General features: G+C 41.5%; 1 protein-coding gene across 2 annotated transcripts; it reads right to left on the bottom strand.

The window, feature by feature from the left end:
• Window positions 1-22,834: 22,834 nt before the first annotated feature.
• CHST3 (carbohydrate sulfotransferase 3) lies at window positions 22,835-97,152 on the bottom strand. Of its 2 annotated transcripts, XM_072131346.1 has the most exons (5): window positions 96,807-97,152; window positions 54,697-54,745; window positions 33,857-33,950; window positions 33,269-33,525; window positions 22,835-31,617 (listed from the first exon to the last, which is right to left on the bottom strand). In XM_072131346.1, exons 4-5 carry the CDS (start codon window positions 33,403-33,405, stop codon window positions 30,363-30,365), a joined length of 1,392 nt encoding a protein of 463 aa, XP_071987447.1. In that variant the 5' UTR covers window positions 33,406-33,525; window positions 33,857-33,950; window positions 54,697-54,745; window positions 96,807-97,152; the 3' UTR covers window positions 22,835-30,362. The 2 variants fall into 2 exon arrangements, with proteins under 2 accessions (XP_071987447.1, XP_071987446.1); XM_072131345.1 differs by lacking the exon at window positions 33,857-33,950.
• Window positions 97,153-131,338: the final 34,186 nt, after the last annotated feature.

Raw genomic sequence — 131,338 nt, forward strand, 5'->3', positions numbered from 1 at the left:
CTGAGACAGTCAGATACCTGTGTACCACTGAGATAGATAGACAATGTGTAACTTCTTACATGTAGAAACAATCCCTCTCTGTACTTTGAGACAGATAGTTGTCATACAGAGATAGATAGCCAATGTAGGGTAGCTGAATTGTGCGCAGTTGATAGTCTTGTACCTTATAATTATGTGGCAATAGACATATAGATACTGCTGCTATACTGTCGCTTGGGCAGAGAATTAGATCAGCCATTTATATATTTATAGATACCATCAAATCATTGAACAATATCCATCTACTAAAAATATGTAAAAATGTAAAAAAAATTTATAGCCCTACCCATATGGACACATAACTACTTGTATACTAGTGGGAGGAGCCATTGAGATACTCCCTTTATTATTTCATCAATCTATCTGATGTTTTGTGCCTAGTGTTATTCTCTTTTATGTCTCAATGTATACCACCTCTGATAATTATTGACATAACTTGCTGAGCTCTCAGTCTATGTGGATTCTATATTTATGTAAGTCTAATCCCGAGAATGCATTCTATATAATCTCCATTTTTTAATATTTACTGTTACTCATTGGAGTTTTCCCTGTGTTTTTAAAACTGTTTGTTGATTAACAGTAATAGTCCCTATTATAGCTAGTTAAATTCAGTAGTAGATTATAATATAAGTGATTTGGGAGGTAGCCCAAGCTTTTTAGGGGGCCCATGGCCACCTAAACCACCCACCAAATTTAATACTAATAAGTACCTTCACCCATGAAATTCTCATACATCTGTTCCTCCTATGAAAACACATGTACACAAGAGCCATTTCAGGTCCTTTGAAGGTCCCCCAAAGGTCCTGAAACTGCAGTTTAAAAGCAGCAGAAGGGAAACGTCCTCCATTCTGCAATGTGTAGGATGGAAATACCAGACTTCTAGGGGCCCAGGACAGTTTTAATCTGCCCCTGCAGTACCCTTCCAAAAACTGGTCCAAGTTTTCTGTTGTGTTGTTTTAGAAATAATGGTACAAATGGCGGGTGCACCATCAGATGTGTCCACACCCTATTGCATAAAGAAGGTCATTTACATAAAGAGACCTGAATGTCCAACATGGATGGGTCAGCTGGACTGAACACAGTGGTATATATCGGGCTTAGACATGGAAGGAGCCCGTCGGAGTAAACAGCATGTTTTTACAAAATACTTTTTCAACATAATTATGTAACAAAAAGCATTAAATAAAAACCCAGACACTTAACATACCATCACACATCTCGATCATCACGTTCACAAAAACTGATGACTTCTGCATGGAGTACCCGCCAGCTGGAAAGATTCTCATTCAGAGTCAGCAATGTTATGGAGAGCTTAATTGGTTAATAGCTTTTATGTTTCGAAGGAAAGGAAGAAGGTAGAGACTTGATTTACATTTATTAACTGAAAATCGCTTCATTTTCTTCCATCTGCGATTTGTAGTGTTCCCAGATAGAACATTACTACACTAGTAAAGTATCCATAAGTGCTGCGTCATAATTTCACTATTCAGAAATGCCAGTTCTGCCTCATTTGCTGTACGGCGTGACTACGCCGATTCCTGCAATGTCTGTCAAATAATCCACTGACTCAGGGCTTTACCCCCTTCGCCTTGAAACTGATCCAGAAGACTTGTTAAAATAATTTACCTGACCTAACTCTCTCTAATAAACCTTAAAAGTCTCAAGAATTATCCGGGTCAGTAATTATCCTGTAAATTGCGCTGGAATCATATTTGAAATGCAAATTCGTGAAACCTGCTCCTCGTGGTGGGAACTTAGTAAAGTAAACTGGTTTAACATTCTTGGTGTGGAATACAATGGAGGTCTTTGTCATTAGGAAATGCCTAGACAGGGAATAGGACAGCATAGCACAGTCTCTTTTATGTCTTACTGTAGATCGTGTATATTTTCTTTAAACGCTCTGTAAATATTAAGAGGGCAGTGACCTGGTGTGACCCTCATCTAATAGAAGTGAGTTATGGTGGTATCTTAACAAAAAGAGTCTTTTTAAGACGGCTCTCGGCAGTGTGGATAAGCTCTATGAGTTCTTTACAGAATTGTACATGTGGTTATGACTTTTATTTTACTTTTAAGTTTTTATATATAATTTGAGAAAATACTAAACATTTTAAAATGATATTTTTACAAAAGGATCTGTGAAACTGGATATGTTACATGTCAATCTTCAGGTTGATTTAATACTAAATAAATCGTGTAGGATGGATGTGTCTGTGTCAGTTCTCAGTTTCCAGTGTTGGGCTGCAGCGGGAATACATCTTCATTGTGTGTGGAGCAGAGACCTAAACGGATCCATCTCCCGTTCTGACTGGCAACAGGCCTTTAGGGACACGTACTCCATGTTTCACTGCACTAAATACCAGGAAGCAGCCACCTAAGATGGTGTTATTCTCCATTGCGTCTCCTCCTCGTTTTTTCCTCCACCTGGAGAGACTGTGGTAACAGAGGAAGTCTTTACACACCTTGTGGGGCTTTAGCCATAAGGGCTGGTTTGAGACAAAGTGGAGCCCTAGTCAGAACTAAATGTGGGGCCCCAAAATAAAACTATTCTATGAACAGTCACAAGTCAGTAAGAGGCTCTTTTAGCCCTGCACAGTAATAACACTTTGTGGTTTACAAACAGTAGTAGGTAAGTGTCTGTAATATGGGGCTGTAGGAGAATTGTATAGGAGGACAGATGATAGGAAGATTGATGATTGATGAATAAATAAATATGATTATATAGATTTATAGATAGATGATGGATAGATTTATAGAAACAAATCTAAAGTAGATGAAATATGGATGGATGGATAGATATATACAGTAGAAGAGAGATAGAAGATTGATAGATGGATAGACGGTATATGCTTGTTTAAAGGATTAAGCCATGCATGTCTAAGTACTGACTATTCTTTACGGTGAAACTGGGAATGGCTCATTAAATCAGTTATGGTTCAGGTATAAATCAGGTATAGAAGATATATAGAGAAATAGACAAAAAGCTTGAGAAAGGATCCTGAACAGGATCTGAAACATTGCACTTAGATAAATAAAGTACTCACTTTTTTTTTTACAATAACTTTTAGAGTACGGTCTCATATTTTTGGAACAAAAATCTAGATAGAAAAATGGTTAGATAGACAGACAGATATATAGGTATAAAATTGTAGGATAAGACAGATCAATTATAGATTTATAGACAGATAGGTAGATAGCGGATATATAGATAAATAGATAAAAAACTTGATAGATAAATGGTTAGATAGACAGACAGATATATAGATAGAAAAATGACAAATTATAGGAGAGAGTTAACTAGACAGATAGATGATAAGCATCTTCACCTGGGCTTTCAACCAAGGGGTAATAAAAGAGCAATACATCCTCTGCCCACAAAAGTCCACATGCAGGGAGCCCCTTTAGGACAGGGGGCCCTGTCCAAATTCCCAATTTGTCGCCCCCTAACGTAGACCCTGATAGCCATATATCTCCACTGTGGAACTAAATCAGTACACTTATTAGTACCTTAACTAACAGACCATTTACTTTCTAACCAAAATTGGCCCTTCTCATGGCTGGACTTAACAACTTCAACTAATTTCAAAAGGGGCCATTGGCTCATGTCAACTAAAGTGGCCATAACTCATCACCGAAAGTCCTTCTCCTGTTCAGATGTTTCCAAAGTCTTGGGACCCGGGAACTTCACCTGCGTATATAAAAGAATACTATCTTACCAACCCCACATTGTTGCCTCCTATCAGAAAAAATAGGCCCTACAGTTTCAGAGCCCATATTTGTAGCCTTAATGTTATACAATCAGATTATACTTATCCCTAGGTTTTTCAATAACTGAAACTTTTGCTCTATATACTGTATTGTTATTCCGCCCCTTCTGTCTTCTGTAAAAGTAGGGCACAGTGGGGCAGATTTATCAAGTGTCTGAAAGTCAGAATATTTCTAGTTGCCCATGGCAACCAATCACAGCTCAGCTTTCATTTTACCAGTGCTCATGAATATTTGAAAGGGGAGCTGTGATTGGTTGCCATGGGCAACTAGAAATATTCTGACTTTCAGACACTTGATAAATCTGCCCCAGTGTCTATTGTTACATTCGCATATGATTTCAAACGTTTCAAATGTTTGAGTTGTACCCATATACTTTATTTACCAACTGTGCTCAGACCATTGTAGGTTACTAAATCTACTGTATGTCTTTCCTTGTTTAAAAATAATAAAAATGTAAAAAAAAAATATTTAAGGTTTTTGCTGTTTTCTGCTTGCAAGCCCTTGGAGAGGACCATCTCTGCCCATATATTTCTTCTACCCCCCCCCCCCTTTAGACTTTCATAAGCTAAACTGAGATCTTCTTATTTCAGTTATGGGAGTTGTTGATTGGAGTCGTTATGAAAACATTGCATGCTAAAAATCTGTATTTTTCCCCCCACTTTTCTCCTTAGTTTCAGCCAATTTTGATCAATGTTTGAATGAAAATTAACTAATTAAATACACCACTAAAATATGTAACAAAAAAATATATAAAATGCTAAAAGATTACAATACCCCAATAAATAAAATATAGATAAAAAAAGAAATCACTATATAACATGGGAGAATATTTCAATGTAGTGATATGAGGGCAGAATTGCCCATTGTGAACTCAATGAATTAATTTATTACATGTTTCTCTGTATATGTATTGTATTATTAGCAGATCAATTCCAAATGTTTAATTCTCACAGCTTTCTATTGAATTTACTAGTATAATTCCCTTTAGCCTTCTCCTCTTTGTATGACATGGTGAAATTCTATCCTGAGAGTCTATACACTACATTCCTTCAGGCAGACTGTATGCTCAGCACGTGGGATGACCTCATTGATGATGTGGCACTTGGTAACATAGCAGAAGCCTATGCGCCAGCCTCTATTTCTAGCCTGGACACACTTTACTGTGAAACAAGTTAAAGTGAAACAATAAACCTCATGTTTCAGACTGCATCACATGCCAACAGGGTCCCTGTATAGTGCAAAAAGGAAATGTTACATGAACTGGACTTTATTCTGAAAATTGTCATGATATATATTATTGGAAAAATATATGTATAGCGGCACTCAAACAATAAATACCACTCAGGTGCACGTTCCCAGAACCAGGACCTCAGTTCCTCCAAAGTATAGAAAAAAAAAAAATGGCAGCACTCCGAGATTTGATGTGGTCAAAAACGTACTATTTTATTCCAGCATGTGCCAAGCAACATTTCAGCTCCTAAAGCCTGGAGCCTTTTTCAAGCCATGGGCTTGAAAAAGGCTCCAGGCTTTAGGAGCTGAAACATTTCTTGGCACATGCTGGAATAAAATAGTACTTTTTTGACCACATCAAATCTCGGAGTGATGCCATTTTTCTTATATATATATATATATATATATATATATATATATATATATATATATATATATATAATTTTTAACAATGTAAAAGTGTAAAACTATGGAGAACCCAAGGCATATGAACCATATCAAACCTCTACAGAATATTAATCATGGAACACTACTTCTGAGCGGGGGATAAATTAAAACTGTCACAAGCCAGTGACCCTATGCAAATTGTGGACCCCAGTCTAAATTGTAAAATTGTTTGACCCTTACTACCTATAAATAGCACCAGATCTTATTTCATAGACAAAAACATGGGAAGTTTGAGTAGTGTATAAGTAGTGCAGGTACGATGGGCTTTCTCCTTATTATATCTACAGTGCAGGGTCAAACTTTTTGGTGTCATTAGGAAGCCAATGTGCCAATTCACGGCCCAGGGTCAACATCTGCAAAGAGTTTGTATGTTCGTGGGTGTGTATGTTGTATGGATCTTTGGGGCTCAACTGTTGTCTATGATTGTTATAATGTGGGGCTTTTGTTACTTTATTTTTATTTGCTCCTACAAGGGAGCAAACAACTGGAAGCCTTTAGTGTGCTGCCACACAGGGCATTTTTGGACCGTTCTAGACCGTCTTTAAAAGGACTGAAAACGCATGCGTCTTTGTATGTTTACCATGTGTTTGGCTGGTTTTAATCCGTTTCACAGCTGCCTACACTTATAGAAATTAAGATAAACAGGTTAAAACCAGCCAAATGCAAGGTAAACATTCAAAAACACATTTGTTTTATAACATGTATACATATATTTTTTTCAATAAATTTTTATTGTTTTGTAATATTTGCTCATGTAACATCGAACAAGCAAATAAATTCAATGCATTTAGGTAATAAAACAAAATTACAAAGGCGAATAAGACAGCAATTTAAGAACTGGATCTAAGCAGGTGCCTTCACATGGGGTGGACATGCCCACATGCGGCTCTGCCGTCCGCTACAGATCAGCTGATTGACTCAGGTTATAATAACATTGTCAAATCATTACAACACGTATGCTAATATATATTTTACAAACATAAAATACTCAAAGCAAGCTTGTAAATTGGATGTAAGCAATGTGTTAGGGCTGTCTTAGGGAAGTAAGCTTGGTTTAGGAGGTTGGGTACCTACCCTGTTATAAAGAGAGTGGTGTATGTGTTTCTTGCAAGGTATGTGTCTATTCTGTGATGGAGCTTTCCAATCTGGTCTTATGATGTAGCCATGGGGTCCATAGTCTTAGAAAGGAGGAGTGTTTCCTACAAATCTTACTCAGCAGTTCCTAAAACTGCAGATTTCATTCACTTTGGTGATCCATTTAGCATGTGTGGGGATATCTTGGAATTAGTGACTTTGCAGCAGCCAATAGGAAGGTTGTCAGGTTTGTCTGGCTAGGGACAAAGGAAGGGCCTTGCTTTGCGAGTATTACCATAATCTGCTGACAATTGTATTGATTTAGCAGTTACAGTCCCAATGGTAGTCTCCACTTTTTCCAAATGTGGCTAGCTTTGGGAATGACCACCAAATGTGTGAGTGCATACCTACTTGTGTTTGGCATCGCCAACACAGGTCAGAGTCGATGAGCCCATGGGTGTGTAGGAATTCTGGCGTTCTGTACCACCTTGTGAGGAGTTTGTAGTGGTTTTCCTGTAGTCGGATGCATGTAGAGAACCCGTGTGATGTCTGTAGAATGCTTTTCTTTTCAGCTTCCGACAGAGATATGTTTAACTCCTGTTCCCATTTGGTAAGGAAACGTGGGGTCTCTCCCTGATTGGGGGATATAAAGCTTTTGCGTATGCTGGACATTCTCCGTGAACTCCCACTTGTTGGTCCAAGTGCTTTTTCAAAATCAGTTGGTGTTCTCGGGGGCTCTGTGAGTTTCAGCCAGGCTGAGTGAATATACTGGAAATGTGGTCTATGCAGTGATGTAAAGTCTAGATGTGCAAGATATGTGTCGAAAATATCTCTTGCTGCTGTGTCTCTGGAGCTAAATACAGTTGCTATTTGTCTGTCTCCCAGAGCATCCCACATATTCTGATATGGGAGTCTTTGCCAGTGATGATGTGTGGGAGAAGTTTTATAGGTAATCACGGAGAGGGAGAGGGCGCTAAGATGGGTGCTAAGGTTCTCCAGGTATCCTGGGCTCCCATGAGAAGCAGATCCTTTTAGTGGTAGACAACCTGGGCAGCCATAGATCTTTTAGGAGTGAGGGGCCATACGCAGGGCAACCGTCTCACTATTTTTGCGTGGGTTTACCAGGGAGAGCCACCTAGTTAATTGTATGGCTTGGTAGTAGTGTTGTAGGCCAGGTAGTCCCATGCCTCTAACTGTTGCTGTCTTAATTAACAAAGAGTGGGCTAATCTTGGTCTTTTTTGTCTCCACAGGAATTTTGAAAAAAATAGATTTCATTTTGGTGAAGAAGATAGCTGGCAAAGCAATAGGGATCATTTGCATGACATATAGTACTTTTGACAGTATGTATGTTTTTAATAGATTATTCCGTCCTATCCTTGAAATTATTGGGAGATCGTATGTTTTGAGTAGCTTCTCAATTTCACCAAAAAGAGGTGAGTAGTTTAGTTTGTAAAGGTCTGTCATGAGTCTCGGGATCTGAACCCCCAGGTATTTCAGGGCTCTAGGTAGTACCTTAAAAGGAAGTTTCGATGTGATCTGGCAGAATTGTTCCCTTGGTACTGTGATATTTAATAGTTCTGATTTGCTGACTTTGAAATTTGATAGTTTTCCAAATTGAGATAGTAGTGACACCAGGCAGGGCAGACCCTCTTCTGGAATAGTGATCATGAATAGCAAGTCATCCGCAAAGGCAGAGACTTTAATGTGGTGGTCTCCCACCTTCAGACCCTGAACTGAAGTGTTTTCTCTTATGAATTGCAACAAAAGTTTCTGCTACCAAAATGAACAGGGTTGGTGATAGAGGACAACCCTGCCTGGTGCCATTTGTAATCCTAAAAGTGGGGGATACGATGCCATTGACTTTCAGCCTCGCATGTGGGTGATTGTATAAAGAGAATATTGCTGTAACAAATGCAGGAGGTAGATTAAATTTAAGCAGAGTGGCATGCATATAATGACAACTCAACTCTGTCAAATGCCTTTTCGGCATCTATACTTAGTAGTACCAATGGGGTGTCTCTTCTGTGTGCATATTGTATGGCTTGTAATATTTTGATAGAGTTGTCTTTCCCTTCTCTTCCTCCCACAAACCCAGCTTGATCTGTATGTATCAATTTGGGTATTTTTGCTTTTAATCTAGTGGCCAGTAGTTTGGCCCATATTTTTAAGTTAAGATTTAACAAAGATATGGGTCTGTAGCTTCCACAATTTTGTGTGTGAAATGGCAGAACAGTTAGTGATAAGATACTTCTTACATTGCTACTTTGGCGATAATTAGGTGAGTTTTGGTTATAGTTTGGCACTTGGCCTCCAAAAGGTTCACCTTCAGTGCCCTAGGCCCATTACCTATGAGCAAATTTTTTTCCGACAAACTATTCCATGAATTGTGGGATTTATCCGACTGAACCGACAACTACTGAACTGACCTCAGCATATCTATTCAATTCAGTAGATGTAGGTTTGCTCCAGTAAATCCAGCACACACAAGGAGCTGCAACTCATTTATGGGGTACCAGTATTACACATATGAGCTAAATGCATGGATGAATAACATATTTAGTATAGCATCGACCTGCATAGATTTCCAAGAACATGCTCGAAAGCAGAAGAGATAGATCAATCCCTTTAGTCCTGCTATGGACAAGTCAAGGCCTCTTATTCCCTTGAAGCATTTTCAGTTTTATGTCTCTTTTGCAATAAAACATAAGGCACTAGTTAGCAAATCTTTTACTAGGCAATAAAAGTTTGTCCTTTGGGGTACTTTTTATTCCTATACTTTACTATCTTTATCTGTTTTGAGATGATAGACTAAACACCTTCGTAAATAAGGCTTATTAAATTCAAAGAAAGAAAACCGCTTCTCACAAAACACTACAGCCTCGGGCTGAACAGCAACCACTGCAAAATGTAACCTTATATTAACTAGTAAAACACTGCCACAAACCCCAGCTAATTGGATAATAGAGAGGTCCTGACACAGAACTGCACTCCCTCACCGGGAACTAGAAGTATTGACCCCATAGCACAAAGCTAATGAAAGAGCTGCTAATACCATTAACTAATATCCATGGAAATGTTTCTGGAAGTTCTCAGAGACAGATATGTGTCAGATAAAGCAATTCTGTCACATGTGAAACAGACTCTCTGTAGCCTTACAAGAAGTGTGTCATCAGAAAAACTACCTAAAGTTTTACAATTTCATGACCAGCGTGTTTATTATGAATAAAAAATAAGTAATTTTATAGCGGTGTCCAAGGGACAAAATAAATAATGTGATGGCTTCATAGGTTGGGTCATCACAAACACAGTCATACCAAGTGATATCTTTCTTATTTTTTTTGTATTTTTTATCTATAATACTTATTCCCTTAACACATTATGAAGTACATGTACATCGTAATGCTATTAACGTTCTATGAAGGAGCCTCACAGACTGAGCCCTCTTCATTCATGGTGGGTGTTGGCTGCACTATGCAGCCAACACCCAACGCTGACACCAGTCATTGGTGCTGGCATGGGTATTGACCCAATCACCCAATCATGGGTGTTGACCATTTACCTTCCGCAGGAAGGGATAAATGATGGGGATTGAAAAATGGAAATGAAAAAATTAAAATTGCCTGGTCCTCAAGGGGTTAAAAGTGGATGTAATTTCAAGGATATTATTTTTTACTGATTTTGATTTTATCAGAAGTTGCAAAAAATAGCTAAATACTGTAGTTGCAAAAACAGAAAGGGAAAAAAAATGTAAAAGAGTTTGATAAATACCCCCTGTGGTGTTTACATTGCTTTTAGAAACACAAGGCAAAAACCTCTGGGCAGTGTTTGGCGCGATTTCATAGGAAGTTCCATTGAAACATTTGCATTGGGTAAGGAGCACCTGCTGTTTGCATTTAAATAATGTGATCGGGTTGAGCAGCAGCCATGGGGGTCTGCCTTGCATCTCTAAACACAGGGTAATGCCACATGTAAATGCAGGCTAAACAATTCGAGACACCGAGTGCTCGGTAACAATTTCGTGCATTGCTATGGAAACCCCTATGTGGTCGAGCCGAGCACCGCCCACGAAGGTTTGTCTTGTGTTTCTAAACACAAGGCATACACCTTGGGGGAAGTATTTTCCAATATTGGTCTCTGCAGAGTAAGGGCTCTTTCCCATTGGCGTTGGTGCACAGCTTCAGTTGTGCATCTATTGTCGTTTTGTCTCTATTGTGTCTCCGTTTTTCTTCTGTTTTGTCTCTGTAAGGCCCCTTCCACACTAGCGTTTTTCACGCGCAAGTTCTGCGCTTGCTTTTGACGCGCAGAACTTGCATTGCACTCTGTCCCATTGTTTCCAATGGGTCTTTCCTCAGTTGCGTTGTTTTTCATGCGCATGCTTGCGTTTGCTTTGACGCGCGTCAAAATCGCAGCATGCTCTACTTTTGCGTTTCACGCACGTTTTTCCCGCCCCATTCAAGAGCAATGCGAGTGCAATGCATTTTAAACGGATGGGTTGCTAGGTGACATGAATAATTCCCCTGCTCGAGATCGATCATTTAATTAAAAAAACACAGTGAAGAACAGTGAAGAATAGATTGTAGATGTTTGCATACATCTGCTAACTTATCAGAAGACATTCTTTTTCAATTAAATAAAACATTTTATTCTCGAACCATGGTCCCTTTAAAAAAGTCCCATTGACTTAAAAAACGCGCGTGAAAAACGCACCGAAAACGGAAAAAAACGCGAACAAAACGCGCGTGAAAAACGCACCGAAAACGCAAAAAAAACGCGAACAACACGCGCGTGAAAAATGCAAAAACGCTAATGACTCCAAGGAAAAATGGAGCAAAAACGCAGCCAAAAACGTCAGTTTTTCACGCATTGCACCCTGACGTGAAATGCAACGCTAGTGTGGAAGGGGCCCAATGCATCCATTTGGTCTTTGTGTCTGCAAAAAAATTGAAGGTTTAAAATTGCTTTGAGAACTTCACACCTGGTTTTTCAACCTCATCAGGGAAACAAACTGATGTGGATGCGGATCCTTAGACTTCTATTTCTTTCAGTAATTCGCATCTGTGAAAAAAATTGGACATGTTTCATAAATTTTTTCCACGGACAACAAATCAGTGAAAATAAAAGCCAATGTTAAAACACCCATAGACATCAATGGCTTTGTGATGCATCTGTGGCAATCACTGAACCATGGACATGAAAAACAGCACCAAAGTGTAAGAGCCCTAAGTAAAATGGATTTTAATTGGATCACTTAGGTCTATATTTTCATAACCAACACTAGAAAATGTTTTGGAGAATGCTCAATGAACTACTGTATGTCATATCAATTACATCATGACACAGACGCAAAGTATTTCAAGAAAACATTGCAGAGCAAATAACGGCTAAACATCTGCCCAAACTAAATAATTTAGTTCCAAGGCAAATGTAGATCATTGGGATGAAAAATAACATTTTTGAATAAGGAAAAATAGCACATTAAAAGAGAGAACAAAAGAAATTTAGGTGGAATATGGACCAATAGCTTTTTCAATTTCACAGCTGCCGACACTTCTATAAATGAAGATAAACAGGTTCAAAGCAGCCAAACGCATGGTAAACATTCAAAAACGCATGCTTTAAAATGGTCCATAAATGCAATGCAAACAGCATTTGTGAATGCACACTCAAAGCTCTCCACTTATTGGAGAAGTGAAGTCTGAAGTGTAGTATGCACAATACAGAGAGAAATATCATGTGAGTTTTTTCACAACCATTTTAATCATCCTGAACAAAATGTTTTTCAAATTTGCCTTATAGCAAAACTATTACAAATTACACACACGCACCTCTAAATTGTTGAGAAAATTTAACTTTTAACATGAGACGCCTAATAAAGGGTTAAAAACAACCAATAGTGACCTGTCTTTGTCAATGAAAGCCACATATCTTTCATTGGAGCAATTATGGTAGTGGTCACTGTGAGCTATTCCCCTCTCGCGTGTATCGATTTAAGGATTAATGGCCTACATTATTCCTACTTATTTTGGCCTATAAATAAAGCCAGTGTCTTACAATATATCAGAACTGTATATCCTGGATATTGCACAAACAGCTGAAGAAAGAGGCTGTTACAGAGGATCTGATGGGAGTAGTTTAGCCTCTTAGATGATGCAGGCAATGGCTGTCTCATGGAAGTATTCTCTGTCTTCCCTGTGGGTCGCAGACGGTGGCCTGATAATGGGCTCTGGGCCTTCCATCTATAGATGCCTATTATTCCTAGCCAGATGCTGGGTCTAATAAACTGGCTAGGAACGTGCTGCAATGTATCATGATCAGGGAAATGTAAGTTCCACAGCGTGATGCAAAAATAAAGTTTTCTGATCTTGGGTAACATACAATGGATCCATATAAGCCATATGTCCAGAAAGACGACCTATGTGTCATTTATATGTCAACATTTTTTGTGGATCAGCAATAAAATCCAGAATGCTAGCGAATGACGTCAATGGTTTATCCCAGCCCATGAAGGGTCACATGATTGTGTTGCCAGCAACTAATCAACAAAGAAAAAGTTGGTGTCCTTTGACCCTGCACAAAGGGAATAGGGTAAAAGATTAAAGTCTTTTATCAATGAGCCCATTGTTCACTCCTAAAGTTTGCAGGTTTTTCAAAATTATGCAGGCACAGGGCGGGAACATGCTACCTGCGCCAGAATTTGCACTTCTTTCACTGCTTCTACTCCAGTAAACTTGCATTAACGCAATGATAAATCTCCCCAGCGAGCGCGTTTGTAGGAGCAACCTCGACCATGGCAAATGTTCTTTGGAATATGACCATAACAAGAAGTGGGTCTACAATAAGAGGCAGCACAGTTTTTTCACATGTTCACATTTTGACTTAAGATACCAGAATACTACCATGTAAAACTGCTATTATATTGATTATATTGGAAGCTTACAAATGGACAATATGGATGGACTGTTTAGGGCTTTTTCACTTCTGACAAAGCTGAAAAATATGGTCTCGGTGGCAGCAACATTTTCTAGGAGAGTACAAATGGTGGAGGTCTAGATTTGTTAAATAAATGATGTTTATTTATAATGAACAATGGAAAAATTGGTGGGAACAAATACAATTATAGCATTCAAGCTGATGGTCAAAGGACCTGAGGAGCACACCGGCAGCTGTGCCTGAAAAGAAGGATGCGGGAGCATCGGCAGTGTTGTCAGCAGAGGTGGATCTGATGCTCCGTAGTCAATCTGCGTAGTTGCTTAAAGAGTAGGTATATCACAGGCTGGACAGGAGGAACCAAGTGTGGTGTCTGTGTCCAGGTGGTTGTGTACACTCAAAGGTGTGTGTACGCAGTGTGTGAGTTGCACAAGATGGGGGGGGCGCACTCGTGGATGACAGAGTGCGAGGGGTCCCTATTAAGCCCTAATAGGGGCTAAGTGAGAGCCCTAGATGTCCCTGATTGGTCCTAAATTCGGGGCGGCAGCCCTAAATGGCCGTCGTCCCGACTGGAACCTACCCCTGTCCTCGGCCAAGTAACCCTAGTTAGGGCGGGGAGGGAAGAGGGGGTATGTGCAAGGTTGGGACAAAGACTGTGGAGATCACAGTAATGTGTCGCAGGTAAGAGACAAGTGCAAAGGTAGAAAAGTAGGGTGATGAAGCAAATTTAAGGTACGAATCCCTTAGTATAGTATATGGATGGACGTGGTGTGAGTCGTGCAACAAATTACACCATGCGTTGATAAGAATGAGGTCAATCTTCCCTACATGCCATGTTTCACCTATTGAATATAGGCTTATCAGGGGAAATAAGACCCTTGTAGTGTGGAATTATGCAACATGCCTAGAAGGATTGGGTTGGGGTGCACCGGAGGAAAGTCTGAGGTCTAGGTATAGGTCAGAGATGTTCTCCAAAAGTGGGTGCACAGTGTCTCAGCGCTCACGCAGACAGCATCACTATACTGTCCTGACGTTTCCATTGCCAGTGCACGGCCTCTCCTTGACAGTGGTTCCACAATTGACTGGGTAAGATCCTGCCTCTATGCACCTTAGTCATTTTTTGGCCACACAGCTTTCAAGATAGCGTCATTACTTGTTTACAAAAGTTACATTCTCTTTCACGCTATCGCTGGTACAGTTTTTTCTGCTTTGCGATATTGATTGACCCAAAAGCAGCATACAGTTCATAAATACCCAGTCTACCTGTTCAAACCGTAAGGGTTTCCACTCACCTTACTCCACCATCTGTCTCGGGGCTTGGCCGCTCCTTCTGTTCTGTGCCACATTACTCATGTTTTTAATACAATTTTATTGCATTTAATTGTCATTCCGTGGATTTTGTATATGTGTTATTAATAAAGAATCATTTTTGTATGCATATCTCTAGTTTGTCCCCCCTTTCTCTCTCCAGCTGGAGGGTAAACGTTTTCTCTTCTTCTTTCTCACACACCTTTGAGTGTACACAACCACCTGGACACAGACACCACACTTGGTTCCTCCTGTCCAGCCCGTGATATACCTACTCTTTAAGCAACTACGCAGATTGACTACGGAGCATCAGATCCACCTCTGCTGACAACACGGCCGATGCTCCCGCATCCTTCTTTTCAGGCACAGCTGCCGGTGTGCTCCTCAGGTCCTTTGACCGTCAGCTTGAATGCTATAATTGTATTTGTTCCCACCAATTTTTCCCATTGTTCATTGTTCCCACCATTTGTACTCTCCTCTAAGCTCCACAAGGTGGATGAGGTTGGGAACCTACGTTACCCACCCAGTGTACTTTTCAGCAACATTTTCTAGCCTACCCTTGACACAGATGAGCAAAAATGACATCTTCATAGTGAATAAATCAGAATTACTGACTGTGGTCGACCTTAACTGGTGAACAGTTTCAGCTTTGGTAAAATTTTGGATCACAGTGAAGTGTGGACAATATACTACAGAGTGAGCAAAATGATTGGTAGCGGCGCCTGATGTCATATCCTCTGTTTAAACATTAGTGACTTATTCCATGGATAGGTAAATCCCTTTACACAAAAAATATAGCACTTCTTTCAGTGAAATGTCTGATTCCCGTATGAGATTCTGCGTGATCGATGTTATACTGACTCTTCAATTCCCAAATGTACTCAGTCCTATAAACAGGTTAAAATATCCTTGACTTCCAAGAAATGCCAGAATGGTAAATCTTTAGAAAACAACTGAAAGGTCGGAGTATTATCAACAAAAGGAATAACACTATAATTTTATCCGTGACTTTGCAGTTGCTTTGGATTGTTTATGTTCTATGTATTATGTCATTACCCCATCAGATTATGTGTAATTATTTTCTTAAGCTGATGTAAAGCTTACATTTAATTTGTTTGGAATAAAAGTTCATTGTGTAGTTACAAAGCTGAACTGATTCTGTTGAGATCACATTTTTCTTTTTTTTTTTTAATGTTAATAAACTGAACATAAGAGACCCCAGTGATAACTGCTGGAAACTTGCCAGAAAGTTTTTAATTGCCATTTGAAACTCTACAGGGGAACTACAACAGTACACAAAAATCAATGGGCAGAGGAATAATTCAAAGGGGTTTCCCAGGGTTGTATTAAAAATCATCTGCAACATCCCTGCAGATGCAAAGGGTTAAGTAGGTGTTGTGAAAGTGTCCCTCTCCATGTCAGAAGCTGTAACATGAGAAACTTAGTAATTTCAGCTTCAAGATACTGCCTGGAAAGCTGCAGTGTGATTGAAGAGATACTACCACCTGACCAGGGGAGTATAAAGGAGAGCGAGAGGAGCACACCTTTAGTGCTGCCTCAGTGATCTATTCCAGGAACTTCCAGGCCTACAGCCTGACACCTAGGGTGAGTCCGGAGACTCAAGCCCTGAGCTGCAGCTTCCACAACTTGGACACAGCTCTATTATCCCAGCCTGCATCAACTATCAGGCTGGTGCACCATTCCTGGGGACCACTCTCCATGACCACTCCAGCAATCAGAATCTGCAGTTAACCATTTTTGGGCCGCTGCCTGCTGTTCAATAAAGAACTGTAAGTTGATTTGCACAATGTTGTCTCCGTCTGATCCTTGGATGCTTGGATCCTACAGACACCACAGGGGTTGCCCCAGGGAGAAACCAGTAAATCAGCCTCTCCCTCCATATTTCTTACACACACCACTTGATAGAAACCTGCCAGCCTGTAGGTCAGCCCTCCGGTCCCCATACCAAGCACTGTGACATCAGTGTGACATCAACAGTATGAATTTGTCTTGGTCTGATTCCCAGTATGCTACTAGCTGTTGTATGATACCACAGCACTTGGATGAGAGCTGCAGCTTCTTCACAGTCCACCAAGCACATTGCTGTACATTGTAGAGTGGCTGCTCTTGGTATTGTAGCTCACACGCATTCACTTGAATGAAACTACTACCAGGCTATAAGAGGCTTCTGTGGCCCAGTGAACAATCTATTAAAAAATTCCCAGCTTGCCATGTGACATTTATAATACTGTTGTTTATTGTTTGGAGTTTAACATGCAGGGTCTTTTTGTTGGAAAAAAATCCCTGCCAGAGTTTTGCTTTCCTCTATTCATGCTCAACCAACTTGAGCATGGAGGTGTATGAAGTGGAGTTAGTAAGGATAGTTAAGGGCAAATTAAGACTGCCATGGGCCCTGGGCTGTAGGAATATCAAAGCCCCCTACAAGTCTGGGATTCACTTACTAAATATGGTACTACAATCAGTCTCTTGGGAAATACACATCAAAATCTATGTTGTTATCATATTACTGTAAGGTTCTGTCTATCTATTTGTGTGTAACTTTGGCCACTAGTATAATTGTACTATAGAATCATCCTGATCAAATCATTCTTATTTCTATACATCTTTCCTGCTTATGGGCTACCTTTGAAGTTGTAGTCTTCTTATTGATCCAGTTTCCTCTTTGAATAGATTAGTCTTCCACATCTGGATTTCATATGGAAACTGTACTGTTCTGTTGGCTGGTAATTTGCCTTTGTAATTGTGACGTGTTTCCTAAAGATCTACAAATAAACATTGCTACATAAGCATCACCGGGTAAACAGAATTGTAAAAAAATTTAATACACAAGAAGTCTTATCAGGCTGTAAAATCTTAAACCCACAAACCCATTAGTTTATCCTAAAAAAAAAATAAAGCCCAAACACAAGAAGTATGCAAACTGGAACAAAGAAGTACTGTGTCCACATAGACTAGCCCCACTATTGCAGAAAATATTTCTGCCTATATGTTCTATTAATCCAAGTTGAATTTAGAAAGTCATGCCACAGCTGCACAGATAAAGTATATGAGATGAGCAGAACCAATCAGGTTCGTGTTTGCCCAGTTCTGCGGAACCTGAAAGTTTAGTTCCTGTACCCCAATGCTCACTTCCACTGGTAACACCCAGCACCGATTTTGGATATCACCCTTAAAATTGTGCTGCATTTAACATTGAAAGGTGCCAGCAATGATTGCAGGTGTTGTCGGTGGGGGTGATCCCAAACGCCAAACCCAAATTGCTGGCTGAAATCCAGATGTGGGGGCCCAAATCCATAATGTTAGACACAGAACTTAACATTGCAAGTCTGGGGCTGCTCATCTGTTTATATGAGACTTTGGTGGATTTGTTGTTAATTGGTATAAGTCAGTGGTGGCGAACCTATGGCACTGGTGCCAGAGGCAGCACTCGGAGCCCTCTCTGTGGACACCCAGGCCATCACCCCATCATGAAGTTCACCAGACAGGACTCAAAGAATCTTCCTGCAGAATCTTCCTACAATGATAGGCGAATTGTCCTCCTCCTTTCAACTGCGTTGGTGTTTTTAGGAGGCTGAACGATTGCAAGTTGTCAAAGAACAAGGAGAAATACATTACTGCTTAAGTTACTGTGCTGGCACTTTGCAATAAATAAGTGGCTTTTGGTTAAAGTTTGGGCACTCGGGCTCTAAAAGGTTCGCCATCACTGTTATAAATAATTGAAAACAACAAAATATTGACCCAGATTTGCACATTCTTTTTAGTGCAAACTGCTTGTTTATGGCTGCACTATTCTGCACTGAAAGGGGCGTTCCTGTGCAGTCGGACCGTGCAACACATTTATCAAGCAGGGTCTGACAGTATTTTGTTGCACACCCTAAGTTAAAGGTGCAACCGTTTCATGAATCTGTTCCACACGGCACCCTCTGCAGGCAACTGCTCATAATACAGTTTGCACTATTTTTGATAAATGTGGGTCATTGTGTTTTTGGACCTGTTACCGTACCTGGTATGCTGCTGAAAAGTTAGTTGCTTTGAATGAAGAATTTTCTTCCATTCATCTCTGCAGATCCTGTCAATGTCATTCAGATTTGATGGGGACTTTTGGTGGACAGTTATTTTCTAGTCCTCAGAGATATTTGATATTCTTCAAGTGAGAAGTCTTTCAGAACCATATAAGGACATTCACCGAGTTGTTCTTAAGCCATGTCTGTGATGTGTTGGCTGTATGCTTTGTGTAATTGTCTTGGTGACCCTTCAGCTAAGATTGAGGGCCAGAGACCAGGGAATCCTATTTTTTCTCAAGAATATCTCTGTACTCTGCCTCTCCCATGCTTTACTGCAGATATGGTATTGGGCAGGTGATGAGCACTACCTGGCTTTCCTCAGATACAACACTTAGGCCTCTTCCACACTTGCGTTGCAGATCACGTCTGATCAGGGGTTCGATCAGGGTTTGATCAGTGAAGAACTGACATTTTTCATGTTTTTCATGCTTGTTTTTTTGGTGTTTTTAATTCATTTTTAATGCATTTTTCAATGTGCGTGAAAAATACTCAGGACTGAGGTCTATCTTTTCTATGGCAATTGATCAGTGAAAAACGCATTGGACTTGCATGTGTCTCAGAGTTTGTATGGTGCGTTTTTCACTCGCATGACTTGCAAATGTAGAGCATGATGGGTGAGTTAAAGTTCCAGTGCTATTCATTATTGGTAGCAAAATTTGTATTTTTTCTTTTAAATAAATTAGCAAAAATTATGCTTTAATTTCTCATTATGGGGTAATAAGGGCAGATTAATGGTGAAAATTGGATTTTTTTACTATACCATAAGGCCTCAGAATAATAAAATGTGAAAAAGTTAAAAGATTAGAAGACTTTGAAAATGACTTGTAATCTGTGATTCGTCCTTTATTTCTATCTGGTGCACATATCTGGCTGAATAACTCATTTGATTGGTCTACTTTATGAGACAATCCACATTTTTATAAACAACTTGTTTTTTCCCCTCTTTATAATCCACTTATTTATTATTGTTACATGAAATGATGTCAAAGAAAAAATTACCTGCAACCAGGACTCGCTGGGTCTAGACTGTATTTTTCCATGACACTTGTTGTGTTCTTACTAAGTAATATTTTAAATCTATGAGCGGATTTGAGACAGCAGCAAATATCCCTTTCTGAAGCACAGAACAAGCTTTTCTTTGATTTATGAAAACAACCATTCAATAATCCTTTGACACAAGGACTCTTTATAAACGGGTGTTTTTGGAAGCAATTTAATTGACTGCTCAATTAAGAGATGTTATTTTTAATGTCCCAGCCTTGAAATTCTTGACATTGTAAGGTAGACAGGTTAAAATTTCAGCAAGAAGGTGGTTTCAGACCGCTATATTTACTATATTCATTTAACACTGATACATAAGGGAATACAATAAAGAACATAGCACAGCTTATCAGATTGCAATACAGACTTGTCTAGTAATATCTAAGATCTAAAGGTTTGAGTAGTGATGAAAAAACCCATCCATATTCTGTTGCGGTGGGTTTGGCGAAATCTGGACCAATCACAGGTATAAACCTTTTAAATGGGTCAGGCCTGATCCACCGGTAACAACCGCGATCGGTGCTGGCACAAATCACAGGATTTATCCTTTACATGCTGCAGACAAAGCTGCCCCTTATTGCCGGAGCTGCATGCACGTGTCCAAATTGGCTGGGATCGTTAAAACTTCACACTGAGTGAAAAGATTGCTGAGAAGATGGCTGAACATTACATGCCTGGGGTGGCTTTGACCACGGCATATAAAGAATAACATCTGTGATTGGTGTTACTGGTGGAGGTGACCTAATAATCAGTATGAATCCGAACATTGCATATATATTTATTATTTTGCTGTGGGAATGGATAAAACAATATATTTTACTATTCTAGCCCAATTGTCCTGTACTGCCTCCTGTGGTTTATTTTACAGCAGTGATTCCATTATGTTAGACAATAATGGGGTGATTTACCAATAAACAAATAAAATTCTTATTTGATTGGAGGCATAATATTCAATTTTTTTCTTCTTATGGCTCAAACCATCATGATAACTTCTCCCATACATTGCTGCAAGATAGCTTTGTTCCTCATTTGTCCAACACATCCCCACTTTGTTTACATAAATCACTTATTCTAATGACATACTAACACTAATGCAAATTGACATGTATCCTTTAGCATCGCAAATAATTTTTACCGGGCATTGCCCGGTAGTAATGGAGGTCAACCCAGTGTACCAGGAAGTAACTGAGTCAGACTTCATCCTATAAAAAAGTGGCAAAACCCTTTTTATCCAAGCATGAGGATCCTCTTAGCTTTAATAGGACTTCCAAAAGAAGTTCTGTCAGTGTGGCCTCCACTGTAAGTGCCCTCTCATAAACTATGAGTTGAAAATGATCTGAGGCTTATCAAACATAACAGGACACAGAACCTTAGACTTCTATGCCCTCTTTCAGTTCTGTATAGCCTGGAGCTGTAGATCCTCTATCAGGGCCGGCTCCAGGTTTTAGTGGGCCCCTGGGCGACAGAGCCTTAGTGGGCCCCTCTGTGGGCCGCCCTCCAGTGGCCACACTGCCCCCCCCTCCCCCTGCGGACACACTGACCACCCCCCCTTCCACCTGCGGACACACTGATCACCCCACCTTCCACCTGAAAACACACTGACCCCCTCACCACCCTGCGGACACACTGAATCCCCCCTCCCCCTGCGGTAACACTGAACCCCCCTCTCCCCCTGCGGACACACTGAACCCCCCCTCCCCCTGTGGACACACTGAACCCCCCCTCCCCCTGCGGACACACTGAACCCACCCCCCTGCTGACACAATGACCCCCCCTGCTGACACAATGACCCCCCCCCCCTGCTGACACACTGACCCCCCCCCCTGCTGACACACTGACCCCCTCCCTCCCCCCTCTCCCTGCTGACACATTGACCCCATCCCTCCCCCCTCTCCCTGCTGACCCCCTCCCTCCCCCCTCTCTCTGCTGACACACTGACCCCCTCCCTCCCCCCTCTCCCTGCAGACACACTGAACCCCTCCCCCCGGAGGAAAGGAAGAAGAATTCACCTTTCCTGGTTCCCCCGGAGCAGCACCTGCAGCTGTCTTCGGTCTGGGCCTCCCGTACACGCCGGCTCTGAAGCCAGCACACGTGATCCGATGACGTCATCATGTGCGCCGGCTCCACAGACGCATCGTGGGAACCGGGACAGGTGAGTTTTAGATTCTGTCTCTATGCTGCGCTCCCGACCAGCACAGCATAGAGGCAGAAAAGTGATCGATCCGGATGGTGATCAATTGTACCAGTGTCTTATAGCGACACTGGTACAATTGATCTGGGGGCCCGAGTGGGCCCCTCCAGTACCCCGGGGCCCCGACACTTGACCGGGTTGGCCGGGTGCTGGCGCCTGACCTGATCCTTTTGGTGTGGTCAAGTGGGTTTAGAAGACCCTTTAAATTCTGGCCACAACTGTTGCCCTATGATAACATTGCAACTAGATCTAAAGGTTCTGTGTCAGCTAATCAAAGAGGGATTTGGGGGCATTTTGTCCAATGGACAGAAGAATCAGAAGCAGATACCAGAGGATAACAGTATCTATTATGTCTAGAATAAACGGGGCACAAAATTCTACAGAGATCAAAAAGAAAACATTAGAACATAGTGAATCATAGTGATGATTGCGTAGGTAACTACTTTTTTTTCCATGGGTGTTTAACTTTTCCACTTTAATAGTCATGAAGAATAAACTGCAATGTCTGTCCAATATTTCAGACAAGTTAACTATATTTTAGTGTTGTGTGGAACAGCCTTTTAACTATGTGTGTTTTTTTACAACTTACTGTATACCTCGTGAAATCTAAATATCCTCTATTGAGTATTTCACAAAATCACATCTCAAATTAAAGAACAAAACAGCAAACATATTTAATTTAGTAAATTTATAGTTTTTATTTTTCATTTTTCATTTTTGGTACAGCTCAATTCTTGCAAATAAAATATTTAGTTTTCCCCTCTTTCAATAAAATAAATAAATAAAATTACTTGGAAAATTCAACATCATTTTTTTTTGTAAAAACAAATAATTAAGACAAAATAAAATATAAACCAAAAACTGGATGCTCTATATAGAAAAACAAACACTTGAATTTTAAGAGGAAGCAAATCACCTCTAACATGGAAGACTATTAATTGCACTTATCTTCAAAAAGTATATATATATATATATATATATATATATATATATATATATATATACTGAGCAAACTCTAGTGCAAGTTGATTGCCATGTTTGATAAGTTATATCCTCCTTATCCTTTATATTACTTTTACTGTGTTGGTTAAAAGTGCACTCTATTTATGATGGATTTTAGAAATTAACCCTTCAGTAAATTAAAAAATGGATAGGAAATAGGTAGGTCTTCATATTGCTAGAAAATCTTGGGTGTCCATGAAATTAAACATATTTTGCCTGTACATATATTGCTCAATTTTAAAGCCAAATTCAATGCTACAGGGAAGGATAACATGCTCCAGTTCCATATTTTCCAATATTTTGCTAAATGAACTAAAACAATTGGTCTCAAATGTATCTTTGTAAGAAGTTTTGATACCTCAAAACTACAACAGCATAAGTAGAGTACTTGATACTTACCTACTTCTACACATGGCTGAGGAGTCCAGGATTTAATCCTGGGCAGAAGGGATTGTGGCATTAGTGAGCATGGACCATGTCAAACTTGTAATCGGATATTACTCTTCTAGTCATCTATACAGTGGGGGTCAAAACTACTAACACACTCCCTATAAAGGGTTCTTCATAAAAGGTTAATCATAAATGTTTACTAGGGGATAAATCTATGATCCCCGGGAGTTCTACCAATGGGGGTTTGTCCTACATTTGATTGACTTCTACAGGACTTCCAAGATGGCCTACCAAATGGCCACTTTAGGGCAGCTAAGGGGATAGTCAGTGTCCCATTGTGCCATTCGCTACTATAGTCTACTCAACACTATTGCTGTTATGTTCCATCATAATTATTTCCATTAATAGTTTTTTATTTTTACTTTTAGAATCTTATATAAAAACAATTGATTTATTGTAATCGGTCCAAGAAATTCTAGGATCAAGAACAAAATTGATGTTCTTATTTGCAACACAGCATACAGAAGACCTACGGATTGGTATTACTACATGGTGCTTTATCCCGGATAATTGACGTGTAGTAATAAATGGTGTGTAAGATCTGGTGTTTGTGGAGCGTATGAGCACAATTTCTTGAATTATTTTCATTACCAGGTGTCAATGTTAGTGGAAGTAAGGTGATGCATTACAAATGTCAAGTTGAGTCTTTAAAGTATGACACAAACCTACGGATACATAGAACCAGCTGTAACTGGTAGCCCGGGGTTTTTGAGGACAAGGTATCAGTGTAATGGATTGAGTACTGTACCAGCCTTATGTATGCTGTAGATTTACTATAGGAGTGTGATGTTGAGAACACTGTGAATGAAAATAAAAAACTTTGATTTGCACCTAAATACTTCGTCATTCATAGAAACAGACCGGTGCTATGCTACCTTGTCCTTATGCTAAGTTGCAGAGGTCTTGAGGGACATCTTGGTGTCAGGAGTACACAGAGGTCATTATAGTGCAATAATGAGCCAAAAAGTAGCTAAACCCATCTTTCTGGTAATTTATGGCATGTAGTGAAGTGTGAATCTAGACCAAGCACTGTATATACAGTTCTCTGAATCAGAGGCCTACTCACTGCCAGGAATGACCTCAATAAGGCTTTACTAGGAAATAACATAAAGGGTCATTTATTGGACAGAATGTATCATTATAGCTTCACTTCTGTGAAAGCATGTATTTTGGGGTTGAGATGGGGAAGGAAAGTCTTCAGTGTATACTATGGATTTGAATACTTTACCATAAAGTAGGATACCGGACTGATGGGTTCTACAGAAAATTTAAAAACAAACAGATTTTTAACTAGATTTATGAAATGTTTAACATCCCTTTCTAACACTTAGAAGAAGTTAATATACATTAACAATGGGCTAGTTTTGATAAACTTCTATTTTGCATCTGAATCCAAACTACAATAAAGAAAATGTGATTGTTGTATAATATATACAACAAACTGAAAGGTAACGTATATCTTTAATACAAAAATTCCACATACACTCAACACTTCAGAAATACTGTTAAAAGAAATCTACCATCAAAATAAAGTAATCAAAAAAACTTGTCACTACAATACAAGCAAATGTGTGCAAATTTGTTTGTATTGTGGTGACAAGTTCAATAGTTTCAATAGTTACCAATAGAATATGTCCAGATAAAAGCTTTTTGAAGACTACTTATGACAGTTTTCTGGATATGAAATAATTATCCCTGGTGAGACATTGATTCGATCTGTGTAATAATTCTATCATCAAAATGAAACCAGGAACACTTACTCGTAGATCCAGGCAACATAACTGTGGTAATTTTCTTAAATTTGTTATCCATGGCCGCCTTCTTCTAAAATCAGCATTTAAAATTATGCTAATGAGCACCTCCCTGCTCCCACTGCCTACTGTAATTTCACACAACAATTGTCTGGACTGAAAGTTATCTGTTGTGTTATCTGAAGACACATTGGGGCTCATTTACTAAGGGACCGCGGACCGCATTTTCATTGGGTTTCCCGAGTTTCTGAAGGACCACAACTGTAGTGATGTAATGGGTGTGTATATACAATAGACAGTTATTAACCCCCCCCCCCCCCTTTGACTATAATACTGGCAGTATTTTAAATGGTCCATCTGAAAGTACAGGGGTTAATCCTTCTTTCTCAGAGCTGTTTAACCAAAAAACAGGGAGATAAGATGTGAATTCAGGCAGCCTCCATAGACACACACTATACAGACTGGAATATACATATGGAGAGAAGTAGCTTGACTTTTTTTCTTACAAACAAAGCAGAATTATTGTGGGAAATTTAGGGAAACCCATAACCCATAAATGGCACATCTATTGTAACATATATGAGGGTGTATATGTAATGTAGGTGATGTATACCATGGTAGGTCATAATTGCATTGGCTATGAGAATGTTAGTGAATCCCCTTGATATTTATTTCCTTTAAACATCAGCCACTCATATTACAGCTCTTATACATCTGCACACCACATGTTTCCTAGAAAGGCATATTTTGTCTGTAACTTGGTGAATGTTGGCATTATTACTAAATATATACAACATATATGGAAGTGTTAATCCCATAAATGTGTATTCACCTATTATTTAGTAGATTGGGTTCCATTTTACACTTGCAGGTGATTGATTACATTTCTAATGATCTAGTACAGAATATTTGGACTATTTGGACACTATAACTAAACTCACCAGTTGCACTGACACATGCCTAAGACTAGTGAAGAACATAAGTGGTGGGTACATGGCTACACACCACTACAATGGGCTACACGGCTCATTTGTGTAGCTTTTTACATGCCAAGTCTAAGATAAAGTGGGAATAAGTAGCTTATAAAACTTGGCTTATCTTGATATGAATGCAGTCCAGCAAAATGATTGCAGAATGATACATTTTCTTTGCTGTATATAGTGTAGTCTTAAAAGCTTCCAGCCATGATCCTTAAATAAAGAGGGAATGTGGAATAGGAGGAAATATTTTATGGAGAAGTAAAGTGTTGCTTTAATGCTCCTCAATAAAAGATTTAACATAAAGAATCGCTCTACAAAATGATTTGAAGGCGTAAAGTCATAGGGGGAGATTTATCATGTTTCTGAGATAAAACTGTCCTAGTTGCCCATGGAAACCAATCACAGCTTAGCATTAATTTTATAACGAAATGTAGGGAAATGAAAGCTGAGCTCTGATTGATGGGCAACTAGAACAGTTCTGCTCTAAGAGACTTCTGATAAATCTCTCCTATATAAGTTCATTTAAGTCAAATTTCTAACCGGTAAGAAGCACTAAGCACTAAGGAATAATATAATGCCATATTTTCTGAGCATATCTTGATGTCTTCACAACACGCCTATCCCTTGTTAGAACAAATTATTGTCATGTTTGAACATTCTTCCTCTGTTACAGAAGGAAAAAAGGATCATCATTAATGAGGCACTGTTTACTTTACTAATCCTGGAGAAGAACAAGTTCCTACGTGCTGGGTAATTAATGACATCCTATATATTAAGGTAGAAACGGCTTACATAAAGTGCACTTTCAACCAACACAAACCCTTAGCGCAAATGGCTTCTTTAATATATATAAATAATATAATTCTATCTCTATATTAAATCCAAAGTATGACTAGTCATGGCACCATGGATGAAGGGAATCCAGATCAGCCTGATGGTTCCCCACTTGACCAGTAAATTTGCTAAATAGTTTTTCTAATGTAATCAAAAGAGTCATGATTAAAAAGGTACTTTTAGAGGTATTTTTGGCATGTTCATAAGGCATATATGCTCCACCTCTGGCACCCATACCTACACTATCTCAAGATCTTCAACAAGTGCATTTGACCCACTGAATGCAGAGAGATGCATGTGTCGGAGGAAACCTTGGTTTTGATATGGTTTTGAGTTGAGTAATGGTGGGAAACATCTGGTAGAACCTATGGAAATGCCATCAATGTCCATGATTAAAATATTCAATTCCCCTTCTACAGTGCAAGGGATTTATTAGAACTCTGATGCGTCTTATATGCATGTTTTTTTTTGGCAAAAAAAGTTGCAAGTTTGGAATTCAAAAATGGTGAACAACTTTTTGGGCTTGAAAATACACACATCAGACCTGTCAGAATTCTGCTAAATAACCCCTCCCACATGTGTACATTTGTTGTGACAACTTTAAAATGTTGAAGTTATAAAAAAATACTCCATGGCGTATTGATGAGTGTTTGGCCCAGTTCACATCTCCGTTATGTCTTTAGTTATTTTCATCAGTTATCTTGAGCCAAAACTAGGTGGCTACATGCACCTAAATGTTATATGCGGAAGGTGCTAGCTTTTATTTTTACAGCTAACATGCGTCCCATTCAGATTATATTTGGTGATGCACAAGGCCATATATTCCACAGCCCCATGCATGAGCTACCGGTGCAGTCATTTATTGTTGTCATCAGTGTATGAGTGGTTCTCACCTTCCGATGACAAACCAGACATGAACAACAGTCTATGGTACCATTGTTTGCGCCCTGTATTACGGCTGTAATTGCATTTCAGTTGTATTTTTAAATGCAACGGGGAGGGGCTCGGCCAGAATACATATGAGGAGCAGATGCAAAACACATGGTGCTTAGTCCAGAATAGATGCGTCTCAGTGGAAACGGATATGCGTTCTGCCCAAGCTTTTTTCTGTCCCTTTTGAGTTGCATTTAAAAGTGAAACTGAAATGCAACATGTGCACATGACCTAAGACTGCCTAGTCTTATTTTTGGCGCACTGTCTTTTTCTATCCAAGCCACGCCCCTTTTTCCATTCTTGTCGTAAAAGTATCTTAACCCCTTGACACATGACAGAATTGTGCAGTAAACAGATTAATAAATCTCTCCCAATGTTGTGTGTTCAACTACTACATCTGTTTTTCAATAACTAATGCAAATATCTGAAAACATAACAGAGATAACAGAGATGTGAACTAAGCCAAATAATGAATTTGAACTAATACATACACTACTTAATGCTAAAGTCATTAGAGGAACCCTAGGGATAAAAATAAAATAATAAGATATTGTTAAATAGCCACATTCACCCAATACTGAGTGTCCAGTTTTTGGTGTCAACATAATTTAAATGACATCTACCATCATGTATACTGATAGTAAACTCCTATAACATACTTGTCTGTTGTCTTCTCTTTGTAATGAACAGCTTTTTGTCACATCCCAACACATCCACATTCTTGAAATAAAGAGTTACATAAAATATGCTAATGAGCAGGAGGCGCTCAGTCTTATGGGCTTAGGTAACCTGAGCACCTGCTGGCTCAGGGGGCAGATAATTTATTCACGCCCCCCCCCCCCTGCCCTGAATATTTTCTTTTTGGATTGGTCCCGCCTAGGTGTTGTTCAGACTGCTTGTGATATCAACTGGCAGTCTGCAAGTCTCAGGCACGAGGGCGAGACTTTCCTTGTGCTGCCGGCTTGATAGGAAAGTCTGAACAATACCTAAGCGCGACCCAGCTAAATTTAAAGTACGTGGGGGGAGGGTGTAAATAAATTAGCAGCCTTGGAGCCAGGAGGCACTATATAAAATTAGCATATTTTATATGACTCTTTATTTCAAGAAGACAAGACAACCAACAGGTTCGTTATAGGAGTCTACCATCAGTGTATCTGATGGTAGATCTCCTTTAATAATGAAATATTGTGCAATACATCATAGGGGGAAGTAAAACTAACGGTTACTAATATTTGTTCCCAGTGCTTGCCTATTGGCTACTGTATACTAATTGTGGCGTATACCAGCCTCACTATTTCTTGGCTAACAAAAGCTCCTTCATTTGATCGTCAATTATAGTCTAATCTCTACACTGACCTAATAATATTTGTTTGGACAAGACCAGCTGCCCGCTATTCTGCTCTGAGCCCTATGCAGTCCTATAGAAAAGCATTCATTATCTCATTACACACCTCACTGAATGGAGAAGACAGGTGAGAGGCCTGCTAACACTTTATGGAGTGTTAGAACAAGCTGGAGCGAGAAACAGGTGGTGCAATGTCACCACCTCAAGAAATAAATAGTGATTTCCACTGGTGTACAGTATTTCATTTCCCATGCAAAGCTACAGTCAACTGTGTTCAAACTTTATAAGAAAGGGAATTGTTGTATGAAATGGAAAGACCTTGGGATGCTGTAGACTCTTATCCAAAACATACAACTTTTTGTATTGTGTGCAAGCTTGTTCTTATTCACATACGCTTCATTAGATTGTCTTTCTTACATATAAGAAAAAATCTCTTCCGATTGGTAGCAATATTTGTACAACTACAGTCCACTGCCTTTTTAAGAATGTAAAAATTAGAAATCTATTGTTTAGGGAAAAAAAAACATTCTCACAGGATGTCTGTGCTGTTTATATTTAAGTTTGCAGAGTCCTTGAACTCTTTGGATGCCTTGTAGTGCAGAAAATCCTCGATTCGGCTTCAGTAAACAGCTTGTGCTGGAGAAAGAGAGAGGAATATTGTACTTATTCCAGGAATAGACACAATTTAGGACTTTTCTGTACATCAGCAGGAATCATCCACTTTCAAAGCCAATCTGGGTAATCGGCAACTTCAGCTTCTTCCCCTGACAATTTTGATTTAAAAAAAGCCTCCCTAATTTAGGAAGGAATACAATGAAAAATGCACGCAGGCTTAAAGATGGCGCATTGCGGCTCAGCAGGTGCAAATTAGCCCTCTCCCATCTGCCTCCCAGGTTTCAAGCACAAAGTTGCATGGCAGTTCTTAACCCAAGATATAAATAATCTTAAATAGCAAAACATTACGTCACCCAAAATTTAACCTTATCTTCCAGTAAACTGATTGAGCGATTTGTAAGGGTCTGTAAGTCATTAGCCAGCTTGTAGCCAAAAATTTTCATAGCTGGTTCACACACATCCTGGACTACCTGGGCTAATTTAAATGGTATGCTGAATCGCCACTTCTCAAACTGTTCAGATGAGTTCTTTTGTGTTGAGTAGATACCATTACTTTCATGGGATGCTTGAGTGTTTTTGATAATCCATTCTTCAACTTGTGGTGTAAGTGGGATCCCTGCAAAGTTATACATTTCTTTGGCCTTTTCAAGAGGAAATCTAGCAATGTCTTCATATCGCATAAGCATGTAGCGACCTCTAAGCCAATATGGTTGACTCAAACCCAGTTCTGCAGACAAACGAATGCTCTCACAGTTACCCCTTAGTTTTTGAACTTCATCCTCAGGTATGGGAGCTGCTCCCTCCAGGGCCCATTTTTTCCATGATTCATATTTTCCAGAAAATGCTACCATACGAGATGCCAGTACAGCTCTTGGATCACGCACCAACTGTATTATCCTCATATCAAGCCGTGGATCTTCTACAAGTGTACGCAGAAACTCCAGTTGTCGGATACGTACTGCCTTAATAGCAACATGTTCTTTGTTCGAACATGCTTTCATTGCCAATGTCATGTTAAGAGGACCACATCGGCGATTCTTGCAGTGATACTTTTCAAAAGCTTTTTTTACAAATGGAGTACATACCGGGTCTTCACATAAAGACTTGCTAGAGCCTCTACGAAATAGGAATCTTGTGAGGTGGTTCTCTGGAGGTGGTGAAATAAAGTTTTCCAAAATATGTAGATCACAGAGAAATAGTTGCTGAAGGACATCTCTGTAAACAATTGCTGAACCAACGGCATTGGCACCAGTCGATTCAAAAGACACCGTTCTTTCGATGTGCCATAAGGGTTCAAACAAATAAAAAATATTTCCCTGTTGGTTGAAGAATTCACCTACAAAGGATGAGCCAGTGCGTGTGGTGGCCATCAGCAGTATATGCCTGCGAGGCATTTTTGGCAGGTCTGCAGGAAACGGGTTACTCCCACCAAACTGTAAGGTAACGTTAGTAAGTTGTTTCCTTAACTTAGAAAAAGCGGAGTCCAGCTCACTAAGCGACAGTAAGGAACCATTTTCTGAGTAGACAATATTGGAATCTGTACTGTTGATCTCAAAAATATTTTGCGGCATTTGCTTCAGGTTAAGTTTGTCTGATACCCTGCAAGTAAAAGCAGAGAAAAATAATGAATAAAATATTTTCTACAGTTAAATCCTGTGTTTGTATCTGAGAAACATTTAATATATGTAGAAATGTGACAGATCGAGGAGATTTCTACTAAATGCTTTCAAGTATTTTCTCTTGTACATTGCATAAATTACATGCACCAACATTTTCATGTTCTGCCAAAAAATTTCTGGTGAAAATATAATGGATTGCTTCTTGATTAAATAAATTGAGATAAAAGTCTTGGCAGAGAGAGACTACACTAATGATTGATCAGTTAGTAAGGCCTCATGTACATGCCAGAAAAATGTACACCTAGCTCAGCTCTCAGATACTACTGATAAATCTCCCCTTTAAGTATGAAGGGACACAGGGTCCCATGGGAATGCAACATGAAGCTATAGCAACTCGATTATCAAATGTTGATTTCTATGATTCCATATTACTTATTTCAGAAGCACAAGCTGATAAGATTCATTGTGAACTGCAAAATAACTTCAACATATTATTTAGGATGATTTCTGGATATACACAGGTTGACAAGCTCCCTACTGCCCCAAAATAATATAAAGTGAAATCTCTTAGAGACGACAACTCAGTACATCTTCTCATAGCCAGTATTTATAATATATGGAGGAACCAAATATCTGCCAATCCAGTATGCATAATCGGTTGATCATTTCAAAAAGGTGTTGGAACAATTTCTTTGTATACAGCAAGTGAATAAGTAGTGAACACGTCATCAATTTTCATAGTAAATTTATTTCTGTATGTCCAGTTTAGGAAATTCTCACCAGATGTCAGGAACAACCCATCCAATCCACACTGGCAAAGAAAACTAGCCATACATGTCTGTGATTTAAATTATTTTTATTAATGTGAAATGACATTGGGAAAGCGTTTACATAGAAGAAGAAATAGAGGTGCAAAAAGCCATAGAAAGTCATGACACCAGCTGAAATCTAACAGTAATTAGAAAGAAAGTCTGCCACTGAAAATAATATCAGCTGGTTCAATGGTGGCCTATAAAAAGATCTAATTTCCCAGATGGAACACAAGAAACGTTTCATGATGGGAAAAAACAGTGAGCTATCTGAAGATCTCGTCAACATTATTGTTACAAAGAATACCAATGGCACTGGCAGGCGGATTTCTGAAGCTGTCATCACCAAAAAAGGCTTTTGTATTAAATACATTTCTGTATTTTTTAATACTTTTTCCTTTCACTTTATTACACATAATTTATGGACATTTATGGTTTGCTTTTATTGGATGGGTTGGATTGGGTTGGATTGGATGGGTTGTTAACAACATCTGGTGAGAATTTCATGGCAATAATACATCAATAAATATATTTGCTTAGAAAATTTGTGAGGGATCAAGAATGGCGGTGGCAGGGCATCAATTTATTTGTTGGAAAACTTCTTTTAGTATGGCAGATACCCAAAACTTCTTCTGGGGATTTTTATAAAATAATTTCATAAATAACCTAAAACAGTTAGCAATTTGACTGTAATGTGAGGCTATGCTCACACATGTATGATAGGGGGAATATATATTTATTCTATATACACTGGTGAGGAAATATTTCTGTCTTCTACCGTTTACTGTTCATTAGCTAAACAATTTTTTCCCATTCTCTTACTTTGAAATGATCTTGTTTTCCTTCTCAATAATGACTAGCACCACCACTAAGGCTAGGAAGAGAGCATATTTGGCTTTCATCCTGATTGTCCTCAGCACATCTCTGAGGTCCATGGGGACATGCCGCAATCTATCCATGGCAGAGAAGATTTCCAAAGGAGCATCACTTTCTTATTTTAAGGTGCGAGAATTTAGATCCTCCTTCAGGCATTATGACATAGCCATGTCTCCAGGATCTTTGCATCTTCAAGGGCTTTCCTACAAAAGAGAAAATAAATTAGATGGTTTTTATAGTAAAAAATACAGTTTCAAGCTCAAAATACAAAAATGGTATTGTGTGGTATTCTATTCAATTTCAATAATATACAGCGCTACATCCAATCACTCAAGTTTGGAAGTTTCAAAATCATTGAAACATTGGGAGGATTCCTGACGTGTCCTTACAGCATATGACTAGGAATTATCCCAAGGTATGCTGATACAGTGATACAAATTACATCAGAAGTCTGGAAATTCTGGCTTAATAAATCTCTTCCAGTGTGTTCTATCCACTTTTTTATTGGGACAGTGACACCACTGGGGTACTCACATAGTGTAGAGCGGAGGCCAAGGGAAGCATGCAGTAATGTTCAATCAACCCTCTGTAGACTTGAATGGCCTCTACTGAGTATATGTTTTGCAAGCTGCGAATACAAAAGACACAGAGGCACATGTCCTGAGAGCCGTGCACCAGTTTTGCATGTTCTTTTATGTGCAAACGTCTTGCAATTGGATATAAGAAGTGTCCGCACCACATATGTGTCGCATGCAACCCTTTTTTTGTTGCGGGGGCACTATTCTTCACGTGACACACATTTCATCACTGAAATGGGCGTTCCGATGCTCAGTTGGACCGTGCACCACAATAATCATGTAAAGTCTGAGGTGTGTTGTACGCCCCATGTTAAAGGTGCATCACTGCACACTGTTTGGGCAGTGCAGGGGGAACCAGATTCATGAAGAACAGGTGCCACAATTCCTGAATCTGGTGCCCTCTGCACACTACAGATATTTAAAGGGAACCTGTCACCAGGAGACCCATTTTTAGCACTCCCACAGTCCCCACAGAGCATAGTACATACATTGCCAAAGTGTTTTTGTATTAAAAATAGGTTTTACAGAAAAAAAGATATGTTATATTGTACCTTTCATTAGCATCTGCTGTGTGACTAGGCAGTTGCCTAATGGGAGGGGCTGGAAAGGAGCAGTTCCCCCCCCACCTTTGGGAAACATGTGACCTTTTCAAATATATGAATAACTCCCCACACTCGGGATTGGCTGAAGAGGAGCAGGGGGCTTCGCTAAGCCCAGTGATGGGTGTTTTCATATATTTGAAAAGGACACAAGGAGTAGCTGTTCCCCAAGGGTGGGGGGGGGGACTGCTCCTTTCCAGACCCTCCCATTTGGCAAAAGCCTAGTCACACAGCAGATCCTAATAAAAGGTACAATATAACACATCTTTTTTTCTGTAAAACCTATTTTTAATACAAAAACACTTTGGCAGTGTATGTACTATGCTCTGTCAGGACTGGGGGAGTGATAAAAATGGGTCTCCTGGTGACAGGTTCCCTTTAAGTAAATGTGCCCCACCATGTGAACCTAGCCTCAGAAGAGTTTATCCCACATGGCAGATTTGTAGCAGAAATATATAATACTGTCACATTGATCTGAATGGGGCTTACAGGTTCTCAAGACAACACCAATTAGAGGAATGGAACTAATTTGGAATTGTAGACATTTCTGCAGACAATCTGTACCATGTAAATACACCCTGTTTATGTCACTACGTCAGATGAAGTCACCATAACCATGAAGTGTTTATTTACAATTATGGCCCAATGTATGGCAATAACTGAATCAACATATGATTGGATACATTTTATAGCCTCTTGAGCATTTTACAGTATGTAAATATATTTTTATTTATGTGTTTGTTGTCAACAAATTTACTTTTAATTGTGGAAACTTAACCAACTAAGATTTGTCTCAAAGCCATTTGTCAGTGTCTGAGAAGCAGACAACTGATTATTTGCCAAAAAAGGGTTTAGTGTCTTTTGCTAATTTATGTGTTGTATGGGAGAGCTAAAGTAAGTTTCACATTATCCCCCCATCAACTTTTTCCTGGAAGGACAACAAACATATGGATCCCATTGCAGTACAGCCACACAGACACACACTCATCCTATGTGCAGAGAAATATAATGACATCTACAGACGTCTTTATAATAACAGCAGAATACACACAAATATAAAGCAGAAATTATGATCTGACTTCCACTGAAAATATAGATTTAATACATTTGGAGGTAAATTTGTGATACTGTATGTCAAACAGAATATATGTTCATAAAATAAGGTTTTATACTAGATTTTTTTTTAAAGTTTACTTATATGTCACAGCTTATCTCCTTCCCCTCCCTGTACAATGAAGTCTATATAGATAATACTTACCATTCATTACATCACTACTGACAATAGATGATGTCACAGCTTATCTCCTCCCCCTTCCTGTACAATGACCTCTATATAGATAACACTGACCCATCATTACATCACTACTGACAAGAGATGATGTCACAGCTTATGTTCTCCCCCTCCCTTTACAATGACCTAACTAACTAACCCATCATTACATCACTACTGACGATAGCACAGCTTATCTCCTCCCCCTTTTACCTCTAAAAGGTAATTACCTCTATATAGATAATACTGACCCATCATTACATCACTACTGACAATAGATGATGTCACAGCTTATCTCCTTCCCCTCCCTTTACAATGACCTCTATATAGATAACACTGACCCATCATTACATCACTACTGACAATAGATGATGTCACAGCTTATTTCCTCCCCCTCCCCGTACAATTACCTCTGTTTAGATAATACCGACCATCATTACATCACTACTGACAATAGATGATATATCAGCTTATCTCCTCCTCTTTCCTGTACAATGACCTCTATATAGATAACACTGACCCATCATTACATCACTACTGACAATAGATGATGTCACAGCTTATCTATTCCCCCTCCCTGTACAAAGACGTCTATATAGATAACAATGACCCATCATTACATCACTACTGACAATAGATGACGTCACAGCTTATCTACTCCCCCTCCCTGTACAAAGACGTCTATATAGATAACACTGACCCATCATTACATAACTACTGACAATAGATGATGTCACAGCTTATCTCCTCTACCTCCCTGTACAATGGCCTCTATATAGATAACACTGACCCATCATTACATCACTACTGAGAATAGATGATGTCAAAGCTTATCTACTCCCCCTCCCTGTAAAAAGACGTCTATATAGATAACACTGACCCATCATTACATCACTACTGACAAAAGATGATGTCACAGCTCATCTCCTCCCCATTCCTGTACAATGATGTCTATATAGATAACACTAACCCATCATTACATCACTACTGACAAAAGATGATGTCACAGCTTATCTCCTCCCCCTCCCTTGTACAATGATGTCTATATAGATAACACTGACCCATCATTACATCACTACTGACAAAAGATGATGTCACAGCTCATCTCCTCCCCCTTCCTGTACAATGATGTCTATATAGATAACACTAACCCATCATTACATCACTACTGACAATAGATGATGTCACAGCTTATCTCCTCTACCTCCCTGTACAATGGCCTCTATATAGATAACACTGACCCATCATTACATCACTACTGACAATAGATGATGTCACAGCTTATCTCCTCCCCCTCCTTGTACAATGGCCTCTATATAGATAACACTAACCCATCATTACATCACTACTGACAATAGATGATGTCAAAGCTTATCTACTCCCCCTCCCTGTAAAAAGACGTCTATATAGATAACACTGACCCATCATTACATCACTACTGACAAAAGATGATGTCACAGCTCATCTCCTCCCCCTTCCTGTACAATAATGTCTATATAGATAACACTAACTCATCATTACATCACTACTGACAAAAGATGATGTCACAGCTTATCTCCTCCCCCTCCCTTGTACAATGATGTCTATATAGATAACACTGACCCATCATTACATCACTACTGACAAAAGATGATGTCACAGCTCATCTCCTCCCCCTTCCTGTACAATGATGTCTATATAGATAACACTAACCCATCATTACATCACTACTGACAATAGATGATGTCACAGCTTATCTCCTTCCCCTCCCTGTACAATTACCTCTATATAGATAACACTGACCCATCATTACATCACTACTGACAATAGATGATGTCACAGCTTATCTCCTCCCCGTACCTGTACAATGACCTCTATATAGATAACACTGACCCATCATTACATCACTACTGACAATAGATGATGTCACAGCTTATCTCCTTCCCCTCCCTGTACAATTACCTCTATATAGATAACACTGACCCATCATTACATCACTACTGACAATAGATGATGTCACAGCTTATCTCCTCCCTCTCCACGAAAAATTTCTTCCATAGACCTCAATAAACTCTAGTCTATTGCTGTCTATGGCAAAGAGAAATCTGTACAGGCAGTTAAAAATGCATAGGTAAGATGGCATGTGGTAATAAAAAATAAAAAAATATGTTTCCTTTAAACAACATCCTTTAAATATAATTTCAACTGAGACTCTCTAATCATAATCTATGGCAAATATAAGGTGTTTCATTCTGTTGCATCACTCTTAGGCTCCTTCAGACTAACTAATATTTTGCGGCGTTACACTAGCTGTATAAACGCCACATAACATACGGTCGCATTTTAGTGCAATTGTGCATGGCACAGTCCGGTGAGTACAGCCGCGTGTCACCCTATTGTTCCATTCCTGAGGAGATTCCTGAGGAGGGATGAGGAGAACAAACCCCTCCACCTCTCCAGCCGAGCTCCAGGGCCGGGCAAAGCATTCATTCTTGTGAAAGAGGCCTTACAGTAGAAATTATGTACGGTTCCCAATTAAAATCAAAGGACTCTCAGTCTAATGCCCAGACATACAGGAATTTGTCAGAAGAAATAGATTTATCTGGCAGATTACTTTACTACACTTACATAGTGTATATACACACCCTTTGAAAAGTAACCTGCCTTTACCAGTTTTTAGCGATAAAGCCACCAGTTCAACAAGCCCTCATATCACAAGTTCTCAACAAGAAATACCCCATTACATATATAACTTAGACAGTAATAATAGTAGGATAATACACACAATGGGGCTTATTTACTAAGGGTCCCGCGGCTGCATTTCCGTCGGGATTTCAAACGTTTTCGGGGATCGTGCCGCTGGGACAGGTATTTAGCAGGCGATTTTGTCGCACGCGATCGGATTTAGTCGTAATTGCACCAGCTTTCATGCAACACAAATCGGGGGGAGGGCCGTCGGACGATCTGACTGATTCGGACAAACTGTGGGATTTAACATAAAAATTGTGTCGCAAGTCTTGCTCTTACATACACCGGGAGGAAGATGGTGAACTCCGGCGGACCTGATCGGGGAAGCGACACATTCAGCAAATCGGGCGCACGATCTTCTTGAATCGCGGCACAGTGCATTGTCTTTGGACAATGGACTTTTGGGAACTCCTCCGGACCGGGTAAGTAAATGTGCCCCAATCATGTCACAGTTAAGGGACAATATACACAGTGATGTCACAGAATTGGTATAATACACACAGTGATGTCACAGTACAAGTAAAATACACAGTGATCACATTACAGGAATAATATACACAGTCACATCACAGTACAAGGATACTACACACAGTCACGTCACATTACAAAGATACTACACACAGTCACAGTACAAGGACACTACACACAGTCATGTCACAGTAAAAGGATACTACACACAGTCACGTCACAGTACAAAGATACTACACACAGTAATGTCACAATACACGGATAACACACAGTCATGTGCAATGGAATGTGCACAAACATGTCACAGCAGAGATGTAATGCAAACAAAAGGGTTACAATATACACAGTTCATTATATTATATATACCGGTATTATAAAAATAGATTGTCACAGGTTCAGTATGGGGCCGATTTACCATTTCTCTGACTCCAATCAAAGTTATGTGTGGGAACCCTCCAAATATTCTGCTCTGCCTGAATGGCACTAATTCTGCCAAAGGTGTCCTGTGGTTTGACAACAGGCAAGGATGATGTCAGTAAGAATTCTACTTATCAACTGGTCTGGGAGAATTGGTACTGTCTACAGCTGTGAGCTCCCCCCCCCCCAAGCAATTACCTGGGTTTATTTATGGGTAAATCCACCTCTGGGTACAGTATGATGTAAACAGTAAGGGTGACCATGGGGCTTTGTAGTGGGGCCACAAGAAATCATCAATGACCCACGTCCTTGATTCACAGTAATCACTAACATCATTTAACATACCTCAATGGTATTTGTGGCCCTGTAGCAGGTGCTCTGTCCACATACCTAGTATTTAGGACCATGTCTAGTTACTACACATTTATGGGTTGCTGTTATGATTTGAGAAAATAACTATAACCCTGACAAATTCCAGTAATGGAGTATCTCAAGTAAAAAAAAACATCAACATATGTTTTCTGTCTCTTTATCCGTCACCAAAAATTGGTCATAGAAAGAGGAAAAAAGTATCTAGCAAGTAAACAACAGCTGTGCGGATATTTAAAACGTCATGCGTACATGTCACATTTATTCCTCGTACAGCTCGAATCCCCAGGCACGCTTATCTTTCTAGTCAGTCATTCTTGGGCAACGCAAAAAAATTTAGAGGTCATTTTCAGTCTTTAAGCTGATGAAACAGAACACAAAGCCCCTGCAGAAATGCAACTGGGTATTATGAAACTAGATGGCAAAGCGCGTCCCAAAAATGCCAGTCTAGAAGGATGGAAGCTTGCGATGGTAGGGGTGTGATGAAGTTCAGTAAAAGGTATTGGCTATATTTTATAAGGTCAATGGGTTTGGTCACCTAAGAGTCCCTGTAAAAACTACTCCTTACCATGATCTTAATAAGACATTAGTGAATCTATCCATTGGTTCGATGAATTATATGAAAAATTCAATGTATCAAATTTTGGATTGTTCACTCATCTCAAATGTTAATGGTTACATGGGATGTAACACAAGTGCTACAGTGAGTTTAAACTGACTGGTGCCGGCGCTCCGCTACTTGGCCTCTTAGGAGATTCAGGCGCAATCTTGACCAGGTCAAAACTATTTGTAGATTTCTGCTATAATCTTCATATTTCGGACGCAGAGCTGATGCTGGTTCAGCTCAAGATCTGAGCCAAGCCAGCATCGAGATCCCCAGTGTAACACCCGCGGTCAGAGTGGGCTCTGATTGTGGGAGCTTCTGTCAGTGCGACCGCAGAATTTAACCAGCCTTTGGGGGGTCTTTACCCCACAATTGACCCCCCGCGCCTTCTTTGGGATGCCCCGATCGTTGCTATGGCAGCCCTGGGGTCCGATCAGCACCCTCGGCTGGCTGTAGGCACTGCATGAAAGATGGCGTCAGTGACATCATCTTAAAGGCACAGTTTCAGTCTATGAATGTGCATAGGCTGACACTGCTAATACCCTGCAATACATCAGTATTGCAGAGTATTATCATGAATAAGCAATCAGATAATTGCTTGTTCATGTCCCATGGTGGAAACAGTAAAAAAGTAAAAAAAAATGTTATTCAATAAAAAATGAAGCAATAAATCGATAAAAACCCGTCTGTAACAACCTGTAGAATAAAAGTAAATCATTATTGAACCCGCACGTTGAACGGCGTAAAAAAAAAAAAACTGTAAGAAGCCCGCCAAAAATTATGATTTTTACCTATTGAATCCCACAAAAAATGCAATATAAAGTGAACAAAAAATCAAATGTACTCCAGAATGATACTGTTGCAAAGTACAACATGTCCCACAAAAAACAAGCCATCAACCAGCTCCATAACCAAAAATGTAAAGATGTTATGCCACTCGGAAGACGACAATGTAAAAATTATAGATTTTTCCCCAGGTATTTATTTGGCAAAAATATTCAAGTCTGGTATCCACATAATCGTATCGACCCATAGAATAAAGATAACATGTTTATTAAACCATACGGTGAACACTGAAAAAAAAGTAAAAAATCCAAGTACAGAATTGATGCTTTTCTACTCCCGCCCTCCAAAAAAAGTTCCTAATTTTCAACAGTAGGGGATACCAACCCTAAAATGGTTACACTGGAAAAGCAAAAAAAATGCCGTCACATGGCCCCAATTACAAAAAAGCAGAAATTTTAAAGCCTAGAAAAGGGGCCAATAAAAAAACTAAAATCCTGCAAGCCGCAGGGCGCTCCTTCCCTTCTGCGCCTCGCTGTGCGCCCATAAAACATGTAACGGCCATGTGTAGGGGGGTCCCTATACTCGGGAGAAATTGCAGAACAAATTGTATGGTGGGTTTTCTCTTTTTATATTTTGGAAATGTGTAAATTTTAGGGCTAACTGAACATAACCGACATAACAAATTGTATAACCGACAAAATTTGACCATTCTAAATTTCACCTCCATTTTGATTCAATTACTATAAAGATCTCAAGGGGTTAACAATCTTCCTAAAAGCTGTTTCTGATAGGTTGAGGAGGTTGATTATATAGGGTTTTTTTTATTTTAACCCTTTCAGGACCTGGCCCTTTTTTGTTTTTTCCTTTTCATTTTCTACTCCCCATGATCAAAAATCCATAACTTTTTTTATTTTTCCATGTACAGAGCTGTGTGACGGCTTATTTTCTGTGTAACAAATTGCACTTCATAGAGATGGTATTGAATATTCCATGCCGTGTACTAGGAAACGGGAAAAAAATTCCAAATGCAGTGAAATTGGTAAAAAAAACGCATTTGTGCCGTCTTCTTGAAAAGCCCCTGGACTGATGTGGGTGGGGATATTTGCATGTCTTTTCATTGTAAATCTCCCCAAAGTCATCATTGTCTCCTAGTTTATAGATACTTATGAAAGGAAATAAAAAATCTTTTTCTTGTAGGTAGATTTTCAGTGTGACATGACCCTTTGTAAGCCCATTTTTTTGGTTCTGTTATAGCAGCTATTTGGTGACAAATAACATTTAATCTGCATTGGGTATCCAATATGGTACTCACTATTATGCAAGACAATATAACTCATGTTTTCAGACTTATAAGGCAATGATATAAAAATAAGGTGGAATTTAATGTCCGCCAGTGCTTGATGCCCCCCTCCCCCACCTCATGGGTCCCGCTGGATATACTAATATCTGTGACAAATGTGTGGTCGATCAATCCTACATCAGGCCCTGTCAGTACAATTGTGCTATATCCTGCATTAGAAAGGGGCTCAGGCTATACTTAATGTCCCGGCAAGGGGTGGCCCACTCAGACGCCTGGCACAGTCCACTCCCTTCCTTGGTCCACAAAATATTAGAGGTTCAAATACATAGCACAAAAACAAGCACAAGTAAGTAGAAAAGTTAAAGGAGTACTGATAAAGGCGCACCATCCACAGTAATGTAATGTACTATTTAAATCAAGCTTTATTTTCTCATAAATTTTTGTTTAATTTTTTTATTCTCTGAATTTTATTAACCTGTGATATATTCCCATACTTTCCCACTATGATGTCATACTATTGTTCATTTAGCCAAATGAGCAATTGAACTGCTTTATTAGCCTTAATGTCAAAGGGGCCCCTCTAATGTCTGTAATCTAAACAGTCAATCAGGAAAACCTTTGGTGATAATTGTATGGCAAATTTCAACTGTTTATCAAAGGATTTCCGTTCTACCACATTGTCACATACCATGATCGGAGATGAAGCGTTTCCTTATAAGATACATTTGTTAGATATTTACCAGAAAGACACTCCAGGAAAGAAAACAGAAGCTGAAGCAGGGTTTGTCATTAGGACTGCGGTCATCGTGGAAACATATGTTGTACGATTTCTTGCCAAGATAACATTTTCTACGTAATACTGAGAATTTTGGCTTTTGAATCTATAAGTTCAAAGATTGCCAATAACCCAAAATGACATATATATTCTATGAATAAACCACTGACTGATTAATGGGTAAAACCAACTACTCTCATTTCTAGTCTTCATTAAGGACTCCCAGCCTTCATATCACACCTTCTGAGAACATGTGTAGAGTTCATGTGTCGCGCTGTTATCTGATCTGACACTTTACTAATTGGCTTCTGATCTGGAATCTGTTTAGTTTATTCATTTATACAATACAAATATATATTTGACAGTCTCAAAGTTGACAAGCATCTATGAATACGTGCCCAATATTGGTTTACATTTTCACTTCCTTACACATATACACTAGGGATACATTTTTAAGGAAGTCAATTAACCTAGCGGCATGTTTTAGACCTTGAGAGGAAACTGTAATTCCTGGAGAAAACATCAACCGCACATGTGCAGAGTGTATGAATACCATACAGAAACTACATCAAAGTCCCATGTTTGGAACATTTAAGGTAGTATATTGCAAGAACCTGCTCATCTCTGCCCAGTGGTTTCTCTACTATGATGCAGAAACATATCTTGTTTAATCCCTGAACTAAGTAGTTTTGCTAAAACAAAAATATTAGCTACAACTACAAGCTCGGTGAAGCTTACTGAACTGTGCAGACAGGACTAATCAACCTGAGCAAGATGACCAGGGATGGTGCAGCAATTGATTACTCCTGCCTGTCAGGGACAACACAGTGAATATGGTGTTCTTGGCTTATGCTGGGGAAGACAAGGCTGGAGTAGAGCATAATTAGGATGAGGAGAGTAGGTAGGGAATATCTAGTGTGTTCCGCTTTAGTTCTCACGGTCTGTGTCTGTCTTTGTGTTCCAAGTCTGTTAAAATTCTATTTATATAGTCTTACTTTTGTGATTTTTTAAATTAGTTTTTAGGTAGATTTGTTACACTCCATTTTATGTATATGGTTTTGGGGGGGAGGGGCTGCCATTTTGTACATGCTATTATTTACTGCATACAGAGTTAAGAATTGATAGGGAGCTTAATGATTACCTATGCCATAAAATTTGCTGAAAATGGCACTTTTTACAGATTTCACTAATCACTAAAAGGCACATGGTACCCTAGAACAAAAACTGTGGCCACAGTCCTTGGAGTTTTATCTCACTAAACAAGTACTAAGGGAGCAGGGGTGAGTGAGACAGTGTTGGGATCAATGGCATAATAAAAGTTGATCTTATAAGGAAGTAGGCCATAGATAGCCGAAATAAGAAGATCACCACAGTCACCACAGTTTCCTGAATCTATGAGTAAGTGTCTCTGGTTTATGATGTGTGATTTTGATGTTAGATTATGTTTAAAATAATTGTAGTGTCTTGGTACCACATTGAACTTCAATTGATGCCTTTATAATGGTTGCAGTATGAAATGGCAATCCAAAAGATATAATTTTGCTCTGAACACTGAAGGATCAGGAGTAGAGATGAGCGAGTATACTCGTCCGAGCTTGATGCTCGTTCGAGTATTAGAGTACTCGGAACGGCTCGTTGCTCGGACGAGTATTTCCCCTGCTCGAGATCGAGCATTTAATTAAGAAAAGACAGTGAAGAACAGTGAAGAATAGAATAAAAACAGTGAACACAGGATTATTTAAGTGAAGAACACAGTGAAGAACACAGTGAAGAACAGATTGCAGATGTTCGGAACATCTGCTCACTTGGCCGAAGACATGAGCGCCGACACTGGATCAGGCATGCAGGAGCAGAGGCTGAAGTGGAGCGTGGCTGGAGCGGGCATGGAGGAGCAGGTATGCGGGCATCACGGAGCAGGGCTCTAGCAGGCACCGGAGCGGGCACCGGAGCATGCATCAGAGCGGGGCCTGAGCGGGCATCGGAGCAGGGCTGGAGCGGGCATCGGAGCGGGGCTGGAGCAGGCAATGGAGCGGGCTGGAGCAGGCAATGGAGCGGGGCTGGAGCATCGTAGCGGGGCTGGAGCAGGCATCGTGCGCCAAGGGTGTTCTTCACAATAGTATGTGAAGAACAATGTGTGAAGAACACATTGCAGATGTATGGAAACATCTGCAATGTGTTCTTTCAATCTGTTCTTTCAGTGAAAAATGCTCGAGTCCCCCATTGACTTCAATGGGGCTCGTTATTCGAGACGAGCACTCGAGCATCGGGAAAAGTTTGTCTCGAATAACGAGCACTCAAGCATTTTAGTGCTCGCTCATCTCTAATCAGGAGACATGGCCTACTACTATACTTTTCTAAACACAATGGGGCACATTTACTTAGGCTTTGTACGGCTTTTTGACACATTTCAGACTATCAGCCCTATCTGCAATGGGAAAAGTAGCAGGTGCATTGCGATTGTGGCGCATGTGACCCTTTTTTTGGTGCGCCTGCGCTGGCTTCCATGCAACACAATTTAGGGTGCATGCTGTCGGACAATCCAACTGATTCGGGATTTAACTTTCAAATTGTGTCGCAAACCCAAGCACTTAGATGCACCACTAAAAAGATGGTGAACTCTGTCGGACCTGAGCAGGGAGGCGATACATGCAGGATATCAGGCACACAAACTTAGTGAATCGCGGCACACTGGATTATAGTTGGACAATGCACTTTCAGTGAACTCCGCTGACGGGTTAAGTAAATGTGCCCCACTATTTATTCAAAGGGTTAAGTAAGTTAAGTGACTACGTTTGTTGCGTATCAGTTCTGTCTTCCTAGAAAAAGAACTGATCTAATTCCCCTGTGACAATTTTCTAAAACATTTGGGAAACCAAATCTGTTCTAAATAGGTATTTTGCTGCACTGCCAAGCCGTGTAGTTCAAAGACAGGACATTAGTCATAATGCGCTTTTCCTTCTGTGTTTAGATCTTAATCACAGAATTCCCAAGCATGACCAAGCCTACTGCAGTGAGGGAGCAAACATCTCAAAGACTTCCAATTACACAGAAAGTGGTATTCCAGTGGCATCCGGGAGAGATCTGTGCACTTCTTGTCTACAGATAAGAAATGCTAAGTTTCCGTTTCATTCCGATGTAATTTAGACGTATTGTTAGATAAAGTCATACGGAATCGCTGGAAAGGAACTAAAAATGTTTTCCCTTGAAATACTGTGGGCTACCTTATGAACAGAGAAGGAAATTCATGTCATCACTTCTTATATTACTTATATTCAAGGGAATCTCAACCTTTTAACACCATTCAATCTACAGGATGAAAATTTTCTGCTGAGAAATTTCATAATACATCTTTACAATTTTCTATCCTATTTTCTATCTTTGTGAAAGCTAAAAAAAAGGACAACACAGGGACCCATTATAGTCAATGCGGCTTTTCATATGTCCATTTTAACTGACTGACCTACTGTTCCTGAGAAAGAAATTATAGCAAGTACAACTTTTTTCTATTCTGCTCTGTGGTCTCTGCCATGTAAGGACTCATGCACACCACATTGGGGCTTATTTAATATGGGTTTTACTCACTTTTGTTGGACTTTGCACCATTTTTGGGGATTGCACGGCTATGACAGGTATTTAATAGGTGTCTGCGCTGGGATTGTGTCGCGCACAATCGGTTTCTATTGCAGCTGCGGTGGCTTCCATGTGACACAAGTTGGGGGGCGTGCCATCGAATGATCAGACTGATTCGGACCGAGCGCGGGATTTAACTTTCAAATTGTGTCGCAAGACAATGCACTTACATGCACCAGGAAGAATAAGGTGAACTCCGTCGGACCTGAGAGGGAAAGCGACACATGCACAATAGAAGGCTTTGGGAGGCCATCAACTAGCCACAGTTTTATGGCTAGCTAAGAGCTTCTGCACATGGTCGTGTACATGCGGCCTTAGTGTGTGAGCCTACACACAAAAACAGACGGCAAACGGGAGATTCATTACGCCTTCTCTTCCAGAAACATACATTTTCCTCTGTCGGACAGTTTCCCGGAATACACGACCTGCGTGCCATTTTCAGCATGTCAGGGTGAGGAGCATGCTAGGGATGGGTAGGGGTGTGAACACCTGGACTGCTGGATTTACTATAGATGATTTACTATAGATGGCAGGTCTGAACTGGTGGAGTTTATGCCCAATCTACTAAGAAACTGGACCCAGTCTTAGTGAATTTCCCACACTGTGTCCTTTGCACAAAACTTTTAACAGTGGAACATAGTAAATAAGGTCCATCAAGTCCAACCTATTAAGAAGAAGGCAAAATACCTGCAAGACTGATGCCAATTGGTGGTCAGAATAACTCTTTGGCCTGTGTGTGAATGCAGGCCCCAAATAACAAGCCATGTGCCATTGTTTATGGTCCATCTGACATGTCAATTGGAAGAGACCAGGCAGATCATGGCGGTGAGAATAACTGTCCGGATCAACAGAATCTGTGGATAACATATGGATGTAACATAGATAGATTGAACTGACAGCAGTCCTGACCGTTTCCACAAAAACTTCCAGTACAGGCTAGGAACCATTTGTGGACATTTAAACTGTAACTGTTAATAACTCCTTGACACCAATGCCTTTGTTTTTATGTTTTTGTTTCCTATCTTCCTTCAATATATGAGCACAGACAAACTTTTAAAACTTAGTTGACAGCACCTAGAAGCACTTTTTCACTAATGTACAGCTTCAAGTTGCCTTGTCTGTGGTTTGGAGAAGGTACCTGTTTCTCCCTGTGAACGTGGTACACAGTTGAAGAAGGTATTATAAATAGTACCAGGTATTTACTAATATTCGTTTGCAAAGGAAAAATGACAAAGGCACATAAAGCCAAATAAAGGCGGCTTAATGCTCATATTTGCATAGTATATACAGAAATACTATTAATCATATCTTTTACAGATGTAAGGAGGGAATTTATCAAGAGATGAAGCGCCATGTGCCAGTCTTGATTAAAACCCGACCCCTTTTTCTGTGGAACACGTCGGATGTAAGAAGAGGCTCTGAATATTACTATGCCAAGTCCACCTTTGCCTTTCTGTGTCATACCTGAACGAGGGTTGCGGAGAGGGAAATATCTGCCATAGTACACCTGATAAATGCTCCTCAATGAGTCTAAGAGATGTACTTTGAATTAATGCAAAAAATTTGATTATTTTTAACATATCTTCAATGAAAGACTCATTATTTCTATACAAAGTCATCTCTGAGAGCTGGCACCTGCAGTAAGCCTCGGCGAGGATAAATCTAAGCGTGCACCTGGAAAGGAAGGAAAGTCGATATTACAGTATCCCTGGCCAGGCCTCTTTATCATTAGATAAATGACTTGCACTTGTTCTTTGTGTCCGCTGCAGTTGTTCAGAATAGATCCAAGGATTGCAGGAGCGGTTACTTTCATTACTTGCACTAGTCCTGCTCAATGGTACAGAAACTAAAGTCAATTATTGCAACCGGCCAAAAAAACGTCAGCATGCTCCGGGCCAAAAAATACATTTGCTTTTTTCTTTGGTTCGGGTCAGCAGCCTGATTTTTTGTTCTCAGAGTTTGTATTAGATCGCTAACAGGAGCCTAAACATAACAGCTCACTTACAGATTATAAGGAAATTTGCTAAATATATTATTATATGGTACTAGCTGTAGCTCCCGGCGTTGCCTCTCTTTCAGTGACTGTCTCTCACTGGCAGTCTCTTTCAGTGACTGTCACTGGCAGTCTCTTTTAGTGACTCTCTGTCGCTGGCAGTCTATTTCAGTCACTGTCGCTGGCAGACTCTTTCAGTCACTGTCCGTCGCTGGCAGTCTATTTAAGTGTCTGTTGCTGGCAGTCTCAGTGACCATCTGTCGCTGGCAGTCTCTTTCAGTGACTGGCTGTTGCTGGCAGTCTCATTTCAGTGATCGGATGTCGCTGGCAGTCTCATCTCAGTGACTGGCTGTTGCTGGCAGTCTCATTTCAGTGATCGGCTGTCGCTGGCAGCCTCATTTCAGTGACTGTCTCTGTCCCCGACTGTCACTTTGTCTATAGGGAGATTTATCAGAAGTGTCTGAGAGCAGAACTGCTGATCATAGCTCAAGTTTCATTTTTGCACAGCTGTTTATAAAATTACAGTTGATCTCTGATTGGTTTCCATGGGCAACTGGAACAGTTTTACCTCAGACATTTCTGACAACTCTCCCCCTATCTCTGTATCCCTATCAGTCTTTCCTCCAACATAAGTGTCTTCTACCCATTGCCTGTAGTAACCAATCAAAGCTCAGTGCTCATATAAATGACCTATGGCAGAACAGCAACCAATCACGGCTCAGCTTCCAACCGCCACAGCAGCAACAGCAGACAATGTCTCCTGTATACGGTGGCTTATAGTTGTATTCTGAAAAACCCAGGGTGGAAATTTCGGTTCAAAATCTGGTTTGTGACATTCCCTGAGTCACAGGCAATGTCTGTGCAAAATTTGGTGATTGTAAACGCAACGGTACAGATTCCTTTAGCAGACATACATGCATACACACACACATACACTCAACTTTATATATTAGACTAGCTGTCGTTCCCATCATTGCCTGGTATAGTAAATAACTGCTCTTAGCTGCAACAAAATAGAATATGTTATCAAAAATATTTTGTATCTATAGACTGTCTCAGACAGTCACTGACACTGTCTGTCTCTGGCAGTATCTTTCAGTGACTGTCCCTGGCAGACTCTTTCAGTGACTTCTGTCTCAGGAACTCTTATTCCAGTGACTGTCTGTCTCGGACACTCTTATTCCAGTGACTGTCTGTCTCGGACACTCTCATTCCAGTGACTGTCGCTCTCGGGCACTCTCAATCCCGTGACTGTTGGTCTTGGGCACCCTCATTCCAATGACTGCCGATCTTGGGCCCTATCATTCCAGTGACTGTCGGTCTCGGGCACTCTCATTCCAGTGACTGTCGGTCTCGAGCACTCTCATTCCATTGACTGTCTGTGTATGACACTCTCGTTCCAGTGACTGTTTTAACTCAGACACTTCTGATAAATATCACCCTATGTCTGTATCCCTATCCATCTTACCTCACATATAAGCGTTTCATACTTATTGCCTATAGTAACCAATCACAGCTCGGAGCTCATATAAATGACCTGTGGCAGAACAGCAACCAATCACGGCTTCCAACTGCCACAGCAGCAGCAGCAGCAGACAATGGCTTCTTTATATGGTGGGTAATAAGTGTATTTTGGAAAGTGCAGGGTGAAAATTTGGGCTCAAAACCTGGACGTTCCCTGAGTCACAGATAGCAGCTGTGCAAAATTGGTGACTGTAAACGGGATGGTGCAGATTCGTTTAGTGGACATACATACATACATGCACACGGAGATCACATGACCCTCCACCTGCAGCCATTTTATGGTCAGGAATGTCTGGCTAATGAGGTAAAAGACAGGAGGCTTCACCTTACATATAAAGAAATCAGAGCAGAACTAATAATAGATGTATATTGGTAAATTACCTAATATTCTGCCCCCCACCCTACCACACATTACAAAAAAAATCTGAGGTACTTGCGGTGCTTGCATTTAGAAACTTAAACTTAACATATCCAGCAAGGTGTGTGCTCTTGATAAATTCCCCACATGGTGAACAGAAAAGTTATAGTTGTGTCTACATAATGGGCATCTGATGTGTGAAAGCTTTGTATAAAAGGCAGATACATAGAAAACAAAATATAAGAACAATTCTTTAGATTGATGGCTCTCACAGGGCAGAATAATATCGATGCCATATAATGAACCAGGTTTAACTTGTATTTAAAAAAAGTAAGGCCTACAGAGATGTCAGAGTAAATATATATATATATATATTTTTTTTTAAGGACAATCAGAATAGGGGTGGGAAATCTTGAGGTCTTGGAGGATAAAACTAGCTGGCCCTAAATGTGTTCAGATTATTTTGGCCCAGAATATATGGCAACATAAAATAAATAAATACACCATACAAAATGAACACAGCTGGAGTCTTATTATCCAGAGATTACAGCTGTCTTCAGCTTAATATTATTCATATTCAGTGTGTTAGTTCAGGAAACTTTTTTGATGAATTTGCCAAGTTTAAAATACTTCAGTGTTAGAATATATAGGTGTCAGGATCAGTGGATCCTCTGGACCACCGCGGCAGATGGAACTAGCCGACACCTGGGACTGGAGCCCAAGCGGCACCTGGTTTTCACCAGAGCCTGCCGCAAAGCGGGTTGGACTTGCTGCGGCAGGATACCACTAGGTCGTTCCACAGGTGCGACTAGCCCGTGGTGGCAGCCGAGGTCGAGGTACCTTAGCGGATGACAGTCTCGTAGTCAGGTCCAGGCAGGGTCAGGGCAGGCGGCATAGATGCAACGTCAAGTCCAAGTCCAAGGTCAACAATGGGAGGTCCAGGCAGGTGGGAGCGGGAACACAGGCACACGGAACACAGCAACACGAAGGAACTCGGGTAACACAGGAATACACAGGAACGCAGGAATACACAGGAACGCAGGAATAATCGCTTGGAAGCTTTCTCTATGAGGCACAAAGATCCGGCAAGGCTTGCAGGAAGAGGCAGGCTTATGAAGAATTGGGCAATATGGCCAGCGCCAATTAATGGCGCGCTGGTCCTTTAAATTTGGAGAAGGTGCCTAGCAGTCGGGGACACGCGCGCACAGCAGAGGGGAGCGAGCCAGGAGCCGGGACGGGTGAGATGCGCTGGCGGGGGCAGGGCGGCACGGGTGACAATAGGATTATAATATAACGCTATGTCATTTAAATACTGATAAAAGTAGAATAAGTTGGTGTTATATATAATGCCTTATGGTGAATAAGGCATGAAAAAGTCCAGGCACACAACACAAATTTTGTGACTTTCTGACCCCTTTGAGCCACTGGTGCCACTTATTAAATAGTTGGCTCTGCAGGACACAAGGCAGGCCATGGCACAGACACTCTGCACAACCAACTTCCGGAGCCGGAGTAAATTTCAATTTCAGCAAACAAGTTCTGGGCCCGTAAATCAGGGCCGGCTTTAGGGGGAGGCAAACTGGCATTTACCCATGGAACCCTGTCCTAAATGGGCCCCCTTCATGTGGACTTTTGTAGGCCCCCCTCTTTTAATACCCCTTGGTTGAATGCGGGCGTGAAAATGCTGATCTCCTGTCTATGTATCTATCATCTATCTGTCTAGTTATCTATCTCCTATCATTTGTCTAAGAGGGGAAGGGAGGGGATAAGTAATGAAGGAGGAGAGGGGAAGGGAGGTTATTTTACATACAGCCCCATTACACCCTATGAATTCATTAGATACAGCCTCCCTCACCCCCATGGATTCATTATGCACAGCCTAATGTGGGTCCCCCACCAGCTCTGGGCCCCAACACTTGCCAGGACTTGCTTTTAAGGTACAATTTTAATACTAAAGCAAACTTTTAACTTACATATTAAGATTTCATACAAATTCTTCAATTTTAAATTGGAAACCGAGATAATGCAGCTTATGGACACTGTTGATGCCATTTGACTAAGGACACACTTTCCATGTAAACCTATACTAAGGAGGTTTTGCATTTGGCTTGTCACATACATGGAATAACTGTCACTTGGCATCGTCACAGAACTCCCATATATGTAAGTAGTTGTATGAGCTTAGCATAACTTTAATAAAAAGAGGGAGATACTCTGCAGAAAAATGGCTTCTTCTGAACAAAGGACTGGATTGTTAATATAAAACATGACCATTCCCATAGCTGACTCAAGTCCTTTTCTTTAGTCCAGTCTGGCACTGATGCTCACTTATAGCACCAGTAAGGAATAATATACATGTGATCATATTAAAACATATCAACATTTAGAGTTTCTGACAGATGAGGTCTGGACTTGTGATGTGTCCTCCTTCAAAACACCCCACTGCAGTTTACATTGTGCTCCGTAATTGATGCAAATAAAACACCAATAAATTAGTTGCAAAATTGTATTCAAAAACTTCACTGTAAAAGTGAGCTCCGTTCATAATCATATGGCATGTAACCGTCTTTTTGAGCTACTCTCACATATAGTCAGTTGTATATCACGAAGAAGCCATCCGATGCGGACACACAATGTGGTCGTAGTGCACGCCTGCTACATTTCGTGGCCCTACAGGCACCTACCATAAGCATTGACTAATGCAGTAGACTGCCAACTAGTGTGAAAGTGAAGGGTACAAAAAATTAAAGCTTACAAAGTTAAAGGTCTCTCAAAAAAAAGATTCATTTGGAATCGAAACGTTGCAATTTTATGCCTGATGATGCTATAATAAAGACGACTTGGAATTGAACCGTACCGAGTGCTGTGGCTTTCTCCACTCTTAGGTCTCTCAAAAGGTCACACATAAAAATGACAGTTCAACTTGAAAAAAGTCTTCTAAGTCAATGACATTAATAGAAAGATGTAAAAGTTACTGCTTTCGAAATGTCTTTCCAATTTATCTTTACCCTGGTAATGGGTCTCTGTATTTTTAATTTATTTTTTAGTGGGTGTTTGAGGGTGAAAAATCTAATATCTGAGTCTGTGTCGACTTTATTTTTTTAATTTTAAAGTTGCACAAAAGTCACATTTTGTGAGCTACCCTTTCTAGAAAAAATTTGTGAATTTTTCAAACGTCAACATCTGGATTCCAAATGCAATAGTATAAAGCTAGGCCAGGATGAACTTTGCTGGGCGAGTAAAAAAGTTTCATCACAACCAAAAAAGTCACAAATATAACATAAAAGTATAAAAAACAAAGATAAATGACCCTCAATGGGGTCTTTTTTATTTAGTTAGGACCCAAATGTTTGAGTCTATAGGGTGTTTGTGACTTTTAACTAAAAAGTTGCACAAAGGTCTCAAACTCTTCTGCAACACATTCTAAAGTTTTTTCTACTCCGGTTCAGGACTGGAGTTTATTTGCAACTTTTAAACCAAGGTTTGCTCCAAAACTGTGACATTTTCATACATCCACATCTGGATTTTAAATATATATCAGGCACAACACCGGAAAATTCTTGCATGGCAAATTATTTCAAGTGGAAAAGTCGAAAATTTGGGTGCAAAAATATCAAATGTGCCAAAAAATAGCCGAAAAAATAAGAGAAAAAAAAGAGAAAATTTTAAGATAAATGACCCCAATGTGTTCGACAAATCATTTACTTTTACAGCTTATTCATTGCAAAAGAATGTAATGCAAAAAAAATCTGCAAATAGGTCAAATCCCTTTGGAGTTAATAGTAACTTAATTTTTAAGTTTACTAAAATTAAGTTACTTAAAATATTTTATTTTGCAACTAAAAACAAGTGTAATAAAGTTATTTGCTTCTAGCCGATATGAGAATGGGTTACACTTCCTCCTTATGTATGAGAATAGTTATAGACTGTGATATATATATTTCGGAACAGAAAATTGGAATAAAAATGTACATACCTGCTACATGAGCTGTAAATTCACTCTTTTATCATGGGAAAAGATGCACCTGCAAGTTGAAGAAAAAAAGAGGTCAGAATAGCGCACACAGCTGCGTGTCTCATATTCAGTGTTTCTGCCAAACAGCAAGTTCCTATTCAGAGCAAAGTTACACCATTCAGCTAGCATAAAAATAGTCACTAGGCTGACGTTGAAACCCTACTTCCTGCCTTATCACGTTAACCCACCGCGGCCGCTTTCCTCTGCATTAAGCTTATAGCCCTCTGCTAGACACTCAATATTTATGACTTGTCTTAAAAGCTTTCTGTATGTTTGTGCATAGACAGCAGCTTCATGATAGTCATCATCTTCAATCTACTATATATATATATATATATATATATATATATATATATATATATATGTTCATATACACAAGTTGCTATATATTTTTGGCACAGAATTCATGCAAATGTTTATGCAGATTTTTTAGTTCAGTCATTGACTTGATGAAGATCCAGATGAAATGTGTAGCAGAAAATGTATGAATAATTTGCAGAAAAGATCCTCTTTATGTACATGTGATCTGTAAGACTAACTGGTACTCTATTACATTGCATATTTCACATATAAAAATGCATGTATAATGCAGACTTTGTGCATCCTCCCCTTAGATTTTCCTATTGTATACAGACTATGCCTTATAAAATCACATACAGTAGAGCAAAGCCTGTGCCGACACTGTACAACAGTACAGAGTACAGAGAAGACAAAGCCGCACTGTAGTTATCCAATCCTCCAAATGTGGGTGCAGTGATTCTGGAGGTCGGACTCAAAAATTCAACATCCAAAGAATTAAATGGAACTTTTTTACAAACTTTATGGAGTTTGAATGTGGCTCTGAAACATTCCTCTTTAACATTTGGTTGAATAAATTAACATTTCACTTTTAGTAAAGCTGGATTAATCTGAGTTGCTTGAATCCTAGGACCAACTCTCCCCAGGTCGTTGCTGATATTTGCATCATTTCTTTAACATTCAACGGTAGAAAAAGAAATCCAACTTTCTTTTATCTTATCTGTGCAGAATGTGTAAACAGTTGTGTATGATGAGTTTGGTAATATGGTGTTACATACACATAACTGAAGCGGCCTCCTTATCTTATCTTTACCTGATGTCTTACAGGCACTCCACATTTATTTTTAACCATAGCTTTCTCAAAAAAGTTTCAAGTAAACAGTTAATTTTGCGATTTAGTAACATTTTGTGTAGTCAGCCAAACCAAAACAGCATAAATCTAGGCTACCAACAAAAAGTCAATGCCAAGGGAAAAAGATTTGCCAGCACAAAAACCTGTAACATTAGCATTATTAATACATACAACCCCTAGTTACAAACGGACCTCTGGATGTTGGTAACTTACTGTATTTTATACCCAGGCTACAACGATCAGCTGTAACAGTTATCAAATGTGTCTGTAATGAAGCTTTATTGTTAATCCTGGTTCTTAGGACAAGCCAACATTTTTAAAATCCAATAGTCACAGAGACCAAAAAATTTTTTGTCTGGAGCTACAATTATAAAATATACAGTTCCAATATATATACAAATTCAACTTAAGAACAAACCTACATAAAATATCTTTTACGTAAGCTGGGGACTGCCTATATATCTATTATAGGCAAACTATCCAAAGTTCATATTTTCATGATATGTATTGATGGCTAAATGCACTGCATTGGAAGATGCACACAAAGCATAAACCTGCACCCTATACACAAAGCATGACCATTCATTATGCTGGAAACCAAGGAATAAGCCAATGGCAGATACATCAGCATTGGAACAAATGGTTGACATTGGTAAAACCCATTGGGACCAACATTTTCTGCCCTGGGTGTCAGATTCTTAGCAGACATGGCATGTAAAAGTATCAATTTTTGGTGCAGCAGGGTATGGAACAAAGAGATCTAGGATAAGGGATGCATTGGCCATCAAAAAAATGGTGATGGTCATAGCTGAAATCTCCACTACACTGACCGAGCGTTGTGGTAGGATCACTAAGAGGTTGAAATCTGTTAGTAATATTTGCATACTTGGTACCAATCATCAAGACTGGTACACAAAATGGCAGTCTTAATACATGTGCCCAGATACCCCCACACTTTCAGGATCAGTCACCTTTCTAGTATTGCTTGACAGTAGTTTTACTGGTAACTATTACCACCTTTGCTAGTAGACTGTATTATTCATTTAGTGTTTGCATACATTACAGATTAACTGATGTAGGATTCATACTAGGCAAAAGACTACAGAAACAGAACCATGCTGTTCTTGCCCTCGGACAAGCAGCAGCCACATGAAGGACATTGTACAGCAGAAATGAGCAGTGCTACTCTAAGACAGTTTACAGACAGTAAAACACTTACTGGAAGCAGCAGCAGTCTTTCAATATGTAGCTGTTTCCATGTTCTTTTTCCTACCCGATCAGTGAATTGAAAGTGAACAACACAAGAAAGAAAAGCTTCTTGCCTTTGCTCTTAGTTATTGATTTATGTAAAATGTCTTTAAACGATAGCGTCTCCGCAAGGTGGAGGACAGACACTCATTTCATCTAAACTTGTTAAAGATAAGGATTTTTTTTGTTTATAATAAAACTATATTTGATTTAAGAGGCTAAAATTCTATTATTATGAAAGAAATCAGACACTGTGGACTCAATAGCGATATTGTTTCTGGTTATCTGGGCCATGCAAGTCTTATGATCAAGATTATGCTTATTATGAGGACATGATCAAGAATGCAGTGTTTGATTATGAATTATGTATTTTTAGAGAATCATAAAAGCCCTTTGTATAAAGTGGTTACATGTCCTGTTAGGATTCATGTGACATTTGGTACATTTTTAGCCTAGGCGTGTCCAGTACATTATTGTTCTTACATATTGCTTATATGATACTAGTCGTCAATATTCATCTGATTGAATGGTTGTCCTAAGACACTCATTAGTCCAAGAATCAATATCGGGGACCGGTAGATTGATCATTTCTACTAGCAAAGGAGATCTCTACCGGTTGCAGATTTCACAGACGTCTGCACTGCTTCATGCCACGGCTAAGGCTGCTATTCAGATCGTGCTATTGCTTTGCTGTTGCAGTGCCCCATTATTTTTATGACCTGTTTAATGTATTTTTTTAGGTTAAAACTAACTTTAAGATTATTTACGTATCCTCGTGTAATGAATCTAAAATACTAAATGAGCCATTGTTTATAGGACTAGAATAATTAAGTTATGGAGCCAAGTGGAAGGATATAAATGATATAAATGACCTGAGTCGCAAAGTAAAATGTTATAAAAAACAAAACAAACAATCAGTATTTTATGCCTCTCTGCTCTTCGTTCTACTCACATATTTTAGTGCCTGGGAGTGCATTGCTATATAATGACAATCGTCCACCTTCCAATTCACAGGGAATATTGTAGTTACATAAATGCTACACTAGTTATAAAGGATATAAATACACTTTGCATGGATGATTTGTTTCACAGAGTATCACTAAGTATCTTATGGCCCAAGCAGTACAGATTTAACATCCCTTCTACAACAGTTGTCTGGCATTGAAGGAAATGGCAATTATTTTTGCGACAACCCCATCTCCACGCCATGTGGGCATGAGTGGGCTGGTGGGGGCGTTTCTGCACCGTGCAGAGGCACTTGCTAAAACCTACAAACATTCACACCTGAATTTTACAAAAACTATGCCAAATTGGGCCTGGCATAGTTTTACCCATCAGCACAGTCAACCGGCTGATACATCAAGAGGTGTAAGACTCTTGATGTATCTGCCGTGCCAGGGGGGGTAGTGGCTTGCATCATCTCTCTTATTATAATTACTTCAAATGTAATGCTTTTCTAGGCCTTATACACAATGGAGAAAATATCTTGTCAGACACAAGTGCCAATTATGACCAGACAGTCTTCTGCACCAGATTTATCACGGTGTCTGATGCTGGAAAACAAATCTGCCGTAGTGTAAGACTGTGGAGTCATTTGCACCGTAAGTCTACGATAGTCTAAAACAAATACAGCCATCTCACCCGATAACCTTGTGTGGATATCCAGAGTTTCCAATGGTGCTCGACTAGAAAATCCAGGTCCGCTAGACATAACCAGCACAGTATTCAGCACTCCGTGAACACTCCCAAGGATTCTAAAATGTTGGTTTCTTTATCCCGATTTACAAATCACAAATCCACAAGAAATACACATGATTAACGTGTTATGACGACTTGCTTCTTAGTCATGATCATGTGTTCATCGAGAGCTGAGTACCATGCTTGTTTTCTGAATTAGTCTACGTTACTCCAGAAAACTGGGCCAAAATCTTGATGCAAGGACTTTTTACCCATTCCCTTTTGTCCACTGTCTTAAGTAGTCCCTATGGAATTGTTGGTAATGCACAATGGAGTCTCTTGAGCAGACAGGGTCAGCCATCACCTACTAGAGATTATTTCAAGAAGTAGAGATGTCAAAGTCTTGATCTTTCTACATCTGGGAGAACACGGACCTCTCCTTACAGATTGTCTTTCTCCCCCATTTAAAATGTTAATGTATGTTTAATTATTACTCCTTTTACTATCTTCACATGAACTAAGCAGTGACATTAGATATGTATAAGAAAAGCTGGTGCAGGAAGTTGCTCATCTGAGGAGAACTAAGCAACCCCTTCCTCTTACTGACTTTTGGAGTGTTCAGGTCAGTGCCCAGCTATCCAGTGGTAATGCATGGCTTTATACTTGCTTTATGAATAGACCAAAATCAGTTATTTATTATTAAACCTATTTTATTAATTTTGTAAAAGATAATAAACCTCACAGCCATCAATTTTCATGGCTAGTTGGGGTGGCGCCTGTGCCTCCTTGTATGAGGACACCTCTGGACACTGTGACAAACAAAAGAATAAACATTGGCTTGTTTATTGTTGGGAAATTTGGCAAAATTTGTATTGAATTTAATAAATTATCTATAGTAAAATTAAACAAATGTAGAAATCTCACCATGAACTCCGTACAGGTATTAAAGTGAAGTTAATATACGAATATATATTCTAGATCACATCCGTCATTTGCAATACTATTCTATTGGCATAAGAAGCCAAATAATAAAGCAAGTACACTGGATGCAGTACAACCCTGTCAGGGAGAAATATGTGGCCATGTTTGGGTAAAGTCATTACTACAGTCTTATAAGGCAACTAAATCCCAGTGAGTTTTGTCTGGCTATGTGTGTATGAGGAGCACATTGCACAAACATTTATCTGCTTACAACTGGAGGCAGTCAAAGGAGAATTCACATAACTATTGTTGAACTCCATAATATTTTCAGCAAAGTAATAAATCTTACCTAAACCTAATTTATAATAATACTATTATATGTGTAGTGCAGTATGCAACTCATGCAACTCCTGTAAGGAGCTTCTATAGAATTACCAGCAGAAGGTCCAGACAAATGTCTGTCATCACGACTTTATTTCTCTTGTTATCTATGTAAATATAGTCACATGGGCTCAAAGCAAGGACAACAAATCAAAATCTTAAATACAAAGAAATATCACCTTATAGCACAGCAGAAAAAAGCTTCATAAACCTTACTAAGACATTCTAATTCTCCTGGGGGTAGTCATAGCAGGGATACAGCAAATGTTTAAAGGAGTTGTTAAGGGTCAGCAGGAGACATAAAAATAACAAACACACTATAGTCAACATTCTCTGGCAATCCAGTCTAGCATGGCAGTGCCCATCACGCCGGCCTCTATTTGACAGACTGCAGGTGCAGGTGTTGCCTGTTGATGCTGGGCAACCATTGAGCCTGTATACACAAACAGGGGCCGGTGGTAACAGGGAGTGTGCTGGACTGGACCGTGGAGAGAGGTGTGTGTAGGGTGTTTGTTATTTTACATTCCCTAGTGTTCGACCCTTTATTTCACATATTGATGGTTCAGCAGGGTGTTGGTACTCAATGGCAGCTGGGAAGAATGGGCAGTAAGCTTAAGGGCATCCCTTTTTTCTCAGTATGTTATCTGTGATTTTTGAGGACAGCGTACTGACCATCTTATTTCAGTTTTGCGTTCACATCTGTTTCTTTTTAACGGCTTAGTTTCCAATTTGAGACTGCATTCACACACATGTATGGGGGACGTATATACGGCCGACGTATATACGGCCGATATACATCCCCCATACACTTCTATAGGCTCACGGCACCCTACGGGAGCGGTAGGGTGCAGCACATGTGTGGCATCGTACCGCTCCATAGCCTGGGAAAAGATAGGACATGTCCTATCTTTTCCTGTATTACGGCGCCGCGGGCATATGTCGCTATGGAGAGGGGCGGGGGTGAGCGGCGCTCACTTCCTCCTCCTCTCCCCGCGCTGCCGTGTGCCCGCCGTGCTATGGTGCGGCGGGCACACGGCAGTGTGCATGTAGCCTGACTCAGTTTTATTATTGTCTTAGCTCCTATAACTCATTGATGGTCAGTGTAAATCTCCAGAGTGTGGGCAGGGATTCTCTAAGCAGACACATCATGATCCCTGTAGTGCTGTGAGATGATGTGAGCTGTCTGTAATTGGCTGAACCACAATGGATACAGCTGGATAACGCATGGCAGGACATGACATCAGAGAAGAGGGGTCTCCCTGAGGTGAGTATGAATTTTTTTCAGCATAGTCCTTTATAACTGGAAAAAAGCCATGTATACTTTGCATTACTTTAAACTTTGGTTACTATACAGAAATCTTTGCGCTGTGATCCCCTTAGGACTTCAATTAATGTTGTTCCAATTACATAGTAGCTCCAATAAAGTTCATCTTGTAGAGAGAAAGGAGCCATAAGTGATCTATTATTTCAATGTACTGTGCACTGTGAACACATACTGTACATAGAGGTTCTATTACATCAGCTGTTTATGTAGAAACGTTTGAATGTGTTATTTGGTAAATTAAAATGGGACCTATGAAAGTCCCTTAATATCACAATGTGATGATTATAGTTGGTTCATTAATTTTCAGACATAAAGTTTCTAATTTTGTAGCATTCTGCCAATATTGTTTCTTAGAACATAAAATTATATGGCTGTATTCATGAAACAGAACAGGAAAACAAAAAATGCAGAATAATAAAATACAGAATAATATTGTCTATATGCAGACGTAGCAGATGTGAAGCAGAGAATAGAACTCTCTAATCAGCTGCTATTCTGCCCAGAGTCAGACCCTTAGCAAATGCACATCTTATCCTTTACGTAGGGGATGTGGTTTTTATGGGAAACCCTCTTAAGATAATTTTGTTACCCAAATTTAGCACTGCTCCCCGCAGCATCTTCAGACGCCCTTGGCCTATGTATCATGGTCTATATTGGCGCTCCTGATCCAGGCCCCACAGTCCTAGAGCCCATACCCATGCACCAAATATTACTGCCAAAAGTGGAGGAGGTTGGCTTGGTGTAAGATTTTGGAAAAAGAGTTCAGGAATAGTTGAGAGGAGAACATTGCATGTGGACAGTCTTAGGATGGTTGCCCAGAAGCAAATTCAGTCCAAGAAACTCACTCCGTGCACTTGCAGAATTTCTCAGACCAAACCTCAAATCACAGAACTGATTTCATCATGTCCATTCAGTCCAGTCATTAGAGGTCTGGTCTGGAAAATCCTAGCAAGTGCTCAAAGCGAGTTTTTGGACAGAAGTTGCTTTTGGGTAACCGACCGTACAAGTACACTTAGGCTACATTCACACGACCGTATGATTTCTCCAGTCCCGTATTTACGGGCCGTATATACGTGACGTTTTTCATCCGTATGCAGCACGTATGTAACCCATATTTTATACGTCCCCATAGACTTCTAGGGCATACGGAACTGAAATACGGGAGAAAATAGGACATGCTCTATATTTTTATACGGCCAGTATACGGTACGGTACGGAACGGAGTTAACAACGGCAATATAAATGGTCAGACGTATTGTCCATTGAAATGAATGTGGCCGTATGTAATCCGTAAAAAAACGGTACGGTACGGATACGGACGTTTTCATACGTCCGTGTGAATGTAGCCTTAGTGTTTCAAATGCAAACATTAAGGGGTATTTGTCAGGGCCGCTGTGCTAGGACACTGGTGTAGAAGCCCTGAAATATTCGTAAATAACAGTTTATTGCAAGTGTTTGCAATTATTTTAACCTTTCCCCCACATCCACCCAAAGGGGGCATGAAGGGGAGTGAAGGGGGCGCAGCCGGCCAGGGAGTGGGCTGGGGCAAGGCACTCCTGCCTGTGCTGGCTGTGGTGGCTGGCTGTGCTTATTCCTATGCTATGTAGGACTTGCGTAGAAATAAACGCTGTGCAGCCACCCACCAGATACATAAACCCATTGGGGGTGGTTCATCACTGCTTCTACACCAGTTTTCTGGTGTAAAATCTGTAGATATGGCAGCACGGTGGCTGAGTGAGTAGCACTTCTGCCTTGCAGCGCTAGGGTCAACATCTGCAAAGAGTTTGTATGGTCTCTCCGTGTTTGCGTGGGTTTCCTCTGGGTACTCCGTTTTCCTCCCACACGCCAAAACATACAGGTAGGTTGTTTAGATTGTGAGCCCCACGGGGACAAGGACCAATTTGACATGCTTTGTGCAGTGCTGTGTAATCTGTGTGCGTTATATAAATAAAGAATTATTATTATTAGAATAATTGCAAATTCTTGCCGGCAGCGCAGGGAATGTGAAAATCTTGCGCATGTGCCTCCTGGCTCGCTGCCTAGCACAAGATTTGAAAAGAGATCCGGTGAACTCACTGGTTCTCAGAATACTCTCAGGTTTGAACAAATTCTATTACAGCAGAGCCTATTCTACAAATAACACAGAGGATACATGTAACATTTGTCAAGTATAGAGGACTAAACCGTCACCAAGTAAGGGATGTGTAAACGGTGCTAGTAGATGATTACACACCCAGATTTGGACAGGTCATGGGAATAAAACACCATCCTAAGTCAATTAAGAAATTCAACGACTCATGACATCTTCACTTCCTGTCCTGGGAGCAATTAAGTTCTATCCTCCGAGGGCTAAAAGTCCTGTGATATTGAATAAATGGACTTTAGAACAATTTGTTTTGTGTTTTCAGATGGGAACCTTAGTTTATTATAAAAGATAATGTTCATTTTGCGTGAAAAAAAAAACAGTCCACATAAGCCTAAAACATACCCTTTAAAATACTATATCAGAGCCAATGTATTATTTAAAAAAAAACATTTTACAGAAAAATTTATGCTTCAGCTATTTCATTACGAATACAGGCCAAATGAAGTCATTTCTAAATTTCTTTCCCATCGTTTTATCCTTTCACAGACCTTCACAGATCATTGTAATGGAATGTCAGGGTCCGTGTAATGGTTAACACTATTCTGCCCAGTATTCTAAAGAAAAGGTCCATTATAAAAAATACTGCTATTGTTGACTATCCTTAGGGAAGGCCATCACTATCCTATCCATGGTAGTTCAAATCTTACAAATTCTACTAATAAGCTACTAATAAGCAGGGTGGCTACTCTAGGCAGAGGTTGGTTAATGGTAGGACAACAACTGAAGAAACATTATTATGGAGGACAATAGATATTGGCCATATTGACTTTATACTGTGGATGTCATAACAGGAAAACAGGACTTGGCATCCCATTGGACTTGTGTTTGGCAATGTAACAATGCCCCATAATACTGAGAACAGTGGGGCAGATTTACTCACCCGGTCCATTCGCAATCCAGCGGCGGGTTCTCTGACGCTGATTCGGGTCTTCCGGCGATTCACTAAGGTAGTGCGCCCGATGTCCAACAGGTGTCGTTGCTGCGCTGAAGTCCGTCGGAGTTCACTGGAGTTCACCAGCGGTTTTTCCGAATCTGTCGGGTTTTCCGATGGCCATGCCACGGCCATTTCCGTCGCTTGCATGCCGGCACCGATGCAAAGCCTGGGGCAATTCGGTGCAAAACGGTAATATCGGGAAACCCGAAGGAAAAACGTGAATCGGGCCCTTAGTAAATGACCCCCACTATGGCTAATATTACTAATGCAATACATTATTATGCATTATATTATTAATACTTATTCAAGGGTTCTGTGGTGCAATGTAGCTCAAAGTATTGTAAGGTTCTATGCAGTATGCACTCTTGTTGGCACTAGGGAGGGACTAGTGTAGGGACTTTGCGCCTGTCTATTTTTTTTTCTTTTGGGTGTTGGGCTTGTTGGGTTTCAGCTACTCATAGCATTCTGTTGCCCACCTCTGCTTGGGACTGAAGTTTAATTGCGCAAAAAAACTTTTTAACCCAATTGCGGAAAAACTTGCGACTCATGTGTTTCATATGCATATGTCCACATCTGGATTCAAAATATTTATTTAAATGTGTAAAAATAAGAGGAATTAGAAAAAGATAAATGCTTTTCATTGAGACACTGAGGCTCATATCACAGTTTAATATTAATGTCTTCCTTTATTTGGGGGTTCTATGTAAATATTTTAGGGGGAATTGTAATGCACTAATATATGGGAGCTCCATGGTGCTATCATTTCACTGCAATGTTAAACATTAAGAGGAATTATTTAGTTGCATGCAGTATAATGGTATCCACATAGGGTGACATATTTTTAAACTGTTTGGTATAGTACTATTGGATGCCACTATCATTTTTGCAAGAATCTATTATTGTAGCATTCTGATTTTCATCTTTCCCATGGATTACAAAGGTTTATATAATCATTGAACATTATAAAAAAGAAAGTAAAAAGTCACTTAAAAAAAGTTAACTTTTGCCAAAAAAGCTAAACATACAATCATTCATGAAGGACTGAAGGTATAAATGTTATGTCTGTGTTACTTACACACATCTGAAAGTTGCCCTAATGAACTTTTAAAAAAGTCTAAATAAGTCATACGGTTTCTTAAGTCTTACTCTACACCTGCTTATTTTACTTTCCCAGCCTTCCCTGAATCCACAGCCTGTCATTTTTTCCTGGACACGTTCCTGGTATTGATGGTTGAGCAGACTATTTACAGGTACAGGATTTGGGATTTTTCTGTAAGATTAGAAGTCACAGTGATGGTTGGTGAGACAAAAAATTACACGGCTCAAAATCACCTACTCATTACCCTGTGCGCTGAGCCGCGGGGACCAATGGCATAGAAGATAGATAGATTAAAGCGCTCTGAACCTCTGAAAGGCTGTCACAGAAAACAGGCAGAGAACAAAATGTTACAAAAAAATTACAGAGGTGAGACCAAAAGTAGACAGTGTGCCAACACAAATGTATAATAACACATGTCATTTGCTATTTCTAGTTCAAAACTTCCTTGGGAAAGTATACCACAAACACTACTTTTCATAGACTTCTTGAATGTTATTTGAAGACTCGTATAAAAGAAAACCCTACACTTTAATAGGAAGGCACATGAGATGGAAACACCTCAGAGGTGATATAGTCCCTAAAAAACTCTGTGCAGCACGGAGGGGCTCTGGTAACACACTCAGAAACCCTTCAGGCTCATTAGAATAATTTTAGAAGGTTGCTTTTCCAAGAAGGATTCCATGGGTAACAAAAATAAGATTACCACAATCGTGGTGCCTGGATCTATGAGTAAGTGTCCCTGGTTTATCATCGTGGATTTTGATGGTAGATTTCCTTTAATTTTTGGGATTTTGTTGACTTTTTTGCTGGCAAATAAATAAGTAAAACTATCTCCTATTAACTGGATAAGTGATTAAAGTTACATCAGTGGCAGTAAAACTGCTGGGATACATATTGAGTGGCTATAACATGGAAGCCTTGCCTCAGTTGTTCCCAAACCTTTCTATTATTCTAGCAAAAATAATTGTGTTGGTCACATTGTATCTTGTCATCTGAATAGCTCAAAACAGAGTGACAGCATACTCCTACTTCCTACTGCACTGTGCCTCTGCGGCCATCGTGTTCCCATTACACAGAGAGCAACAACGGGGGACTTTTAATGTGTTACCGACCCATGTCTGACATGCACAACGACAAACCGGAACTTCCTCCTCATTTGTTATCACCATGCGCCAAAATAATAATTTTATTTTTTGGTGCTCATATAGTACTGCCGTGCTCCAAATATATTATGTGTGTGCCACATTAATCCATTACAGTGCAGAAACACCATGGCCAAGTCCTACGGCACATTGTGCCTAAAGTCAAAGAAAGACATTCCTTTAATTGGGTGCAGGGTGGAGCAGGAGGCGTGCTATAATTTTCAGTGGGATGTAAGTTTGTGGCGCAAGGGATAAATGATTTGGCGCACAAAGAAAAAAGTTTAGAACTGTCTCCCCATTCATGAAGTTGAAATAGACTTTGAGCTGCTCTAATTACGCTGCAAAAAAAAACCCACAAAATGAATCAGAAAAATAGAAGATGCGGAAAAGTGTTGGATTCACAAGTGGTGTCAAAATTTTGTGCCCAAAAAAGAACAAGTTTGTGTGATGCCGACAATTCAAAAATAAGGCGCAATAAGGAAAAACAAATTCCACCACTTAGTTTTCCATTTGAAAGTCAATAATAAATGCCCCACAATGACTTGCATGGGACAGTACTAAACAAGGAATCCTGTACATGTAGACTGCAAATGAGGTATGTAAGGTAAGAGTGAGCGGAAAGCCATGTTGGGAACTATGAATATGAGGGAAGATGTGCTGGTAGCTCTGAATTTAGGGGAAGGGGTAGAAATGTGCCATGCAAGGGACTGTGCAAGATGGAGTTGCCTTATGTGGGATCACAAGAACAGAGATACATCCTGCTGCTCCATTCAATGGCCAACATTTATCAAAGTAGTGCAGACTGTACTATGTGCACTAATGTACGCATGCGGCAGATTATTTGCGCGCAGTCTTCATTAACATTGCTCCCCCAGCACCACTCGGGAACTTTTTTTGGTGCACCTCTAACATAGGGAGTGTAACATGATCAAGACGCCGTAATAAATGTGGTGCACAGACTGTGCCCCTTTAGGTGCAGAATTTTGTGGTGCAGTGGACACAGTGCACCCGTGACACAAATTTGGCGCAGACACTTTATAAATACATGGGCAAGCAGTTTGCACATTCTTTTCAGTGCAAACTCAGACAGAAAACTGGTGCAAAAGCTTTAATAATTGTGGGCCAATGGTTTTAGGAGTGTAGGAAACACATTGCTCATTTTTCCCCAGAACACTCATTCATCCCCAATACGATGAAGGGGATTTTTTTCTGGAACATGTGCATGAATTGTTACAGGCCATATTCATATACACACTATCCAAGCACTAAGTAATAATAATAATAATAATTCCTTTATTTATATAAAACCCATTGTCATGTTAATCAACCATTATTTTAAATAATATGAGATGATTGATTCTAAAATTTGCACCCATGACATGTTCCTCCCACCCGTATTGTTTCTTTTTCCTTTAGTGATGTGATCATCTGTTTTGTGCCTGCACCTACGCAAACTTAAGTCTTCATCAAAGAATAACTGGATAACAACGCTCTGCAACTGCCAAATGTTGACTTTTTGTAGCACAAAACTCAGTGATTTTTTTATGTACGTATAAGTACTGTTTCCATTGCTGTATGTTTTTCAACTTAACTCAACATTGACCTCAGTGAGTGTGTTTTACATCTAGTTTTTATTCTCTTCATTTGTGACATGTGTTGGAAAAGCCAGCAGCCCACATGAGAAACATTTCCATAGCCCCTATGCACCTGCCCGATGCTAAAAGTATTATTTTATACATAAGCCGGGCTGGTTTTGTCATATCTTTTAGTCTATATAGTATGAAAGCGTGTGAATTTAGTCAGACAAGAAAGCAAAAAATAGCAAACTTCATTTATAATACTGAGATATACACTCACCGGCCACTTTATTAGGTACACCATGCCAGTAACGGGTTGGACCCCCTATTCCATGATGCGAATCTCCCGTTCCACCACATCCCAAAGATGCTCTATTGGATTGAGATCTGATGACTGTGGAGGCCATTTGAGTACAGTGAACTCATTGTCATGTTCAAGAAACAAGTCTGAGATGATTCCAGCTTTATGACATGGCGCATTATCCTGCTGAAAGTAGCCATCAGATGTTGGGTACATTGTGGTCATAAAGGGATGGACATGGTCAGCAACAATACTCAGGTAGGCTGTGGCGTTGCAACGATGCTCAATTGGTACCAAGGGGCCCAAAGAGTGCCAAGAAAATACTCCCCACACCATGACACCACCACCACCAGCCTGAACCGTTGATACAAGGCAGGATGGATCCATGCTTTCACGTTGTTGACGCCAAATTCTGACCCTACCATCCGAATGTCGCAGCAGAAATCGAGACTCATCAGACCAGGCAACGTTTTTCCAATCTTCTACTGTCCAATTTCGATGAGCTTGTGCAAATTGTAGCCTCAGTTTCCTGTTCTTAGCTGAAAGGAGTGTCACCCGGTGTGGTCTTCTGCTGCTGTAGCCCATCTGCCTCAAAGTTCGACGTACTGTGCGTTCAGAGATGCTCTTCTGCCTACCTTGGTTATAACGGGTGGCGATTTAAGTCACTGTTGCCTTTCTATCAGCTCGAACTAGTCTGCCCATTCTCCTCTGACCTCTGGCATCAACAAGGCATTTCCGCCCACAGAACTGCCGCTCACTGGAGGTTTTTTCTTTTTTGGACCATTCTCTGTAAACCCTAGAGATTGTTGTGCGTGAAAATCCCAGTAGATCAGCAGTTTCTGAAATACTCAGCCCTTCTGGCACCAACAACCATGCCACGTTCAAAGGCACTCAAATCACCTTTCTTCCCCATAGTGATGCTCGGTAGACCATGTCTACATGCCTAAATGCATTGAGTTGCCGCCATGTGATTGGCTGATTAGAAATTAAGTGTTAACAAGCAGTTGGACAGGTGTACCTAATAAAGTGGCCGGTGAGTGTACATCTAAGAATACTTCAGATAAATTCCATTTCCATTAGAGAGATAAAAAAATAGATTTACAATACATGTATATAAGAACACAGTCTTTGGTTATGTTCTCATCTCAGGTAATTCTGTTATTCTTCTTTTATTTATAGGAGAAGAACAATGTAGTTTTGACATGAAAAGTCTGCTTCTGCTCTTACCCAAAGCAGAGGGGAAGGGCTGTGCAGCAGTTCAGGAAAGAGATCTCATACATACAAGTTCAGCAACAACCATGAAATATAAATGTATTTTTCACAGAATGGTATAGTTACACCGCTCTCTATGGTCAATACCTTTCACTGTCTGCAGCTTTGTACGGTAAAAACTGCTGATAGTCTCCTACTAAGTATGGGTTTTTTAAATTGTGAATGTAATATTAAAGGAAATCTACCAAAATCCATCATGATAAACCAGGGGCACTTCGAATCTGCAGCATGAGGACTCTCTGGTAACACCACCAGAAGCCCTGTCAGCTCATTAGCTTAAGTTAACAAAATAAAATTAATTAAAAGTTGATTTTTAGAGATGAGCGAGTATACTCGTCCGAGCTTGATGCTCGTTCGAGTATTAAGGTACTCGAAACGGCTCGTTGCTCGGATGAGTATTTCCCCTGCTCGAGATCGAGCATTTAATTAAAAAAACACAGTGAAGAACAATGAAGAATAGAATAAAAACAGTGAACACAGTGAACACAGGATCATTTAAGTGAAAAAGACAGTGAAGAACACAGTGAAGAATAGATTACAGATGTTCGGCACATCTGCTTACTTGTCGGAAGATACGCGCGGAACGGCAGCAGGGAGACATCAAGCAGCAGGGAGACATCAAGCAGCAGGGAGACATCAAGCAGCAGGGAGACATCAAGCAGCAGGGAGACATCAAGCAGCACGGGGGAGACATCGGGTAGCACGGGGAGACATCGGGCAGCACGGGGGAGACATCGGGCAGCACGGGGGAGACATCGGGCAGCACGGGGAGACATCGGGCAGCACGGGGGAGACATCGGGCAGCACGGGGGAGACATCGGGCAGCACGGGGGAGACATCGGGCAGCATGGGGAGACATCGGGCAGCACGGGGGAGACATCGGGCAGCACGGGGGAGACATCGGGCAGCACGGGGGAGACATCGGGCAGCACGGGGAGACATCGGGCAGCACGGGGAGACATCGGACAGCACGGGGAGACATCGGGCAGCACGGGGAGACTTCAGAGGAAGAAGAGGAGCGGATCCCGGGACAGCGTATCACCCCGACAAGTAAGCAGATGTGCCGAACATCTGTAATCTATTCTTCACTGTGTTTTTCACTGCGTATTTCACTTAAATGATCCTGTGTTCACTGTTTTTATTCTATTCTTCACTGTTCTTCACATCTGATAACTTGTCGGGAGATAATATACGCACGGAGCAGTGAAGAATAGATTGCAGATGTTTGCATACATCTGCTAACTTATCAGAAGACATTCTTTTTCAATTAAATAACACATTTCATTCCTGAACCATGGTCCCTTTGAAAAATGCTCGAGTCTCCCATTGACTTCAATGGGGCTCGTTATTCGAGACGAGCACTCGAGCATCTGGAAAAGATCGTCTCGAATAACGAGCACCCAAGCATTTTAGTGCTTGCTCATCTCTATTGATTTTAGAAAGAAGGAGCCAATGAATAACGAATATAAGAAGATTGCCAGAGTCACTGGGCCAAATTTACCAAAGCCCCTAGATTCATGAAGAACATGCATCACAAATCATGAATCTGGCGCCCCCTGCAGACTACACAGGCAAACTGCACATAGTGTAGTTTGCACTGTTCTTGATAAATGTGGCCCGCTGTGTCTGGACCTATGTGTAAGTGATTCTGGTTAATCATGCTTGATTTTGATAGGGTAAGGTTTGGGCTGGCTACCATCCACCAAACTTTTTGCAGCACCATAACCATTGGTTGGAGATTCCCAGTAACACTTATTAACCTCTCCTCTGATTCCAACTCCTCCAACAAATTTCCAAGCAGTTGTGTCTTGAATGGAGAACTGCTGTACACGTACAAGTGGATGAAGAAATCCTTTGTTTATGTTGGTTCCTTGTATAATTTTAACACTGTAGCTATGTGGTCAAAAACTAGATGTAAAACCAGCCTAGCTTATCCACATACTTTTACATGATCTCATTCTTTTACAATACTTATTTTTATGGATTCCCATGTAGCACATTCAGGGCCAGCACCAGCCCTCGGTAAACACGGGCAAGTGCCTAAGGCCCAGAGCTTCCAGTGGGGCCCACAGCACTCTTCTCACGTAGGCTGCTGGTTCTGGTGCTCTGGTGCTGGGGCAGTGCCACCGGCTTAACCCACCCCCAGAAGAAGCAAACTTATACCTTTGTGAAACGGCTGTAGGGACATATTAGGGTAAAGAGCTACTCACTGCAGGGAAAGATTTAGTGAGAAAATCCACTCACCAGCGAACTCACATCAAAGCTTGAGCTTCAACACACTTCTCACTGTGTGCAGGCAGTGTTGTGGCATATACAACAAGGAAATTCTACCGCAGAGCCTGTACTGCTCTACGGCACCGTGCCTTCAGTGTGGGCTTGCAGCACTACAGAAACCAGCATAATTCAGAAGCAGCTGAGCAGAAAAGTGCCGGGGTAGTAGATCTTCCAGCCAAGACAGCCAGAGATCAGAGGTTACAAATATAAACATGATAACAAAGCTATGAGATCTGTACAATGTGCAGCATAATATGTATATAATGGATCACACACTCCATTCTTGAGTGTTTCAGGTCAGATGCCGATGGCCCCCTGACACTGCAGGCCCCATAGCAGCTGCTATGGCTGTTATCACTGTAGTTACACCCCTGCAGGGCCATAACATTTACTGGTTTAACGACTCATAATTTATTAGGAGGAATTATAAAGGAATCAAAAAAATGTGAGGACTCCTCTTTGAGATATGTATATTACTGTATTGATGCTTTAACTAACTGCATGTGTCCTTCAAGCAGGCATTCATCAATAGTCTATCAGACATATCGGGGCACATTTACTTACCCGACCATGTCACGATCCCCAATAAAATCCTGCGCTCAGTCCGAATCCATCAGATTGTCCGGCGGCCCGCCCCCCAATTTCTGTCTGATGAAAGCCTGTGCCAAAATCTGAATGTGTTCGACACAATCCCCTTTTAAATGCGGGGCAAATCAGAAAACGTTGGAATATCCAACGTTTGTGTGGTCCGCGGACCCTTAGTAAATCAGCTCCATTGTGTTAGGACGGAAACTTTCTACAGAAAACTCTTCTTCTGCCCCAGTGTCTGAAAACCGTGCCGTTCCCTTCCCTATAATTGTACTCAGATCACAGTTTCCACGTGAGTAATAAATATCATATTTGCCAGTAATAGTAGATTCAGAGTAAAACAAGACAAGCTGTGGTATTACCAGATGTATGAGTAAGAGTGTGTGGGTCATGGCAGGAAGCTACATTTGTTATGCATATTACTACAGCTACTATCAACCAGAGGTTGACAGAATGATCCGTGTAAAACATGTAATATAGTAAAACATCAGGATCTGACACATGCGTGACCTGATAGCTGCTAGATTGATGTTTTGCATCACTGAAAAATTCACCTTCAGCGCTTCCAAAAATCCTATCCTAAGGCATTGTAAAAAAAAATCCTTTGTATACACATCCTGTCTATTGAAACTTCTCACCCCCATCCTCCACTAACAAGTTACAGATATTAATGTGACACCTCCAGCTATACAATTTTACTTTCCTATCTAATTACTTGGTATCTAGCGCCAACATCCCCACTATATGAGGAGAACATCAATCCACAAACCACTACATGCAATTCAACAATTATAATCTATAATATGTCTTAGGGTCATAATTGAAAATTTCTGGGCTTCAATCCAAAATATGTAACAGCTGCTCCACCTACCGCGTGTAATATATAACACTGGTGTCTTCTCGTCTGGCAGAGTGGCCTTGTATTACTACTGTGCCATAGTATATAAATGTCCATATCCTGCAATATCCTTTATTGAAAATCCATAGAAAATCCATAAAATGACGTGGGGATACAAAAATGGGGGGAAGACTAGAAAAAATGCAACGTTGCGACATGTTTACAACAAACAATAAGTTCTTTGTCGAGCAAGTCCCTTATGTTGTCTATCCGGTAGTGAGTTGGACGGCTCGAGAAGTCCATAACAGACCATGTGAACATGTTTCATATTAAGGTAAGTGAGCACCCCTTTTTTTAACTTTGGTGTATGTTTTTACAGTAAGTACCCCACTGCCCTAGTCTGGGGTAAGGCTTACTCCGAGTACTTGACATATTTAGACTACAATGAATGCACCTAATATTCTTCTACAGAAATCTTTGCATGTTTTGGATCCATCCGGGACCGTTGGTTGGATAAGGTGCTGCATTCGATTGAATTTTTAATTGTATACACCTATTTAGACTATATCCACAACTGTATTAGCAGAAGCTGAAAAAGCGCCCTGAAGTTTCCAATAACAGACACCCAGAAGATGGTACCCAAAAGATGACACTTCCTATAATGGGATTGGTAGGGCTTACATATTCTATCAGATGAAATAGTCCTATAAAAAGCCTCCTAATGGAGATGTGATCATATAATAAATAACCACATGTGACACAAAAACTTTCTAATTAATCAACTTATTTGCCATAAAATAAAGAGGTAGTATAACTTACACAATCCACTAGTTTTATCATTCAGCATCATCCCCTCAATTTGGCGCAGTCTACAACAAGTAATAGTAAAAATCACCTAGCTGTTGAACAAAGTCACTGAAAGCTACTGTCCGGCTAGATGTCAGATTTTACGAAGTCTTAGTAAGGACACTCAGTATGTGAAATGCTAATAAAATTAGTTAAATAAACAGATTTAACAATGTTTGTATTTTCTCATTCAAGTAGAACAGTGAAGTGGAACATTGTGCAGTCAATAAAAAAATCAAGAGACGACACAAGATCTAAAAGTCCTGCCAGTAGACTGCTGCTCATTACACAGGGTACATTAAATATTGTGCGTGCCCACGGTGCTGACTCCTATAATCTCATTCATGAAGACTGATTTTCTTCAGATATCCCTCTCGAGACAAATCAAAACATTTATGGTTTAACTCCTAGTAGCTATGGCACCTAGGAGTTTTGCCACAAAGACACCCTTAATACTGGCTGGTTTTTGCCTCTGATTCACCTGAGTGAAATGTTGCAGGTTGAGACCATCCTCACACGTTGCGCTTGAATTGTATTGAGAAACGCAGGAAGGGTGGAGCACAGCGGGGAGGAGTTTCTCTAGAACCCACATGTGATTACACTGAAACGCTAGTGATCGGGAACGAGCAACATTTTTTTTGCCAGTAAACACTGCAGAATACACTTTGCTTGTTTCCGAATGCAAGCACTTAGATCTAAATGCATCAGTGTGCAGGAGTGGCTTCTCCCTGATGGGATTGAATTTAGTTTCTAAACACAATTCAAGCACAATGTGTGGGCAGAGCCCAAAAATTACAGGTGAAACCTGTGGGGTGAAAAACTGCAGCACCAGCTCTTTTGCCTTGTGGCTGTTTGAGTACTTATAAGCAAACATGCTTGGTCCAAGGAAACTGACCCATGTGCTGATCAGATCCCACGTACCAAGCACAGTGCCGTGGATGGGAGTGACAACTTGTTAATCCATCCTGAAACAACAGTATGCAGATGCAAACTAGCCTAGACGATTCCTACAATGAAACCAATAACAGATATGGCATATTGAACACCGGTCTTAACGCCCCCAACTGGGACCAACTGGGGACTACAAGCCGGATAAAGTAAGAGGATGCAGCCACTTAGTAGATTAGTAAGTGAGCTCTACCACTCTCTGCCAGGAGATTTTGGGTTTTGTGCCGAGACTATGGTAAAAACAGGTACACCCCTGCCCCACCCTGCCACGCCCAATGGCAGAGAACCAGCAAAATCATCAGAAATGCTGGTTTTAACATGCCTTGTGCACTAGAGAACTGGAAGACAACACATGTTAGATTTTCCCCCATTGTGTTGTTTGTTGAAACATTTGTGGTCCAGCCTTATACAGCCAATAAGTGATTTCCTATGATAAACAATGAAGCTACAATTAGAAAAACCACAATTTGGCTTTTCAGGCATTCACACCCTTTGTCTTCCGTAACTTCAGAGATGAGTTGCTATATTCTGTCAAAGGAGTATAGAAAACATCTTGTCATAGAGGCCAGAACTGTACTTTAAACTTTATCCATAGCTATGGAATTTGGCCATCTGCCGATTTCTTACATTCCCACTCCATGAACTGTACTGAAATAGAAGTGGACAGATTTTCCTTATGCATCTCCCAAGTTTCAGAGTTCAGCAGAGGACAGACAAAAGACACTACCAATATTGTCCTTCATTGGTAGAAGTGATTGTGCTGTGATTTTTATGTGTCTCTCTCTGAACATCTCTTTACTATGTTACCATCTGCTGAATCCAGCAGAGCTTTGCATGTGGTAGTATTTAGCTATGTATACTGCGCCGCCAGTGACATTACATTATGAATCAGCCTGAAATCATTCATGAAAAGAGAAGCCATGGACATATGTATGGCTCACCACAGTGACTAACACACCCTTATTTAAAGGGGTTGTGGGTAATTATTAAAAAAAAATTGACTTTGTTCCCAAAACTACTGTTATTATATTCCATTGACTGCAGCATCATATGTGGCTCATGAAGATTATGTAGCTCAGTTTTTTGTTGCAGGTTATGGTAAATATGGCTGGGCAAGACATTACTACTTTGGCCACCTTGTTCCCCGCTCTGTCACGCCCACATGCGTGCATGTCCCAAAGGGTAATTGCACCAGGAATCACAACTTTTTCTTGCCTCATATGCCAAATAACTGGCACACAAGGCATAATACAACAACCCCATTGAATTCATTCCCTTTCTAATCATCTAGTTCTGTAAATATTTTTATAAAAATGGTTATTTGTATATAGAATATAATTATTCTTTTTTATATTTACAAAAAGAAACAACTGTTGTCTTACAGTGTGACAAACTACTGTTATTAATATGGGCACAAAAGCTGACCATAAAAACAAGATATTTGTCCACCGCATGCGCATTCAAGATGTACCCAATCCTGTGAGACCCCCCTGCTAACAGCCAGCACTGCAGTGGCTTATCTCCCCTTAAAATTTGGGCCACATAATAATTTTTTTTTGTTCACTTTGTTCATACTGTAGAATTGTGGCACCAACAAAATAAGTGTGCCGTAAACTCTGACATACGGAAGACAAATTGTAGGCAACAGATATGTTGTTTACAGCCCATATAAGGATACACGCAGACGGCTTTGTGCTTGCCCAGTCTGAGCGAGCACAGGATCGGGATGGGAAAGCACTCCCCACCCCTCCTCTCCCCACAGCCAGATTAGGCACCCAACTTCTGCATTGGGCGGTGACACACTCTGTGCTCACCACAACCTGACCGGAAGCAATAGACTTTGTGGCCTGATCTGGCGGCAATTGGTGAGGAGAGATCACAGCCACAATTCTGGCCATCTGAATGAACCCTAAAACTTTGTCCTGTGTACATATAGCCTAAACCTCGATGTTGAGTTCCAGTTGTTATATACATCATTTTTTAATTCTAGGTTCATAGTCAACAAATGTTACGCATTTCAAGGGAAATAGATCTAGAATGTATATTACAATTCACATCCAAAACAGGAGTTAACCTTAATGACCTAGAATGATAGGAGGTCAGGTGAGTGTGCAACTAAAGAAGATATCTTCTTCCCAGGATAGACAGAAGCAGGAAGTCGTGATGACTATGACTACTGTTTGCTCTGGTCTGTTCATGGGAGGTTTTTGGTCCCCTGCTTGTTTATTTTGGTGGGAGATTTGCCTCCAGCTGCGTTTTACCCTTCTGTTCACTAGTCATTACTTTGCTTCCATTGTCTAGTAAAGAAAACCCTTTATGAGGTGAGAAAGAAGCAATAAAGGAAGACGTGAAGTGTGATCTCATAAAATACTTATTATGGCTCCTCATGGAATCCAAAAAAGGAGAAGATTCTGTACTTTTATGTTAATTTATACAGATTATTATAAATTTAATAATGCTATTAAATAATAATAATTTACTACAATTACTGCCATTGTATTTAAAATTATAAATAACATTAAACTATTAATTTTACAAATGTCACCGATATGTCACCGATGAAAGTCACCGATATCTGACTACTTTTGCAATGGCCCCTTATTCAGCAATTGTCTGCAGATTATCTAAATTACCGTTGACTTAATCAAGACTTCTATCTCTCTGTCTGCCCATTGACATGACTGTACCTTACATTAATTTAATAGAGGAAAGGGCAATAAACTACTAATGTTCTATTCATCTCTCCATTGATTTTGTTCAAAAACTATGAAAACTAAAATTGTGGCAAAAATGCCTTGTAATGCAACGGAGCCTCCAGTGTAGATGTGAACATAGCTTAAGCCAAAGATGAATTTTAATTTTCCATACAGGATGGAGACAATCCTGACGCCAGCAGATAATCTGTATCTATGAATCATAAAGCAAATGACTCAAATCCATCTTAAAGGGAGATAAAACTTGGCAGCCCGGCCAGTGATGTGATCTCCATGTGATGTACAATTGGTTCCTCTTACTATTACACAGTCAGATCTGAAGCTCGGCATTTTCTCATAGTTTGTCGCTTTTACTTCTTTAGGATGGATGACACAGTTGTCCCTGTACAGATGCTAATTCCCCCATCCATTAGGATAACTGCAGTGTGTAAACATTCCTCTATACACGGCCCTCATTAGACACAATCAGCCTATGCTGTGATAACAACACACAGCTGCTTCCCCGCTTATTGTCCTCACTTACAGTATGTGTCCCTCGGTCTATTTTCACAAAGTTCATTGTGTATTGTGTGTGACTAATCCTGTTTTTTCAGCGGGTACACACAGCAATTAGGCGCACATATTCCACATCTTCAGCTGGCCACACACAGTACAGCCTGCTATTACCCAAATCATAAACCCATAGCATATCCCTTCAGTTACATGAAATTTATATTAATAAAGCCAGAGGGATCTCGCAATCATCTAATGTTTTTCTGAACTCTCATCCAAAGACAGTTATCAGCTTAAAGAGGTTATCCCCTTTCCTAAGCTGCTTGGCTGACTGCTGGGACCCCCAACAAGAAGGGGACCCCCAGCAATTTGGAGAACAAGGGACTCTTTTTAACTAGTGGGTGGAGTCAAGCATGTGTCTTGCTGCTCAAATCAATAGTGTGTGGGTGTCGAAAATTGCCAAACACATCACTATCTTTAACACAGTGACAGGAGTTTTGGAGATATCCGAGTGCTGTGCTCTGTAACTTCTGACCCTACCATAATACTGAGTAAATATGGTTGTCCTGCCACTATAACCATTACGGATTCGCGGATCCCCGTTATTCAGTGCTTCCTATTGGTGAGGGTCTCAGCAGTGAAACTCAATGGGGGTAATTTATTAGACCACAATTCTGGTCGTTTTTGGGGCAAAAAAACCTGTCTAAAATACATTGCACCACATTTATCAAGGCTTTTATGGCACTTTTCCTACTTGTTCGACTTGGGGGGGGGGGGGTGTATTCATGTGCAAACTACGTCAGAATTCAGGTGTAGAAAATCCCTTCATAAATGTGGGCCTTTGTTGGAACCCCCCAATGCGTTTACATCACACTCAGGCTGTGTCCACACATCCAGGTTTTCAGATGCTGTTCATGAAGCAAATACCTGATGTGGACCATACTGGAGGAGAACATATCATTGAGAAGTGCTACTACCTCCACTTTATTACTCTCCTCCTGATTTGGACATCAAAGGCTGCAGCCTGAAAACCTGAGCATGTGAACACAGCCTCATATTTTATTAACATTACGTTTACAAAATACATGTTCTTGGCTGTTATATCGTTATTATTTTTTCCCCGACGCTTTTTCTGTATTATGGCATTTTTAAGTGCAGACAATGTGCATGAAAAAGACTCATGACTGTGTTCTATCTTTTTCATGGCAATTGTTCAGTGAAAAACACATTGCACGTGTATGTATCTCAGGCCGAGTTCACACGTTGGGGCAGATTTATCAAGCGGTCTGAAGTCAGAATATTTCTAGTTGCCCATGGCAACCAATCACAGCTCAGCTTTCATTTTACCAGTGCTCATGAATATTTTAAAGGGGAGCTGTGATTGGTTGCCATGGGCAACTAGAAATATTCTGACATTCAGACAGCTTGATAAATCTGCCCCATTGTGTTTTATAACCCTAATCAGCTGAAATTGTCTTCTCCACCCTTGAAAAATGCTTTAAAAGTTGGGACTTTGATGAAAATGTTAAGGGAAACTGCTTCCCTGAAAAATGCGAAAGTTAAAATGCAAAGAGAGACGCATCACAAACCGCAATGTACTAAGAAGGGTGTGTGTATTACTAAAACGCAAAACAAAAGCAAAAACGCAACAGAGAGACAGAAGGGCCGAAAAAACATGCATTGAAATGGAAAAGGAATGGGAACAACTTTCCCAATGTGTTAAAAACGCAATATGTGAATGCAGCCTCAGACTGCAATGGGTTTTTTAAGTGATTCCATTAGACTTTTATAGGGCTTTTTTCACCCACGTAGAGAATGCTGAGATTTCCACACACATTAAAAAAACGCAAGCACAAAAAATAGGAACAAGCCCATTGAATACAATGGGAAAGAGTGCAATGTGAGTTCTGCACGTCAAAAACATGTGTGCGAAAAACGCTAGTGTGAAAGGGGCCTTATCCTGAAACCTCTCCACTTGAACACATGAACAATGTTATAGTTGGTAAAACCTTACAATCTCTGCACAACCCCGGAGAACTGGTTGTTTTTAGTTATTTAATGACATAGGTCAAGCAATATAAATATATATACACATACATACGTCCGGAAGGGAATACGAAATCTTGGTAAGTCTGCTTGAATAAATAAAACCAGAAGGCCCAAGTAAAGTCTACATGCTCTTGCCTTTTTAATTGCAGTAAGTCTCCCGAAATAGTGTTCTGTTTCAGATCAATGTCTATAAAGGTCTGAAAGCCAAATACTTTCCAAAAGAGTCCACATATGATGTAATGGAACTGAAAAAGTTGGCATTGCAGATAGGAGATAATTTAGTCATAAAACACTGAAAAAACTTAAATATATTGAAATATATATTAATATAAATAATAAAATTTTGTAAAATATGATAATATTCAAATGAATAGATACGCATCTGATCTCACCTGCTTGCGGACGCACTAGGAGTCTCTGGGGCATATTGTATTATCGGACAGGAAGGATAGTGTCAAAGCAATGGAAACCATCATATAACCCAAAGAATCTATCTCTGTAAGTAAATTGGGGTCCCTCAGAGTCCAGTGGGATGTATTGTCCAATATATTAAGTAATACATAACGATTTCCACTTCAAACGGAAACACAAGCAAAGTGTGAACAGAGCTGTACTGAAGCATTCGTTAAATAAAAGGTGACTATGTTATTTTGATAAGCACGTTAGTGGGAATAAGTCATCAGAGAATGAATGTATCCATGTCATGACATTTTCCATGTGCTAACTGGCTGCCCTTTGATTTTCCATGAGCTGGCTATATACAGCGACACCCAAATGTAGACAGACAGTGGGCCACATTTATTATGCCAGAATTCTGGCATAGACGGCACATAAAAACAGGTAGTCCCCGGGTTACGTACAAGATAGGGTCCAGAGGTTTGTTCTTAAGTTGAATTTGTATGTAAGTCGAAACTGTATATTTTATCATTGTAGATCCAGACCAAAAAAAATTTTGGCCCCAGTGACAATTGGCGTTTAAACATTTTTTGCTGTAATGGCACCAAGGATTATCATTAAAGCCTCATAACAGATATATTTCAGATGATTATTGCAATCTGGGACTATAGTAAAGCATTACAAAAACTTCAGAGGTCAGAGGGGTCTGTCTGTAACTATGAGTTGTCTGTAAGGCGTGTGTCTATAAGTAGGGGACCACCTTAACATGGTTTGCCATGTATTTATAAAGTGTCTGTACTAGTATTGTGTCACGGTTGCACTATGAAAGGGGTGTTCTGCTGCGTGCTCACATTTATGTCAGAAAGACATAGCTCATAAACACTCATTTAAGCTCAATAGTTCTAAGTACTTTTGTTGTGCAAGTCTACACACACACAGTTTTTGTCTGTGTTCTATCTGTTTCATTTTTGTGGATCACACATTGATAATTACAATAGACCCAAGCACATGAATGTGTTTTTCATAGATCCATGTGGAGACTGTAGAAAACTCAGATCAGGCCCTATTCCTTGCCATGACTAAGGACGGTATATCTGTTTGAAACATGCTGGCTGCTTTTATGGATGCCAGTGTGAAAGGGGCATTACCAGAACTTCCTGCTGTAGCTTAATTGGCTGTTACAAAGTGCCGGAGCACCTTCTCTGCTGCAATGAAATTACATCAGGCAGAGGAACGGGGGGAGTGCTGAGAGAGCAGAGGGAAGGGGGGAGACAGTGCAAGAACCTGTGAAGCTGTAGCACAGAGGGGTTCTAGTAACCCCATAGAGCCCTTTTGGCTTCTTAGCATAATTTTAAAAATAGATTTTAGAAGGAGGGAGGCCAAATATAAGAAGATTCCCACAGTCACGGTCCCTGGTTTATCATGATGGATTTTGATGGTAGATTTTCTTTAAGTATTCAGCTCGAAAAAGTGTGTAAAATTCAGTGCAAGACCCACAGAGGTTTAGTGAATTGTGCCCACATGCAAGTTTCATTTCACAACAGATTCTTCTTGCATCACTTAGTAAATCCTTCCCAATCTGGACTGGTAGTGAATGAATGAGACATAAAGGAAGAAATCTTTCACATCTGGGAAGCTAAACCTGATGTCAGAAAGGAAGCAGTTTGCCTCACATCTGGAAATTTCAGACATAAAAACTTCATTCGATTTGGCAAGAAAAGTAACATGATAGCTTTAAACACCTATTTTGTTACTCAAAATGTGGCTCTAAACACCAACCACACTTCATTGCCAAACGATGGCAGGATGTAACCTACATGTGGGGCCGTGGACAATATATGGACAAAAGGAACATTTTCTTTTTCAGCTCAGAAACTTAATTTTAAGAATTTACAGATATAAAAAATATTAACTCCTCACCCCATCTTTTTAATTTTTGCTTATTGTCGCATTTTTAGTTATAGATCACCCAATTAATGGTAATATAAGATAAACACAACATAGTAGAACATAGAATACAGGTTATAAATATCCCCACATCTATTGAAGATTTGTTTAACATTTTAAAATACAGATATTCCTTATGTGAAAGAGTAATAGTCTCGCTAAAATTAAGAACAGGTTGTGCCACTTTCAAAAGTTTGCATTGACTTGCGTTGAGCCTTTTACTTCACTGTTGAGGAATTTTGGCCCAATCTTCTTAGCAGAATTGTTTTAATTCAGGCACATTGGAGGGATTTTGGCCATGAATTGCCTGTTAAAAGATCTGTCACAGTAAAGTAATGGAATTCATGTTAGGATTCTGACTTGGCTTTGTTGAAGTCCACCTCTGAATGTGATTTGATAGTGTGGAGATATTTGTCCTTCTGCATGATCCAATTGTGGAGGAGCTTCAGGTCATGAATGTGTAGGTGGACCTGCTTGAGGCTTTGGGGCCCATGGCTGTGTGCATGAGCCCATAGAAATGAAGGTTTGACACGTGCTAACAGTAGAAAATATGGCTACCACACATCCTCATTTCCTCATCATTTGTAGGAAGCCTTAGCCAAATATTAAACAATGGTTTTTAAGTTGTTTTTAGACTGCTAGATTTAATTAACCTTGTTCTGCTTCTCTACTTGAACATCTTTTGTGACTTTTTGAGACCTTCTAGCCTCCTTCACATTGCTAGACATTGATGGTCTGACATAAGTCATGCCTGTGTGTGGCTAGTGAAACCGAACCCAATTGTCAATAAAATTTAGTTAACTTGTTGACTTCATAAATGGGCAATTACTTTATTTTTACTTGAATGAATGAAGTCATCATGAAAAACAGCACATGCATTATCTTTGTGTGATATATAAAGGAAACCTACCACCACATATTGACCCTATTAAGGTAGATCTGATGGCCGGTTCCTGTAATCTATAGTAGTACAGCCCTTTTTAGGGCTAATCGTTTAGTCGCTTACATCTTTTATAATTTTAATGGCCCTAATATGCAAATTTACTAAAGGTTCTGCGCATGCGCAGTAGCTCTGACTTAGGAGCCGAGACCACTCAGCTGCTGGCATATGCTGCGTGTAGAACCCGGCTTTGCGGACAAGATGGATTGGTAGGTGGAACACAAGAGGCTTCTGGGGTTTGGAAAAAAAAATCATAAAAGATTTGGTTGACTAAGGGATTAGCCCTTAAAAGGACTATACTACTATAGATTAGAGAACCTGTCACCGGATCTACTTTAATAGGTAGATCCTTGGTGGTAGGTTTCCTTGAACTTAGTTGACTGATCTGAAATATTTAAGTTAAAATATGCAATAATAGAAGAAATTGGAAAGGGGGCAAATATTTTACAGCTCTGACAGATGACAAACTAAGTATGACCCTCAATTTATTACTGCCTTAAAGGGCTTTTCTAGTAAAAGGATAATAACAATGAATCCATAGGATAAGTTATTAATATTAAAGCAACCAACATTCAGGATGTGACAGCATCCAAAAGCCAGAGAGCAGGAAATTCAGCTCCATTCCCAGTGCAGTGGTCAAACTGTAGCTCAGCTCTGTCACGGGTACCCCTGCGACCCATATCCCAGGTCGTAGGCGCACCAGTGTACTTCGGTGTTCCCCCACCTGTAAGTCACCTGTCCCAGCTCCCGCAGTGGTTCCCGCAATGTCCGTGCTCTGGCACATGTGTTCCCGTGTCCTGGGCTCTGTGAAATTTAAAGGTCCAGCACACCAATAGTTGCCGCTGGCCAGCTAACCATCCTGCTGAAATCCAGCGCTTCCTATGTCCCCTGCCGGATCTTTGTGCTTCCATGCCTGAGACAAAGCTGTATTCCAAGCCCTCTGCGATTATCCTGATTTACCGTTTGTTTCAGTTCCTGGCTCCGATTCCGTGCTGCCTGCCCTGACCTACTGCTACGTCCCCGACTCTGATCCTGTGCTGCCTGTCTCGACCTCCTGCCTGTCCCCAACCACGGGTTTGCCTTGCGTTTCTGAACTACACCTTGGCGGACAAAGTCGCGCCTGTGGAACGACCTGGTTTGTGGCGGGCTCTGGTGAAAACCGGGTACCACTTAGACTCCGGTCTCAGGAGTCAGATTACGTCATCGTTCGCGGTGGTACAGAGGATCCATTACCACCGATCCTGACAGTAGGATTTGGCCATGGATCCCACCGAGGTTCTGCAACCTGTTCTGGCAGATCTTCCCACCATCGTGGCTCAGCAAACCCAGCAAGCTGTCGGCGAAACCCTGGGTCGGGCGGATAGAAAGCTAGCGTCCCGTTATGTGAATTTGTGATATGCGCATTTTTTATGGATTTTTGTGAGTATGATGAATTGGAATAAATTTTAACCTTGTTGGAACGTACCACACCATCTGCCTGCATATTTTCTTCCAGTTACAATATAATAAAGGAGGAGAATGAGAGTGCGATGGTGCTAGTCTGAATGGTGACATACTTTCAGCAGGAGAAATTGAAGATTGGTGCTGTTCATCGAAATTTTAAGATAAAATAAGAGGGAGAAGAAGAATCCTTGGAGCTCCGGTCATAGTGAAAATCTTTTTCTCTATTTTGTGAAAGTCTCTACTATGCTACAGCAGCTATAGTCACAATGATTTCTTACCCTATAGCATTCAATTCTGCATCTAAGTCTGTCAGCAGGCAATAAGCGGTTTGAGCAGCTTTCCAGATGGACGGGTGACCAAATTATGCTTATTAGTGATCCACATTGGGACTCTAGAATAATAGAGAATACAGCGGCTGCATAGGAAGTACAGGTGAAGCTTGGCACATACAGCATGGAGCATGCATTAAGGCGTCGTTTGCAAAATCAGGTTGTTGGCAGATTATTACTATTACTTAAAGATCAATGTGTGCTGGAGATTGCTTTTTGTATCAATACAAACTGTACAAGTGTTGCTAAGACAAGCGAATAAAATTGATTTGCATCCAACTCCAGATATGCACTTTATTCTGAATCATCAAACACCATGGGGCACATTTACTTACCCGGTCCAGTCGCGATCCAACGGCGGGTTCTCCGACGCTGATTCGGGTTCTGCCGGGATTCACTAAGGTCCGTGCGCCGATATTCACCAGGTGTCGCTCCTGCACCGAGGTCCGCCGAAGTTCACCTGCTTTTTTCTGGTGTATGTGAGTGCTTGATCTTGCGACACAAATGGCTTTTTAAATTCTGCGGTTTTTCCGAATCCTTCCGGTTGTCCGGTGGCCACGCCCCCCCATTTCTGTCGTGCAAAAGTCGGCGCGATTGCGCCAAAAATCGATCGCGTGCGCCACAATCCCGTGAAATACAGTGCAAAGCGGAAATATTCTGGAAAAACCCGACGGATTCGCGGCTGCGGACCCTTAGTAAATGTGCCCCTATATGTCATAAATTAAGAGTCTTGTAAATCCTGATCAATTAATTTATTTGGTTTCTACAAAATGCACAATTTCAAAAATGCATTCTGGGAGATGTATCAATCTATCGGAGTGGGCTTGCTATACTCTGTGCTTGTTCAAACCCGAAAGAGGGCATGATAAAGAGCAACTCTATGCAAGGAAGGACCTGGTGTAGAATCGCCAATGGGCAAAACAGTCCGTGAAAAACAGATCTGACTTGGACAGAGTGACATTAACGGAGTGGTTGCATGGTCCATTAAAATAAAGGATGTGGGCATTGATCCGTTAAAAGGAATAGTATTTATAGCAGCCACGTGATGTCCATTCAAAAACATTTTCACTGTCGTGTGCATCTGCCCTAACAGATGTGTTAAATGTCTATTGATTTAAATGGATTTTTTGATGGTTTCCGTTTATGTCCATTTGCACCAGGTTCCTTAGGCTTCTGTTATTATTTTTTTATTAAAAATGTAAACATTTTTATAATTTATGAAGCAAAAAGAAAACAAATGGTATTTTAGAGGACTAAATGGGGTTATTTACCAATTTCCAGGATAATTACAGTAATATTGGTTAGGACCTAATAGATTTGGACGCAAAATCAATCTTATGAAAAATTTCAGCAAATGATTGTTTTATCATAAACCATTATCACCTTCAGATCATGTTTATACATTATTAAAATAACTTTTTCGGTGTAATGAAACTCTTTCTGAGTTTGCTGCAATTCTTCACTATTAAATCACCACTAATACTGCCATAATATATGAAACATCTTAAAACAAATCTACCACCAGGATGAAGGATTGTAAACCAAGCACACTGACATACTGATGTATGCCCCCTCTGGCAGAATGCACTCTTCTTTTAGCTCCTTATAACATTGTTTTAACAAAAAAACTAGCATAAGGAACTACAATAAGAGAAGATATTGCCAGAGGGGGCACACACTAGCGTGTCAGTGTGCTTGGTTTACAATCCTTCATCCTGGTGATAGATTTCATTTAATAAATCTTTTATCGCTATAGTAGTTCATTAACAATACGTGTTAATTGTAGCAATGGAGAGCACCGGGATCTGCATTCAATTAGCCTTCTGGTGGTGTAATCAATACTACCCCATATATTAATAATGAATGGACTGATCTCAGCCACAAGAGCGGCCTTTGTAGAGGTCTTATTCATGTCACTCGCGTCAGAGTTAAAAAGACCATTGTGAATTTTCGATTTGAGCTCTACAGCTGGAAATTGTTGGCCAGAATCTGCTCACTGCAGGGATCCTTGCCATTTATTCAAGGATCTTTTACATTTCACAATGCAGTTTTCCTTCCTTTGCAATGAATGGCATCGGTAAATAGAAGGAAATAGATTCAGCAGGAATTCTGGCCTATTGAAAGGAAGTCTTTCTCCACAAAAGATATAAGCATAGGAACTGAAAAAAGTCATCTAAGATATAACGGCACATACTGCGTAGAGAAAGCTGCAGCCATCAAAGCAGTACAAGTAGTTATGCCATGTGGTGCGGGGAAATTACAATATAGAGACCAAAGAAAATTGGGACCCATATAGGTACACATTTTGTAGAATATTGTGTATAATAATAATTTACCATCATTTTGCTTCTAGCTGCATTCAGATGGTAATGTCAGACTCCTGCAAAACTGAATGGACGTGCAGTTATCTATCAAACATATCCATGACTACAGGGCTAACTACGTTAGTTACTGGATCTTGCCATGGAAAGTGCTTCACCTGTCCTAAAAGTTGGCTCTTAAAGAATACTTTCAGTTTACCTCTCATTTTTCCCAGTTCACAGACTTTGAGACAGGAAACCATGGTCATTTTGATAAACTACCTATCATCTTGTGTAGGCAGGAAGATACATACAGCAAGAAGGCTTCAAACTACCAGACAGATAAGTGAATTTGTTATGTATTGTAATATATGTGTAAGTCTGGGGGGCAGGATATTAGGTAATTTATCGATATCCAAAAAAATGCAATGAGGCAGCACTCCAGTAAGTATAAAGGTGGATCGGGTGTGTTGGAGGTGTGCACCCACCATTGGACTTGATCCATTATACTCGCTGTGCTGCTCCACAATCGGACTGTTAGGTAATTTACCAATATACATCATGTATACTACAAATACTATCTATTTATAGTTCTGCTCCGCTTTCTTGATATGTTAAGTGAAGCCTCCTGTCTTTTACCTCATGAGCCAGACATTCCTGTCCATAAAATGGCCGCAGATGGCGGGTCATGTAAGGGCCCTGCCAGGACCTTAATCTTTTATTTCTGAATACTATCATAAGGTCTTGGCAGGGCGATTGTTATTGGACAGATAAAATCACATGACCTTCCATCTGCAGCCATTTTATGGACAGGGATGTCTGGCTCATGAGGTAAAATACAGGAGGCTTCACTTAACATATCAAGAAAGCGGTGAAGAACTATTAATAGATGTATAATTATTAAATTACCTGGTATCCTGCCCCCCACACTTTACAAAAAACATGAGGTAAAGTGGCCAATCTCTTTAAGCAGTGACCACAACCACAAGCAACTCCCACAGTTTCCTTGCCCACCATCCAGAAACAGGTGGCACCTTCCCTATACACCCCCTGCCCTGGACATTTGATGGCACTCCACCTCTGCGTGTCCTGTCATTGGAGAAAGAAACTGTTTTTTTTTGTTTTGCAGTGAATGCACCAAATAACAGCACATGGCAGTGACCCATAATCAGAAATTGAATAAAAAATGGCAGCCCCTCGCTTCGCGCATAGAGGCTTCTTAGTTCTCAATGGAGGCCAGATGAAGTGAAAGACCTGTGTGTGACATTATTATGACATGACCCTTAGTGCATGTTCATGTCCTGTACCCAGGGAAGGAGGGGTTCAGCTGGAGTCAAAGGTTGGCAAAAGAGGACACTGACACTTTCCCACCATCTTCGATGCTCCTGCAAGTCTATGAGGGATATATTGTGCAGAAAAGTCAAACATTCTCTGTTAGGAATTCTGGGAAACTATACGCTTAGAACTCTTTCCAGGTGGAAAAGGAAAAAATATATGTGTGTTATACAAATATTTCAGTAGACACCCCAAGTGTAAGCAAAAAGACAGGCTAAAAATCAACATATAGCAACCTTACAATATGCCATGAACATACCTGGGCACATTTGATAAGGGTCCGCGTACCGCATTTCCGTCGGGTTTCCCAACTATTAAACAGCATTTAACAGGGGTTTTTGGCGCACAAAATTGGATTTTGGTGATATCGCGCAGACTTTCATGCAAAACAAATCAGGGGGCAGGCCGCAAGAGTCACAAGCCATGCACTTACATGCACCAGGAAGAAGAAGGTGAACTCCGGCGGACTCAGCGGGGAAGCGACACATGCAGGATATCGGGCGCACAATCTTGGTGAATCGCGCCGGACTTCATCCTCGTCGGACAGTCCGGATCGGGTCCGGAACGTGCCCCACTGTCACTAAACCAAGCATCACAAGAATACTGCACTACATTAACAAAAAATTCATAGGTCAATTAAGGTTTTTTTTTTCCAAGTTGCTAGAACTGCTTCCATAGGTCCCTGTTTCCCCCCCCATTTTTTACATTCATAGGTAAAAGACTGGAAATGAGCATGCCGTGGTTTGTGTGTTTCTACAAATATTTCACAACTATGTGAAATCCGATTTCTGTGAGAGTTCTGTGACCTATGTCATGACCCCCATAGAAGTGATGTTATGACTTCTCGACAGTAATTGTGTCCCAACTTGAGATGGTTAATCTGGACACAAAGAAAGTGACCTCAGAGGATATGTACTGGTCCCCCAAGATACATATACTGATACGATATATAGCACAATAAACAGAGGCAGGAAAACACTGCACAGCAATGACAAATGACCAGCAAGAGTAGCTGATAAAAACAACTTATCTGTATCCATATATGGACAGACCGGCACACTGACTTTTTTTTTTGGTTGAAAAAGTCAAACTGTAAAACTGTTGTTATTTTAAGAAAGTTATCCAACCATGATAATAATTTATTGTAACTTTATAGGTTCAACAGGTCAGGTCAGTTAAAGGTTCAATGTTTTTTAACTTTATAAATGACCACCATTCCCTCAGAGCCAGTAAACATTTATATATTAAATATACTAATATCTACCTGGGAATCTGGAGCTTATTTGTCTATGTGACCAAGAAACTGCTTAGCAACATATACAAAGTATGTAGAAATCTAACAGGCCGCTTACTTCATCATTTACATCAGGTCATGGAAGAGACGGAGAGGGATTGTGTAATCCGTGCAGGAAAATCTGAACTGATAATCACTATGGCTATGCTCTTGTTTGTTTGTACATCCTCTTACCACTTAATTTCTGAATGATTGGTTTGTACTTCATGGATCATAGGGGGCTGTTTGCTTAAGGTATTGTGCACCTACAGCTGGTTTATAAGGAGTTCACCTTTTATTACTTCCATCTTTTGAGAACTGTGCACAATGTTTCCCCAAACCACTCTCAGAGTCAAAGCAACTGTTTCTGTACCTTTTTATATGATTTGTGCAAAATTCAGTAAAGTTTTGAGCAAATGTTTGTCATGCTGGTCAAAGACATTCTTGCTAGCTCCATTGTCTACGCTTCGCTTGCTATAAATCTGTTCTTCTGGTTTCCTATATTTTGCTCTGATTTTATACAATCTTTTTTGTATGTGATTCTCTGCATTATATTCTATCTCATTTGTGACCTGGATTGTTTATTGTGTTTATCGGTTTGTTTGTCTTGTTTCGTGTATGCACTTTGATGCAGGCAGAGACTTTCTTCCTGGTTGACGGGTATCACCTAGGATATGCAGTGGCAAGCAGGCAGGGCTGTTGGGGGACTGGAGTTTTAGGGTCATGTTTGTTGAGTCCAGTACCAAACAAAAGCCATTTATCCTAGAACCTTGAAAACCGTAAAGAAATCAAAAGTTAAAAACACCATAGACCATATTCTATAAGCATCCTTGAAGAATGGATGCCACATGGATGAAAATCAGTCATGTGAATAAAGTATTCTAAGGTCAATCTTAAAGGAACTTAGTCAACCATCTAAGGTCTGGAGTCATGTGAGCAATTTCAGATGAATCTTTCTGCTCACCCCTCCAGGTGTAATTGCCAAATAAGCAGTTCTTTATTATTCGAAAAATCCTCTTGGTGACATGATAGCTCAGACGCCTCTCTGCTTTTTTCTCTCCTATTGAGGGTCTCTACTAAGGATCACTGTAATGGGTAAACTTTGTATTGTATTAGGCATGATCTCCCCTAGTATATAGCAGAGCTTTACTGCCTTACAGGTGCAGTACGGAAAACACAATGGATTTGAAATTGATGAATTATTATAGCAACAAGAGGATTATTGGATGGGTTATCTTGATGGGTAGATGTTTTCTATACAAAATATGTACGGCACATTTTGGAACGTAAACTGCATGCTTAGACATATGAGTAGAATAATATAAGATTGGGATCAGAAACCTTTGTTCTGAAACTGCAACGTCTATGGCTGGACAAGTATGCATGCTAGGAGTTGTAGTTTTATATCACCTTGTGTGTAGTGTGCTGCTGAGCACCAATGCAGTTTCCATTTTTGAAGTATGCCTCCTTTAGTCATTAATAGAGATGAGCGGACCTAACTTTCCCGTTCGGGTTCGGCCATATTTTTGGATATTACCAGAACACCAAAATGAACAGCTTGGTTTTGAGGTAGCAACCACCCAGCTTTCTTCTTGCTATATTGTTATTACCTAAACATCTGCTTGAAGAAATCATCCCAGTGTTGAATGTTGTGAATGTTTTGAGAAAGACTAAAAATATAGTGCAATCCTCATTCTCACTCCATTTGTCACATGCAAATGCATTGCTGATTTACATTTAACCTCAAATGTTCCTAATGATGAGAAGTCATTAATCACAGCCTCGTACCAAAGTGATAATGAAAATTAACACACATGGCACAGTGTAATGTCGCACTTAGATGTTAGGAGTCAAAGCTCCAATGGAATGGAGAGTTGCTACATTTTAGTGAAAGTGTTATATTTCTGGAATGTTTTATAACCCTTTATGTGCTACAAAAGCCACAAACAGAACTTCTAAGAGGTGAATACTATTATTATACTAATATTATATAAGATTATACTAGATTTATCTCTTTCATTGCTTTTCTATGCTCTGTGGTCTTGACGATGTCTAGCCATAGCATTGTGGGGCACATTTACTAAGGTGCCTGTGCCAGTTTTCTGACTGACTATGCATGTTCTTTTCAGTGCAAACTGCTTGCACATGTATTTAAGAAGTGTACGGCTGCGTTATGTGAGACTTAATAATTATCATCCCCCGAAGAGCTAAAATGGTCCACAGACTCGCTTAGAGTCTGTCTGCATCAATGCTTGTCTATTACACCCAATGGAGCAGCAGTCAGTAGTCTACATCTGTAACATGAAATGAAATCCTCAAAGATGTAAGACCCAGTTCACATCTCATTTAGATATTCAGTTATTGTGAGACAAAAGCAGATGTCGCTGAATACAAAGAACAAGTGAATGTCTTTCCAGCGACTCTACAGAAGTAAGCTATAACAGAAAGACTTGCACCCATTCCACCATTCATAGTTTCGGCTCAAAATAAATGATGAACATAACCGAAGACATAACACAGATCTGAAGTCAGCTATTCCTCTGAAATTGGTCGGATGAGGTGATTATAATCGAATCATAGAAAACTAGGGATTCAAAAGGGTGATGTTTCTTTAACCTGGTTATTGTTTCTGCTCCTACACAGTGTTAAAATGTTGACTTTGAAATAGCTTCATGGAGGAGCAAAAATTTCCTGGTGAATTTGTCTACAATTACAAAATGTGAAGAAAATGACTGTATTCCAAAAACTTGTACAAGTAAAACATGGTGGAGCTGCCATTAACTTGTTGTGGCCAGTTGCTCATCCTTATTCATAATGGTTATTTCCAGATGCCAGAAATTATACATATAGGCTAGATAAATACTGTATGCATATTAAAGGGACTTTCCCACGAAATAAAGTTAGGCCCTATCCATGGGATAGGACCTAACTTGCTGATCAGTGGGGGTCTCAGTGCGTTCCATTAAACTCTATGGAGCTGAGGGAGAGCACAGCGCTCGGCAATTTCTGTAGCTCCATGAAGATTACATCTGGAGTGACGGACCCCTCGTTCTCGCGATCTGTGGGGGGGTCTCAGCAGAGAGACGCCCACTGATCAGTAAGTTAGGCCCTATCCTGTGGATAGGGCCTTACTTTAGTTTGTGGGAAAATCCCTTTAATGTCAATCTTTGTAGTGCAAGAGATGAAAAATGTAGCTGCAAGAGCCATCTGATTTCTCAGCAGGAGATTCTGTAGCATTTTCTCTATATGTGAACTTAGCCATAGAGTAGAAATTCCTTGTTAAATGTGAGAGTCTAAGGCCAAAGACAAACAACCGTGCTTCTGACCAACTACAAAGCAGAGTGCTGTTCGGTGCTGCTTTTTGGAAGGAAGAAGGAACCTCTGCTCCTCACTGTAATTACCATCGTCGGTCAATGAAATCCGGCCAGCACATGGGTCGTTTTCATGGACAATGGTCATGTGCCATCACGCAAAGTCTTACTTCACAACTGTGGAGGATACTATGTTTAAAATCATGGACAAAAAAGTCCTGCAAGTACGACTTCCTTATCCAGGAAAATAGCTCTCTGATAAAAGCCCAATAGAACCCATTGAAGTATTCTGGGAAAATGTGAATCTAGCGTTCTTACCTATTCATTCTTCATCCTGCTGGGACATTTTCAGTATATTCATTTCTAATACATAATAAAACCTTTTCATGAAATTAAACGTGAGTCACCAGCTGTTCATACAGTAGCTCCTCTGTAGAGCATTGAAGACGGTTGCTCTTGTAGAATAGCTCTCTACCAAATTTAAGATATTGACATGACTGTTACGTAGATACTGTAGACCTAATACCCCGATTTACACCCTATTTAGCCACAAGCTGTGTTGTCGTAACATGATGAGACATTCATACAATTATTTCCCATATACAGTGACATTGTAAATGTTTATGGTCGTATTGTTATTGCTGTACCTTCGGGCTCTTGTGTTTGATTGCTTTATATTTCAGAGCAGCAAAGCAATTGAACACATGCTGTGAAATCGTACATGTATCCTGTGGTTATAAACAGCAGTTTTGGGTTTTGCTAGATGAGCTTCTGCTTCATGTGAATCTTCCAGACACATGGATATACTCACAAAGGAACAGAAAGCCTTCTACTTTTCATTGCCGGGGGCTTTGAAGTCTCTTTTGCTTTTGGCATGTTTTAAGTGAATGTGAATTGTAAGCGGAGGGCTTTAATGCTTAGCAAACATCTCCTGAGCTCCATTCAAGCCCAGACTGCTCTGTGGTACAGATCTTTCTGAACGGCAAACATCTCCGCTGTAGCCCACAATGGGGAATCAATTATGTCTTCAGATATAGGATTCTCCCCCACTAACCCAAGTCGCCCAGACATGACTTATATTTATCACGCTATGTTATATTGACACTATTAAAACAATAGACTAGAACCACATCATGTATCAGATATTTCAGGGTGTCAAAAATGTCTCATTCAAGATAATTTGCTGAATTGTTTTGTCTGTCAAGTTGTCATTGGCTAGAAATCAATCTCTAGTTATGGGGAGATCTACTGATAGTGCCCAGTTCTACAATCACTGCTACTGACATTCAGTAGAATGAAGAACGTCAAGGTTGTGATTTGTGTCTGTAAGTATACATTAGCAAATTTCACATGAAAAAGGCAATAGAAAAATATGATATACAACTAAAATCAGCAAGACTGAAGGCAGCTTTACCTGTGGCTAAACACCTGGTGACATCTGTCATTAGGACCCTCAAGGAACATAACATTTGACTAACCTAAGGCCGTACTTTTCATGCCTACACCAGCAAATTGAAATATATTATGGCTATTTATAGCTGAGTTTTTAAAGAATCTTTGTAAAAAAAAACACAAAAAATGCACCAATCCCAATATACATTAGACATTCTGAAATATCTAACTTTTAAGAACCATCATAAAAGTCTAAAAAAAAGTTCTTTAAAAATGCCAAACAGCAAGGTGTAGGAAACCAAGTTAAGGATTAAATACAGTATTATGCTAAAGACATCAAACCTTGATCAGCCAAAGCAGGAGGACAGGCCAACTATCTAATATGTATGATATGGATGGCCCAGACATATCTGGTATATGTCATGGTCAGAGAAGATTGGGCGTAATAATTTTTTATCATGACCGATCCTCTGCCCCCAGAGATGGTATAGTGAAAATGCACGGGTACCTCGAGTTACTGCAGCTGAGAACTTTTTGAGACTATTTAGGTTTACTACATTAAATATACTGTGTGCCCTCCCGGTCCTTATGGATTTTAACTTGGAAAACTGTTTTCATGAATTTAGAGTTTTGTATTCTCAATAGTGCAGTTTCTTATAAAAATGAGAAATTTTCTAGACATCAGATTTATTGCAATGTGCCATTCAAGGGTTTACAGAACTCCATGAGTGAGACACATAGAGTGTCCCTATTCTCACATCAGTTTCAGATTTCCTTGTTCACTGAAGTGTGAATGGCTGCTGCCAGTAACAGATCACATGAAGCAGGCTGGCGGTATCACACGATGCCAAATATAAGCATTTTATGAGAAGCTGTCAAACTAGCGGTCAGGGATAGTAAATCTGTCAATAGAGGTATAGTCTGTCATTTCTATCCTATCACAATGAATTCAGATGATAATGTACTATAAACTCAAATGTACAGATCAACAGCTTCTGTCCGCATACGTTCCATACATTCCAAAATATGTTATATCATAACATATAAGCAAATACAAATAACAGTCTAAACAACAACAAAAACACATCTAATAATAAAAAGAGATCCTAAATATTTGTCTCTTGTTACATTTCTATGTGATACGAAAACTGTCAACCTGCGATGAGTTACCGGACAACAGGTATATGCATAACAATACATTATGTATAGGAGAGAGAGTATGTAGACAAAATATAGAAAAAAATATAATATATAATATTGAAACAACACATAAAATCTTACTCTTATTATGATATATATACATAATGTGGGTGTGTGATATCTTCTTCATGCCTAGCTGGTGATGTGTAACTTGGCACACTGTTTCTCAATCCATCACTGCACTTTCTAATAAACTATTATAATACTGGACTTATATCGGAGGAGCGTGATTATCCCAGATCGCCTCCTTCCAGCCCCCTCCTAAAAGTAAAACGTGGACTTACTGTGAGAAGGCGCAGCTTGCACTTTTCTCTGACAGTACCGCCGGCTAGTGTGAACTTAGGATCCAAAACCGGTGACTAGGAGCCCAGGGGTGATTGCTAGTCAGCAGCAGGGCAGCCCACATCTCAGCAGCTTCAGTGGAGGGGATGGGGGTTCCTATGAAGCTGAGCACAGCAGGCACTTTGCAATCTTCCTTCTAACTGATTCTTTGTAACATTCCCTCTATGTGTGAAGTTAGGAGCCGAGTGAGAAGTTGGTGAGTGGGTCCTGAATGGAGGCTGGAGTGCATCATTCTAAGTGTCTGTCTTCAGGAGGAGCTTGGTAAGGATCCCCCACCCCTCTCACCACTCTCTGTGTCCCCTCATGTCTCCCTCTCCTCCCCAAATCCATCAGCTCCTTCTCCACACCCATCATACTCCCCCACCTCCTGTATAGCAGCACCTCCTCCCCTCTCCTTCTCCAGGGATCCTTCTGAACAACGACCCCTCTGTTAGCTTTGTCTCAGAGCAGCACCAAGTGTTCACTAGCAGTCATTTCTTTCTGTCACCGGTTTCTTCATCTTCAGCGTGCTCCTCTCACAAATGAGTATTTACTGCTGTCCCCACAGTCTTGTTAAAGTAAGGGCTCCCTGCAATAAATAGCATCCATGCGTTGCTGCGCCGCTTCCTTGCAGTCTCACATCTGCCTCATGATTGACCAATAAATCAGCTAAGTTGTTGCACCCTGTAGCTAACAGACTGTACACCTAAAAAAGCACCTACAGTAGCTCTTTCAGCAGCAGGACCAATTTTCACCTCCTATGATTTTACTGTATGTGCATAGGCTGACACTGCTAAAACACTGCAATACATTAGTATTGCAGAGTATTATCATGAACAAGCAAACAGATGATTGCTTGTTCATTTCCCATGGTGGGACTTATAAAAAAGGGACATTTTATTCAATAAAAAATAAATTAATAAATCAATAAAAATGTCCAAGTCCCTCCTTCCCTTCTGCGCCTCGCCGTGCGCCCATAAAACAAGTAACGGCCAGATGTAGGTACATGGGAGAAATTGCATATCTAATTGTATGGCGGGTTTTCTATTTTTATCTTTTGGAAATGTGTAAATTTCAGGGTTAAATGAACGTATAACCGACAAAATTTCACCATTCTAAATTTCATCTCCATTTTGATTCGATTACTATGAAGATCTGAAGGGGTTAACAATCTTCCTAAAAGCTGTTTCTGATAGCTTGAGGGGTGCAGATTTGAAAATGGGTTGATTATATATGTTTTTTTAATGCTCAATATTTAAAATTTCATTCAAAACACTATCCCCAAAATAGTCAATTCTGAAAATACGGAAAAGCGATATTCGATTTGTAATCTGCGTGACATCAAAATAAATTATTCAGACATTTCAAAAATTATGAAAATATAAAGTAGATACATGGGAAATGTTATTTAGTAACTTATTTAGGTGGTAAATCTATCTGCCTGAAAACGCAATGATTACGAATTTCCGAAAAATTCATATTTTTTTCTTTTTTTTTGTAATCAAACGCAAAACTCATCATCGAAAATTTACCACTAAAATGAAGTACAACATGTGAGGAAAAAAACTTTATCAGAATCGTTTTGATTACTAACAGTGTTCAAAAGTTATAACTATATGATACATTCCCAGGACAAGCAAAGCAACAACAGATTGGTTCATATTTACCCTGTTGATCTATGATGTTCAAAATAGTGATCTATGATGTTCATAGATGTTGTAAGATGATCGGAGTTCAATCCCGACAGGACCAGTTTTAGTCAAAGTGGTAAATAAAAATCACTGTGCATTCCTAGAAAATGCTGTGTAGAACAGCTGGTAACAGAACCGCTAATATACGTAAAGAAAATCCTACATGTAAGATCCGGCCATGGATCCTGCTGAGGTTCCGCCTCCCAGTCAGCCTGATCTTGCTACCATTGTGATCCACCAATCCCGGCAGATCGCCGCACAGCGGAATCAGCTAGAGCAAGTCACCGCCATGCTGCAACAGCTGCTAGCTACCCAGCATCAGCAACAGTCTCCTGAGGCGGCCGCTGCGACTCCTGCTACACCGGCTTATCATCCTGCTGCTGAACCCAGGCTACGTCTCTCTTTGCCTGGCAAGTATGATGGAGATCCCAAGATGTGCAGGGGCTTCATATCCCAGTGCTCCCTGCACATAGAGCTCATGCCTTCGCAATTTGCCACAGAGTGGTTCAAGCTGGCCTTTATCCTCAGCCTCCTTTCCGGGAAGGCCCTGGCCTGGGCTACTCCTCTTTGGGACAGGGATGACCCGGTTATCGTTACCCTCTCGGCATTTCTGGCAGAGTTCCGGTCAGTCTTCATGGAACCGACACAAGCTTCCTCTGCGGAGTCTGCATTATTGAACCTGCGCCAAGGCAACTCATCTGTGGGAAAGTACGCAGTTCAGTTCCGCACCCTGGCTTCCGAACTTGCCTGGAACGATGCAGCCCTCATCGCTACATTTAAGAAAGGACTCTCTGCACAGGTCAAGGACGCGCCGTCAACTCTGAGTGGTCTTATCACCCTGGCCACTGGAATTGACGTGCGGTTTAAGGAGCGCTCTGAGGAACTACGCTCTGAGTACCCCCAAGGCCGTGTTAGACGTCTTCCTTGCCTGGCACCTGTCTTCCAAAAGCCGCTCTAGCCCCCGGCTGAATCTTCTGCTGAGGAACCCATGCAGGTGGACCGAGTCCAGCTTTCTCTACAAGAGCTTTCCAGGCGACGTCAGGAGAACCTGTGCATGTATTGTGCCAGCCCAGCCCAACGTCCGGGAAACGCCAGCACCTAGGCTTCTCAGGAGAAGCGTCCCTAGGTGTGAATAAAGCTTCTCCACGCTTGACTCTCCCCGTGCTCCTCAGCATTGGCACTGGTACCCAGATCCAAGTTTCCACCTTCCTGGATTCAGGCTCTACAGCGAACTTTGTGGATGCTTCCCTGGTCTCACAGCATCACTTCCCGGTGGTTCGTCTCGAGAGGCCATTGTCCGTTGCCTCGGTCAGTGGCCAGATTCTCTCCATGCTCATCCGGTTTCGCACGGAACCCCTGCTCCTGCAAGTTGGTGCATTACATAGAGAAAGACTTTCTTTTTTGTGCTGCCCCAGTGCACTTCCACTCTCCTGCTGGGCCTCCCCTGGTTGCAACATCCTGCCTCTGTGCTGGACTGGTCTTCTGGGGAGATTCTCCGTTGGGGTCCGGATTGTTCATCACACTGTATGAAGGTTCTACATCCGCTCCCTGTCAGGACTTCTACCTTGTCTCCTAAGCCTTTGGGGGGGCTTCCTGCTCCGTACCAGGACTTCGCAGATGTGTTCTACAAGAAACAAGCTGAGACCTTTCCTCCACATCGTCCCTACGATTGCCCCATCGACCTGCTGCCTGGATCTTCTCCTCCACGGGGTCGGGTGTACCCGCTCTCAGTACCTGAAACAGCCGCCATGTCAGAGTATGTCAAGGAAAATCTGCAAAGAGGCTTCATTCGCAAATCCTCCTGTCCAGCAGGTGCAGGCTTATTTTTTGTCACCAAGAAAGATGGCTCTCTCTGCCCCTGTATTGACTATTGTGGTCTTAACAAAGTCACCGTTAAGAATCGCTATCCTCTGCCGCTGATCAAGGAGCTGTTTGATCGTCTACGGGGTGTGAGAGTCTTTACCAAGTTGGATCTTCGTGGGTCCTACAATCTTATCCGCATCAGTAAGGGCGACAAGTGGAAGACTGCCTTTAACACCCGTGATGGGCATTTTGAATATTTAGTCCAAGTGGTGGTGATCTGTGATCACCGGTTTACTGACCTGCTCTACTCCCGGTGCGTGAACCTCCAGGAACGCCTTTCTTCTCTCTCAGGTGCAATAAACTTGTAAAGGATGAGGGTCGCACTCTTGCTTGTTAGTATCAAAACACTTTAAGCTTTATTCTTGCATGGATACAGCGGTTACAACATAAAACAATATCTATAGATCTATATCTATAGATATCCATGCAAGAATAAAGCTTAAAGTGTTTTGATACTAACAAGCAAGAGTGCGACCCTCATCCTTTACAAGTTTATTGTATTTTGAATATTTAGTTATGCCGTTTTCCAAGAGTTTGTCAATGATATCTTCAGGGACTTATTGTACAGCTGTGTTGTGGTTTACCTGGATGACATCCTCGTGTATTCTGCTGACCTCGAGTCCCACCATTCCCGTGTACAGCAAGTGCTCAGCTGCCTCAGGGCCAACCATCTCTACGCCAAACTGGAGAAGTGTGTGTTTCATCAGAAAAGCCTTCCATTTCTTGGCTACATTATTTCCGATAAAGGCTTGCAGATGGTTCCTGACAAGTTATCTGCAGGTCTTCAGTGGCCATGCCCAGTGGGACAGCGGGCTATTCAAAGATTCCTGGGCTTTGCAAATTATTATAGACAATTTATTCCTCATTTCTTGACTCTGGTAACTCCTATGGTGGCGCTAACGAAGAAAGGTGTTAATTCTCTTGTCTCGCCCCCAGCGGCTGAGGAGGCCTTCACGAGACTAAAGACTACTTTTTCTTCTGCATCTGTCCTTACCAGACCTGATACCGAGAAGCCATTTTTTGTGGAAGTTGATGCCTCCTCCATAGGAGCTGGAGCGGTCCTTACTCAGAAGGGGCCTAGGGGCCGAACTCTATCCTGCGACTTCTTCTCCAAAACTTTCTCCCCCGCAGAGACGAATTATTCTATTGGAGATCGTGAGCTTCTGGCCATCAAGCTTGCCTTGGAGGAATGGCGTCATCTGTTGGAGGGAGCCCGATTTCCAGTCAGCATTTACACAGACCACAAGAACCTCCAGTACCTACAGTCGGCTCAGCGGTTAAACCCGCGTCAAGCCCGGTGGTCTCTCTTCTTTTCCCGTTTTGACTTCCAAATCCATTTTCGTCCTGCCGAGAAAAACATCAAGGCTGACACCTTGTCCCGTGCCTCGGATGTTATGGGGGAGGACTATGCCCCGAGACACATCGTTCCTCCTGAGAGACTTGTGCTGGCAGCGCCAGTGGACCTCCGCCAATTACCTCCCGGCAAGACTTATGTGCAACCTGGACTTCGAAAGAGGATCCAGACCTGGGGACATTCTTCTCATGTGGCTGGGCACCCTGGGGTGCAGCGCTCTGTGGCCCTAATTTCCCGATTCTATTGGTGGCCTGATTTGGTCAAGGACATTCGGGATTTTGTGCGTTCCTGTACCTCTTGTGCTCGTAATAAGCCCTCACGACAAAAACCAGCAGGTCTTCTGTTGCTGTTACCTGTGCCTACCTGCCCGTGGTCTCACGTGGCTATGGACTTTATTACAGATCTGCCACCATCATCTGGCAATACCATTATCTGGGTGGTAACCGACCGTTTTTCGAAAATGTCTCATTTTGTTCCTCTGCCTGGTCTGCCGTCTGCTCCACACCTTGCCAGCCAGTTCTTCACCCACATCTTTCGCCTACATGGACTTCCGTTGCACATCATCTCGGACAGAGGGGTCCAGTTTGTCTCCCGCTTCTGGCGAGCCCTGTGTAATCAACTGCCGATAAAACTGGACTTCTCTTCTGCATACCATCCTCAGTCTAATGGACAGGTTGAAAAAGTTAACCAGACTTTGGGCTGTTACTTGCGTCACTTTGTCTCTGCCCATCAGGACAACTGGTCCACTTTGCTACCTTGGGCAGAGTTCTCATATAACTTCCTGGATTCGGAGTCTGCGGGTGCCTCACCTTTCTTTGTACTATATGGAAGACATCCACGCAGGTCTCCTCCCATCTTCTCTCCAGGGGATAAAGTATGGCTGTCTTCAAAATATATCCATTTAAAGATTCCCAGCTACAAGCTTGGCCCTCGCTATCTGGGTCCATTTGAGGTGCTGAAGCGTATTAACCCTGTGGCCTATAAGCTGCGCCTTCCTCCCTCCATGCGCATCCTGAACTCCTTTCATGTCTCCCTGCTCAAGCCTGGCGGACTCCACCAACACCTATGAGGTAAAAGAGATCTTGGACATGAAGACGGTGAGGGGAAAGCGGTTCTTCTTGGTTGACTGGAGAGGGTTCGGGCCAGAAGAGAGGTCGTGGGAGACAGAGGACAATATATTGGATGCTAATCTTCTGGAGACTTGAGGATGCATCTCTGCCGCCTGCCCTGACCCTGTGCCTGGACCTGACTATGAGATTGTCATCCCCTAAGGCACCTCGACCTCGGCTGCCACCGCGGGCTAGTCGCACCTGTGGAACGACCTGGTGGTATCCTGCCGCAGCAAGTCCAACCCGCTTTGCGGCGGGCTCTGGTGAAAACCAGGTGCCACTTGGACTCCGGTCCCAGGTGTCGGCTAGTTCCATCTCCCGCGGTGGTCCAGAGGATCCACTGATCCTGACACATGTCCCCATGTGTGTACACTATGGCCTTTCCAGTGCAGTTCACCATTTCAGATATTAGATAATGAGACATAGGTAGATAGATGGCCTGGCTATGTGTTCTGAGTTATTGTCATTGTCAATGCTGTCACTGGTGCTCCTCCGACCCACAGCTCACCAGTGCCCCTCCCCGTGTTCCAGCGCCCCACAGTTCCAACTCACCTTTCCACACTCCTGTCTCCGGTACGGCGGTCAGGCGTGCTCATCTCCGCCTCCTAGAGCGTGTGCGCACCAACTCCCGCAGATTTAAAGGGCCAGCACACCTTAGATTGGTATTGGCTATATTTGTGCCTCACAGCTTTAGAAAAAAACTTCTTTTGATGTCCTGTGCTAGCATTCTGAATTCCCTTTGTGACGCTGGTTCTGTTGTTGACTTTGATCCCGTCCTGCCTGCCTTGACCTATTGCTTCGTCCCGACTCTGATCCTGTGGTGCTTGTCCTGACCTCCTGCCTGTCCCCGAATATGATTCTGCTCAACAACTCTGTACCTCGCCGTGGCAGCCACCGTGGACAAAGTTGCACCTGTGGAACAACCTGGTGGTACCGTGTCTTACTAAACAGTGCAAAAGTATGCAAACTGCGTAGTAAGACAGCATAGCAAAAGGACGCATGTGCAGTGAGCAGCAAAATGTGGTGAGCGCCTCTCTGTTCACTGTGCATGTAAGGATTAACCCTATGTCATCAGTAGGAGCTGTAAATGAGGGAGGTTGTGGGAGGGGAATAATAATGAGCAAGGGAATGGGCCAGTGCTTGATTTAAACTAGTAGCCAAATGTTATCCTTTTGGAAAGTACAACCCCCAGGACTTCAGTCAGTGACCTGGCAGGGAGCCAGGTAAACTTTGCCATTCAATATTTCTGTGACCAATGCAGATATGGAATATTTAAAAACATGCTTCTGAAGTACTATTTACTGTTGTTTGTAATATTTCCCCATTGGAAAATTGCCCTGTGGTGAAAGGTTCCCTTTAAAGAGAAACTTACAAAAATGTACTTGAAAGTTCGACCAGAGGGAGAATTCGGTTGTACCTTCCTTAGGTGCCTTGAACAAGGTGGGAGAAGATCTTAAATCTCCCTTCTTTCTACTCTTCTTCTTTTTGGTGCACTTCTCACGCTTTTCATCTAGTCGCGCCTTTTCCTCATAAAAATGTCATAAATGGAACAATATTGAGAAAGTGATGCATTCCTCTTTCTGAATCCTCCTGGCCGTCTCACCCAGGAAATCATCCCCTGGGTCCTCAGCAACAAGTTCGGTGTACAGGACAGTGTCAGGTGTTGTTTCAGGAGCCCAAACAACATTTTAAAAGAAGACATCTTTTTCCTGACTGTCTTTCCCGACCTATCAGTTCCGCTACCTTAGTTAGTCTCTTCACCAGCAAACGGAGCCTCATCGCTGGGGTTGAGCCTGCATTAGCAAACAAAAAGGATTGTACAGGCGACCTAGTGCACCACACAGGTGACCTAATCGGCGCACAGTACACAATGTACAATCTATAAAAGTTCTGTTTATAGTGAAATGAGTTGAGGCACCACACATGTGACACAGCTGACCCCCACTAGTAGAGCAGCATAGGATAACTACCCAGGAAAGGTGAACCTGAAAGTTTGAACTTTACAGCAAATGTCAAGGCCCTTGACTAGGTACCAAACAAATCTTTAATTGACCACTCAGGTCATGGTGTCATAGTAAGATTACAGTGACTTGTTAAGCTTGGTAACTTTCTTGACTTTCTTTGGTGTGACACTGCTTGCACAACAAAGTCCTGCCAGGATCAGTTATCGTGGAAGTTTCTCTGCCATTTTGCTCTTGGCAGGCAGATAAGCCATGCCTTTCTAAGAGAAAAAATCAACTTCTTGTCCCACCCATATTAAAGACGTTTGCGTGGTGCCATTGTAAAAAGCTGCCAAAACCAGAGATGTCTCCCCAAGTACCAATGTCCTCCAATTATTTGGTCATTCCCTTCCCTGATCTTCCAATGTTGCTGCAAACAGAGATGGAATGCATTGCCTCAACAGGGTTATTTGTACTCTCTCCTTGGTAGAGTCCCAGGGAGGAGACTATAGACAAAACTCACCACCTCCATGGTCTTAATATTCTTTTGTTTTCATGGATTGCTACCTCCAGGTGCATCCTTAATAGGTTGTTACTGATGGTTGATCTCCCTGTCCTCCTCCAAGTCCGGACACTAGATATTATTGCCGCTGCATAAAATAAAGTGGTGGTGTCATTTGGAGCGCAGAATGAAATCTGTAAACACAGAGCCCATGAGAGAATGCCACAAATGGGCTTTTTTTGTCAGTTTCACCACACTTGTAATTTTTTTCCAGCTTTCCAGTACATTGCATGGAATATTAAAGGACACCTGTCATCAGGTCTCTGTCACTATTTCTGTTACCTCTACCTATTGGAGCTGCTCACAAGGATTCCATCCCAGCCTTTATCTAGTTATTTCATACATTAATCATTATAAAATCATTTTTTCTTTATTATATAAATGAGGCTGGTCACATGGTCAGAGGCAGTGATGTAACCCCTGTTTTTTGTCAAGGTGACACACCACCCGAGTTATGCTCGTTTTTTTGGCGAATTTTGACACACCAAGCTCAAAAGGTTGCCCATCACTGGTATAGGAGTATCTCATACACACAGGCTGCAGAGGGCGCCAGCACAAGCACATGGAGGAGACATTATACCATTATACAGGCTGTCAGTCAAGCACTGGGGGCTGTGGCTGTGCCTCCCACACATGAATAAGCTGGACATCGTGAATATGCTAATGACTCATTGGACATTTCACAGGTCATTTGCATACAGCTTTAGGACCTCATTGCTTAGGTTTACAGGCATGTAGAGGGACAACGAAGGGATAGAGACAATGCTCTCTAATGGCAGTTTATGAAAATATATTTAGATTAGGGGGTTATTTAGCAATTTGTATGTTAACTTTCATTTTCTTTTGTGAAGAGCTTGTCCTGGTATAGGTGCACCTTAGCGCTTCCTCTCAGTTCTCTCACCTGCCAGCTTGGGCTGGGAATCAGGTTTTTTTGGCTCCCTTATTCATGCCCAGAACTCCATAGAGCTAGACTAGCAGAGCCACAGTCACTATTTTGCTGGTGCTTCAACTGTATGTCTCCTATCACAAGGATTTACATTTTGCAATCAAGTATAAGCTGACAACAAGACACTCTTATTTTTTCTTATTACTACAACAACCTAACATTTATGCAATAAACTTCCGGGCTGGGAATTGTTTCTGAAGGAGCTGGGATCCACTTCCTTAACTCCTTAATGACACAGCCAGTTTATAGCTTAAGGCTCAGTCCCATTTTTTGGATTCTGATTTGCGTCGCTCTATATGGTTATAACTTTTGAACATTGTTACTTATCAAAGTGATTCTTAACCTGTTAACGCTCAGCGTCCGATATATCGGATATCGGATATATCGGACGCTGAGCCCATGCCGGTTCAGCTCAAGATCTGAGCCGAACCGGCATCGGGAAACACGGGGTGCCGGCTGTGACTGATAGCCGGCACCCGAGTGTAACACCGGCGATCGGAGTTGACTCCGATCGCGGGTGCTTAACCCGTTAAATGCCGCGGTCAGCGCGACCGCGGCATCTAACATGCATCTGGGGGGTCTTTCCCCCACGATCGGCCCCCCCAAACCGTTTTCGGGGGGCGCCGATCGTTGCTATAGCAACTCTGGGGTCCGATCTGGACCCCAGAGTTACCTGCAAGAATTGCCGGTAAGATGGCGTCTGTGACGTCATCTTACTGGCACAGTGCCAGCCTATGCAAGTGTATAGGCTGACACTGATAATACTCTGCAATACATCAGTATTGCAGAATATTATCATGAACAAGCAATCAGAGGATTTCTTGTTCATGTCCCATGGTATAAAAGTGAAAAAGTAAAAAAAAAAATGTTATTCAATAAAAAAATAAAGTAATAAATCACTAAAAATGCCCAAAACCCCCAAAACATATAAAGAGACATATAACTAAAAAAAAAGTCTAAATCATAACACAAACCCCACATGTATAGTATCACCGCATCCGTAACAACCCGTAGAATAAAAGTAAATCATTATTGAACCCCCACGATAAACGCCGTAAAAAAAAACAGCTATAAACCTTCCAAAAATTATGATTTTTAGCTATTCAATCCCACAAAAAATGCTATAAAATGTGATCAAAAAACCATGTGTACTCTGACATGATACTGGTGCAAAGTACAACATGTCCCGCAAAAAATAAGCCATCAACCAGCTCCGTAGCCAATAAAGTAACAATGTTATGCCACTTGGAAGACGGCAATACATAAATGATAGATTTTTCCCCACATTAGGGTTTTGTTTGACAGATTTAGTAAAACGTAAGAAAATATATTCAAGTCTGTATCCCCGTAATCGTATCGACCCATAGAATAAAGATAACAGGATTATTAGGCTATACGGTGAACACCAAAAAAAAAAAAGTAAAAAATCCAGTACAGAATTGATGCTTTTCTACTCCTGCCCTCAAAAAAAGTTCCTAAATTTTCAACAATAGGTGATACTAACCCTAAAATGGTAACAATGGAAAAAGCATCTCATCGCGCAAAAAAAATGGCATCACATGGCCCAAATAACGGAAAAGCGAAATTTTTATAGCCTTCAAAAAGGGCCAATGAGGAAACTAAAATCCTGGCAGCTGCAGGGCCCTCCTTCCCTTCTGCGTCTCGCTGTGCGCCCATAAAACAAGTAATGGCCACATGTGGGGGGTCTTTGTACTCAGGAGAAATTGCAGAACAAATTGTATGGTGGGTTTTCTCTTTTTATATTTTGGAAATGTGTAAATTTTAGTGCTAAATGAACGTATAAGGGAACAATTTGACCATTCTAAATTTCACCTCCATTTTGATTCAATTACTATGAAGATCTCAAGGGGTTAACAATCTTCGTAAAAGCGGTTTCTGATAGCTTGAGGGGTGCAGATTTGAAAATGGGTTGGTTATATAGGGGGTTTCGATGCTAAATATGTAAAATTTCATTCAAAACTGTATTTATCCCCAAAATAGTCAATTCTGAAAATCCGGAAAAGCGATATTCTTTTTGTAAGCCGCGTGACATCAAAATAAATTATCCAGACATTTCAGAAATTATGAAAATGTAAAGTAGACACATGGGAAATGTTATTCAGCAACTTATTTAGGTGGTAAATCTATCTGCCTGAAAACGCAATGATTTTGAATTTCGAAAATGGCAAATTTTTCAAAAAATTTATCATATTTTCTTTTTTTTTTGTAAATAAACGCAAAACTTATCAGCCAAAATTTACCACTAAAATGAAGTACAACATGTGGGGAAAAAACTATCTCAGAATCGTTTTGATAAGTAACAGTGTTCAAAAGTTATAACCATATAAAGCGACGCAGGTCAGAATCCAAAAAATCGGGCTGAGCCTTAAGCTACAAAATGGCTGCGTCCTTAAGGGGTTAAATAGTTTTTTCCTCACATGTTGTACTTCATTTTAGTGGTAAATTTTGGCTTTTTAACAGATTTTTTTAAACGCGTTCATCGTGCGGCTTCAATAATTATTTACTTTTATTCTACAGGTTATTACGGACACAGTGATACTACCGTATATTCCGGCGTATAAGACGACTTTTGAAAACAGAAAAATCTTCTGTCTTCTCTGGGGTCGTCTTATACGCCGGTAATCCCGACCGCCCGCCGTGTATTCACGGTGGCGGTCGGGTCGCACTGCATGGAGAGGGCTCACAGGCTGAGCCCTCTCCATAGCCGGTAAGTCTTTGCTGCATATTGCAGCAAAGGCTTACCGGTAACACGCACCGATCGCGGGTGCTTTCACAGCGTTCGCTGCCGGCAAAGCTGCCGGCAGCCTCAAAAAGATAGCCGCCATCTTACCTGGGATCGCCATGGGCGATCCGTCTCCATGATAGCCTCGGGTCTTCCGAAGACCCGAGGCTATTTCGTTTTAACCCCTTCATTACAATGTGCTGATAGCACATTGTAATGAATGAGAAAAATCCCCATATACTGCCATACTGTAGTATGGCAGTATATGGTAGGATCGATCAGACAACCTAGGGTTAAAGTACCCTAGGGAGTCTGAAAAATAGTATAAATAAAAAAAAAAAAAAGTTAAAAAAAAAAAATTATAATAAAACCTAGAATTTCAAATCACCCCCCTTTCCCTAGAACTGACATAAATATAAATAAACAGTAAAAATCATAAACGCATCAGGTATCGACGCGTCCGAAAATGCCCGATCTATCAAAATATGATAACGGTTTTTGAATGCGTTTAACCCCGTAACAGAAAATAGCGCCCAAAGTCGAAAATGGCCCTTTTTTGCCATCTTGAAAAATATTAAAAAATCTATAAAAAGTGATCAAAAGGTCGTACAGTCCTAAAAATGATATCATTGAAAATATTATCAAATTTCGCAAAAAATGACAGCACACACAGCTCTGTACACCAAAGTATAAAAAAGTCATTTTTTGGCAAAATCAAAAAAATTATTTTGGTACAGGAGGTTTTCATTTTTGTAAATGTATGAAAACATTATAAAACCTATACAAATTTGGTATCCCCTTAATCGTACCGACCCAAAGAATAAAGTAGACATGTCATTTGGGGCGCTCAGTGAAAGACGTAATATCCAAGCCCACAAGAAAATGGCGCAAATGCGTTTTTTTCACCATTTTCATTGCATTTGGAATGGCATGGAATATTTAATAAAATAAAAATTTAAGGTACAGTATGGTAACATTTACAGTAAAATGGACGATGGTAATGTTGTTGTTGTATGCCTTATGTTTATGAGCGACAGTTTTCCTGCTATATACCTGCATGTCATAAGAATTTAAATTAAAAAAAGGACCATGTTAAATTCAAATCAGTTTTTCTAAAAATTTTTACCGGTGTTTTGTATGCGTTGGAAAAGGGGTAGTCTTATACGGCGAATATATCTTAAACTCTATATTTTAAACAGGAAAGTAGGGGGGTCGTCTTATACACCAGGTCGTCTTATACGCTGGAATATACGGTATATATGTGGGGTTTGTGTTATGATTTAGACTTTTTTTAGCGTTATATGTCTCTTTATATGTTATGGGGCTTATGGGCATTTTTATTGATTTATTACTTTCTTTTTTATTGAATAACATTTTTGTTTACTTTTTGACTATTTCCACCATGGGACTGATGTATTGCAGGGTATTAGCAGTGTCAGCCTTATGCACATGCATAGGCTGACACTGTGCCTTTAAGATGACGTCCCAGATGCCATCTTTCAGGCAGTGCCTACAGGCAGCTCTGGGGTTCTGATCGGATCCCTGGGCTGCCATAGCAACAATCGGCGCCCCACGAAAACGTTACACTGGGGTGTCAGCTATTATTTAGTCCAGCAACTGCCCTGGGAGGTCATGTGATCATCGCTACTTTTGGCTGTAGTTGGTTGGTTGCAGAGCATCCAGTATGGCCGGTGGTGAGACGTTATCTCAGTGAGGTATTGCACAGTGATGGCAGTTACACATCATTACTATTGTAATAGAGCAGGACAGTCTGTTACAGCATCACTGGGAGCAGAGCATAAGAGGGAGGAGGAGTTACTGAGAACTGAAGGATCATAGGAGATGGCCGCTGGTCACATGTCCATATCACATGTCCTGCACCAGTCTGGTCAGGTCATGTGATGATCAATATGTTTGGCTGTAGTCGGTTGGTTGCAGTGCATCCAGTATGGCCGGTGTTGTGGTGAGACATCCTCTCAGTGATGCCACATGCAGTGATGGCAGTTATACATCATTACTAGGGTAACAGAGCAGGGCAGTCTGTTACATCATCACTGGGAGCAGAGCATAAGAGGGAGGAGGAGTTACTGAGAACTGAAGGATCATAGGAGATCGCCGCTGGTCACATGTCCATATCACATGTCCTGCACCTGTCTGGTCAGGTCATGTGATGATCAATATGTTTGTCTGTAGTCGGTTGGTTGCAGTGCATCCAGTATGGCCGGTGTTGTGGTGAGACATCCTCTCAGTGATGCCACATGCAGTGATGGCAGTTACACATCATTACTAGGGTAACAGAGCAAGTCAGTCTGTTACATCATCACTGGGAGCATAACAGGGAGGAGGAACTGAAGAGGGAGATGGTGGTCATTGGAGATAACTCCGTCTATGTTAGAAAGCCAATAACATTTTGTGAATCATAAAAGCAAATTATTTTGGGTTTTTGTATCAGAAGTTTATATTCCCGAAATACCCCAGGGTGTACGGCTCACTGCACAGGCGCAAGGTTACCTGTGCGGTGAGCCGACATCACGATGAGAATTGGCAGAAAGAAGGAGGCGAAATAAGTGAATAATTAGCTGCGGGGGCATCACCCAGAGACTTGTCAAGGACTTTTTGCAGAGAGCCCCGTCATCTTTATTAGGGGATATTATGGGAACGGAGGGGAGCAGAGCTGTCAATCAGGGTATAATGTACTTATCACCAGTAAAATTCTGACTTCTGGTGACAGGTTCCCTTTAAGCCGTGGTTACATTTGCACACTTTGCAAATGTACGACTCCTGGTACCAATATGATTCTGAAAGTATAGTTTACAACCAATTACTATAATACCAAACAATTACCAATTATACATAAAGATTGACAAGATACGGGATAACTTGCTGATTGGTGGGGGTCTTAGTGGAGTCTTAGTCTTAGTGGAGGCATAAACAGAGAACTGTTCTTGAATTACCAGTCGACTTCTGTTAGTATGTGGCTTTATCTACCTTTCACATCTACCACACTAGCAGTCTGTGTCCAAAACAAGCTGCCAAAGTGTCTATCCTCCCTCACAACTAGCACTTGGCTATTGCAGTGGCGTAGTGGGATGGCGGTATGGTCAGCCCCATCTATCCGGTACAGTGGGAAATATTAGAAATTCATGCAGGAAATATCTAGCAAAGCCTGGGTTGTTGGACCACGATAAAGAGTAACCCAGATTTCCCTTTAGTATGACTTCTTATTTTCTAGTTAGGACAGCAGACTCTCCGGTTCCACCCCTTGTGGTTTATAAAGACTACGGCTGCTTAGTTAAGAGGCAATTACATAGGATTATACATCTATGGTTACTATCAAAGACATATACAAACAGCAGATGGTGTTCTATAACAAACCTACGAACTATAAACATCCATGGTCATCCGAACAATACCAGCATCTTGGTAGCTACAGTGATAAGCATTAACCCCTTACTGGCCTTTTTTTTGTTTTTGGGTTTACGTTTCGCACCCCCCTCCTTCCAAAAGCCATAAACTTTTCAATTTTTCTGTTTACAAAGCGGTATGAGGGTTTATTATCTGCAGGGAAATTGTACTTCCTAGTGTCAGTATTTAATATTCGGTGCTATGTACCGCAAAGATGGAAATAAATTCCAAATGCAGGACGACTGACAAAGAATCCACTTGTGCCATTTTCATGTAGATACATTTATAAAGCTTTTGTTGTGTTTTAATATTTGTTGTGTTTCAGTATTTTTATTAACATTTTCTGTGTCGCACAATAGTGATTTCTGGTGGAAAAGTGGTGATTGAGACATATCAAACAAAAGTTGGTGCCCTCTGTCGGAGCAGTGCAGGGGGCGCCAGATTCATGAAGAACATGCACCACAATTCATGAATCTGGGGCCCCCCTGCACTATACACAGGTAACTGCACATAAGCAGTTTGCACTATTTTTGATGAATGTGGGCCTTTGAGCTCACCTATGCTAAGGAATTTTTTTTACTATAATAATATTCTTTATTTATACAGCGCCATCATATTCCGTATCACTTTGCAAATCATAGGGGACATACACACATAAAATACATTACAGAGTACAAATAGTCATATGGAACAATAGGAGTGAGGGCCCCATAGGATACTGTATTGCAGTATAATGATACTTTGCTGATTCTGTATTCGGCTACCAGCACAAGAGCATGTGCAACATCCCCCACCGGGGCCTAGCCTTTTCTCGGGGCCTGGAGTGGCTGGCGGTTGCTGCCTAGGCACGCTAGTGTCACGGTGCTTGGTATGGGGAACCGGAGGGCTGTCCTACAGCCTGGCAGGTCTCCAGCAGGGTGGTGTTGGCAAGAAATGATGAGGGAGAGGCTGCTATAGCGGATCTCCCTGGGGCAACCCTTTGGTGTCTAGAGTATAAGTCTCTGTGTAGTGGACAGGGTGCCTGTGATGATGGCAGCCGTAGTAGCAGGGACCAGATGGAGGCAGAGGTTGAACAAAAACAACTTACAGTTCTTTATTGGAACCGACAGGAACCGCAGCAACGTGCCTAACTACTAACAGAGTAGTGGAGTGCTGAGATGCAGTTGGAGGGAGCCACAGGAGGGATCATCAGCCTGGATGCAATGGCAGGCTGGGAGGTAGCTGTGTCCTAGTAGGATGCTTCAGCTTTATCCTGGATTGCTTCAGGTATCACCCTTAAAGGTAGGATGATACCCCTTTCCTCACTACTAGCTATTAGTTTCACTCTTCAGGCAGGGGCTAGGCTCTTCCTGCTCTGGTCTGGTATGCTAGCTGTACAGAGTCTGTACTGGAGTAACTCCAGTCTGCTTCTGCAGACTCCTGGGTCTGACTGCTCTCTACTCTCTTCTGAGAGAACTCTGACTTCTTCTGGAAGTTTCCTGACAGGGTCTTGTTACTCCTCCTGGTCAGGTGGTGGCTACTCCTCCAATTACATCTCAGCTTACATCTCAGCTCACAGAGACAAAGTATAACACCTGTGATTTGCTGACACATATGACATCACATAAAACAGTTAACTCCTGCCTTACCAGGCAGGATCTACCGCTGCCGAGGCTAATCAGACCCTACACAGGCTGCAAGCTACATGGTGGGACGTATTCACAACCACTCCTCTGTCTTGCATCGGCGAGGGTGTTGCACATGCTCAGTCTGAGTTGTTAAAGAGTTAGTGCTGATATTCAGCCAGTCAGTCAGGGACGACTTGCATCCTATATCTCTATGATGTAAGAATCTATCTTTACACCAAACAAGCACATCTGTGTGCAGGTAGCCTAAGACCAGCGTTGACTAACCTTTCAGTCCAAGTGGCCAAACTGCAACCCAAACCCCACTGATGTATCGAAAAATGCCTACATGGTAATTTGGCCCATTATTACCAACAATACTATTTTACAACAGCCAAATAATACCTTCACATGATGACCACCAATACAGCAACATACATACCATCATACTGATGATAAACAAAGACCACAAATCCAGTACTACTAATTAAAGGTGCAAAATACAGTAATAAATATTACCTCCATACAGTGATAAATAATAGGGTGCATCGGGCGTGAAGCAAGTTGAGCCTCTTAAGCAGCATTGATTACTGGAAGGTGGGAGGCAGCATCAGGGGTGCAGTTATCTGCTACAAAGCAGGGCCGGACATTAAAAAACATATCTCTTCCCACCTGATGGGTGTGATGCACTGCTTGGAAAACCCTCCTACTAAAATAAAACCTGATATTACTATTGGCGAGGCTGGGTGGGGGGTAAACACCCTTTGAGCCTGAGGGACTACCCTAGGCCCTCTGTGATCTTGCTTTATAGGCTACTACACCGTCCTTCTACTACACATTAGAAGGAGGCCATGGATTACAAATATAAGAAGATTACCACAATCGTGGTGCCTGGATCTATGAGTAAGTGCCTCTGGTTTATCATGATAAATTTGGATGGCAGATATTTTTTTGAAGTGATTATTTTGTTTGTGCTGGGCAGGGGGCTGGCTATATACTGGGGGAAGGAGGTTGGATTGCTATATACTGGGGGGAAGCTGTGACCAATGATGCATTTCCACCCCAGGCTTATACTCAAGTCAATAGGTTTTCCCAGTTTTGTCTGATAAAATTACGGACCTTGACTTGCATTCAGGTCGGCTTATACTCAAGTATTTGGTATGCAAAACATTAAGTGGAAAAGTTTTTTAAAACAAAAATGTACTGAATAATATTTTTTTCTGAGTTTATGAGTTTGTTCTTGGAAACAGTATTGCCTCAGATTCTCCTTCATAGATGACTTCAATTCTAACCTAATTATTCTTAGGCTAGAGAAGAGCCTCTCTACTCTGAATGGACAGTGGTAATGTGCTGTAAGGGGTTAAACATTTTAATACAACAACAAAACAACTACAGTACTCACAAATCACACCCCCTAGTTCCAGTTTCCAGGACAGCACCCACGAAAAAACACAGAATGAGAAGAACACATTAATCATTGGACACATCACATACTCACAAACCAGTCACATCTCACACAAGTCAAGGCAAATGTACATTGAGGACAATTTCTTCTCAATTTATTGTCAGAACCCACTAATTGCTCTGAATGGGATCAGATTTCAAGCTTCTGTGCTTGAAAACCACACCCTGGCCATCCTGTGATTGACAGTTCCCTTTCAGGATCTTTCCTCAGGGAAAGCTGGGTGTGTGTTTAAGCTTGTGTTGTCTGCTGTTGTGGCTTGAGTGATGGATGTTTAAAGGGGACAGTGCTGTTGCTTTATCTTTGCTATTCTGTGTATCTGACTTCAGCTAGGTTTCTTTGACTATTCTTTTAATATATAATTTTGTGCCTTTCCACCATCTTGGATTTAACCCGGTTTGTCTGACTTGGTTATTATCTTGTTGTTTGTCTCGTAATGTCTTGTCTCCCCCGATGTGTCCCTGTTTTCCCTGTCTCAGACTAGTGTTTGTTATTGGCTTGATGCTTTTATTTGTACTAGTGTGAACACTGGTCTTTCTCTGATTTCCTGTTACCTGTCCGCTGCATCATCATCCAGCAGCTGCCAGACGAAGTAAGTCTTCCCTGTCACCTTGTTCGGTCTCTCAGAATCCATCAGTTAGGTTCCTGATAACAGGTTTAACCCTTATCATGGTGGTTTTATCTTTCATAGGCCAGGCCATAACCCACAGGGACATCACAGGGGTCGTGGGTACACCAGTGCCTTGCTCCCGTACCCAGCACCTCCACGGCCCTCATCATCCCCTGTACTGCCTTACCTCTCCACGCTCCTGCTCACGATACAGCAGGGCGGCGCGCACGTCAGCGCTCAAAGATTTAGGGTCAGCACACTGTTAGTTGGTGCTGGCCATTTCCAGGAATTTTATAACAGCCGATAACTTCCTGCATTCCCCGTCTGATCTTTGTGCTTCATGCCTCTGAGAAAGCTCCCCTGCGATATTCCTGCGTTCCTGTTTGTTCCTGCATTCCTGTGTGTTCCTGCATTCCTGTGTGTTCCTGCATTCCTGTGTTCCACAGTGTTCCTGTGTTCTAGTCTGTTCCTGCGTTCCTGTGTGTTCCTGCATTCCTGTGTCTCGTTCCTGTGTTCCCGTTGCCATCTGCCTGGACCTCCCTTTGCTGACCCCGGATTGGACTTGACCTTGCATCTCTGCTGCCTGCCCTGACCCTGAGCCTGAACCTGACCATGAGACTGTCACCTGCTAAGGTACCTTGACCTTGGCTGCCACTGCAGGCTAGTCGCACCTGTGGAACGACCTGGTGGTACCCTGCCGCAGCAAGACCATCCCGCTTTGTGGCAGGCTCTGGTGAAAACCAGGTACCACTTAGATTCCGGTCCCAGGTGTCGGCTAGTACCACCTAAAGCAGTGGTCCAGAGGATCCACTGATCCCAAATCCTGACAGTAAGATCCAGCTTTGGATCCTGCCGAGGTTCCACAACCAGAACTGGCTGATCTCCCCACCATTGTGATCCAGCATTCACAGCATATTGCTGTACAAAGTCAGCAGCTAGGAAAAGCCACGGCCATTCTACAGTGGCTATTGTCCTCCCAGCAACCACGTCAAGTTCCTGTGGTTCCATCTGATAGCCCGGTTTGTCTGCCCTCCAGAGAACCTAGGCTGAGGCTCTTTATGCCTTCCATATATTATGGGGATGCGAAGTTGTGCAGAGGCTTTATTACCCAGTGCTCCTTGCATATTGAACTAATGCCTACATAGTTCGTAACTGAATGGTCGAGAGTGGCTTTCGTGATAAGTCTTCTCTATGGACAAGGGAGACCCAGTTACACCAGACATTTCTAATTTTTTCACTTTTCGATGGACCGCCTTCGAGGAACCAGCCCAGGCGTCTTCTGCTGAGACTGCCCTTCTGAACTTGTACTGAGGGGACTCCTCCATGGGAGAATATGCGGTGCAATTTCGTATTCTGGCTTCAGAACTTTCCTGGAATAAAGCAGCCTTGATCGCTATCTTTAAAAAAAGACTGTCTAGTCAGATCAAAGACACCCTGTCTGTACGCGACCTGTCATCTACCGTGAATGGTCTAATTTCCTTGGCTACTCAGATTCCTAGGAGGAGCATCCCTAGGCCAGAGCAAAGCTTCTCTTTTAGTTCTGCTCAGCTTTGGAACTAGTGATCCTGTTCCAGTCTATGGTCTACCGGCATCATTTTCCTGTGGTTCATCTGGAGAAGCCCCTGGTCATCTCGTCAGTCAGTGGGCAGATCCGTGACTCAGTCCAGTATCGCACCAAACCACTGTGCCTACAAGTTGGTACCTTGCACATCCTCCATTCTATTGGGACTTCTGTGGTTGCAGCAACACGCACCTATCCTCAACTGGCAGACTGGGGAGGTTCTTCGCTGGGGTCCTGAGTGCCAGTCTCGCTGCCTCTAGACTCTCCGACCAGTCTCCTCCAGGTCTTCTTCTGAGTCTTCCAAGCCGTTGGTGGGTCTTCCTGCTGTTTATATGGACCTAACGACTGTCCTATAGAGCTGCTACCATGCACATCTCCTCCATGTGGTTGGGTATATCCGTGCCCGAGACTACGGCAATGTCAGCTTATATCAAGGAGAATCTGCAGAAGGGGTTCATCCGCAAATCCTCTTCACCAGCTGGTGCTAGTTTCTTCTGCGTGGCCAAAAAAGATGGCTCCCTCCATTCACAGAACTTTTTGAGCGTTTAAGTGTTCCCAAGGTTTTCACCAAGCTGGATCTGTGGGGGGCATATAACCTCATCCGCATCTGTGAAGGCGATGAGTGGAAGACCGACTTCAATACTCATGACGGGCACTTTGAATACCTGGTTATGCCCTTTGGATTGTGCAATGCGCCTTCAGTGTTTCAGGAATTTGTCAATGACATTTTTAGAGACTTCCTCTACACCTGTGTCGTAGTCTACCTGTGTTCTTCTGACCTGAAGTCTCATTATGTCCACATACGACAAGTTCTTAGTCGCCTAAGGGCCAATCGTCTCTGTGCTAAACTGGAAAAGTGCCAGTTCCATCAGAAGAGTCTTCCATTTCTTGTATACATCATCTCCAGTGAGAGCCTACAAATGGATCCAGCCAAGTTATTTGCGGTACTTCAGTGGCCTCGCCCAGTAGGACTTTGTGCCATCCAGAGATTCCTGGAATTCGCCAATTACTACCGGCAGTTTATTCCGCATTTTTCCTCACTCGTGTCTCCCATTAACAAAAAAGATTGCTAATCCTAAATTCTGGCCTCCGCCGACCAAAGAAGCATTTTCCAAGTTTAAATCTGCCTTTGCTCCAGCCACTGTCCTTTCACGGCCTGACACTGAGGAACCATTCCAACTCGAGGTAGATGCTTCCTCTGTAGGTGCTGGAGCTGTTCTCACCCAGAAAGGTCCCAAAGGCCGAACACTCACTTGTGCGTTTTTCTCTAAGACCTTCTCCGTTCCATTAGAGTTTGAGAACTTCTTGCTATTAACCCCTTCCCGACATTTGACGTAATAGTACTGCATCGCGGGAAAATGCAGTATTATTAGGTCAAGCTTCTGCCGCCGGCTCCTAAACGGGTGTCAACCTCTAACACGCCGCGGTCGCGCTGACCGCGGCGTGTTAGCGGCATTTAAAGTGAATTGGACCCCCCCGTGGCGCTTACCGCCAGTGCCCGGACTGCCAGTGCCCAGGGCTGCGCAATCTTCCTCCGGAAGCCGGGTCCCTGCCTTCTGGCTGGGCATGCGCAGCATGCTCAGTGTCTTACATTACACAGTGCAATACATCTGTATTGCACTATGTAACCTGTAAAAGAGCTTGAACAAGTGATCAGAAGATCACTTGTTCAAGCTAAGATGTCAGTAACAGTAAAAAAACCAATAAATAAAGGTTTTTAAAAATAAATAATAAAAGAAAGTGAAAGTCCCCCCAAACACCACATTTCCCTGTACACAAGTAATAAGGTATAAAAAACACTAAATCACAAAAAAACCCACTTATTTGGTATCGCTACATCCGTAACAATCTGTAAAATAAATCCTAATCATAATTGGACCCGCTCGGTGAACGTGGTAAAAAAAAAACAAAAAAACTTGCAAAAATTAAAGATTTTTATCAAAGTGCTTTACAAAAAATGTTCTAAAAAGTGATCCGAAAAAGTTACAAGCACGAAAAATGATACCACTGAAAACCGTCAACCAAAAAATACTATAGTTATGCCGCTTTTATTTTCCTCCACACGTAAAGAGTTAATAAAATTTCTTCAATAAGATAAAAACCCACTAAAATGAAGGTTTTTTTTACAGCGCATCTAGTCTCGCAAATAATAAGCCCTTATTTGTCTAAATTGCTTAAAAAATAAATAAAGATTGTATAGCCTATTCCCAACGAGCGTTGTTATAGAACGATGCGGCGGGTAGTGACTTTCCAACACGGTTCAGACAAAGTGATCGGGGCAAGATGGCGGCTGCCATCCATCCTGCCCCATGGACCAGAAGGGTTACGTCCAAGTTCATGATCGCTGCTATTGGCTCATCAATTCAGACCAGCAAATAGCAGCAAATTTACTTATGACGTCAGTAATACCGATCACCATGTCTGCAGGGTGGAGGCTGTTCCTGACAGCCACCAATTTTGCCTTGCGGTCCAGAGGGGTTTCGTTGCCCCCCTCTGTCCATGTTTGCCGCTATTGGCTGGTCGATTTGGTCCAGCCAAAAGCAGCAATATTCGTCACAATGGGCATCGCTAGGGTGAATAAGAGCAACACTTGGCGATAATTTCCCTACGAAAATGAAGATATGGAACAAAAGTGCTGGCCATGTACATTGTACAGATTATGCTGTACAACTCTTACGAGCTATTCCAATGTGCAGGTCCCGCCATATCATTTCTCCGTTTTCAAGAGGAAGATATTAGGAAACTAATACTGGGACAAGAAGGGCAGGGCCCCAGTACCTCTGGTTTAGATGTTCCTGTGTTTTGCCAGGACAGCATTTTCCCGGTGAATTCTGCTGCTTCTAAAGGTTGGATTCAATAAAGAGTCTGTTCCAAAAGAGGAGTTAGGATGGACACTACATACTACTAAGATACCTGCGACACCTCCAGAGTGACAAAAGTTTAGTTGGTCCCTTGGTATATTCTACCTCCTTATACGCAACACATTCACAATTCACACGCAACCTGTTGTGAATTCATTTCGGTAAAATGAATAATTGTAACAACTGTTGGGTCACATTGCTCCCTATACCCCTCCATTATTTCATAACAGGCGCCACATAATGGGCACTGAACTTTCCAGAAATAATTGCAACTTCCATCCTGGACTGCATTGCACATCATATTTGGAAACCACCTATATGTTCAAAATGCTCATTTCACCACGTGTATTACACTACACCACATATTACACCTTGCTATATTCCCCAAGGGGTGTACATTCAACAATTCGGGTCACTTTTCGGGTTTTCCTCTAATTTGGTACCACTACGGCTCTCCAAATGTATCCTGACACATGTGAAGGATTTCTGTCAAATTTGACCTCTAAAAGACAAACATCCCTCTTTTCCTCAACTATGCGCCCATAAAGCTCGAGAGAAATAGTTGTACACCTTTTTCGGGGTTATTTAATATATTATCCCTTGTGGCTTACAAAAATTAGGGGTAAAAGTGACATTTATAGGAAAATTTTCACCTTTTTAATGTTTAGCGCCTAATTGGATCATTCACCTGCAAATACATATATAACACATTGCAAAATTCTCTAAAGGGTGTGCGTTCAAAAATTAGGGTCACTTTTCGGATTCTTATCTGTTTTATACCACTAGGGTTCTCCAAATGCATGTCAAACATTTCTGTCAAATTTGGCTTCTAAAAGGCAAACATCCCCCTTTCCTTTTACTGTGTGCCCATACAACATTTTATATACACATGTGGGGTACTGCTACACTCTAGAGAAAAAGGTTTACACATTTTGGGGGGTTATTACATTTTTTTATCCCTTGTGGCTATAAAAAATTAGGGGTTAAATAACTTTTATAAGAAAATTTTCACCTTTTTCCTTTTTAAGTCCTAATTAAATCAAACACCTTTACGGACAAATACACATATTACACCTTGATAAATTCTCTAAGGGGTGTGCTTTCCAAAATGGTGACACTTGTTGGGGTTCCCCTCTGTTTTGGTACCACTAGGGCTCTCCAAATGCATCCTGACACATGTAAAGGATGTCTGTCAAATTTGGCTTCTAAAAGGCCAACGCCTCTCTTTCCCTTCTGAGCTTCACTGCGTACCCATACAACATTTTATTTGCATGTGTGGGGCAATACTCGGGAGAAAGGCTAGTACACATTTTTTGGGGTTGTTTCATCTTTAATGCCTTATGGAATACAAAATTAGCCGTAAAAGTGACTTTTTTGGGAAAATTTTCATCTTTTTCCTTTTAGGGACCTAATTGAAGCAAACACATGTAGGGGCAAATACACATATTACACTTTGCAAAACTCTGCAAAGGGTACACTTTCCCAAATGGTGACACTTGTTGGGGTTCCCCTCTGTTTTGGTACCACTAGGGCTCTCCACATGCATCCTGACTAGAGATGAGCGAACATACTCGTCCGAGCTTGATGCTCGTTCGAGCATTAGCGTACTCGAAACTGCTCGTTGCTCGGACGAATAGTTCGCCCGCTCGAGAAAATGGCATCTCCCGCCGTTTTGATTTTTGGCGGCCAGAAACAGAGCCAATCACAAGCCAAGAGACTCTGCACTCCACCCAGCATGACGTGGTACCCTTACACGTCGATAGCAGTGGTTGGCTGGCCAGATCAGGTGACCCTGGAATAGACTAGCCCCTGCCCGCGCTGCTCGGATCATTCTGTGTCTGGATGCCGCTAGGGAGAGAGCTGCTGCTGGTCAGGGAAAGCGTTAGGGTGTTCTATTAGAATAGTGTTAGGCAGGAGTGATTCTACAAGAACCCAACAGCCCTTCTTAGGGCTACAATAACGTTATACTTTTTTTTTTTTTTTTTGCTTGTGGCTGGGCTTGCTGGCAATAGTAGTGCAGCTAGTACCATATTGTGAGGAATTTGCAGGGGGACTTGCTAGCGTTGTGTTTAGCTCTTAGTGACACACATATCCACCTCAAACACCGAAGTGGGACAATTTATTAGGGGTTTGAGTAGAATTAGGCAGAGTCTGCTGATTTTTTTTTTTTTAGCTGTATTTCATTTTATAGCTCAAACTCATCTTGCAAAGCAGTGTGCTCTCATTGTAGGCTACAAAATAGCCATAGGAGAACCCCAACGGCTTACTTAGGTCTACAATAGCGTTATATTTTCCTTTTTTTTGTTTGCTTGTGGCTGGCCTTGCTGGCACTAGTAGTGCAGCTAGTACCATATTGTGAGGAATTTGCAGGGGGACTTGCGACCGTTGTGTTTAGCTCTTAGTGACACACATATCCACCTCAAACACCGAAGTGGGACAATTTATTAGGGGTTTGAGTAGAGTTAGGCAGAGTCTGCTGATTTTTTTTTTTTTTAGCTGTATTCCATTTTATAGCTCAAACTCATCTTGCAAAGCAGTGTGCTCTCATTGTAGGCTACAAAATAGCCATAGGACAGTGATGGCTAACCTATGGCACTGGTGCCAGAGGTGGCACTCAGAGCCCTTTCTGTGGGCACTCAGGCAATCACCAGAGATGAGTCCAGGTATCTTCTTGCAGTCCCAGACAGCCCAGGACTTGCTGTGCACAGAGGTATTTTAAAGTGACAGCTCTACCTGGGACTATTTTCTGCTTTATTGGTATCCTCAGGTGCTGGTATAAATGAAAACTGTGACAGAGAAGGGAGTATAAATCACAAATTAAATTTCTGTGCTGGCACTTTGCGATAAATAAGCGGGTCTTTGTTGTAGTTTGGGCACTCGGCCTCTAAAAGGTTTGCCATCACTGCCATAGGAGAACCCCAACGGCTTACTTAGGCCTACAATAGCGTTATATTTTCCTTTTTTTTGTTTGCTTGTGGCTGGGCTTGCTGGCACTAGTAGTGCAGCTAGTACCATACTGTGAGGAATTTGCTGGGAGACCTGCGACCGTTGTGTTAAGCTCTTAGTGACACGCATATCCACCTCAAACACCGAAGTGGGACAATTTATTAGGGGTTTGAGTAGAATTAGGCAGAGTCTGCTGATTTTTTTTTTTTTTCATTTTATAGCTCAAACTCATCTTGCAAAGCACAAAATCCAATTGTGTGCTGTCAGTGTAGGTTAGAAACTAGTCATAGCAATAGGATAGCATTGTTTTGTTAAAAAAAATAAAAAACTAAAAAAAAATAAACACAATTTTTTTTTTTTTTCAAGTTTACACTTTAATTTGGAAAATGTTTAACCCGAGGGCTAGGGGTAGAGGACGAGGGCGTGGATGTGGGCGTCCAACTACTGCAGGGGTCAGAGGCCGTGGTCCTGGGCGGGGTGAGACACCACCTGCTGATGGGGGAGCAGGGGAACGCCGCAGAGCTACACTCCCTAGGTTCATCATGTCTCAAGTTACTGGGACTCGTGGTAGAGCACTGTTGAGGCCAGAACAGTGCGAAGAGGTGATGTCGTGGATTGCGGACAATGCTTCTAGCCATTTGTCCACCAGTCAGTCTTCCACGCAGTCCACCCATGTCACCGAAATCGGCACTCCTCCAGCTCCTCCACCTCAGCCTCCTTCCCCCCAGTCTGCCCCCTCCCACCAAAATTTGGCATTTGAACCGGCATACTCTGAGGAACTGTTTTCTGGACCATTCCCACAGTCACAAACCACTTGTCCTGCTGCTGCTGAGCTATTATCCGATGCCCAGGTTTTCCACCAGTCGCAGTCTGTGGGTGATGATGACATTATTCACGTAGTGTAAGAAGTGTGTAAAGAGGTGTCGGACGATGAGGAGACACGGTTGTCAGACAGTGGTGAAGTTGTTGTCAGGGCAGGAAGTCCGAGGAGGGAGCAGACTGAGGGATCGGAGGATGATGAGGTGACAGACCCAAGCTGGGTTGATAGGCCGGGTGAACACAGTGCTACTGAGACGGAGGCGAGTCCTATAGCAGAACAGGTTGGAAGAGGCAGTGGTGGGGCCAGACGGAGAGGCAGGGCCAGAGCTGGTGCATCAGCGCCAAATGTTGCCCGTAGTCAAGCTCCCGTGGTGAGGGCTAGATTTTCAGAAGTCTGGAGGTTCTTTAAAGAAACACCGGATGACCGACGGACTGTGGTGTGCAACCTTTGCCAAACCAGGATCAGCAGGGGTTCCACCACTACTAGCTTAACTACCTCCAGTATGCGCAGGCATCTGAATGCTAAACACCCCACTCAATGGCACCAAGCCCGTTCACCTCCGGCCGGGCACAACACTGCTCCTTCCCCTGCGTCATCTGCTAGTCAGCCCCCTGCCCAGGACCCCGGCCCAAACACCTCCCGTGCGAAAAACCCCATCTTCGCCTCCACGATCCTCCACAGCATCCACCAGCGTTCAGCTCTCCATACCCCAGACGCTGGAGCGCCCAAGCCCTCAACGTCCACATCTCCAAGTTGCTTAGCCTGGAGATGCTGCCCTATAGGCTGGTAGAGACCGAGGCCTTTCGAAACCTCATGGCGGCGGCCGCCCCTCGGTATTCGGTCCCCAGCCACCACTACTTTTCCCGATGTGCCGTCCCAGCCCTGCACAAGCACGTGTCAGAGAACATCCTCCGTGCCCTGACCAACGCCGTTTCTGACAAGGTCCACCTGACCACGGACACGTGGACGAGTGCTGCCGGGCAGGGCCACTATATATCGCTGACGGCACATTGGGTTAACTTGGTGGAGGCTGGGACCGAGTCTGACCCTGGGGCTGGTCATATACTGCCGACGCCGAGGATTGCGGGGCCTACCTCGGTCCAGGTCTCAAAGGCCTACTATGCCTCCTCCTCCTCCCACCCCTCCTCCACCTCCTCCTCTGAATTACCATCCGTGGGCATGGCGCCATCAGTCGGTAGCTCTAGGCACAGCAGCAGTGCCATCGCTAAGCGACAGCAGGCGGTGCTCAAACTGCTGAGCCTAGGCGATAAAAGGCACACCGCCCAAGAGTTATTACAGGGCATCACGGCGCAGACTGATCTGTGGCTGGCACCGCTGAACCTGAAGCCAGGCATGGTTGTGTGTGACAACGGCCGTAACCTGGTGGCAGCTCTGCAACTCGGCAGACTGACACATGTGCCATGCCTGGCCCATGTGTTAAATCTCATAGTTCAGCGTTTCCTCAAGACATACCCCAATCTGTCTGATTTGCTCACGAAGGTGCGCCGCATCTGTGCGCATTTCAGGAAGTCCAGCACAGATGCTGCCACTCTCAGGGCAGCGCAGCGCCGCCTCCAACTGCCCGCTCACCGACTGCTGTGCGACGTGCCCACGAGGTGGAATTCAACACTAACCATGTTATCCAGAGTTTACCAGCAGCGCAGAGCGATTGTAGACTGCCAGATGTCAACTTCCACCAGAACTGGTAGTCAGGTCAGTCAGCTTCCTCAAGTCTACAATGAGGAGTGGACGTGGATGTCTGATATCTGTCAGGTGCTGAGTAACTTTGAGGAGTCAACACAGATGGTGAGTGGTGATGCCGCCATCATCAGCCTCACCATCCCGCTGTTTGGCCTGTTGAAAAACTCTCTGGTCAGCATGAAGTCGGAAGCTTTGCGCTCGTCACAAGAGACGGGGGAAGAAGATTCCCTTGTTGATAGCCAAAGCACCCTTAGGTCTGTTTCTCAGCGCATATCGGAGGAGGTGGAGGAGGATGAGGAGGAAGAGGAGGAGAATGTTGGCGAGACAGAAGAGGGGACCATTGTTCAGTCCTTCACTGTTCAGCGTGTATGGGCAGAAGAAGAGGAGTTGGAGGAGGAGGAAATGGACAGTCAGGCCAGTGAGGGGAGTGAATTCTTGCGCGTTGGGACTCTGGCGCATATGGCAGATTTCATGCTAAGCTGCCTATCCCGTGACCCTCGCGTTCAAAGAATTTATTCCAGCACCGATTACTGGGTATTCACTCTCCTGGACCCACGGTACAAGCAAAATCTTTCCACTCTCATCCCTGGAGAGGAAAGGAGTGTGAGAATGCATGAATACCAGCAGGCCCTGGTGCACAAGCTGAAACAGTATTTCCCTTCTGACAGCGCTAGCGGCAGAGGGCGTACTTCTGCGGGACAAGTAGCGAGGGAGAGTAGGCGACCAGGCAGCTTGTCCAGCACTGGCAGGGGTACGCTTTACAAGGCCTTTGCCAGTTTTATGTCACCCCAGCAAGACACTGTCACCTGTCCCCAGTCTCGGCAGAGTAGGGCTGATCTTTACAGAAAGATGGTGAGGGAGTACGTAGCTGACCATACCATCGTCCTAAATGATCACACAGCTCCCTACAACTACTGGGTTTCAAAGCTGGACATGTGGCACGAACTGGCGCTGTATGCCTTGGAGGTTCTTGCCTGCCCTGCCGCTAGCGTCTTGTCCGAGCGGGTTTTCAGTGCAGCTGGTGGCATCATCACCAATAAGCGTACACGCCTGTCGACTGACAGCGTGGACAGGCTGACGCTTATCAAGTTGAATAAAGCCTGGATTTCTCAGCATTTCCATTCTCCACCAGGTGAAAGAAGCTGAACCTGAATAATGTATGCACTCCTCCTCCTCATTGTCCTCCTTCTCCTCCTCTTTGTACACTAAAGCAGAGGAAACTGCTTTTTTGCCAGTGCCAACTGGCTCTGGCTATAGTACTCTATGTATTTAATTTTTCTGGAGGGCCAACTACCCTGTCCTCTGTTTTAAACAATTTTTGGGAGTGCCACATACAGGCACTCAATCTATGTAATTTTTCTGGAGGACCAGCTACCTGCTCCTCTGGTTTGAAAACTTTTTTGGACTGCCACATACAGGCACTCAATCTATGTAATTTTTCTGGAGGACCAGCTACCTGCTCCTCTGGTTTGAAAACTTTTTTGGACTGCCAAATACAGGCACTATCCAAATTAAATTGTCTCCATAGCAGCCTCCACACGTCGTCTTTTTAGCTGCCTTCACACGTTGTCTCCATTGCTACCTCCACACGTCATCGCCATAGCTGCCTCCAAAAGTAGTCCATATAGCTGCCTCCATACATGGTCTCCTTATCAAACGAGCTGTGTCAGGCAGAATTTTGGATTGTTTTCATGGCTTCCATGTTAACTTTGTCGCCACCCTGCTGTGTAATCCACAAAATATACTGGCAAACTTTTATCATTTACCAATATTATTTCAGCGCTTCTTGCGCATCTGTTTACATTCCCCTCACCCGCCAGAACCCAAACTTATAAGAACGCTACTACACTTGATCTTATACAAAAGGTTCTTAGAAGTGCTGTTTGGGGAGTAGCCTAGAGACAGGGGCTTGGATTGGCGAAAGCTCGCCTGGCAGCGGAGCGCCAGCTCCATCCCAAGATCCAACTAACATAGTTTTAACTGCAGCACCTTTAATCTACTACTAGTTCACTGCCTCCATACATGGTCCCCTTATCAAACCAGCTGTGTCAGGCAGAATTTTGGGTTGTTTTCATGGCTTCCACATCAAACTTGTTAACTTTGTCGCCACCCTGCTGTGTAATCCACAAAATATACTGGCAAACTTTTATCATTTACCAATATTATTTCAGCGCTTCTTGCGCATCTGTTTACATTCCCCTCACCCGCCAGAACCCAAACTTATAAGAACGCTACTACACTTGATCTTTTACAAAAGGTTCTTAGAAGTGCTGTTTGGGGAGTAGCCTAGAGACAGGGGCTTGGATTGGCGAAAGCTCGCCTGGCAGCGGAGCGCCAGCTCCATCCCAAGATCCAACTAACATAGTTTTAACTGCAGCACCTTTAATCTACTACTAGTTCACTGCCTCCATACATGATCCCCTTATCAAACGAGCTGTGTCAGGAAGAATTTTGGGTTGTTTTCATGGCTTCCTCATCAAACTTGTTAACTTTGTCGCCACCCTGCTGTGTAATCCACAAAATATACTGGCAAACTTTTATCATTTACCGATATTTTTCGAGCGCTTCTTGCTCACCTCCTTTGGTTTCTCTCTGCCACCCATTGGTTTTAAGCCTGAGTCCATTTGAGGCATGTTGCCAAGACACTCTCTAGCCTGCCGCTGCTGCCGCTGCCTCTGCATAGTCCCTTATAGTGTCAGGGTCAATTATTGGATGTTTTAGATGCTATCTAGCCTCATTCGGTCACTCTGTCATTGCCATGCTGTTGCCCATACTTTTGGCATAATGGTGCGATTAAGCAGCCTCAGAGGCATCCATGCATGCTGCCCCTGCTGTTTCCTGTCCATTTCCGTGGTGTTTCCATCCTTTTCTGAGGTTCCCAGGTGCTTGACCAAGCTTCCCTGTGCAGATCCTTGGTCCCCTTGAAAAATGCTCGAGTCTCCCATTGACTTCAATGGGGCTCGTTATTCGAGACGAGCACTCGAGCATCGGGAAAAGTTTGTCTCGAATAATGAGTACCCGAGCATTTTAGTGCTCGCTCATCTCTAATCCTGACACATGTAAAAGATGTCTGTAAAATCTGGCTTCTAAAAGGCCAAAGCCCCTCTTTCCCTTCTGAGCCCTACTGTGTACCCATACAACACATTATATGCACAAGTGGTGCAGTTCTGTGCTTAGGAGAAATAGTTTTACACATTGAGGTTGTTTCATCTTTTATCCTTTGTGGCTTACAAAAATTTGGGGTAAAAATGACTTTTTTGAGAAAATTTTCACCTTTTTTCCCTTTTTGGGGCCTAATTGAATCAAACACCTATCAATCAATAAACAAATTACACATTGCTAAACTCTCTAAGGGGTGTACTTTCCAAAATGGTGTCTCTTGTTGGGGCTTTCCTCTGTTTTGGTACCATTAGGGCTCTCCAAATGCATCCTGACACATGAAAACTTTTTCATCCATATTTGCCCTCCAAAAACGAAACAACGCTCTTTCCCTTCCAAGTGCCCCGCTGTGCCCCTCTAGCAGGGTACAGTGGCAAAATGGGTATTGGCATACTCAGGAGGAATTGCACTAAACATTTTAAAATGCATTTTCCTTTTGAACCCATTGTGAAGGTGCAAATTTTAGTGTTCAATGAATCTATTGTAAGATAAAATTACATTTCTGTAATTTCACTTTCATTTATTTTTCACCCTCATGAAACGCTCAAAGGGTTAACAAAATTCCCAAAGGTTGTTTTGAATATTTTGAGGGGTGTAGTTTCTAAAATGGTGTAATTTGTGGGGGTTTTCTGTCATGTGGGTCTTATAAAGTCACTTCTAACTAAATTGACCCTCTAAAAGTAGGTTTTGATGATTTTCGTGAAAATCTGAAAAATTGCACCTAAAGTTATAAGCCTCCTAACATCCTAAAAAAAGGAAAGATGTTTGAAAAATGATGGCAAGTTAAAGCAGACATATGGAAAATGTTATTTATCAAGTTATTTTAGTGATATGACCAACTTTCCAAAATGTAGAAAATTTTGAATTTGAAAAACATTGTTTTTTTCAAAATTTTTGCCAAATTACTAAACATATTGATTAAATTTCTCAACCAACATGTCACGAAAAAACTTTCTCAAAATCAACTGGATATGTTAAAGCGTTCCAAAGTTATAACCACTTAAATAGACACATGTCAGATTTTAAAAAATGGGCCATGTCAGGAAGGTGAAAAGTGGCCTCAGCGTTAAGGGGTTAAACTTGCCTTGGAAAAGTGGCTCTATCTTTTGGATGGGGCTCGTCATCCGGTCTGTGTGTATATGGACCACAAGAATCTCCAGTACCCCCAGACTGTTCAGCGCCTCAACCCACGACAAGCTTTCTGGTCCTTTTTCTATTCTCGCTTTAATTTCCTGATCCACTTCCACCCTGCTGAGGAGAATGTCAAAGCCGATGCTCTCTCTCGTGCCTCCGAAGCGGCAGTTTCCTCCTGTCAAGACATATGTCCGAACTGCTTTTCGGAAAAAGATATTGACTTGGGAACATTGCTCTCGAGTGGCTGGGCATCCTGGGGTGTAGCGGTCAGTGGCCCTCATTTCCCGCTACTTTTGGTGGCCAGACCTGGTCAAAAATGTGTGGGAGTTTTGTGGGTTCCTGCACGTCCTGTGCTCATAACAAGCCATCTTGCCTAAAACCTGCCCGTCTCCTGTTGCCGTCACTCGGCTGCCCGTGGACTTGCATGGCCATGGACTTTATTAGGGATCTGCCATTTTCCTCTGGAAATTCCGTCATTTGGGTAGTAACTGACAGGTTCTCGAAGATGTTTCATTTTGTTCCACTGCCAGGTCTGCCATCAGCTCCTCATCTGGCCAGTCTGTTCTTCCTCCATATCTTCCAACTACATGGAATCTCTCTGTACATTGTCTTTGACCCTGGGGTCCAGTTTGTTTCCCGTTTCTGGCGTTCCCTGGGATGGGGGAGCAGACAAGTCAGTCTCTGCTTCAGGCATCAGTCCGCACCAAGACCCAAGCTGATGGGAAGAGCAGGCCTCCTCCAGTTTTCTCTACGGGTGACAAGGTGTGTTTATCATCCAGATAAGCCCGCTTGAAGATTCCCAGCTACAAGCTTGGTCCATGTTTTCTGGGGCCATTCGAGGTGATAAAACACATAAACCCTGTGGCTTATAAACTCCGCCTTCCTCCCATTATGCGCATCCCAAACTCCTTCCATGTCTCTCATCTTGAACCGCTTCTCTAGACAATCTCCTCCTCCGGCTCCTGAGGCGGACTCCATTGATGTCTTCGAGGTAAAGCAGGTCCTGGACATGAAGACAGTGAGA

Source organism: Engystomops pustulosus, chromosome 11, assembly GCF_040894005.1.
Source record: "Engystomops pustulosus chromosome 11, aEngPut4.maternal, whole genome shotgun sequence".
In the NCBI taxonomy this organism is placed as follows: domain Eukaryota; kingdom Metazoa; phylum Chordata; class Amphibia; order Anura; family Leptodactylidae; genus Engystomops; species Engystomops pustulosus.

What these genes read in the sequence shown, in the direction of transcription:
- CHST3 (XM_072131345.1), bottom strand. Translation starts at nt 33,405, where the DNA reads ATGGATAGATTGCGGCATGTCCCCATGGACCTCAGAGATGTGCTGAGG. An exon ending in GAAAACAAGATCATTTCAAA is followed by an intron (nt 31,618 to 33,268) that starts GTAAGAGAATGG and finishes TTTTACTTGCAG; the next exon opens with GGTATCAGACAAACTTAACC.